This window comes from Sorghum bicolor, chromosome 3, assembly GCF_000003195.3.
Source record: "Sorghum bicolor cultivar BTx623 chromosome 3, Sorghum_bicolor_NCBIv3, whole genome shotgun sequence".
Taxonomy (NCBI): domain Eukaryota; kingdom Viridiplantae; phylum Streptophyta; class Magnoliopsida; order Poales; family Poaceae; genus Sorghum; species Sorghum bicolor.
In genome coordinates, this window is record NC_012872.2 from 53,229,020 (window position 1) to 53,370,672 (window position 141,653).

The 141,653-nt window shown below is 44.1% G+C and overlaps 12 protein-coding genes across 18 annotated transcripts in view; 8 read left to right on the plus strand and 4 right to left on the minus strand.

The window, feature by feature from the left end:
* LOC8082165 (putative methyltransferase DDB_G0268948) overlaps nucleotides 1-4,332 on the plus strand; it is a 4,452-nt gene extending 120 nt beyond the window's left edge. The window contains exons 1-5 of one of the 2 annotated variants that reach the window (XM_002455818.2): nucleotides 1-20; nucleotides 157-2,751; nucleotides 2,877-3,111; nucleotides 3,219-3,562; nucleotides 3,671-4,332. The exon at nucleotides 1-20 is cut by the window's left edge and continues 120 nt beyond it. In XM_002455818.2, the coding sequence (XP_002455863.2) occupies nucleotides 2,747-2,751; nucleotides 2,877-3,111; nucleotides 3,219-3,562; nucleotides 3,671-3,968 (882 nt within the window). In that variant the 5' untranslated portion in view covers nucleotides 1-20; nucleotides 157-2,746 and the 3' untranslated portion in view covers nucleotides 3,969-4,332. Of the gene's footprint in view, nucleotides 2,752-2,876; nucleotides 3,112-3,218; nucleotides 3,563-3,670 lie in introns of both variants that reach the window. The other variant, XM_021456822.1, reaches the window with a different exon arrangement.
* LOC8082166 (single myb histone 1) lies at nucleotides 26,501-31,738 on the plus strand. Its single transcript, XM_002455819.2, has 6 exons — nucleotides 26,501-27,017; nucleotides 27,766-27,995; nucleotides 30,395-30,479; nucleotides 30,702-30,785; nucleotides 30,876-31,208; nucleotides 31,288-31,738. Exons 1-6 carry the CDS (start codon nucleotides 26,868-26,870, stop codon nucleotides 31,303-31,305), a joined length of 900 nt encoding a protein of 299 aa, XP_002455864.1. The 5' UTR covers nucleotides 26,501-26,867; the 3' UTR covers nucleotides 31,306-31,738.
* On the minus strand, nucleotides 36,805-38,418 carry LOC8082167 (pentatricopeptide repeat-containing protein At4g16835, mitochondrial). Its single transcript, XM_002458027.2, has one exon. It carries the CDS (start codon nucleotides 38,416-38,418, stop codon nucleotides 36,805-36,807), a length of 1,614 nt encoding a protein of 537 aa, XP_002458072.2.
* Nucleotides 50,502-53,287, minus strand: LOC8082463. Its single transcript, XM_002458028.2, has 3 exons — nucleotides 52,955-53,287; nucleotides 52,059-52,139; nucleotides 50,502-51,223 (listed from the first exon to the last, which is right to left on the minus strand). The coding sequence occupies exons 1-3, from the start codon at nucleotides 53,114-53,116 to the stop codon at nucleotides 50,855-50,857; spliced, it is 612 nt and encodes a 203-aa protein (XP_002458073.1). The 5' UTR covers nucleotides 53,117-53,287; the 3' UTR covers nucleotides 50,502-50,854.
* On the plus strand, nucleotides 53,520-56,033 carry LOC8082464. 2 transcript variants are annotated; one of them, XM_021455361.1, is made up of 3 exons: nucleotides 53,520-53,761; nucleotides 53,848-54,508; nucleotides 55,525-56,033. In XM_021455361.1, exons 2-3 carry the CDS (start codon nucleotides 53,943-53,945, stop codon nucleotides 55,592-55,594), a joined length of 636 nt encoding a protein of 211 aa, XP_021311036.1. In that variant the 5' UTR covers nucleotides 53,520-53,761; nucleotides 53,848-53,942; the 3' UTR covers nucleotides 55,595-56,033. The 2 variants fall into 2 exon arrangements, with proteins under 2 accessions (XP_021311036.1, XP_002455865.1); XM_002455820.2 differs by having other exon boundaries at nucleotides 53,520-53,757.
* LOC8082168 (light-harvesting complex-like protein OHP2, chloroplastic) lies at nucleotides 60,675-62,227 on the plus strand. The gene is made up of 2 exons (XM_002455821.2): nucleotides 60,675-61,513; nucleotides 61,950-62,227. The coding sequence occupies exons 1-2, from the start codon at nucleotides 61,050-61,052 to the stop codon at nucleotides 62,062-62,064; spliced, it is 579 nt and encodes a 192-aa protein (XP_002455866.1). The 5' UTR covers nucleotides 60,675-61,049; the 3' UTR covers nucleotides 62,065-62,227.
* On the minus strand, nucleotides 62,136-67,219 carry LOC8082169 (putative pentatricopeptide repeat-containing protein At5g09950). Of its 2 annotated transcripts, none has more exons than XM_021457472.1 (4): nucleotides 63,960-67,219; nucleotides 63,104-63,255; nucleotides 62,786-63,011; nucleotides 62,136-62,633 (listed from the first exon to the last, which is right to left on the minus strand). In XM_021457472.1, exon 1 carries the CDS (start codon nucleotides 67,174-67,176, stop codon nucleotides 64,003-64,005), a length of 3,174 nt encoding a protein of 1,057 aa, XP_021313147.1. In that variant the 5' UTR covers nucleotides 67,177-67,219; the 3' UTR covers nucleotides 62,136-62,633; nucleotides 62,786-63,011; nucleotides 63,104-63,255; nucleotides 63,960-64,002. The 2 variants fall into 2 exon arrangements, with proteins under 2 accessions (XP_021313147.1, XP_021313146.1); XM_021457471.1 differs by having other exon boundaries at nucleotides 63,929-67,219.
* LOC110434098 (arabinogalactan peptide 22-like) lies at nucleotides 70,922-72,035 on the plus strand. Its single transcript, XM_021457798.1, has 2 exons — nucleotides 70,922-71,331; nucleotides 71,566-72,035. The coding sequence occupies exons 1-2, from the start codon at nucleotides 71,181-71,183 to the stop codon at nucleotides 71,637-71,639; spliced, it is 225 nt and encodes a 74-aa protein (XP_021313473.1). The 5' UTR covers nucleotides 70,922-71,180; the 3' UTR covers nucleotides 71,640-72,035.
* Nucleotides 73,974-79,352, minus strand: LOC8082465. 3 transcript variants are annotated; one of them, XR_002451434.1, is made up of 8 exons: nucleotides 79,003-79,352; nucleotides 77,966-78,184; nucleotides 77,320-77,406; nucleotides 76,547-76,693; nucleotides 75,984-76,010; nucleotides 74,823-74,918; nucleotides 74,478-74,734; nucleotides 73,974-74,319 (listed from the first exon to the last, which is right to left on the minus strand). XR_002451434.1 is itself a non-coding variant. In XM_002458030.2 (7 exons), the coding sequence occupies exons 1-7, from the start codon at nucleotides 79,255-79,257 to the stop codon at nucleotides 74,534-74,536; spliced, it is 1,032 nt and encodes a 343-aa protein (XP_002458075.1). In that variant the 5' UTR covers nucleotides 79,258-79,352; the 3' UTR covers nucleotides 73,976-74,533. The 3 variants fall into 3 exon arrangements, 1 of the variants encoding a protein (XP_002458075.1); XR_002451433.1 differs by having other exon boundaries at nucleotides 73,974-74,326; XM_002458030.2 differs by having other exon boundaries at nucleotides 73,976-74,734.
* On the plus strand, nucleotides 89,218-93,969 carry LOC8082466 (serine/threonine-protein kinase AFC3). Of its 2 annotated transcripts, XM_021457474.1 has the most exons (12): nucleotides 89,218-89,473; nucleotides 89,560-89,650; nucleotides 90,122-90,148; nucleotides 90,240-90,393; nucleotides 90,473-90,521; nucleotides 90,820-90,934; nucleotides 91,058-91,149; nucleotides 91,247-91,394; nucleotides 91,850-91,914; nucleotides 91,990-92,087; nucleotides 92,530-92,635; nucleotides 93,286-93,969. In XM_021457474.1, the coding sequence occupies exons 1-12, from the start codon at nucleotides 89,396-89,398 to the stop codon at nucleotides 93,421-93,423; spliced, it is 1,161 nt and encodes a 386-aa protein (XP_021313149.1). In that variant the 5' UTR covers nucleotides 89,218-89,395; the 3' UTR covers nucleotides 93,424-93,969. The 2 variants fall into 2 exon arrangements, 1 of the variants encoding a protein (XP_021313149.1); XR_002451458.1 differs by lacking the exon at nucleotides 90,820-90,934 and having other exon boundaries at nucleotides 89,228-89,473.
* Nucleotides 102,313-110,371, plus strand: LOC110433548 (aldehyde dehydrogenase family 2 member C4-like). Its single transcript, XM_021455915.1, has 7 exons — nucleotides 102,313-102,572; nucleotides 108,257-108,399; nucleotides 108,530-109,177; nucleotides 109,260-109,397; nucleotides 109,496-109,633; nucleotides 109,740-109,801; nucleotides 109,891-110,371. The coding sequence occupies exons 1-7, from the start codon at nucleotides 102,470-102,472 to the stop codon at nucleotides 110,162-110,164; spliced, it is 1,506 nt and encodes a 501-aa protein (XP_021311590.1). The 5' UTR covers nucleotides 102,313-102,469; the 3' UTR covers nucleotides 110,165-110,371.
* LOC8082171 (aldehyde dehydrogenase family 2 member C4) overlaps nucleotides 139,965-141,653 on the plus strand; it is a 7,652-nt gene continuing 5,963 nt past the window's right edge. The window contains exon 1 of the mRNA XM_002455824.2: nucleotides 139,965-140,320. Within this exon, the coding sequence (XP_002455869.1) occupies nucleotides 140,209-140,320 (112 nt within the window). The 5' untranslated portion in view covers nucleotides 139,965-140,208. The remainder of the gene's footprint in view (nucleotides 140,321-141,653) is intronic.

Below are 141,653 nucleotides of genomic sequence, written 5' to 3' on the forward strand. Positions count from 1 at the left end.
GCTGGTATTCACTTTGACTGGTGAGACTATCTTTCTAAGTTCACTTTTCTGCTCAATGTTGGCTAGGTCCTGGTTATAGGTCATAGAGTAAATCATGCCTTACTATTTCTTGTAACCATTCCTCAAACTGTGCTGATATCCAGATTTTGGTTGCAGCTGCAAATTCATGGGCATATTCACAATTGACACATCCACTCTGTGGTGGCATCCTAGGGAATAGGGATCATTATCTTACGAACTGCAACACATGGAAGATGATAAGGGAATGATCTGACATCTCCACTAGGATAGTGAGGAAATGGCCAGCTGTGTTTGCTGCTGCAATGGTGAGGAACTTGGTTTCCGAAGGCACGGTGAGAACATAATTGTGGAACAGGGGTCATTGGCTGATCATTTTGGAGGATGCTAATGGACTAGGGACCTTCCTAGCTTTCGTGGTGAACAATAATATCTAGCTCTTCGGTGGCCTCTGCAAATTCAGGAGCTTTTTTTTAATAACAAGCATAACTTTATTTAGCAGCACCGTGCTGCAAGAAGGGAGAAGCACTCCCATTGTACAGAAGTTAATGCAACCCGTAGAGGGCAGGAAGTTACATGATCTTGATTTGAGCATGCATGACCTGATTGTAAGTGTTTGAGTTGGTGGATATCCTAGCCTGTTTTGCTAAAAGGTGAGCAGTGTGGTTTTGGTTCCTTGCAATCTTGAAAACCTTCGGTCTATTCCCAGAGTTGAAGTTGATGAACTGTTTGAGTGAAGAATTTGATGGTCCAATCTGGAGGTGAAGAGTGGTTGGAACCGTTGAACAAAGTCACCAGCTATTGAAAAAAGGTGGACAGAGATTGAGCAATGAAGCCAGCATTGCTGCTAGGCTAGTGCAGCTGCCTCAGCCATTAGCACAGAAGTGGCGTTGGAGATCATTTCCTGATTGTAAATGGACTGTGCTGGGTGTGCCTGGGTGTTTATGATGAACACTCCAAGATCATCCCTCCTTGATGAAGGACTGTTTTGATCTGGGTCAATGGATGCATCTGAGTAGCATCTTGTTCCTGGTAGAAGAACCAGTAGCATAGAACTATACAGAGGTGGTGTCGATGTGGTGCTGTCGCCGATGAGTGTCCTGTGTGGATGGTCGTTGGTGCTTCTTGTTCCCTAGGGCTGTGCCACCTGCGTTGAACCTTCATTTGATGGAAACATACCATGATTTGATTGGTGGAGGTTATGTGCGCTGAAGTCATCATGTTGGTGTGGCTGTTGTTCCTTGGTTTGTTGATCTGGTTCCTGCTCCTTTTGCAGCAAGTTTACTTTGATATCTGCCGCCACGACATTATGAACCTTTTGTCATTCCTGGCTTTCCAGATGTACCACAAAGTGGTGACTAGAACCTGCATCTGTTCATCTGATGTTTGCTGATCGATCAATATTGGAAGTATTTCCTGTACTTCATCTTACTCAAGATGGTAGCATGGAAGAACACAGGAGGATTTGCAGAACAAATGAGCATCATTTCAGTGGTGTTACAAGTAGAATAGTACTTACTTATTTTAGTTGAGTACTTCCTGCTCTTTCACCAGCTGCTATTGCTCGTCTGATCAGCCTCCAAAGAAAGGTCTTGATACAGGGTGGCAAGGTCTTGTGTTTCCATGCTCTCTTGAGGAATGTACATAGCCTGAGATGGAAATGCTTCTGGATCCCTGCATTGGTAATTGTACCTGGGAGTTTGAGTTTAAAAGCTCATTAGCAGTGCATATACCTTTTGCCACTGGTTTCCATCTTATGATGTCAGTCTCATTGGAGGAACAGTTTGAAGCTGAGTGATTTCTTGGGTGGCCTCATGGCTGAAGATGCTTGAGATGAGGGGAGTGTTCCAAATCTGAGTGTTCAGGATCCAGAGTTCAGCCACATTTAGAGGAAGAGAGGGCTGAGTGACAGGAAGATTAAGATGAGAGTGAATGGATTCCCAGAGGTTGCACCATGGGGTCGACCAGATGCTGGAGTTGCCTTGGTGGATTTGGATAATGCAATGTTGGTGAAGGGTATCCTTGAGCTGCAGGAGAGGCCCGGAAGATGGATTTGGGTCTGTTGTTTTTGGCTGTCCAGAAGGAGTTGTCAGGGAAATATTTGGACAATTGCAGTGAGATAAGGGTCTTTGGCAGTAACAATGTTCCAGGCAGCTTGTAGGATAAGGCTTATATTTACAATCCAAGCCCCCATTATCTAAATTCAGGAGCACTGTAAGCTCAATACCATGCACTGTGCAGTGTACTGGAGCAGCTGAGTGTTCTCTTATCAATTGCCACACATACGAGTGAAGAGATGATGGATGAATGATTTGCCATCTTCATTGGATTAATGGATTGTGAGGAAACTTGGTATTTCTGCAACATAAGAGGCATTGACAGATGTTTTAAAGCATGGTATTCATGGCGATTTTGGTGATCGGCAATGTTCTTGAGGGGCTTTGCGCTCACAAGTACGCCTAGCTGAAAACAACTTCTGTCAGCCGGTGAAATGCCATTCGATGCACTTGCCTAACTGGCTCTGCATTCTGGCATTCAGAGGTGTTGTTTGTATAGAACTTGTTATCCTAACTTATCTGATTCTGTTAGTGTTTGATTATTAATTTATGACAAGGCATAATTTTCAACCATCTTCAGATGACGCTTGAATTTAGAAACTAGCTCATACTGCAGAAGCTGTTTATACTTTATACTTGAGAAGCAAGAAACCGTGAGTGTGACAACCAGAATGAGGTCAGCAATGTCGTCATTTGAACACACACATTATCTATCTATTATTATTCCTAGATAGACAGCTGTATATGTAGTTGCCATCTTGTTCACGTCACTACCTTCACCAGCCCTGCTACTTTTTTCAGATCTAAATCTGACGCAATAGCCAGAAGAACTCAGGTTGGACAGTGTGGTCCGTTCCATTGGGGGTTCCCTGGGGACCTAGACCAGATGGCCGGGCTGTTCACCGAGCAGGCTGCTGTGTACGCCGCAGCACGCCCGGCGTACCCGAAGGATCTGTTTGCCAAGCTCTCGGCGCTCACCGCTCACCACCGCCGCGCTTGGGACGTCGGTACTGGCAATGGCCAGGCCGCCATCGGTGTAAGCATGCATCTCAACTCCCTGCTGCTATCTCTATATAAAGCAGCGTCGTCTTCAATCTCTTCGTGTGTACAGCGACGTGACGTGGTTTGAACGACGCCGTGCAGGTTGCTGAGCACTACGACAGCGTGGTGGCCACGGACGCGTCCGTGGAGCAGCTGCGGCACGCCACGCCACACCCCAGGGTCCGGTACCTGCACACCTCCGACGCCTTGCCGGAGGACGACCTCGTCGCCATGCTGGGCGGCGAGGCCAGCGTGGACCTCATCACGGTGGCTCTGGCCGTGCACTGGTTCGACCTCCCGGCGTTCTATGGCGTGGCGTGCCGCGTCCTGCGGCGGCCCGGCGGGGTGATCGCGGTCTGGGGATACAACTACCGCATGAGCCCTGTGGAGGACATGATGGCGCGCTTCTTCGACACCACGCTGCCCTACTGGGACCCCCGAGCTCGGTACAACACTGCTAATCCTGGCCAACTATGTAAATAATGCACCGAAAAGGAAACAAAGAACATCTTTGTCAGATGTGTGATCCTTGATCCATGCATGGTATCATGCAGGTACTGCACTGACGGATACCGGGACCTGCCGTTCCCCTTCGAGGACATCGGGCTCGGGAAGGAAGGAGAGCCGGCGAGCCTCGACATGGAGCAGGAGATGTCGTTCGAGGGCCTGATCGGCGTGCTGAGGTCGTGGTCGGCGGTGACAACGGCCAAGCAGCAGCAGGGCGTGGACCTGTTGGGGGAGCGCGTTGTGAAGGAGCTGGAGGAAGGGTGGGGAGGGGCATCGCTGGTGAGGAAGGTCACCTACAAGGGCTTCCTGCTGGCAGGCACCCCGGGGCCCACGGCTGATGAGTGATGTTGTTCTTAGAGCAAGTTTAATAATACAGACCACTTGCTGGTCGTAAGGTTTTTTTGCAGCCTTCTCTTAGCTCACTCATACAATAGTTAGCTATTTACTATTAATACATGACCTATTTATCTTTCTTAAAAAGTTTCTCCTTTCTCTCCTCCCTTCTCTTCTCCATCTCTTCTCTTCTCCATCTCAGTATTTAGCTGGCTTACAGGCCACTATAATACTTGCTCTTAGGGCAGTCCTAATGCTAGAAATTACATGTAATTTTTATACCTACTAATTTACACTACATATAGAAATTATGGTCTCAATAGATTGTTTCAGTAGAATAATTTTCTTATCCAATTACATTCATCCTCTCTCTCCATTCTCAATCTATCATATCACTTCATATCTTGGTTCTCGTGTAGATATGGTTTTAACTTAGACCCGGTTTCTATAATTTTTTTTTCTCCAATAACTACCTTGCCACATGAGTAAAACGCTTCGATGGCAGTGTAATTAATGTTTATAGAAACTATGCTGGTTTTTGTATTGAAAATGTCTTATCTTACTGTGATTGGGTTAGGAGTAATTAATCATTTGTATTTCGTGAATAACATGGCATTAGGCCTTGTTTAGTTCCACCCAAAATCCAAAAACTTTTCAAGATTTTCCATCACATCAAATCTTACGGTACATGCATGAAATATTAAATATAGATAAAAAACTAATTGCACAGTTTATCCATAATTTATGAGACAGATATGTTGAGCCTAATTAATCTATAATTAAACAATAATTATTAAATATAACCGAAAGCACTACATTAGCCAAATCTAAAAAATTTTTGGATCTAAAGAAGACCTTAATTTTGTTGCCATCTTCTATGATCCATTATTGGTACTCTTTTAATAATCACGACGATTTGAATGGTCTGACAAGCAATACATATAAAAACATCACGTGTTTTGCCACATTCAATGAAGAAGAAGAAGAAGAAGACGACGACGACGACATTCCAACATATATATTCTAGAATTTCACAGCAGAAAAACGTCTATAAACTTCAAGAAAAACTGCTAGAACCGCCTAGCTTTGGACCAGAGAAAAAGCTAAATTAAAAGCTTTGATCATGCAAGTCAAATTTCAAGTGTGATGACAAAACAGGGCATATCACACCTTGGTATTTACTTCCTCCCCGCGCCCAGATTTTGGATCAACACGTTTTAGGCCCTGTTTAGTTTCCATGGAATACAAAATACCAACTACTTAGAATGATAAAGTATAAAATACTAAAATTTTTAGGGTTATATTTAATTTCATCTAAAATGTCAAAATTTCCAGGTTTGGGTACTAAAGACTTTTTTAGGCTTTTTTTCCCTTTTGAGGCCAAAAAATGCAAAATAACAACTATTTTGCTAAAAATTTTGCATGATGTTTAGTTTCATTCTGTACAATGATGGTAGGTTTTTCGAGATCGTGACTTCACGCGTTTTTCATTAAGAAGAAGAGCTGAAGGAACGACAAAGTAACCGATATAAAAGATTCGCAAGTAATCCATGGATTACCAATGACGTCCCCAACATAAACGAAAATCAAGAACCATGAGGGAGGGGGCCCTCCACCTGACAACCCCCAGCTAACTGAACCGAATATAAAAGAACTCAACGCTTTGGAAACCAGCAGTGAAGTGAAGTCGTAGATGATAATAGTGGCAAAGCATCCGCTAGAAACTCTAGGCGGCAAAGCATCCGCCCAAACACGAAGACCATCAACGTGGCAAAGCATCCGCGGATGGGGCTGACACACTCGCAGCAGCAAAGTATCTGCATGAGAGGGGGCCTAAACTCTGGCGGCAACATCCGCCTTAGCACACCGGCGGCAAAGCATCTGCCCAAGCAACCGACCATCAACGCGGCAAAGCAACCACGAATAGGGCCAACACGCTGCTAGCAACAAAGCATCTACAAAAAGGGGCCTAAACAACGACGATGACCACAATCAGCTGGAGAGACCAAAGTGATGGAAAGCGAGAAGCACGAAAGGTGCAACATTGTGACCACGGTAGTAGACAAGCGATGGGTTGTAGGAGATTCTTCAGCAGCGCCTTCAGGAAGTAAGTGACATCCAAAACACCATCACCACTGCCCTTAGAGGCTTCTAATATAGGGCTTACGCCCAAAATCCGGCAAAGTTGACGAAAAGGCACAAGGTTCAAAAACGATGCTTCCAAGCGTCCAAGGCGCCACCGTTGTACACCCGGCAGACCCAAGCTGAGCTTTCACCTTGAACTCTTGCAACCACCGCTTCACCGCGAGGTCTACAACACCAGAGCACCACCCTCGAATACAACAGGAGCCTGGATGAGCACCATGACCGCCCCTGGCCTGGCCATCGGAGTCAGAGAGGGGGATGACGACGACGTGTCCACGGGCCTACCATGGTTGCCTAGCCACAAGAAAGGAAGCCCCTGACGCCCATGGGCAGCCGCCCTGGCCCCAGCCACCAGCGAGGATAAGGGGGTGTCTGCCATGAAGCCCACGGCAGCCCGCCCAGGAGGCACCCCCACATCGGCCGACACCGCAGTGAGAGGGAGGGGCGGGGGAAAGAGTTGACATCAGACCCGAGTCCTGAGAGTCCAAATCTGGCCGGCCACCATCCGACCCAGCCACTGTCGAAAGCCACCACCGCGGTGAGAGGAAGGGGGGCAAGGAGGCTGGGCCGACGCCAGATCTAGGGCCTGAGAGCCCGGATCCGGCCAACCACCATCCACCTCGCCCCGCCATGGACCGGTTAACCATCGCATGGCCGCCAAATGAAGAAGGGTTGAGGAAGGGGGGCGGACGGCGGATCTAGCCCGTAGGGGCCAAGATCCAACCGTCGCCGTGGACGCCGGGTTAGTTGTGGTGGAGGGAGGAGGAAGAGCAGGTGGTGGAGGAGGGGGTGGGGGTGCAGATGAGGCTCCTTTTTGGGAGCTGCCACCACGGGAGGGCGGCGACGGTAGTCGGAGGGAGCCGGGGAGAAGGGTCCTAGGCGGCGACGCAAAGGCCCCTTGAGTCATCCATTGGGGGCGCTCAGGAGGAGAGGGGCCTGGACAAGATAGGCAACTGCGCCATCTTGGATGGTGAACCAAAATCTAAAAAATTTTGGCTCAAATGGGGAACTAAACATGCCCTTATTTCATTTTCCTCATCTTCTTCATCACCACGCACGCATCACTGTTGTCTCAACCTCATTCTTTTCACCCATCCCTTGCTATATTTTTGTGCCTTTGCCCACTAAATTTTGAAGTCCTCAACCTTGAACCGGTGAACCAAGTTGTAGCCTTGTAGGAGAACCTGAGGCTCACTAGAGACGCAGGAGGTGGTGAATTTCATTTGAATTTGAGATGTAACCTTCAACCTTTAAACCCCAAATTTTGAGTTATAGCTTTGTTGATTAACAAAAAAGGTTGTTGTTGATGCTGATGTTGATGCTGATTTGTTGTGAAATTTAAACGAACGGAGAACATAAACGAAACCAGAGCTTCATGCAACATGACCGAAAAACAATGTTTACGTTCAAGAAAAAAACCAAGAATGATGAACTTTTCATTATATATTTTTAGGAAAAGGGACGTGTATATTGAGCCAACAAAGATTTGAGACGATTTTCGATGAAGGTCCACCTTGTTCGCTTGAGCTTTTCAACCGAATCTACCAACCATTCAGCAGTGTTTTCTCTCACAACAAATCAGTCCACAATACTTTCTGCTATGGCTTACCAGCCAAATAGTGTCGTATGGTTAGGAATCGTCTGATCTTTCTTCTTCCTTGTCGGCGCCAACTCTACCCTGTTGAAAGCCCTACTTTGGTTTTGGATAATTGATGAAACCCTTATACTAACCTCTATACTAAGTGTGTGTAGACTTAATGAGGTTGGTACATGCCAAGTAATAGAGCAAGTGATGATCATGGTGATGATGGTGATGACCACAAGATGATCAAGTGTTCAACATGGAAAAGAAGAAAGAGAAAAACAAAACCCTATGGAGATCAAGGCAAAGGTATTGCTTAGGGTTTTGGTTTTGGTGATCAAGACACCATAGAGGGTGTGATCACATTTAGGATAGATAGCCGTACTATAAAGAGGGGAATTCTTTGGCTAAGCGGTTATTGAAAGCCAGTAGGTGTCATTGTTCATGTGCATGCTTTTAGAACCTAGTGAGCTAACTTAACTCCTTCGAAGAAATTGATTGTGAAAATGCTAACACACGTGCACTTGTTGGTACACACTTTGTGGTGTTCGCACACTTTGAGAAGGAGGTGGAGTTTAAAGGGTAGAGAGAGGATGGGTTCCTCTCTCCCTCCCGCGGAGCTTGCTCGGCGAGATTCGGCGCTTTTTGAGAAAATAAAGTGCATATTTTCTATTGCGCCAGTGGGAAAAATTTGGAGAATTCACGGGAGTGTTTCTCGCTGAGGAACACTCACCGGACGCTGGCCCAGAAGCACCGGACGCTGTGCCTGTGCGTCCGGTGAGCAGGCAGCCTTGCTCGGTTAGGGTTAGGCACCGGACGCAGCTTGGAGCATCCTGTTGACACCGTTTTTTGGGTACGTGTCCAGGATGGCAGGATAAAGTGGCAGTATGCTGTTTACAAGATGAATTGCCGATGAGGATGGTTGCCGATGAAGGAGAGGTCGAATGTGACTAAGTCTGCAGGCAGTGATGTGTTTGTGCCGATGGCTATAATGGAGGAGTCTGCCGATGACTATGGCAAGGAGTCTGCCGATGATACGGAGGAGGGGTCCGGAAACTGTTGATCGGTTTATGGAAGAATTTTAGTTTGTCACGGGAGATAGCTTTGTTATTTCCTTATTTATTTAAGTCGTTTTGTGTACGGATTCCGTATGATTTGGAATTCGAATTCTAGTCGCGTTTAGTTGTAGCTCTTTGAGCAGGGTATAAATATAAACCCTGGGGCCTTGAAATCTATCAATCAATCAATTAAACACACGTTTTTACTCATATTCCAGCATCTACTTTTCGACGACTTCGTCATACTTTTTTCCCTTTTATTACGAGTTCTTAGGAATTCGTCGACTTAAGCTCGGCGTGTTCTCAAGTTCCGCGTGAGTACCTCTTAGCCGTGACATCCGGGCGCATCGCTGTTGTCAGGACTAAAGTATTCGAGTTATCACCTTTGCCGATAGTAAGGTCAAATCGGCTGGCACGCCTTAACGTTTGAATCGGGTATTAGCCCTTTGTGTTTGCAGATCGATTTTGCATCAACACATCTTTTGGCACGCCCAGTGGGACAGATTCAAGATCAAGATCAACATGTCGACTTCTGAGTTTGATCAAGAGAACGTCATCCCCGTGACGAAAGCCAATCTCAAGGATGAGCAGAAGCAGGCTATTGCTAAAGCCATGGAGGATTACAAGCTGCAATGCCTGAAGTCCTTCAGCATAAACAGGAGTGGCGAGGTGATCCAGAAGGATGCACTGCCGGCACCACGGCAGGTTACTTTCGAAGCCAATCCTGGCAAGCTTCAAGATATGGTTGACAATGCTATCAACCGAGCTTTGATCAACCAAGCTGGCGTACTGTCTAATACGGTTTTCAATGCCGTGGCAAGAACTTTCAAGGAAGGACAAATCCCACCAGATTATGTGGGCCCTTCTTATCATCAGCCAACGTCACCAGAGGTCACGGCTCCATCGGCTGCTACGGCCGCTGCGAGTGCACAGCCTGCCGTCCCTCCAAATACGTCGGGAACTACTAATGCACGATCTGTGCCGATGACAACTAACCTGCAAACTTCATGTGGGCAGAATAAACTGACTACAGATATGTTGGCATCGGCAATGTCAGGGCTAACTCTTCCTCCCAACTGGTGGGGTTATGGTATGCCCCCAGAGTTGACGCCGGGTACATCACAGATAACCGACATGAGGGGCAAGACTCCTATGACATCGGCGCTTCCCTATGCGCCGTTGAACCAGAGTCCTCGGTATACTACAACTACTACTGCAAGGCCTCACACTGGGAATCCTCAAGATTCAATGTTCCAGATGCCTAATGCATCGGCAGATTCAATGCTGATGCAACAGAGGTCTATAGCCCAGTCGGGGTATGTCAATTCAATGATGGTACCCAATTACCAATCATCGGCAGCGCCTATGCCGATGAACGCTAATAATGGATGGCTTGGACAGCAAGTCTTTCCACAAACGCCCCAACAGAGTTACCAGGCTACAGGATTCCAGCAAGGACAGATCTATCCCGGATTCCAGAATCAGGGGATTCCCAACCAGCCAATAAATCTCGGACAGCAGCTCGGGGGGTAGCAAATCGGTGGACAGCAGTCTGGTGGTCCACAGATTGGAGGCCAGATGATCGACCCAATGTTCCGCGTAGATCGTGTCCCAAACAGACACGTGGAAGCTCACCACCAGGTGCCGGACCCGCGGCCGCCTCATCGGCAGGATGCCGATGCATATTGGGCCGATAAGATCGCTGAAGTAATGAGGGATCAATTTGGAATAAAACCCAAAGTCAATACTTATTCGTACCGGACACCGTATCCTCCTGCATATGATTTGATCCCGCTTCCGCATCGGTACAAGGTACCAGACTTTACTAAATTTTCTGGGCAAGACGGCACGTCAACTATGGAGCATGTTAACAGATTCATCATTCAATGCGGAGAAGCTGGTAACCGGGATGAATTAAGGGTCCGTCTATTTTCATCATCATTGTCTGGATCGACCTTTACTTGGTTCATATCATTACCTCCTAACTCGGTGATTACTTGGGCCGATCTGGAGAAGCAATTCCACAAATACTTCTTTTCTGGGGTTCATGAGAAAAAGATTACCGATTTGGTCAAATTGAGACAACGCAATGATGAATCGGTTGAAAGTTTTGTGCAAAGGATACGGGAGGTCAAAAATAAATGTTATAGTTTGATTCTAGATGATCGGCAGCTAGCCGATTTGGCTTTCCAGGGTTTATTGCCACACATCAGGGATAAGTATGCCTCTCAGGAGTTTGAAAGCTTAAGTCATTTGGTGCAGAGGATTTCTGATCAAGACATCAAGCCTTTCGAGCCCAAAAGAGCATGGAACAAGAAAGTATCATTTGTTGATGAGGCAATAAGCTCAGATTCTGATGAGGAACCAGTCATCGGCTTGGCAGAATGGGTAAAGAACAAGAAGCCGATGTCTTGCCCTTTTGGGCAGAAGGAACCAGAGAAGTTTGCTTTTGACACTGCTAAGGCCGATAAGATATTTGATTTTCTACTTCAGGAAGGTCAGATCAAGCTGTCTCCTAATCACGTGATCCCATCGACAGAGGAGTTGAAGAGGATGAAATATTGCAAGTGGCATAATGCAACTTCTCATGACACCAATGAGTGCAAAGTTTTCAGACAGCAGCTGCAATCGGACATAGAGTCTGGGAGAATCAAGTTTGACAGTTCCAAGATCCAGAAGCCGATGAAGATAGACCAACATCCTTTCCCGACAAACGTGTTGGATGCCAAGGGGAAGGCCAAGGTCTTAACATCGGAAGCAGCCGAGAAAAGTGCATCGGTAGATCCCCAGCATCAAGTTACTACTGCCGATGCAAGAGGTAAGGGCTTGGTCCAGGAAGGGACCAGTTCAGCGAGGCCTCCTCGGTGTGGCATCGTTATAACTCATAGAAGGCCTCGAGAGAACTGGCAGCAACAGGAAGATCGGTACCGGCGCCAGCAAGAAGATTATCGTCGGGAGGAAGAAAGACGCCGACAGGAGTGGAATCGGCATAGAGATCATTGGAACTGTCCGTTCTTCATCCATTGTTGGGAGGAGAATATTAAGCTTCCCACTGTCAGAGACTGCCCTGAGTGCAACGGTTATGATCGGTACGATAGAACCGATCGGCGTTATCATAATGACAATCAGTGGGTATTTAATGGGCCGGTCAGAGGAAGAGCATCAGTTCATGATCGGCTGGGGGGCAGGCTCAGCGTACATGATAGGCTTGGTGATCGTGTCCAATATTTTCCCAGGAATCAAGAAGAGCTCGAGGAGATGGCTAATGCACGAGTTCCCGATGAGTTCATATTCTGCAGGGATGCTAATACGCACCGGATGGAGTCAAGAGAGAATCGACGCCCAGCAGCAAGGCAGAAGCCACTTCCTCCATGGTGTCCTGAAGGATTAACCAAGACACAGAAAAGGAGATTGCAACGCGAAAGGCAAGAGGAGCTAAGCAAGGGCGAGAACTCTGGTCAGTCTAGAGGTCAGCAGCAATCAGATACTAAGAGGGAAGGTCCATCGGCAGGAGTTAACATGGTCTTTGTGTTGCCGATGGAATTCCTTGCGCCATCCAGTGATGACGAGGTGGAGTTTTCCGATCAAATAGCTCAACTGGCTCTAGATCCGATGACAGCTATCTTTGAGAAACCTACCGACGACGAAAGACAACATCTCAAGGCTGTGTTCGTCAAAGGGAGGGTTGATGGGCAGCCAATGACCAAGATCTTAGTTGATGGTGGGGCTACTATCAATATCATGCCGTATGCAGTATATCGGAAGCTTGGGAAAGGAGATCAGGATTTGACCAAGACCGATATGATGCTTAAAGATTTTGAAGGGAACGTGTCTCCAGTCAAAGGAGCAATATGTGTAGAGCTGACCATCGGCAGCAAAACCTTGCCGACAACTTTCTTCGTGATCAGTGGAAAGCGGGCTTACAACTTGTTGATGGGAAGAGATTGGATTCATGCCAATTGTTGCATCCCATCTACAATGCACCAATGCTTGGTTCAGTGGGTAGGTGACAAAATTAAGATTGTCCCGGGGGATTCTTCTTATGTTATTGCATCGGCAGAGGCAGACACCTATGAGAGGACCAGGTGCATTTCGGGAGAAGTTTGGGAGAAAGATTTTCTCAAGGTTGCCGATTACGAAATTCCACCGATCCAAGCAGTCGGTTCTGACGAAGATTTTTAATGGATAGGTTCGCCGATGATGGAAAGTTAGGCCAGGGATTCACATCGGCCGATGAGTTGGTAGAAGTAGATATAGGTAGTGGTGATAAGCCTAGACCTACCTTTATTAGTTCTAAGTTAAATTCTGAGTGTAAGCAGCAATTAACCGATTTGTTAAAGGAATATAAAGATTGCTTTGCTTGGGATTATACCGAGATGCCTGGTTTAGACCGATCAATTGTTGAACATCGGTTACCTATTAAGTCTGGATTTCGGCCACATCAGCAGCCAGCTCGCCGATGTAATCCTAATATCCTTCCTGACATCAAGGCCGAAATAACTAAACTTATTGAAGCCAAGTTTATTCGGCAGTGTCGGTATGCCGAATGGATTTCCAATGTTGTTCCGGTCTACAAGAAGAATGGGAAACTTCGGGTCTGCATTGATTTCAAGAATCTTAATAAAGCTACGCCGATGGATGGATACCCAATGCCAGTTGCCGATCTGTTGGTTGACGCTGCGGCTGGACATCGAATCATTAGCTTTATGGATGGTAATGCCGGGTACAATCAAATATTAATGGCTGAAGAAGATATTCCGAAGACTGCGTTCAGGTGCCCTGGTCATGTTGGATTGTTTGAGTGGATAGTCATGACCTTTGGCCTTAAGAATGCTGGTGCTACTTATCAAAGGGCCATGAATTTTATATTTCATGAGTTCATCGGCAAGTTGGTGGAAATTTATATTGATGATGTGGTAGTTAAATCTGGGGATTTCACAAAGCATCTTGCCGATCTACGAAAGGTGTTAGAGTGCACAAGGAAGCATGGATTGAAAATGAATCCTAATAAGTGCGCATTTGGTGTATCGGCAGGGCAGTTTCTTGGTTTCATGGTACATCAAAGGGGGATTGAAATTAGTCGAAGATCTATTGACGCCATCAATAAGATAGTGGCCCCTACCAACAAAACTGAGCTCCAGTCCTTGATCGGCAAGGTAAATTTTATCAGGAGATTTATATCTAATTTGTCTGGTAAAATTTGTGCTTTCAGTCCTCTTCTTATGCTAAAAGCCGATCAAGAATTTATTTGGGGGAAAGAGCAACAGTCGGCTCTGGATGAAATTAAGAAGTATCTAATGAATCCTCCAGTTCTAGTTCCACCTCAGCAAGGAAAGCCCTTCAGATTGTATTTGTCTACCGATGGGATGGTTATCGGTTCAGCTTTAATTCAAGAATTTGAAGGAAAAGAGCATGTAATTTATTACTTAAGCAGGAGGTTGATTGATCCTGAGACCAGGTATTCGGCCATTGAAAAACTATGCCTATGCTTATATTTTTCGTGTATCAAGTTAAGGCATTACTTGTTATCGGCCGAATGCACTGTTGTTTGCAAAGATGATGTGATCCGGTACATGCTATCTATGCCGATTATAAGTGGTAGGATCGGTAAATGGATTTTGGCGCTATCGGAATTCGATCTGCGTTATGAATCGGCTAAGGCAGTTAAAGGACAGATTATGGCCGATTTTGTGACTCAACATTGCGGTGCAGTGGAAGCTTTGGAAATTGTGCCCTGGACGCTTTTCTTTGATGGATCTACATGTGACCGGGGAGCAGGGATCGGTGTAGTATTAGTTTCCCCTAAAGGGAGGAAGTATGAATTTTCCTTGCCGATTGTTGCTACATCAACAAATAATCAGGCTGAGTATCAGGCTTTGATCAAGGGATTGGAGTTGTTAAGAGAAGTTCGTGCTGACGCTGTCGAAATCTTCGGGGATTCTATGTTGGTTATAAATCAATTGGCCGGGAACTATGAATGCCGAAGTGAAGTTCTCATAGCTTATTACGAGAGGAGTATGCAATTGTTAAAGGAATTCAAAGATTTCCGTTTAGAGCATGTTCCCCGATTGCATAATGAAGAGGCCAATCGATTAGCTCAGCATGCCTCAGGATATCAGCCTATGATTAATTCAGTATCGGCAATCGGTGCCGATGATTGGAGGAAAGAAATTATTAATTATTTGAAAGATCCATCCAAGAGAGTTGAAAGACGAGTTCGATTTCAAGCAACCAAGTATGTGCTCCTCGAAGATGAATTGTATTATCGAACTATTGATGGAATTCTTCTCTGATGCTTAGGTAATGATGAAGCTAGGAGTTTGATGGGAGAGATCCATGAGAGAGTGTGTGGAGCACATCAGTCAGCTTTTAAGATGAAGTGGATGATTAGAAGGAATGGATATTTTTGGCCAACCATACTTGAGGATTGCTTTAAGTATTTCAAGGGATGTCAAGGTTGTCAAAAGTTTGGTAACGTTCAAAGGGCACCCGCATCGGCTATGAATCCTATTATCAAGCCTTGGCCGTTCCGGGGATGGGCTATCGATCTGATCGGCCAGATTTATCCGCCATCTAGCAAAGGGCATAAGTTTATTCTGGTTGCCACCGATTATTTCACTAAATGGGTTGAAGCTATTCCTTTGAAGAAGGTCACCTCGGCCAATATGATTGATTTTGTGAAGGAACACATTATTTACCGATTTGGGATTCCTCAGACAATTGCTACCGATCAGGGCACTATGTTCACATCGGGGGAATTTGATGAATTCGCAATCGGTATGGGGATTAAAGTGTTGAATTCTTCTCCTTATTATGCTCAAGCCAATGGGCAGGCCGAGGCATCTAACAAAGGGATTATCAAGCTTATTAAACGAAAGATTGAAGAAAATCCTAAGCGGTGGCATACATTGTTAAATGAAGCACTGTGGTCTTATCGGATGGCTTGTCATGGATCAACCAAGGTGTCACCCTATCAATTGGTGTATGGACATGATGCAGTGTTGCCTTGGGAGATTAAGGCCGGATCTAGGCGATTATCTTTTCAAGATCAGTTAACCGCCGATGATTATGCTACTTTGATGACCGATGAGTTGGATGATCTAGCAGGGCATCGGTTAAAAGCTTTAATGAGTATAGAAGAAAATAAGAAGAGAGTTGCTAGATGGTATGATAAGAAAGTGAAGGCTAAAGAGTTTGCCGATGGGGATTTGGTATGGAAATTAATTTTGCCAGTCGGAACTAAAAGTGTGAAGTTTGGAAAGTGGTCTCCTAATTGGGAAGGTCCTTATCGGATAAGTCGATCGGCTCCTGGTAATGCCTATATTCTAGAAACTCTCGAAGGAGTTGAATTTCCCAGAGCATTAAATGGCAAATATTTAAAGAAGTACTACCCTAGCATATGGGTCGATGCATAAAAGTTTAAATGCCGATAACACTCCTATCGGCTGGATTAAAGTGTATCTGGGGGTGGACTTAATGTTTCAAAAGGTGCCGACAACAGTCCTATCGGCTAGACTAAGACATTAAGAAAGCTGAAATGCAGAAGAGCAAAGGTGTGTTGCCGATGAGAGCTTCAGATGTTCAGCAGCACTTGGATTGCCGATATGGCACGCAGCTGGATCTGATTGGCTGTTTCTATCTCTTTGGTATCATCATCGGTAGAACCTTCTATTGACTTCAGCTTCTTCTTCAACTGCAGCGCTTTGCGACCGTGGGCATTTCGTTCTTGCTCGAGGTGCTTGATGGTCTCCGGCAGTTGGCTCTCTTCTTGCTGGGCCTGGGACAGAGCATCCTCTACTTGCTTGAGTTCGGCCAGCAGGGCTTCTCTTTTTGCCGATAGATCAGAGACTTTTTGCTTCAGTGCATCACCTGAGGACTTTAAGGTGCCGATGTTCTTATGCTTCTCGTCGGCTAAGAGTTTTTCTTTCATCATCTCCTCGGAAAGCTGGATTTGAGCAGCTCTATCGGCAAGGCGTCGAGTGGCTCTCTGGTACTGCAGCTGGCGGCTTTCTAGGTGTGCAGCCTGGAAGAGTGTTTCCTCAGCATCGGCGGGAATTTGGCCTCTAAGGGTCTTGAACAGGGCCTTGGCTGGGTCAGAATCGTTGACCAGTTGAGCTGCGTCTTGATGAAGTATGGCCAATAGTTCTTCCAGCTTAGCCCTGGTTTCTGCCGATACAGTCCCCACTGCCCGAGAGGAGCTTGCTTCCTCACCTTCTTCTTCAGAGATATCAATGGCGAAGGAGAATAAGCTGTCGGGGGAATCTTGTTCCTGAAAGTGAGGATGAAATAAGTCATTTTTATGGCCAAAGCTTCGGCAGATAATACTGGTGGAAAATTAGATGACTTACTTGCTTCAAGGCGATTTCTTGCCTTTGACTGGGAGGTGCTGATGAAACTGCAGGTTGATCGGCCAAAGATACCGATGGAGCTACAGGTTGATCGGCAAGTGTTGCCGATGGAACAATATCAGCTGAAAGTTAACAGAAAAGGTTATGAGATTGAGAAGAAGAAGCTCATCGACAGTAATTTTGAGGGGAGTACGTTACCTTGAGGAGGGATGATACTTGTCTGAAGTGAGGAAACTACCGATAGTATGATTGAGCCTGCTTGGTCGGTAGTTTGATCGCCTACGGCGGCCGGCACGTCTTCTGATTGGGGTGCTTCTAACTGAGGTTCTGCTTGCTGGAGTTCTTCCATCTGTGGTGCTTCCTGCATTGGTTGGGGAGACAGTGCTTGCTGTGTCTGGACTTCTGGAGAAGAAGGAGAAGACTCCACCGGAATTGGAGACACCGGAGGAGGAGGGGGAGTTGCCACTTTCTGGCGCTTTGTTCCAGCCTTAGCACCCTTGGTGCCCTTTCTCTTTGGCTGGCTAGACTGGGGGGCATCGGTACTTCGACGCTTGGCTTTTGCCGATGCACCGGTTTGCTGCAACAACGAAAAGGGGTTTATAAGCACAGATATAGCCGATATAAAAATGGTCAGTGTGAAAGAAAAGGATTTGACAAATTGCCTTGAAAGCCTGCGCCAGAGTGGAAGCAGCTACCGTAGGTGATGTCTGAGTTCTCTTGGTGGTGACTTTCTGAGGTGCACACCCCGATGCACGACGGAAGCCAGAGTGGGAGCATTGTGGCCGATTGAGGAGATCGGGCCAGATGGAAACAAGTCGATCGGCTTGCCACTCCTGCTAACCGATGGGGGGATGTTGTCAACCTGCAAAAGGAATACAAGGGTAAGCTACCGGTGGAAATAGTTAACATCGGTTTGAAATGCTTACGGTGTCATCGGGGACTTCGTATTCGGGGTCGATCGTGCCGCGGTATGAGAGGGCCGATCTGCAGAATAGATGCTCTTTCCATTCTGCCCACCATAGCTTGTATGCCTGAGTAATAAAGGCGGCTGGAACCCATTCTGACAGATCTACATCTGTATCGGCATTTGGTGGTAGTTGGGCTACTCGAATCCACTCAAGAAAGTTGCTGATGGGTTCTCTGGGTTTTATCACATCGGTATAAGGAAGTGCAATCGGCAACTGGCCGAAAGCTAGCTGGCGAGCTAATGCCGATGGGTTGTAAAATTCATAGGCTGGGAAAATGTTTTTGTGCTACCAAAGAAATTCACTGGTATGGCTCTGGGAGTCACAATTGCCATCATCACCTCATTATCCCTGTCAAGAGCTTCATCAAATGGATTGAAGGTTAGAGGGAGCATACTGTCTGGGTCATCATAAGCCAACCATGGTCGTTCATCCCTGGCCAATCCCTCATACAGAGTCTAGAAGAATCGGCCGATCTGATCCGGATTACTCTCTGAACCAGGTAGAACTATGGCAGCTTCGCCAAAGTTCAGGGGGGCACGTGTTGCCGATTCCTCTTCGCCTAACACATGATTTTCGGCTATATCTCTTGGGAAATGCTGTGTGAATAAGTTGAAGTCAAGACGCTTGTGCAAATGCAGATTGAGCCACATGTTAATAAACCACCAGGGGCCTCCCAAGTTGCCGATAGACTGACCAAGCAGGAGTTTCTGGGCTACCTGATGGAGAAGATGGTAAGCAGCGCCAAGCAAGTATCGGCCGAGAGGAAATTGGCCACCGTTAGCCAGTCTCTCTGCTGCCGATAGATAGACAGAAGTCGGTCCTGCCGATCGACCACAGAATACAAACTTGTCCAGCCACATGTTCAGAAAGGTAGTTTGTTCCTTTATGGTGACAGGCCCCTTCACACGGTACTTCTGAATGTACCCTGACCAACCGCCGATAGTGCGAGTCTCCACTTTGGCACTAGGAGCGGTATCAAAGAAGTGGGTGCTATCAGCAGAAGACACGTCCAGACCAGTGAGCATAGCTACATCGGCAAGAGTGGGAGAAACAGGGCCGTGGCCAAAGACGAAGGCATTAAGGGTATCTGACCAAAAATGAGACGCAGCTATCAACAGCGACTCGTTCCTGTGCATATCGGCAATAGATAGCCTGATGCATTGGGCTAGCTTCCTTTCACCCCACTGGACTTCATAAGAATTGCTGACTCTCAAGAACCAGTCTTTCCACCCTACGGTAGGGCTGGGCCAAGAGCGGAAGGTGTCTTTCCACAGATCTAAAGAAAAATTTTCACCTCTAAAGGGGATCCTGTTGGTTTCTGCGTTGATAAGGTCGGTTGGATCTGGGTCCCCTAGAGGGCCGAGGCATTGAAGGTGTGGTTGATCGGTAGGGATGACAATTTTGTTGGACAATTCCTAGTGATTTTGGGTGTAAAGGAAATACAAAAGAAAGAGGAAAAGGAAGATATTCAGTGAAATGAATTACGGATGAACAGGGATACGAGAAAAAATATACAGGAGACGAGATGGAGATCTGACCTCAGGAACGACGAAGCCAATGGCCATCTTGCTGTGAAGAAAGTGTTTGAAGGCACCGGGGTTGATGAGGAGGAGTGCTTGTCGGAAGTTTTGGAGAGTTTCGGATGGCGCCGCCGCTGGAAAAGTAAAGTTGGGTGGTGGAATGATGTGATGGGGAAGGAGTAGCCGAGAAGGAACTACTTATAGGACAAAATGGGCAAGGGCAAATCTGACTTATCTCTTTGCCGCCTCCGAGAAATCCGAGGGTACTCAGGTAGATATGGTAACTGTTCGCACGGTAATCAAGGGATTGCGCAGGTGATTTGATGGGAAGCGGTCATTATCTGAAGATATTTTACTGTGCGAGATCTCCTGGTCGGTCCATCGGCAGCGTTCTATAACGGTCATATTGCCGATGGGCGAATAAAGGGGAGGTAGCCGTTTGTACAAACGTCCTGGTGAGTATATCGGCAGATCTTTGTAACGGTATTATTGCCGATGTACGGTTGAGAGAGAAATGCCCGCTTAGGAAGTTGGGGATTTCGAGGAATCTGCGGATCAGAGTTGTTCAGATTGAGGTTGTCGGTTACCAGATTAGGAGCATTAATTGCAGGAAGAAGGCATCATTACTGCAAATAATTTCAGAGCATTAACAGTTTTATACTCCGAAATTGGGGGGCATGTGTTGACACCGTTTTTTGGGTACGTGTCCAGGATGGCAGGATAAAGTGGCAGTATGCTGTTTACAAGATGAATTGCCGATGAGGATGGTTGCCGATGAAGGAGAGGTCGAATGTGACTAAGTCTGCAGGCAGTGATGTGTTTGTGCCGATAGCTATAATGGAGGAGTCTGCCGATGACTATGGCAAGGAGTCTGCCGATGATACGGAGGAGGGGTCCGGAAACTGCTGATCGGTTTATGGAAGAATTTTAGTTTGTCACGGGAGATAGCTTTGTTATTTCCTTATTTATTTAAGTCGTTTTGTGTACGGATTTCGTATGATTTGGAATTCGAATTCTAGTCGCGTTTAGTTGTAGCTCTTTGAGCAGGATATAAATATAAACCCTGGGGCCTTGAAATCTATCAATCAATCAATTAAACACACGTTTTTACTCATATTCCAGCATCTACTTTTCGACGACTTCGTCATACTTTTTTCCCTTTTATTACGAGTTCTTAGGAATTCGTCGACTTAAGCTCGGCGTGTTCTCAAGTTCCGCGTGAGTACCTCTTAGCCGTGACATCCGGGCGCATCGCTGTTGTCAGGACTAAAGTATTCGAGTTATCACCTTTGCCGATAGTAAGGTCAAATCGGCTGGCACGCCTTAACGTTTGAATCGGGTATTAGCCCTTTGTGTTTGCAGATCGATTTTGCATCAACACATCCGGTGGTGGGAGTCCGGTGACCTGAGCGTTTTGCAGAGCTCTCTGAGTTTAAGTCTGGTGAGCACCGGACGCAGCTTGGAGCGTCCGGTGACCTCGCGTTTTGCAGACCTCTCTGTGTTTAAGACTGGTGTGCACCGGACGCGCTCAGCGTTCGGTGCACTGCAGGTGACCATTAGACTCTAACACGAGAACTTCAAAAGGCGACACGTGGCTGGTTTTGGAGCACCGGACGCTGGTGTTGAGCGTCTGGTGCCCCTTTAAGAGCGTCCGGTGACCCCGTGTTTTGCCCAGTGGAAGAGCCAACGGCTCTTTTTGTTTGAGGGGCTATATATATACGTGTTTGGCCGGCTTGGGGCTCACTCTCTTGGCATTCTAGCATACTTGACATTCTTGTGAGCCTAAGCAAACTCCTCCCACTCATCTTCTTCATAGATTATTCATCTTTGTGAGGTTGGGAGTGATTCCAAGTGCATTTGCTTGAGTGATTGCATCTAGTGGCACTTGGGGATCGTTCTAGCTGCGGTTTTCTTATTACTCTTGGTGGTTGCCGCCACCTAGACGGCTTGGAGCAGCGGAGGAGCTTTGGCACGAGTTGGTGACTGTTCGTGGCCATCTCCCGGTGATTGTGAGGGGTCTTGTACCTTCCCCGGCGGAGAGCCGAAAGGTAACTCTAGTAAAGTGCTCGTGTCATTGAGTGTACCTCACTTGTGGGTTGGTTCTTGTGGTGTTCTAGTGAGAACAAGGTTCGTGCTACACCTCTTAGCCACCGAACCACCAAGTGTTGGTCGACACAACGGGGACGTAGCGTGTCGGCAAGCACGTGAACCTCGGAAGAAAATTGTGTGTCTCCATTGTCATTGTTCATTGGATTTCTCCCGGTGATTGGACTTCATATTATTGATTGGTTCATCCCCTCTACGTGGCGGTATAAAGATCAAACCATCTCTTTTTACATTCCCGCAAATTAGAGTAGCTTACTTACTTGTATAGAAACTTTAGGTAGCTCTCTAGTGTAAGTAGTGACATAGCTCTTGTGTGTCTAGAGATTATATCAACTAGAATTGTTGGATAGGTGGCTTGCAAACACCTCTTTAGAGCTAGAGCAAAAAGCTTCGCTTTGTTATTTACTAACCTCTTGCTCTAGTGAGTTTGTAGAATTTTTTAATAGCCTATTCACCCCCCTCCTCTAGCCATATTAGGACCTTTCACCTGTCTCGCTTGCGCATAATGCCTGACGTACCCCCTCTACTAGTCTTCTACACCCACGGTTAGCAGCTAACATAAGATCACTACCCTCAACCTTCCACGCCGCCCTATCCTAACCACAAGGCTCTTGTCGACTACTCTAGCACGACGCCCCACCTTCAACTTTGCCTCCCACTGCCCCGTCGAGTGGTGCCCACATCGTCTCGGCCACCATCACCACCATGCTGCGACCACCGGCCTTACCCCTCTTGTATATTTGTTTGTTAGTGAAATTTCTTATGGAGCCATGATCTTCAGCGCTAAGTGGCTCTTCTTTCTCTCACAGATTGTGAACGCACGTGTATCTAAGTTTACATCAGAAAAAAATCTATACCTTCATAATAGGCCACTTAGCACGTGTTTCTCTCCCGTTCGTGCCATTGCGCTGTTTTCCCCTAATTTTTTTTTCTTTTTTTTAGGTGCGGGGGGATTGGGTTTTTGATGTAGATTTTTTTTGAGATTACACAGTAAAACGCAGACACTCAACACGCACGCACACTCACCCCTATGAACACACGTACGCAAACCCTACCCCTATGAGCACCTTCGAAGGATTGAGCCAGCAAATCTTGAAGTTCACGAAGTCACCACAGGCGTATCGATGTCGACGGGCACGTCGCCTACCACTTAATGCGTAGCGCCGGAAAATGCTGGAATAAATCGAGAATAAAGTGCCGCACCCAGAATTTGAATCCTGGGTGGGAGCCCCCAACCAATGACCTTTGCCATTACGCTGTGAACCCCTTGGTTTGATGTAGAAATTTTTACTACGGAAGGACTCGGGCTTTTTTTTTTGTACGAAGTCATTTTCCTTATTATTTCTATTTTCCATATTTTATTTTACTATTTTTAGGTACGGAAGACCCGGACTCTTTTTTTTACGTAGAATTTTTTTCTACGACGGAAGGACGGCGCGGAGCACCTGGACGTGGCCGATCCTAACTCTGGCCGTGCGGGGTATCGTTGGATGTGATTTTTTTTTATTTCTTGAAATTTTGCCATAATATGGAAGATTATACGTAAATGGAAAAAAAATCTTAGCGGAAAAAAAATCTCGATGAACTTGCCTCTTTATTACTTCCTCAGTCTACTTATCCGAGCTATTTTACTGAAAAAATTCTTGAAGAATTGAAATCATCTAAGTTAGGAATCACTATTTTTACCTTTTTCTAAACACATGTGGTTTTTTTCACTGGTCTAATTAATTCAACCTTCTGCATACAGTTCTTTTCACTGGTCGAATTAATTTTTCCTTGATCATTGGATACGGCCCTAAAATAACTTCGATAAATGGACGGAGGGAGTATAGATTAGATTAGTTATGAGATATATTTTCGTGCTATAATTATTTACTATCATAAACATCAATATTTTTATTTATATTTTGATCAAACTTTGGATATGTTAACTAAGAACGTAACTAGAATTGCATTCTTTTGCAAACGGAGCCAGTAGAATTCAATGGCCCTGCTCGGCCTTGATTCTAAAACAACCGTGGTTGCTTGTGTTTCTTTCGCTGAGAATAGTAGATGCATGTGGGCAGTTGCAACAAGCACGTACCTCTGTCCTTAGGCCAGTCTCATGCATAGTTTTATAAATTAGATAACCGAGCTACATGAGTTTTATGGGGATGAAACTTCTCTCTCATCCGATGAAACTCTTTCATTTAATGATCCTTCCAAGTCAGCAATTTTGCTTATGTGGCATCTTATTTAATGTGCATGATACTCTCATGAAATATGCATTGAGACTAGCCTTAAGAGCACTCACAATGCAGACTCTATCGTAGAGTCTAAAGTTATTTATTATCTCGAACAATGTGGACTTAGAGTCTAAATAAGACTTGGAGTCTTATTTTTTCTACCTCTTTCTTCAATAAATTGCTGTCACATCAGCAAAATACCATAAATAATATATAGTTAATTGTCTCGGACTCTATAATAGAGTCTTGCACTGTGAGTGCCCTAAAAAGTGCAATTCTAGTTTTATTCTTGGTTGATGTGTCTAAATTTTGATTAATAATATAGATAAAAATATTAATGTTATAACACGAAATAAGTATATATATAGTATAAAAGTACATCACATGCCAAATCTAATAATATTTATTTTATATTATAAATATTAATCTTTTATTTACAGTTAGTTAAATTTAAGATATTTTACTTTGACCCAATTATTTATCTTAGACGGGTGCAAATACGTGCCGGTGCCAGGGATGCTAAGGCCTTGTTTAGTTACAAAAAATTTTGCAAAATAGGAATAGTACCACTTTCGTTTGTATTTGACAAATATTATTCAATCATGTACTAACTAGACTTAAAAGATTCATCTCGTCAATTCCGACCAAACTGTACAATTAGTTTTTATTTTCATCTATATTTAATATTTTATACATGCGTCTAAAGATTTGATGTGACGAGGAATCTAAAAAATTTTGCAAATTTTTTTAGAATTAAACCAGGCCTAAATATGAGCAAACTTGGCGGAAGCCAATCCCACATATATCGTCCACAAACAACACCTTTTTTTTTTGAAACTTCCTCAAAGGCACAAACAGCACCTGTCACCCATTGCACCGCACGTTTATGTCGATTGTGAAGGCGTTTGGGAAGAGGTCCTGGGCTTCAGCTCTTTCAACTCATGTACTGATTATGCTCGTGCACTGTTTTATGCTACTGTTCATTAAAACTGTTTTCTCTCTCGCTTATTCAAATGAACTAAGAATTGAGAGGAGCCGCTTCTCCGATGCCGGCTTCTCGATCACTCTAAAATAGAGCTAGAACCAAGAGGAGCCCAGCCAATTGAGCCATGATTATTGACTATTGAGTATATTTAACAGACCTATAGGCTTAGGCCTTGTTTACTTCCAAAAATTTTTGCAAAATAGTAATAGTAGCATTTTCGTTTGTATTTGACAAATATTGTTCAATTATGGACTAACTAGGCTCAAAAGATTCATCTCGTCAATTTCGACAAAACTGTACAATTAGTTTTTATTTTTATTTATATTTAATACTTTATGCATACGTCTAAAGATTCGATGTGACGGGAAATCTGAAAAATTTTACAAAATTTTTGGGAACTAAACAAGGCCGACTCAAGAGAGAATGAGAGACCCCCTATTTAAGGCCCCATTGTCTTTCTATGGAGTTTAAGGTATGGTTTGATTTGAGATGGAACACGTCTCAGTTTTTAGGAGGAGAATGATCTCATTTGTTGTTTTGATTGAGAAGGAATATAGTGACTCTATTTTCTGTTTGGTTCTAGAATATTAAAGGTGGGATGAGCCATTGATACATAGGACCTACTTATTCATCAATTTTTTCCTTTTTTTTCTTCTTCCTTATCCTTTCTTCTTCGTTCTTTTGACATGAGCTGTCTCGCGACCGTCGAGCCACCGCGAGCGTGCCCCTGGGCATCCAGCTGCTCGCAACGCCGCCTGCGGTCATCGAGTTGCTCGCCCACACGTCATGGCCACCTGCTTAGCTGCTCGCGTTGCCATTGCCAACTTGTGACCTCGGGCCAGTGTGTCACCCGCTCGCGACCTTAGGCCATACGGCTGGAGCTCGCCCACGCGCCGGCGCCAGCAGGCTCGGAGCTCAGCCGCGCGTGCCTCTTCTTCCTCCTCAAGCGCATGCGCTTGTGACGGCCATTCCACTTTCCCTGTCTCTGTCCGCTAGATTTGAGGGATGGTAGTCAGCTGAATATGCCTTTTTTGAAGGACGAGAGTCAGCCGAATATGTTTTTTTTTTGAGGGACGAGAGTCAACCGAATATGCTCTTTTGACAGACAGGAGTCAGCCGAATATGCTCTTTTGACAGACGGGAGTCAGCCAAATATGCTCGAAAATATTCCAGGTGGGATGACCCAACCCCTTGGCTGACCCCATCCAAACAGCCTCAAACCGTCCGGCCCATCTCACCAAATCCTTATAACCAAACACTGCTTAAGAATCCGAGTAGAGAAAATCCCATGATCCTAGATTCTTATTTAAACGGTCTAGATTTTATAGAGATTTTAATTCTGAAAACTCGAAATTCAATAAAGCTATTAGAATTATTCTTTCCAGATTTCCAAAATCCCTTGGGATCCAAGTGCAGCTAGAAACCAAATGGAGCGTCTAAAGGCATAAGCCGGTAGGACCACACTGTCAGTGGGCAATTCGTCCCCGATATTATTTTATTTATTTACATATATATATATATATATATATATATATGTATGTATATATATATATATATATTTGTTACTGCATCTGAATATCTGATGATGACGAGAAAGAAGGGAGGGCTGGCTTCCTTCCAACGCCACCGTCACCCCTGGCAATTAATCCCCTCGCCTTCGTAACCTCCAGTCCTCCACCACCTCTTCTCTACAACAAAACAAGCCAATGGCTTCCTCTCCATCTCGTGCCTCTACGCTGCCCTAGAACCCTCGCCGCCGCCCCTCTTAACGATTCCCCTCTGTCCCCGATCGCCCCCTGACACGCCCGCCGCCCCCGGATCCTGCACCGGAATTCCGCCTGGAATTCCGGTCCGGATCGAAATCGAACCGCCTCCCTGCGTGCACCCCCCGATCAACGAACTCCTCGCGCGCGCGCGCGCGCCCGAGGCGGTTGGATCCTCCGGTGAGGGTTCCTTGGTCTCGATTTGCAGCGGATGGGGGCGCCGAAGCAGCGCTGGACGCCGGAGGAAGAGGCCGCGCTCAAGGCCGGCGTCGCCAAGCACGGGCCCGGCAAGTGGCGCACCATCCTCCGGGACTCGGACTTCAGCGAGCTCCTGCGCCTCCGCTCCAATGTTGACCTCAAGGTGACGCTCGGATCGCCGGGGAGGGTGGGCGGTGGTGGGTTTTTGGCGATCAGCTGGGGGGAGCATGGAGGAAATCTCCAGTCTTTTTTAGTAGGTTATTAAATTGAATGAAAGGAAATTGCGGTTTTGGACGACCTGAACAGCTTGGCGTGTTCCTTATTTGGTTCTAGATCGGGATTTTAGGTGGTTGGTAGTAGGGATTGCATAGAGTTTGAGGGCGCGGCTCGAGAGTAATCTGGGATGTCAGGAACTTCTAGCCATATCATCATGATGCTCCCCAAAAGCTCTCCCCCCCCCCCCCCCCCCTTGTTTCATTCCATGTAGAGATTGGAGGCCTTTGTTAGGTCTTGATGATTACTTGGGTGATCACTTGCATGTGGAGATCTTGTTCACCATTACTTTGATTTGTTTTTTTTGGACACCACATGTATTTAGGCCTTGTTTAGTTCACCCCGAAAACCAAAAAGTTTTCAAGATTTCCCGTCACATCGAATCTTTCGGCACATGCATGAAGCATTAAATATAGACAAAAATAAAAACTAATTGCACAATTTACTTGTAAATCGTGAGACTAATCTTTTGATCTTAGTTAATCCATAATTGGACAATATTTACCACAAACAAACGAAAGTGCTACAATAGTGAAATCCAAAATCTTTTCGCATCTAAACAAGGCCTTAGTCTCCAAGTTCTTTGAATGTCTATATCGTCGAGGACAAATAATCATCGGTATGGTCTATTTATGCAGGACAAGTGGCGCAACTTGAGCGTCACCGCAGGAGGTTATGGGTCTAGAGAGAAGGCAAGGATGGCGTTGAAGAAAGGCAAGCGCGTGGTGCCTAAGCTTACTGCTGAGCCAATGGACATAGATGGCAAGGATATGGACAACGCTCATGACGCAGCCATTGAAGCGGAACCATTAGCGATGGCTTTGGAGCCTTTGGCAATTGAGGAAAGTCCAGATAAGTCAGTTGCTAGGTAAGTAGACTTGGTGCAAATATTTTATCAAAGCTACTTATAGTATTTACGAGTATCCTACCTTTTCAGTTCGCCATCTTCCTTTTTGGTGAATGTGTTATGTGGATACGTGGGACTAGATAGAAATCATCAATATAAATTGATTTCGAGTTCTGATTCTAGTCCTGCCTGGTTAGACATTAAAGTTCAGAAGTTGACCCTAATGGAAATTCTTTTTAAACCATATTAAGGTATCTGAACTGTCTCGACAGCAACTAGTGCAGGAATTTGTTTACAGTTGTATTTTGAGTTGGGGTTTGTGATTTTGTTTACATGAACAGTTCCAACTTACAAGCACATTAAAGGACAACCTAAAATATATATATAAGCAGTGATCTTGTAGCAAATCAAATGCTTGCCTATTTTCCTATCATATTATAAGCATGCATATATTTCCTTTGATTCTCAGTTTGACCTCTCTCATAACATGTTTAGTTATTGAAGTTCATGTCCATTTTTTAGGAAATGAAATATAAATTGTTACTCCCCCCCTTTTATTTTAGAAGGCATGTTTTTTCAATGATGTTCAAATATAAAAGGTGCACAGTTCCCGATGCTTTCCTATACATCAAAACACTAGTTAACTTAATGCACATAACATTGAATTGTTTTTTCTCCAACTCAATTTATTTGTACCAAAGTAACAGAGAAGTAATAGCTACGGCGAGCATGTATACATGCAACCAGTGCGAATGACTCTTTGTTGTGTGCATGTATGCACACAGTAGTAATGTGGAGTTACTTGGGTTACTTCAGTCAGATTAGCAAGGTTGTTTGTCTTTGTTCCCAAATAAATGTGCTCGCTAAAACTGAATGGAGGGACCTTGCTGCTGAATTGATGGTTACCATGCATGAGAAGATGTAAAATTATATGGTCATCATAATAGAAACAGAAGACTATGCACATGCACATGTTAAACCCTTAAGGCCAGTGTGACAATGGTGGGCTATGTGCACAAAATCATTCTTGCAAAGAAAACAGATTAATAAATGTTGACCTGACTGTACTTACAAGTTGGACATGCTCTCTATGTTTGAACCAGTCACAAAAAATCTGATTGGGGTAGAGGGGCGAGGGTTCAGGGTTGTCGGTATCTAAAAACATGGGTCAAAGTTTTTTTGAAACTAACATGGGTCAAAGTTGGTAGTTCGGAACAATGGAATCCAATCAATCTGGGTCGATAGTTGGATTTGGGGTCGATGAGCCATGATATCCCATGCACAAATAGTTACAGAAAATCAACACAAAAATTCAACACACTACCCACCTAATGTAACCGTGTTACAGTCATGCTCAATCACGCAGCCTCCCTTTCTTGTTCCTCGCTTTCTCTCTGCTCAGGCAACCTAATGCTACTAGTCACGAATCAACCATGGCTAGCCAACATCTTGCACCAGGTGGTAGTGGAATTGATTGCCTACAATGTCCTCTTCTCTTTTGTGCTCCCAGTTTCATTGGCGAAGGCTTAGTCTTGCATCAGATGTTGCTGCTCCCCAAGTTGTGCAGTCATGTCCACGATTGTTGGTGGTCATGTTCAACGCTAGCTGTCTCCCATGTCTCAGCAACATAAACCCTCCTCTCCTCTCCCCCGTACCTCATTACAGCCCTTTGGATCTGTGGTGTACTCCTGCCACAGTGGATTGGCGACCCAGACAGAATCGGGATGTTGACCTTGCTTGACCCGACCCTTGATTTGGGATGATGCCCTGGGGTTGCAGAACGCGCCCCAACCCTGACCCCTGTGATTATGGTTTAGACATTATGGTAACAAAGATTAAGTGACGAACATATATATCTGTCTTCCTTGCTATTTGTAGTCTGCAACACATGTCAGTTGATTACGTTCAGTAAAGCCAACGTTGGAACATTATTGGATGTATCCACATTTGTTATTCATCTTCTGATACTGCATAACAGTTTTAGCATTTTCGCCTCCTCTTGAGATGTTCTGGTAGTGTCATAATTTGTTCCTATGGTGTGTGCAATACATCTGGATTCTGGAGCAAAATTTTCAAGTAAACTAAAAAGGAAACTGTTTGTGAATTGGAATAGACAGTTGACACACGCATCCTCTGAGTTCTACGCATGCTGTGCTCTTCCTAATGTTCAATTCTTTACAGAGATTGTCTTGCTATGAATGTTGATACTTTTGTGTAACATGTTTATTAGTACATAACTACATATCTTATTGTTTTGTTTATTTACTTGTGATAGCATATCTGTTCAGCAGTTGGAGTCCACATTACTCTTTTCATTTTACTTCAATTGTTACCGTCCAACTCTTTATTTTATTCAGCATACTGCTTTCTTGATGCTTGGTCATCCAGTGTGATTTTATGTATGGCTGTCATTTTTCCAGGCTCGATGATCTCATATTTGAAGCTATAAGGAAGCTTAACGAGCCTTCTGGGTCCAATAAGGCAGCCATTGCTGCATATATTGAGGTTTGTGGATATCAATTTATAGTGTGCTCACTTGTTTTATTTTGTGTTTTGTAAGTTACATCAGCAGTCCTGCTATTTATTTTCTGGTGACTGCTTTCTGTAATGGGAATTGTCTCATCCTTTTGTATGGAGCATCTCTGCTGATTTTTTGCTAACTTGAGACAATCCTTTATTACCTTTTCTTTTGCGGACGGATTTAACTTAAATTGACTATATGTTTAGGAACAATACTGGCCACCTGCTGATTTTCAACGCCTGCTATCTACAAAATTGAAGTCATTGGTTAATTCCGGAAAATTAATCAAGGTCTCTCCCTTCCTCCTTCCCTGGGTTGTCTTTTTAGAAATATAAAAGTGGGGCCAGACTTGAAGCATACTATTTGAATCATGATTGTAGGTAAACCAGAAGTTCAGAATTGCACAAAGTTCACCTCCCTTGGGTGGAATAAGCACTAAGGTATCCTCTGCTGAAGGGATGAACACAGGAAAGAATAATGCTAAACGGCTAACTAAGCCTCAAGTGGTTGCTGAACTGGAGAAGATGAAAGGCATGACCAAGGAAGAGGCAGCTGCCTTTGCTGCCAAGGCAGTTGCGGAGGCAGAAGTAGCAATAGCAGAAGCTGAGGAAGCAGCAAGAGTTGCAGAGGCTGCAGAAAATGATGCTGAAGCTGCAAAGGCTTTTCTCGATGCTGTCACTTTATCAATGAGAAGCAGGAATGCTGCTTCCATGGTATAGTGAACCCATCCTTTGTTAGTAGTATATAGCTGGTACATAAACTCTACAACTGATAACAATTTGATGGATGCAGATGCTTCGAGCTTGCTGATCCTTTACCCATGCCGTCATATGGTTTTGGCCAGCAGCACACTGGTGTTCTGCTGCAAAGATTTTCTGGATAGATGAGTTTCTTGTATAGCCTTATAGATCGTGACGCATCAACGGGAGGGGTTTTCAACATCTTGCTGCTGGTCCTGTGCTGTGCAGCCAATCTGCAATGGACAATATGATAACAAGAATGATCGGGAAAGTAGTCTTCAATTTTTTTTGTTTTCTCCCCATTGTGTTGCTTTGTAATTAAACTCTAGCCTTTTCCCTTAATTAGTTGATGAAGTGAATTGATGTCGTCTAATAGAACAACTGTAGTGAAAAGAAAATGTCAGAAAGCTGCCATAGTTAATGCAAATTGCTGTGATACTATGTTTCTAGATATGTTTATCTGATGACAGCGTTCGAGATTATATGGGTGCTGTTCGAGATTACCTCGCTTTTAAGAAAGCATGTAAGATTTACAATGGCCGTGTTGGTGAACAGTGCCAGCAAAACAGTTCCTTTACAAATGAACCAGCACCTCCTCTGTAAAGATGGCAATTTTTTACCCGAAACTCGAAATTTGATGAGTAATTACCTCATTAGGGTAAGGGTATGGCTATTTTTTTATCCATGGGTAAGATAATGGAAAAAAAGCTTTACCCAGCGGGTAAGGGTATGAGATTGCATTGCTCATACCCGTTAACCCATGGGTAATTTTAACCCGATTCAATAAGTTAGAATCATGGGCCAAAATTCAGCCTGGGCACTTTTCAACCGAACACCGAAACCGAGCCGAATAGTCGGTTTTTCGGTTTTTCGGTTCGGTGTCGGTTTCCAATTCTGAGAAGTTCGGTGTTCGGCTTCGGCTTCGGTTTCAGTACCAAACCGAGCCGAACATCCGAGGAACCGAAGTTGAACCAGGAATGGAAATCGTCCCGACGTCCCCACTCCACTCAATCACTCGGCGTCTCGGCCCAGTCATCAGGCCCACGAGGCCACGACCGCTGCGCTTAGCTCTCTCCCACTCTCATCTCTCATCCCCTCGACCCCTCCCCTCGGCCTCGACCCTCGACACCGCAGACCGCACGACACGACAGCGCAACTCCCTCTGAAACCCTAGCCGCCGCGACTCCCTCCGCTCCGATCCACTCCTCTCATCCCCAGGCCAAATCGCGCGACTGGGCAACTCCCTCTGTTCCACTCCTGACTCCTCTTCGCTCTCATCCCCTGGCCAACGTGCGCGACTGGCGGCGACTGGGCGACTCCGTTGGATCTCCTCGCAGGCGCGCGCCTAGACCTCGTGGGTCGCGGCGGTGGTGTGGCGGAGGTCGGGACTCGGGAGGACCGGAGGATCTCCTCGCAGGCGACTGGGCGACTCCTGAATCAAGTATCTCTGGCTGCAAGAACAGAGCAGTCCTCCAATGTAAGCTCTACTGCTCTAGTTTCTGATTTTAGTTTCTGATGATGGAGTGATGGCTCATGGAAGCAAGAACATACTTTACTTGGTAACTTGGCAGTAGTAGTTCACTAGTTTCTGATGGCCTGATGGGATGCTGTTTTTTTAAATCTTGTAGATGGGGGACACTGAAGAAACTATTGCAGATACACCTCGACTGAATGACCATGACTGTGATCATGAAGTTATAAATCTGGAGAATAATGACAATCTGGAGAATAATGACAAGGAACAAGATCCCAAGGATGGAGATTCAGTGGTAGATGAAACTGAAAGCAAGAAAAGAAAAGCCATTAATCCAAGATTAGATGTTTGGGAGCACTTCAGCAAGATCAAAATTGATAATGGGGAGGAGAGAGGCAAGTGCAAGTACTGCAGCAAATTATTCCGCTGCGACACAAAGTTAAATGGTACGTCCTCCATGAAGTCTCATCTAAAAATCTGCAAAAAGAATCCTCACAAACCTGTAGTAGATAATCAAGGTACTTTACAACTACAACCATCTGCTGGTAATAGTAGTGGTACTTTGTCTACTTGGAAATTTGATCCTGATGAGATTAGGAAGTCTTTAGCTGAGATGATAATAGAGGATGAGCTTCCTTTTGTGATATGTGAACGTCCTGGCCTTAGAAAGTTATTTGCAAAAGCATGCCCACATTTTGTTGTGCCATCTAGAAGAACAATGACTAGAGCCTGTGTGAAAGTGTTTGATGATGAGAGAGAGAAACTTAGGAAATTTATGAAAGATAATTGTGAAAGAGTTAGCTTGACAACATACACATGGACAGCTAAGAACAGTCAAAATTATATGTGTGTTACAGCCCATTTTATTGACAATGACCGGAACTTGCACAAAAAAAATATTGGTTTCTTCATGGTTAAGGGCCATAGAGGGGAAGACATTGGAGAATCTTTAGAGAATTGCTTGGCTGACTGGGGCATTGATAATGTTTTCACAATAGCAGTAGATAATGCTAGTGCAAACAACACTGCAATTAAGTACATGCAGAGGATCTTGAATGAATCAAAAGGTTGCTTTGCTGAAGGAGAGTATATTCATATGAGGTGTGTTGCACACATTATCAACCTAATAGTAAGTGATGGGCTGAAGGAAATTGATAGTTCAATCACTCGTGTTCGGGCTGCTGTTAAGTATATTAGAAGTGGAACATCTAGGTTGGTAAAGTTCAAGAGATGTGCCGAGTTAGCAAAGGTTCAGACCAAGGCATTGATGAACCTAGATATTTGCACGAGGTGGAACTCAACTTACCTAATGTTAAATGTTGCCCAACAATATGAAAAGGCCTTTGAAAGGTATAGTGATGAAGACCCATATTATAAGCTAGAGTTAGAGAGTCAGAATGGTCCTGGAGTTCCAACCAAATCAGATTGGGAAAATCAAGGAAAATGGCTAAATTTCTTGAACACTTCTATAATCTAACGCTCCGTGTCTCTACCACAAGTCGTCCAATCTCTCACACATACTTTCATGAGATTGCTGATGTTTTGGTTTTGCTGAGACAATGGTGTAGCAGTGAAGATACATTATGTCAGGAAATGGGCAAGAAAATGTTAGCCAAGTATTACAAATATTGGGGAGAGAAATATGGAGAGACTCTGGGAGATAGAGAGAAGAGAGGAGAGAAAGACAAGGGGGATCAATTGCTTAACATTGTTATTTTTTTCTGTGTTGCTATTGATCCTAGGTTCAAGCTTTCTAATTATGTGAAGATGGCAACTATGGTCATGTTTGGTGATGACATAGGACCAAAGCTGTGGGAAACAGTGAACAAATGTTTTCGTGCTTTGTTTGAGGAGTACAGGGAACTGTATGCTCCAACTCCAAGTGACAAGGTGCCTTCTGAAACTCAAGAAGCACCAGCAGTGAGCTCTGGGCTGATGAGCTCCATAATTGCACAACAGATGAGCAACACAGGTGGTAGCACTGCTACTGTGAAATCTGAACTTGACAAGTACCTTACAGAAGATAATGAGGAGCTTTCTAAAGGCTTTGACATTCTGAAATGGTGGAAGATCAATGCTACTAGATTGCCCATAATGTCTCACATGGCCCGTGATCTTTTGGCAATTCCTATCTCAACAGTAGCCTCTGAGTCAGCCTTCAGTGCAGGTGGAAGGACACTTATGATTTTAGGACCTCACTGACATCAACAATGGTTGTACGTCTCGTTTGTACAAATGATTGGCTTCGTGCAAATGACTACATCACCGAGGTTGAAGAGGACCATGAAGCAATGGCCAAGCTTGAGGAAGGTAATTTGTTATCAGTTCTAATTTGTTATCAGTTCTATTGCATAAGAATAGAGTACATGTACATTGAGAAGTAATTGAAACGTGATGATTTATTGCAGAAATGGGTGCCATGGCCATTACTAAGGATAGCACTACAGCAACTACTGCATCTTGAATTCTTGATCCACTATTGGACAGTCTGGACTGCACGTCTGCACTCTGCACTACATCCACTATTTTCTTCCTGTTGTAGTGTTGTTGATCCCTGTTGCCTTGTTGGAGAGAAGGCTGAATGCCTGAATGACTGAATGGAGCTTCTTTGTATTTGTTGTTCTAATCATGTTGTGTAACTTGTGTTCTAATAAACTCCTGGACCATTCTTTATTTCTGTACTGTTGTTGATATAAACATGACGCCTGGACCATTCAGATTGTTATTTTGACTATGTTGTATGCTGTACTTTGATGTGTGTTTTTTTCTGTGTTTGGTCGGTTCGGTTAAAACCGAAAAACCGAAGTAAAAAACCGAAACCGAAATTTGTCAGTTTCTGAATTTTTTGCAAACCGATCGGTGACCTGTTTATGGAAACCGAAGTTTAGCCAAACCGAACCGAAGCGTCGGTTTAAACCGAACGCCCAGGTTGAGCCAAAATCACCATATACAATCCAAGCCCAATAAAAATTATATATAATGTTGTCAAACCCTATGCCTCACCTTAGTACCTCACCCATCCGCTCCCTCCCCTTTCCTCTATCTCTTGCGACGGCCACACAACACGGGGACTTATGAATTTTGTCACTTGTTATCTAGTAATGATAGATTTATCTATTAGATTATTTGATCAGGTGTTTATGGAGCTTATATATTTGATGATTTTATTAATGACTTGTGATGCTTTTGCTGAAATTGGAAGGTTAAAATATTTAAATATGTATTTATTTTTTGCAAGTATTTTTGGAATCATGAGTAAGAATAACTCATAGGTTACCTGTTACCCGTGTGGGTAAGGATATGAGAAAAAACTCTTACCCGTGCACAGTTATGGGTAAATTAGTGAGTAAAATATTTTCTCGTGTGTAAGAGTATGGGTAACATATACCCAGCGGGTAATTACCCACTGCCATCTTTGCTCCTATGATGTTCTTACGGTGTGGCCGTGTTTCCAACAAATGATGTAAGATTTAGTAATAAAAGCTTTAGATTAGCACCTCCTATGCTACGATGCCATCTATTTGCAACGTAATTTAGTGAGCATGTTTACTTGGCTGAAAGTACTATTTGATTGTTCTAAGAGAAAAATATTGTTGAATGACTAATAGACAGAAAACCTCAAGCGAATGCTTGATGCCCAAATATTACTGCAGTTCATTCCTTCAACTTTAAGAGGCCATTCTGTGTAAATCTATATGGTCTAAAATGTACAAAATTGCGTTCACTCAACATGTCACTTTCCAGAATCACTGTTTCTGGACTTCTTCTGGCATATACAGTAGAAAATTGACTAACATTAGCCCTTCCACTGTCCGTGTTCTCCTCCAGATCACATTTTCGATTGATGCTTCGACAGTTAATCTTCTTCTGCGTTCATCCACTCAGCATGGCAGATTGCCAGAATTATTGTTTCCGAACTTCTGGCTTATATCTCTTGATGCCGTGGACTCGATTCATGATTCCAGTTCATTCATCACGGGCTCGCACAAGACTTCGCAAATAACACAGCCTTGCTGCAATGCTGCTGATTCTTGGCAGGCCACAGGTGAAACTACTGATGCAGCTTCGGCTCTTGATGCTCAGATGCTCAGAAACTCATGTGACCCAGCTGCACCCAGGCGTGTGATCAGCACTCTTCTCGTTTGGAGCCTGTGTTTCATCAGCTGCGCTGCCTCCACAGCCCTGAACCAGTCGCTCGTAGTTCCCGGCGCCACCATTGGGCTGCAGCGCTCTCAGCTCCTGCACTGCGAGGGTTCCCATGGCGCTGTTCTTATGGGCCAAGCAAGAATGCAGAAGAGTACGCCACGCCAACGCGTTCGACGCGAACGGCATCTTCCGGAGCAGGTCGTACGCCTCTTCAAGCCTTCCAGCACGGCCGAGGAGATCGATGACACTGATATAGTGGCCAAGTGTTGGTTCCACGCCATGCTTCTTGGCCATTGCATCGAAGTAACCCAACCCCTCCACAACCAGCCCGGAGTGACTGCAGGACGTCAGGATGGCAATGAAGGTGTTGCCATTGTACATCCCGAGTTCCAGTGCGCGCTCACCAGCTGCCAGAGCTTGCCTCCCAAGGCCGTTCTGACCAAGCCCCTGTATCACCGAGTTCCATGATACGACGTCCCTGACCGTCATTTCTTCGAACACCTGCTCGAGATCAAGTGTGGCGCCGCAGCTGCTGTACATGCTGATCAGAGAATTGCTGACGAAGGTGTTACTCCGACCGAACCCATCCTTTATAGTGCGTGCATGCACTTGCCTCCCAAACGCAAGCAGTGCCAGCACTGAGCAGGTGTGCAGAACTGTTGTGTATATTGAGGGGTTTAAAACCTTGGCATTGCCACCAGAATGGCATTCCGATCTGACCAGATCGATGAAGAGGCGGAGAGCATCCTCTCCGAGGCTATTCTCCCCCAGGCAGGATATTATGATGTTCCATGTGGAGGCATCCTTTTTCCTCATACTTCTGAAGAGATCAAGAGCCCTGTCGATGAGCTTATGCCGGGAATATCCATCCATCATGATGTTCCAGGAGCAGATGTCCCTGTGCCGCATCTCGTCGAACACCTTCTCGGCGTCCGACATTGCGCCCAGCTTGGCGTGCGCATCAACCAAAGCATTCCACACGAAACAATGTCCGCTACCTTCGTCCACGAGCTTGAAGATGAGCCCATGGAGCTGCAACAGCATGGCTAGTGACTGCACACCCACGCAAGCCTTGAGCAGGGAGCTGAACGTGTGCGCGTTGGGCAGCATCCCCCGTGCAAAGAACTCGGCGTAGAGCGCCACAAAGAGCTCCACCGCCTTACCTGGCTCGTCGTTCCGGACGTGGCACGACACCATGGCCGTCCAGGTGAAGACGTTGTGCTGATCAAGCGGGAGCTCCTCGAAGAGAAGCCGCGCCTTGGCGGCGGCCGCGGCTCCGCCGGCGCGGGAGAGGCCCCCGATCATGGTGGTGTAAGAGGTGGCGTTCCTCCTGGGCATCGCCCGGAAGAAGGAGAGCGCCCAGTCGGTGCGGCCGGCGTCGACGAGCGCGGCCAGCGCGGCGTTCCAGGACACCTGGCTCTTCACGGGCATTGCCACGAACAGCTGGAGTGCCCTCTCGGCCTGCCCGGCTCTGCCTGCCTCTGTGACCTCCATTGTCCTATAGGCCAGGCGAGACAAGCGCGGCAGGTCCTGGACTGCCTTGGCGAGCGCCCGCGGCGCCATTTTCCGTGACTTCCGAGGCAGGTTGGAACGCTGCCGCCTCCCCCGGCGCTGGCCGCTGGGAGGCGGAGCAGATGGTGATGGCGGATTGGGGGTGGATGAGTACAATGCCCACCGGCACCCAGGCATCAACCACTGTCCACTGGATTTGGGTAGTTCAACAGAAAGCCTCGTGGCAGGCAGACAGCAGATTTGATATGGAACGAGTCCCTGTCCTTACTACTACTTCTTCCGTGCTCAATAAGGCTAAGGCCTCGTCGGTTTTACAGGAATGATTCCCAGTAGAGCTGGGACTTGGCCTTGCCATTTGAGAGCGTGTTATGGCACAATCTTTTAGTATGACTCGAAGCACGGCGGCACGGCATGAAATATTTTGGGTTTTACCACCACGACACGAACACAAGGGTCATCCCGTGTCTAAAATGTCGGCAGGCGGGCTACATGGCCTAGCCCACATTTTGAGTCTTGCTTGGGCTAACACTGACACAAAAATAACACATAGACATTTCTACAATTATAAAATGCAATTTTCTAGCATTTACTATAGTACCTCTTATCTAATTCTTCAATAGATTATAAAAATCATTAAAACTTTCATTAAAATAGTATATAAGATATAAATATTTGATATCACAAACGAAAAAAAAACTAGTAAAGATACTTTGAGGGTCGTGCATGCAGTGCCATGGGCGGTGCTTGGGCTGAAGAAAAGATTCACTGTGTCGTATCGGCACGGCTCGACGTGCCTCCCGTGCCTAAAGAGCATGATCTAGAACAACACGAAGCACTAGAGTGCCGAGCCGTGCCATGCCAGCACACGGCTCAAATCCTAGCTCTAATTCCCAGCCACAAACTTCATTCACCGTGTCGTTCCCAGCCCATTCTGACATAACCGAACAGCGTCAAAATAGTTGTCTCGACCAAATTTATAATAAATAACATTACACTTGTTTCTTGAACTAAAATCACTATACATTTATCAAAAAATAACTAAAATATATTTTATATTTAATTTAGGTAATTATATTTATTTTATCTTTTGTTTTTTCTAATCTATATTTATACCCAATAATAAAAAGATAAAATTCTCACCCCTGATTTTGGTCCGCTCCTCCCTAACTAAATTTGTGAATGTTGAAATTGTCTCTTTTCACGTCCGTGCTACTGTTACGTTGGATCATAAAAAGTTTGAATTGTTTGTGTTCAAATCGATAAACCTAAGTTATTATACTATAATGGATGTGAGTTTGTCCAAGCTCAACTGATCTTGGTCGGTTGGTAAAACATGATTTTTGCATCATTTCTTAAAACTGTTGGAGATGCTAGTTTTTCTTATAGCTGCGCCAATATTTTGCACTCCGCGCAGCACGAGTACCCAAGTTTAGAGCAATCCCTCATAGGCCAGTCTTAATGGACGTTTTGAGTGAGTTTTATTTACATTAAATAGGTTGTCACAGGTATTTTTGATGACATGACAATGTTATTTAAGAATAAAGAGAAGAAATAAGTTCCATTTAGGCACAATTACCAATTCTCTATAAGTCTTTAAATTAAATGTTTTAATTGAAAACTATAAAATAAAACTCCCCATTGAGTGTGGGTGTTTCATTCTAGTTTCATATCGTGTCATGTGATATGATAGTTTTGGAAACAACGTCATGAAACTCACTATTGAGACTTACCGAGTTTCAGTGTGCAGCATTTAGATTCAGATATGAGCTGACCAGTGAAATCCGTTGGAAACGTTTCAGCCATAACCAGCAAACTAAAACAACACTGAGCACTCTAACTAGAAGAACACACAGTAACATTGCTCACTGACGATGATATTGTAAGTGATAACCATCAGAGCAAAACAAAAGTATATTAGTTCAGTGCACTCCGCAGTTACTCATCAATATGTTGGCAAAATGAAGCTTTAATGGTTCTATTCTAAAAAAAATACTCAAAAGAAATGCGACCCCCAGGGTTCACTTGCATCCCGTACCTCTAGACGTTCAGCCTTGCCACGCGGATAGCCACCTCGCTGACATCCGTGGCTAACACAATAAAAGATTGTAGTGTTGTCAAGTTTAGAAGACCATCAAATTAATTATTTTCTCTGTAGACTTACCGTCGAGGGTATTACAATTTTTTTGGGGTTTACTATAACATCTTTGTCCATCAAGGAAATATATATTTCTGTCAGTCCAATGGTACACTGCTATGTGTTTCCCTTCAAAGAAATTATATATTTTTGCTATCAAAACAACACCATCAAAGAAATTGGTAGCTGAAAGGAAATTGTCGCATGTGTTACATGTTCCAATACGTATTCAATCCAAGTACAGATCTACCAAATTTTATTTATGTTTAACTCACTTTCATATACAACACTGACACGTACCACATCCTAGTTTTAGCTAATAGCTATATGCTCATTCTGCAACCAAATTAGGAAGCACATTTTCCATAGAGGCACTGAGGTCGATTCCCATTTTCCATAGAGGCACAACTCGCTGAACTATCCCTCACTTACCCCATCCTAGAGTGGTTGAAGGCTTCATCCAAAGCCCAAAGGTTACCTAAATAAGTCAAGCACATACCTATAGCATAAATTAGAAACCTATCGAGCTTTCAGCAAGTCCTCTTATAGAATGAAGTCGGCAAGTCAATGCAGCGCAAAATTTAAAGACACCTTAGTTTCAAACTATCACCTCTTCATTCATAGCTCTTATGAATACAAATTACCTTGTCTTCTACCATTTACTGGATTGCCCTTCTCTAGATCTGTATCAGTCTAGAAAAAGATTTTGTATCAACACAACACTCCTCCCTATGTGTTTGCGCCAAGGCCAGAGCTTTATATGTTGTAACTTGTGGCCAAGTCCTCCATGGATGCAACCACCTACAAACAGGATGCACAGTCTACTCCATTACTTTGTGTCGTCACATTTTCATGCATTGGAGTTCATCTTCAAGTGTAGAGTGAAATTTTATTTTTAAATACATACAACATTTGAACGAAAGAATTATTAGTAGAGAACAAGAAACTACTAGCTGCAATAGAAGGCGATGAATTTTCTCATGTTGTAGGATGGGTAACATCAGCACAAAAAATGATAGTTGGCACATCTAAGACAAAAGGTATTCCATTAGGAACAAAGGCTCGCTCCAGCACTGTATTTTGCCACCTAACCTGATAAAACATAGAATAATCTCCATATAACAACTGAAGCACAGATTTTTCAAAGATGCACATATCATAATGACCAGTAAGGCATAGCTGCAAATTCAGAGCCCTCATGTGAACATCCCTTAAAGCAGCTTTTATGTGATTGGGTGAGGTTGACTGAACTTCTATCACTAGCCCTGGATTAAAATGAAATCCTGAAATATCATTAACATCAAATATGGGTTGACTATGTAGAAATCACAAAGATGCAAATATGGGCTAAGTCAAATTTGTATGCAGCATAAAAAAACTACCTTCCAATTGGACATTAAGAATATTTCTTGCAAACGTAAGAAAAAGATAAACCACGGTTTTAGAAAAAAAAAACATGTACAAAATTGAGCAAGATGTCAAACAAATGCATATCTGTATCATTTTTTTGAGTGAAGAGAGAGCTTTACGAGACAATCGGCATTGCCGTATAAACCCGGTAATCCGACGAAACCTCAAAAGATCTCGATTCATCCAACATACGACTAAGATCGTACATGATTAAACATCTCCATCACAGATTAAATACATTCAACATATAACATAGTTTTACATCCATCAGAGTTCAAGTAAATTTATTACAACACAAGTTGATAGCAGAAGCAAAGTAGTTTTGAAATATCACACAGACATAGTCTTGTTACATGCCAGTTTTGTGATCAACCCAACACAAGCATAAGTAAAGATACAAGAGATGATCTTGCCCGAGATCTACTCATCATCCGCAGCCGGATGGTGACAGTTAGCACAGTACCTGTGATACACGATGTCATCTGCAACAAGGGTAAATAAAACCCTGAGTACGAAAATGTACTCAGCTAGACTTACCCGTCATAAACCAAAAATAAAGTGACACCAAGGATTATGCAAGGCTCATATTTGTGGGCTGGTTTGACTCACATTTTGCATAAAAGCTTTACTTTGAAGTTACACAATTATCTTCCTTTTAGCAGTAAGTTAATTACTTAAAACAACTATTCACTAGATTAGCACCTGTTCTAAGCATACACTTGAGTATTAAGCATCATAATAATAACCGTATCCGAATTATCACATAGCTATAATCATTCTCATTATAACCATTAAGTTCATTTAGTGAGTTCTATGTTGCCGTTGCTCAAGTCAAGTTCTCATTATCTGGGAGAGATGACGATTCGAATCAATTCCTATCCAGCTGGAGGGGTATTCCTAGCACTCACCCAGGTGTACTTTGCAAGAGCAGCCTTAGGTCACCTTTAGCACAACTCAGGACCAATTTGCGGGTCCACAATCTGCCAGGGTCAGGACTCTAACCTAACACCTTGGGCTTACGCCATTGACTTCCCGTACATACTTACTATCAACCGGAGTGCGCACTCAAACAGAACGGGGTGCTCGGCCTGAGTTGACTCATAAGCTTCGCTGTCAGAATGACTTATCTGGCCAACTAAGTGTCAGACATGCGTTCAACATGACGAGAGGACGTACAGTGTATCGGTCCTTAACCGACACAAACGAGGATAGATCCACACCCAAGGCCTCCATGCCTTGTTGTTTCACTATCGCATTCCCGCCCGGTCTCCATTCATTATTATCATATGGTTATTTCCACAATAGCAAATATAGCCAACCGTGATCGGATATTCACCTATCTCTCTCAGGTGACAGGAAATCACCCGGCTTCTACCGAGCTAAGCATGGCTAAATAGTATTTCGATCATGGACCTACTCAAGGTAAGGTATAAGATGGACAAGGTAGTCATTATGCAGCAAGAGTGTCATATCAGCGCCTAACACTTAATGCATCAATACATAACCATAGTTAATTGACTCTTGAGCATGATGACAAAAATAGTAGGAGGCTTATAATGCTCTGGGGCTTGCCTTCGATGTACGTAGAAGGACGGTGGTCAGGGCACTTCGGCAAATCCTCCTCCTCAGCTCCTTCCTCTTGGAGTTGCTCCCTCTACTGTTCCTCCGGCTCGGGTGGGGCGAACTCCAAGACCGTCACGCCTTTGGGTGCACCTAAGTATGCATGACAAGGTGATAAACATAGGGAATACACATAGGATGCAATATGACATGCTGAGGAGGTAAGGAACATGTAACAAGGTGCAAACATGATCACAAACTTCTAAGATTGAGTAAACAACAGATTAACAAGTAAGTGCATACTTCTTCTCCGGTAGAGAGGCTAACTATACAACTATTCAACCTGCATTACCTTTTACTCAGTAACTGGGTTGAGGGACAGACTGGGTGGTCACAAGAATCAGGTATAACTTGGTCACCAGTTGGACAAACTAAGTAAGTGAGCACTTTCTGGAAAGCTTAATAAATTGTACTCCCTCCGTCCCAAAATAACTGTCGTTTTCGCTTTCCGAGAAATAACTACTAAATATATAGTAAAAAATATTAGTATTTATAGTACATAATTAGTATCATTGGAAAGATCTTTAAGTCTAGTTTTTTAACAAATTTATGTAGAGATATAAATATTGCATACATTTTCTACAAAACGAAAACCTAAAATGACACTCTTTTTGGGACGGAGGGAGTATACAATTCACTTTTATACATCACAGAAAGATTCCCAACAGAAACAGGTCAAAACAAACGAAGTCCCAGGTCTGTTCTGGAAAATCCAGAGAGCAAGCACTTCACAGCAGCAACTTGTAACAGCCATAACTTCTACACTATTCAGCCAAAAGCTATGAAATTTGGACACAAGGTAGATAAGTAAGTTAGCTACAAGTTTGTTATGAACAAGTTGTCCAGCAAACGTCATCTTCAAGTAGTGTTTAAGGAATCTCTACCAACTACACAGAATTTACTCTAGACAAGGCATAAATAGCAAAATAATATTTTAGCACATATTAAGAAAGTAACATTGGTCCAAACCAAAGGTACCAGTAGCTAGAAAATATCTAAGAAACTTCATAAAACATCATGGCAAAGTCAAAACTTATTTTTAATAGCCCCTTTTCTATTTATTTGATTACTAAGGTGAATTAATGAGCATATAGTACCCATGCTCCAAAAATTCCAACAAAATTACTGCAAGCTACTCATGCTACAAAAAAGTTACTGTGAAATTTTCATGGCCATTGAACATGTAGATTGTAGTGTACAAAAATGACAAGCTACCAAAGGCATTAAAGGCATAAATGAAAAATCCTATCAAAAAGTGTCAAACAACAGATTTCAGATTTTTCTTAGCTTTAACTTCACAAGATCACATCACCCAGAAAAGTTTATCTCAAATGGAGTTATAATCTATTTATTAAAAATACCACAAGAAACTCATATTTAAACAAGGGATATTCACAGCTTCATCATAATGCATGCAAAAATTATGAGAAATTTACCAGAGCCTATTCATAGCATAAGTAACACCCTCCTAAATTTGCATGGTCATAGGACTTACAGATCTACAGATATAATTTTCCTCTTTTTATTAGGGAATAAAAGAGATAATTAATAACCAATTAATTTCGTATAAAACATGACATGCTTTATATTTTTAATAGCTAATACACACCAAGAGGAAGCTAACAAAATTGGTTTCACTCAAAATGGATCCCTGCAGCTCGAGATATTGAATTTACAAGCTTCATACAAAACTTAGAAAAGATTAAAACGAAAATAACCAAACCCGAAGAACTACTACACGCACCCAGTGCGACCCCCAATGGCTGGCAGCTAGGACCCAAGGTCAACCTGGACCCACACATCATAAGGACAGAAACAGGGGAGCTACTTTGACTGGCCATAGCTCGCCGGCGGCGAACTTTCCGGCGACGCGATTACCACCAACAGACTCTTTACATCGAGACACATCTATCGGAATAGGTTACTAAGTAAACTTCTCGACTTTCACGCAACAGCAGACGAAGAGGCGGCTCCACTGCTTTACGTACGTAGGTACATATGTATGAAGCAGTACGGCGGCGGGCCATGGCACACAGGCTACGGCAAACTTGGTCGGAGGCTGGTCACGCGAGCGGCAGCATCCCTAGGTGACTAGGAACGAGAGGGATAGAGAGTAGACGCAATGGCGATGCACGAGCTTCAGCTCAACAACATCCATGACGGCGGCGGCGGCCCTGGTGCCCTCACCGTTGATGGTTTGGAGTCGTATCCTAAACAAGAACGTCGAGAGCTCACGACCCTGCTGCAGCCATGAAAAGCGAAGGAGGATGCCTAGCTACAGAGAGCAGTGGGCAGCGAGCAGGCAACAAGCAATGGCGGCGGCTATCCTCTTTGGCCCAGGCGAGAAGGGCGATGTGGAATGAACAGGTAGGTGATTGCCTCGGCGGAGTCGCAAGGCGCTCGGCTTTGTTTGTAGCTATGTGGGGCCAACATCGACGCACGACATACACGCGGCGCAAGCAAGCAGAGCTGGTCGGCCACGACCAGACCTAAGCCAATTCGAAGTCTGATAAGGAACCAGCAAAAGTACTGTAAAAATACGTCTGAACTCAAAACTTCACAACCCTCCAACTCCCAAACCATTGTGAACTAGCAAAAACTTTAGTGATACGTGTTGGAGAGCTGAATGAGTACTCCAACTTTGATTATAAGAGTTTGGTCTAATTCAGCTTAAATTAGAAACTATGAGCTGCCAAAATACCCTACACCTAAACTGACATTCAGTTTCGTCAGTTCCCACACTTAGCCAAAAACTGCCATGTCCAAACAGCCCCTAAATTTACCTTGTGTGCAATTTTTGAGCATGTTCTGCATAGTTTCATGAGATGACCCTCAAATAACTTTTGTAGCTTATAAAATTTACTACAACTTTGCTTTAGGGGTCATTGACAAGGTCTCTAACACTGTTTTCATAAAGGATCTTTGAAAAGAGGTTTGTAGGTCAAACTAGGGTTAACCATGACTTAGGGGCATTTTTGGTAGAAACCTCCAACATGAACATTGTTCCAAATGATGTTCTAAGCATGGATAAAGTATTTTGGAAGACAATGTGCACTTCAATACATTGGTCACACATTACTTATACACATACCAAGCAATATAAGCAATCAAATTACATAGGGTATACATAGAATGACATGTGATCATGGTATGATGCTTATGAGTGAGTATAATGATGCTCATGTTGATGCAGTGCCCATGCTTAACATGCAAAGCTAACACCAGCCCTCCCCTCTTACAAAAATCTCTTCTCGAGATTTGAAAGACGTACCATTTTTCATAGGAGGGGTAAGTTACTTGTAAATAATATTCTCTTTCCCAAGTGGCATCCCTTTCACTTTGGTGGTTCCATAGCACTCTATAAAGTTTGATTACTCTCCCTCGGGTAACTCTTTCTTTGACGTCAAGAACTTGCATGGGCTTTTCTTCATAGGATAGGTCTGATTGTAACTTAAGGCCTCCCGTTTCCACTCTTTCTTCGGGGATACGAAGGCATTTCTTGAGCTGAGAGACATGGAATACAGGGAAAATAGCTCTCATCTCATAATCATAAGGTAATTGCACCTTGTAAGCCACTTTGCCACTCTTCTCGATGATTTGGTAGGGACCCACATATCTAGGAGCAAGCTTCCTCTTCACACCGAAGCGATTCACTCCCTTCATGGGGGATACCTTTAGGTACACAAAGTCACCTACTTCAAACTCGAGTGGCCTTCTTCTTCGATGGGCGTAGCTTTTCTGCCTAGCCTATGCAGCTTCCATGTGTTTTTGGATAGTGAGAACCTGCTCTTCAACTTCCTTGACGAAATCAATGTCGTAGTATATCCTTTCCCCGGGCTCAACCCAGTTCAGAGGAGTCCTGCATTTGCGGCCATATAAAGCTTCGAAAGGACCTATCTGAATACTCTCTTGATAGCTATTATTGTAAGAGAACTCAACTAAGGGTATCCATTTCTCCCATGCTCCCTTGGAAGAGATGACACATGCCCTCAACATATCCTCCAGAATTTGATTCACACGCTTAGTTTGACCGGAAGTTTGAGGATGATAAGCCGGACTGCGAACCAATTTTGTACCAAGGAGTGAATATAAATGTTCCCAGAAGCGAGCGGTGAACTGAGGACCCCTATCTAAAACAATGGTTTGAGGTACTCCGTGCAATTTAACGATCTGGGAGAAATACAATTCAACATAGTCGGATGGACGGTAGTTTGATCGCACCAGAATGAAATGAGCTGACTTGGTCAAGCGATCAACTATCACCCATATAGATTGTAACCCTTTTGGGTAGGGGGAAGTCCAACAATAAAATCTATGTTGATTTCTTCCCACTTCCAACCTGGAACTGACAAAGGTTGCAACAGTCCTGCAGGCTTAAGGTGAATTGCCTTTACCCTGCAGCAAGTGTCACACCTAGCAACATAAGCTGCTATTTCTTTCTTCATCTTTGTCCACCAGAAACGAGGCTTCAAGTCTTGATACATCTTGCTATTACCAGGATGGATGGACAACTTAGAGGAGTGAACTTCATCTAGTATTTTATTTCGGAGCTCACGGTCTTTGGGTACTACAAGTCGATCATCAAACCACAACACACCCTTCTCATCAACTCTAAAATGCTTGGTGTCTTGATCTTTCTTTTTTCTCTTGATATGAAAGACACCAGGGTCGGTCTTTGCAGTTCTATGATTTGGCTTTCTAAGGAACAACTGACCACAATGTTATGCAAGACTACAGGGTGCAACAAATTGAAGCCTTCTTCGAGGAGAGGTCTAACATGTTGCTTTCGGCTAAGGGCATCTGCTACAATATTGGCCTTGCCTAGATGATGTGCACTTCAAGATTATAATCCTTATCAACTCTAACCATCTTCGTTGTCTCATGTTCAGCTCGGGTTGGGTGAAGATATACTTGAGGCTCTTATGGCCAGTGTAAATATGACACAAGTTACCCAACAGATAGTGCCTCCAGAGCTTTAATGCATGCACAACTGCCGCTAACTCTAGATCATGAGTATGAATTCAAGGCACACACGCTTGACCCAACCAAGCCGCAGAATGTTTACATCTTCTAGCATATAAAGCTAAAAACATTCACCACACTGTTACCATCTCTCTTCACCTAGGAGATGCTGCACTCTCGCATCAAATGCATCCAGCCTCTCGCTTCTTCAATAATAGGTTCAACCTCCGATCTATCTGGGGGCAGTACTGGTTAGTGTTGACTTCATTCTAGCACAATCTGTCTCGATATTTACTGAGTAAAACCCCAATAGTGAGCCTTCGATAGAGGCCAAAGCTTCCACCTCTGGTGCGCTAGCACACTATATCTATATCAATTAAAACCACTGGAAGTGCAGTACAGATCGGGTATGCAAGTTGTTTGGTAAATAAATTTAGAATCACAAACTGTCATTCACTCATCTCTATGTTTATTCTTCTTTTTGTTTGATAAACATGCTAAAATTCATCTATGTTGTTGGTTAACTGGGTTAATTAGTATTCATGTAGAGTTGCATAATGAAATTTTTAGTGTCATACGCACAAAGAGGCATATCCACATAAAGTCGCATAGTAAAATTCTCAACTTGCAAGCCTTACAATTTATTAATAGTAACAATAATATGTGCTCCAACAAATACAATATAATCTACATATGTATAACTTGGTTCTAACATATCACAATTCCAACACCCAGCTAAGATCATAATTTTGATCAAACTACAAATTGTTTGACTCCAAAAAAACTGAGAATGTAACAAGCTTTCAAGACAAGATCAAAAGAAAAAAAACAAGAGATTTAGATTGGCTTAACTGAAAAACTCTATAGAAGTTTGAATTAAAGGCGCAAATTGATTGGCTCAGAAAAATCAGAGACGTTGACATAAGCCTTTTATTTTCGAGAACGTGCCTTGCATGTGTTCCATTAAGAGGGACATTGACATAAGCCTGAATTCGTGGCTCTTTTGAGATGAGATCTACACTCCATTGATTACAATGATAGCTTGTCGCTGACCTCTAATTCAATTCAACTCACGAATAACTCAAAATCATATTTCAAGTTGACATCGATACATACATGTTCAGTGAAATAGGGGCTTAGTCAATTAATATTTGTTAACAAGGACTGATACAAATGGAAAAACCTTCAGCGGGTGGGGGGATGTGTTGTCCTCCTGAGCTCTCCTAGGGCGATGGGGAGGGGCGCTTGCTGAAGTCGCTGCTCCCCTCCCCTATAGCCACCCCTTGCGCGTCACCGCCGTCCTCTAGCGTGTGATGGTGGCGGCTAGCGGTGGACCCCAAAAAATAGGTCCTGTCCGCCCCCTCCCCTTCCCCCACAAGCCCTCCTGCTTTCTTCCTTCCCCTTTGTTTTTGGCATCTCCGGGTTGTCAGCGGGGTGCATCTAGGCCACCTAGGCCTAGATATGTGCGGCGGTGGCGGCTAGCACCCCCACCTCCGAAATGGTGCTTCGTCCCCATGCCCTCGGGCCTAAATCCACAGAACCTAGCCGGTAGAGCAAGACCACTCAACTGTGAACTCTTCATACATCACCAAAACATAGGAGCATCACAACTCCAATCTATCAAACAAACAACCCATATGAACCAAATCAAAATTGCCAAAACCCTAACCCACATGAGTGAATGAATGTCTCCTACCGGCACTTCAATCAAGCAAAATACCCATTACTATTGCAACAAGATGCACATAATAGTGGGTTCAGTCACTTAACATATGTTCCAATGCGCAAAGTGGCCACCATCATGTAGAATCATCACAGAAATTTGCGCCAGGTAGGAGCACCTTCCGCCCCATAGCTGACCCTCTACCTTTCTATCATGTAGAATCATTACATTGGATTTAAACACAAAACAAACCAGTGTGCACTGTTTGTGCACCACTTAAAAAATATTTTGAACCTAGAAATACAAATCCAAGTTGGTGGACCTGATCGGCAGCAGACAAGTTGATGGACTAACCATGCATTTTACTCTTACATAAATGTTCTGCTGCCCCGCATTGAGAAGTTTTATCGAGTTTCAGCGAGTTCAGTCTTCCTATATCAGAATATATCACAACACAATCTGCATTTACATTCATAATATTGAACTCACGAACACACTGTGGGAAATAAAGCATGCCCAACACGTTTCAACTTATAAAATACCAAATAACTTAAACAAACCAGAATCACCAGATGTGCAGCTACATTGCTCACATAAGGTGAGAGCTTAGGTGAAAATATCAACAAAAGGCAGGCCAAAAAAGCACAGACAATACTGGCATGCGACACTTCTTGATCGCAGAAACATCTGACTGCAAATCACTGGTAGAATTCATTCCCGGCGCTGTCTGCAACCATATCCATAGAAGTGTCGTTGGAGCTTGCAGAATTGGTCTCTCTATTAGCCCCTGCTAAGTTTGCTTCAGCATTCCGGCCTCCATTGCCAGCACCTTGAGTGATGTGATAGTTCTGGAGACTCCTGCGCACTGGGCTTGATAAGGCATTAGAGAATATTGTATTCTTTGACTGGTCAGTGACGCTGGGTCTAGGAGCAAACCCAGGTGCTGATTGCCCATACAAACCAGTTCCAGGTGGGACAACTGAATTGGTGAATGGATTTGCAATCTGAGGATGCTGATTTACTCTTGGGGAGACATGTGCATCAGTACCTCCATAATCTATCTCATGCTGCAAAAGAAACAAGAGTATGTGAACATTATGATTGCTTCACAAATTTAATGAGCGCAAGAAATCTTTACTACCCAACACAACAGGCATAGTGGTAATGGTAACTAGGTCCATCTGTAGTTCTTTCTAAAGGCATACTACTTCATAGCAATTACCAAACACAGCTTAAGACCCCACTCTAGACACCATCGTCATGATAGTCCATTGCTGAATGAGCTCCTGTTCGGTATAAGGTGTATCTTGTATGTTTGGAAAACCTAGTCCATCATGGACTGTTTGGATGTTGTGGCTCCTGTATGGTATGAGGTGTATCTTGTATGTTCGGAAAACCTAGTCCTCGTCATGACAATCCATTGCTGAACGTAGCTCCTGAACATGTAGGAATATTTAACACACAAGAAAAAAGAAGAAGAAACAGATATGGAACTAAAGACCTATTTGAGTGTTGTGGCTTTAGAAAACTATGGTATCAAGAAACTGTAGTTTTATAAGCCAAAAACATGCAAAACTGTGGTTTAGGAAAAAAAAAAGGGTCAAAATTGGAGTTCCTAAAATTCAGAGTATGGTTTTGACAATACCATGGTTTTTAAAAGGTTTGTTGGATCCAAAACCAAGAAGTTTGGCAAAGCACCCCCCCCCCCCCCGCCCCCCGCGCCCTTTTTTTTGGTGCAAAACTTTAGTATTTTCCAATAATTTTTTAAAAAAAACAACCAGACGGGCCTAAACAGCTACCAAAGCAGATGCACAGGTAAGATTATAAATCAAACCAAGTGTGTCTTCTCCACAAAAAGTAAGGCAACTCAGCGCAATAGTCTAGGTAGTTTCAAGGTTGGACCTGGATATGAGACATTATTTCAGCTACAGTGAGCCTTGCCTCTTCATCGTGCTTCCTCAAGATCCACTGGTAGAGCTTTTCCTGTAACATTAAGCTTGAATTTAGCAAAGACATTTCTTAACTCATACTTAGCAATATAACTCTGAAGCAAAAGATAGCATAAGAATGGGAAAGTCTCAGACTTGGTAGGCGAGACACCACATGATCAAGTTCTAAATTCTAAATGGTAAGATCACAATTAAAGTGAAGATTCTTCTTGGACAAGTAATTGAAATTCTTTAAGAATCTCTACGAAAGATAAATGCTCATGTATGCTGTTTTGAAGCACAGGAATTAATTGTGATAGCTAATCCTGTATGTTTCTCCATAACTTTTTCCCTGTAGATATACCAATTATTATTATTTTTCTCTGAAGTCTGAAGACTAATAGAATAAACCTTCATACTAAACTACTTCAAGTCTCAATGAATACTATAGTGTTGCAACACAAAATTGCATCACTTGCGGGTAAACTATAAATAGATACCCAAGCACCTTCGGAGTCCTACACTGCATAATTTACTTGTCGCGGATTACCTAATGTCTCTCATGAGAGACGGTTAAACTATGAAGGACAGGTACACCGACAGTGACAATAAACACACAACTAATATTTGAGACTGTTCCAACCGGCATTTCTTCTTCTATACCTGTCCACTGATGTATGGCTAAATCCAACCTCTATACTTGTCTATCTAAAAGATCGAAGAAGGCAAATCAATCAAATTCGCGCGGAGGAGGGGGACCAATCGAATTCCCTATGCCCGGACCCCCTACCGACGACCAACCGGCGGGCGGAAGAGAAGCAGCAGGAACGGGGGCGGTACACAGGAGACAGGGGAGGAGGGTGTACGCACTAAGGCGTGGCGCTCGCCGGCCTGGAAGGAGAGCTTCTGCTGGGCCATGGCCTGCGTGTAGAGCTGCGACAGGGAGTTGGCGGCGCCGCAGAAGGTGGAGTAGAGCGTGCGATCGGCCTCGTCCAGCCGCGGCGCGGCGTCCGTCTTCCTCTTCCGCGCCATCGCCGCCGCCGCCGATGATGAAGCCGCGCGAATCGAGGAGGGGGAAGACACTAGAAAGGGTTTGCGGATTGCTTGCGCTTCCAATTCAATTTCCTTCCCCCTTTCTTTTTCTCTTCCCCCTTGTGCTAGTTATCTACTCGTTCGAGGCTTCCTCCGGTTCGCTTTCGGCTCGGCGCGGTTCGTGTCGCGGTTTTCCTTTGGTTCACGCAAAGCGGCCGGGCGACGACGGAGACAGACGCGGACGGCGGGCCAGCAGGCGTAACGGGCCGGGCCGACCCGAGGACGCACTTGTGTGGGCTCTCACTATGGGCCGAAATGCAGCCCACAACGTACCAGGTTTATTGTGGGCCTTCAACAGCAGAAGAGCCGGCCCTGAAATAGTAAAATATATTACTACTATACTACTGCTAGGAAAATCGGGCCATGGTTGTTTTCTAACCTTTGCTCGCTGTGTCTCTCTCCCTTTCCTCTCTCTCCGTCCAACGACGCCGCGATCCAGATCCAGGGCATCCTGCCGCCGCCGCGGACTGCGCCTATCTTCCTTCTGCAGCGGCGGGGCATCGCCGTCGTCGTCGATCATCCCCTGGGCTGGATCGGGGCGGAGATCCAGCCGGAACTGCGGTGATCCCTTCCTTTTCTCGGTAGGTCGGTCTCCTTCTGTAATGCGGATTCTTGGGTCCTCAAATCCGAAGCTTCCATGCGGCGGATATGATGGATTGTTTCCTTTGCAGGGTAGTGTAGTGAGCGAGCCAATGGAGAGGTAATTCGCCAGGTCAGGCTGGTATCAAGTTCCTGGTTCATGGTGCCTGGATGAGCAGTGGAAGAGATGCTACTGGCCGTGGAAGGAGGAGGGTTCTTCTCGTCTTCAGCGTCAGGGTACAGCCATGGCCTCGCGCTCTTGCTGCTCGGGCGGAAAGCTGAGGAGAAGCCCGTCAAGGTCTCGCCGTGGAACCAGTACCGGCTAGTCGACCGGGAGACCGAGCAGGTGTACCAGCTGCCCTCCGCGGCCAACGCCAAGGACCAGGCGCCTGGGAAATGCGCTCCCTTCGTCTGCTTTGGGTGCACGGCGAATGGGCTCGAGGTGGCGTCTCCTCCCAAAGCGGCCTCCAGCAGTGCGCCCGGTAACGGTGCCTCACAGGAAGAAGCCTCTTGTTCAGCAAACAAGACGTTGACCACTAGTGGCTCCATCGGTGGCAGTGAGAGACGAGGCTGTCTTAAGAGCAACTCCAAAAGGGATTCTTTGGAGCACCGTATAGTGGTGAGCGAGGGTGAAGAACCGCGCGAGTCTGTGGAAGAGGTGCAGACCTTGAGATCTAGCGTGGAACGGAGGAAAGTTCAGTGGACAGATACATGTGGAAAGGAGCTTTTTGAGATAAGGGAGTTTGAAACAAGGTATGGTCCAAAAATCCTATATTTCCTTGCATGCCGATGTTCCCTGGAAAATATATTGTGTTCCTGGTTATTTAGTCTGAACCTCCTATTGTCAATTGTCATACATGAAGGAATGCACATTTCTATCTTCTTCTATTAATGAATCCAAATTTCAAAATAAGAGCTATAAAAGCACAACATCATCTCAATTTTTTTGGTACTTTTATGCCATCTAGTAACCATCTTGTGAGGTAATTGATCTTCAGATTTTTCAAGTAACAAAGATACACAAAGTTCGAGTGTTCCGTCTTAATGAGTAGTTCCACCCTAAAGGCTAAAACTTAACGCCTTCTTCCTTGGAGTCATATCTCCTCCAAAGCCCTATGTACATACTTTTAAAGGTAAAGGCAATTCTACATACTAAAAATTTAACATATGCTTATCAAATGTTCTATATTGTGAACATGTTAAAGTGCAAGGCGTTTACACTAGTTTATAGTTCATTGAAGAAGCAGTGCACCTGCACTATTAAATGATGCAAATATGTGTGTAGTCTGGCTTGGTGCTGAATCCTCATTATCATTACTACTAAGGACCTGTAGAGCTTTGGGCAGCTCTAGCTCCAGCTCTTCCGTGCACTATAGCGACAAGCCATTTTCATCTCTCCTCTCAAAATGGATTAGGAGTAGGTGAAGCCACTATTTTTAGCTTCACCGGCTCCGGCTCCTCTGTGCACTATAGCAAGGAGCCAGAACCATTTGGAGCCATGTCAAACTGGGCCTAAATGCTAACAGTATGAAGAATAGCTGTATCTTTGTTTGATTTGCATTCATTATGTCGTAAGGCAAGCTCCCTACAAATTAATTGACACTGACTTTTCATATGCATGTTCTGCATCTGGTCAATTTTACTACTCCCAAACTATAAGGTGAAAAAGCCATGGATGTGGTGATACATATCTTCTGTATTCTTGTGTTCTACTAGTGCTTTGTTATACTTGTATACTATATTCTGATTGCTGTTTTTTGTCTTGGCAGCGACGAGGGCTTGTCAGATGATGATGCAGAAAACGAAGGTTTCCGGAAATGTGAGTGTGTGATTCAGTAGATTTCATGTCTGCACAACAAGCCTGACAGAAACATCTCCTCATGGTAAGCCTGTGTCCTGCTTGAAAGGATGTGCCGCACCGGTGACTTCTTTGCAACTGAAATGATCGACGACAGTCGAAACAAAGCAAACAGTGACAAGTCGATATTGTGCTAGATTATTTGTTGGTTCTATGCTTAACTAGTCAGCAGGGTTATAGTTTCGAAGCCCACCTGTACAATATCAATATCTCCTTTCTTTCTTTTCTGTCATTTTGTTTTTCTGGCTTTCCATTGTGTTTTCACGCCCGCTGTACCATATAAGGCTGCCCTGTTACTTCTGCCTGGGATTTTGGATCCCTGACTTCATTCTGTTCCCTTTTGTTTTGCACCTGACGTGTTGAGTGATGAATTGTTGACATTTTTGTCCAAATTGGTAAAATCCATTCTTCGTTGCATAAGAGTGACATGTGAGGGCCATTTGAGTTTAACTCTCAGGCGTACTGTGTTTTGATGTGGATTTGTCTTTCTGCCCCTATAATGTCGATGAGACATTGCTTTTACCACGGTTCAGTAATGTCTTCTCTGAGAAAATGTACTACTATATTCGTTGCTAAGTTAGTACAATAGATCAATTCTGAATCTTATACCTTTGACAAGTTTTTATATTATATAATGTAGACATGTCCGTGTGTTGTCAAGGAATGCACAATTTGTTATGTGGTCATTTGAATGACTTGAGGCTTAGAGATTTATGCTATAATCATATTATTTGTTTCAATACATCCTGATATCGGATTCCATACCTAGTCATCTGTTCCAGTGCACTCCATACTATGGCTAAATACATGTTTTTCTAACTTGTATGGGCATGAATTCTAAGTTCGGTAATGCTCTACTTAAGATGTCCGGAACAAGATAGACGCCTCTTGCCCGCACCTACCCGTTCCTTCCGAACTCTTCCCGTAACCGCTTGTTCCTTCCGCTCCCTTCCTTCCTTCCGCTCCCTTCTTGCGCTGGGGCATCTCCATGCCCATGTGCCACAACGCTTCTCTAAAAAGCCACACCTCTGTCCCCACGCGTGTCGTCCGAGTTGTACGCCTCGTTGCTTCCCTCTCCCTCCTCCTGCTCCGGTGTGGAGGTGGCTTCGGCGCGAGCGCGAGCGCGAGCTGTGATCTAGGCTCCTTTCTCTTCTCCGGGCGGTCACTCCGGCCTCAACTTTGGTGTGGGGATGAGCGCGACTTCGACATGGTCGCAGATCCAGCGGCTCCTTCACCCACACCGGCGTCCTACTCCAACCACCCCGGGCGGCTCCTTCACCCACCCTGGTGGCGCCCCTCCCCTCACACCGGCATCCTCCCCCGCCGGGAGCCCTCAATGCCCACAGATCTGACGGCCCATGGTGCTCCCTGCGCTAGGGATTTCTCTCGCACCATATGTTGCAATTGTATATTCCAATTGTTTCAAAAGGTTCAAAGGTAAGTTGCAGTTGAATTATATGGATGTTGTAAAAGTAGATCAGAGGATGTTGTATATGTTGCAATTATTTTCAGAGGCATGTTGCAATAGGATGTTTCGAGTGTTTCAGATGTCCCAGACGTATTGTTGCAAGCATTTTTTATATGGATATTGTATATGTTCCACATATATGTTGCAACAGTATGTTCCAAAATATTTTTTCTGTTCCAATCTTATGTTGCAGCAAGTGTTTTCAAGTTGCAAGTGTTCTTTTTTTGGATGTTGCATATGTGTTTCACATATGTTGCAAGTACATATTCTACATGTTTCATTTCTTTGAGATGTATGTTGCACTCGAGTTTCATATTGCACATGTTTCGAGTTGTTTTGAGTCAGGGGCCATCGAGAAGTAGGGAGCGGCGAGCTGGTGGACATGGCATGTGGCATGCTTGGAGGCCATCGTCGGGGGGCACGATGGGGTGGGGGTACTCCTGCAGGGGCAAGGCGAACGGATGGGGATGGGATTGGGATGAGGTGGAGTTGGAGGGGGGGGCAAGGTGGGAGCATGTCGGGTGTGCGAGGGGTGTTCTGATGGAAGCTAAGCTCATGTGCGTGTACGTGTGGGGAGCGGAAGGGTTGCAGGCGAGCGCACAGGCAAGGTAGCAGCACGAGCGACCGGACGCGAGCACCTGGGTCGGACGTTCGGGCGCTAGCACTACCGTTCTAAGTTCGGGTCATGGACAGGACACAAAGATGCGAAGGTATGTGGAAAATAAAGGAAAAACAGTTATGTTCAAACTTGTAGGAGCATGGATCCTTAAGTCTGGTCATATGGATGGGATATAGAGTTCGGTTCATGGACGGTGTACAGCTAAGTTATTGAGGGAAATAAAAAAAATCAGATGAAAGTATTTATTTAGATGTAGATGTATTTATAAAATCAACTATATTAGATGTAGATGTATTTATAAAATCAACTATATTTATGAGACTTCATAGAAATACCTGAAACAAATCTACATATTTTCGAACCAAAGTACCTAAAAATTGATATTCTCTGTACGGATTGTATCCATCAAGTCAGAGCATTTGTGGTGCTTGGAAGGATTATGGCCTTGTTTAGTTCCAAAAATTTTTGGAAAATCGACACTGTAGCATTTTCGTTTGTATTTGACAAATATTGTCCAATTATGGACTAACTAGACTCAAAAGATTTGTCTCGTCAATTCCGACCAAACTGTGCAATTATTTTTTATTTTCGTCTATATTTAATACTCCATGTATGTGTCTAAAGATTTATTTTCGTCTATATTTAATACTCCATGCATGCGTCTAAAGATTTGATGTATGTGACAGAGAATCTGAAAAATTTTGCAAAATTTTTTTAGACTAAACAAGACCAAAAGGAAACCGAAAATCTATTTAAATGACTATATATTGGGGATGCTTCAGCGGCATTAAAGATCGGCTGCCCTAGATGTGCCATCACGTAGGACACATGATCGTGATTATATACATCTCGTTTTCATATACATTTTGCTGAAAATGATTCAGATGGTTACATAGGATAACTAAGATTACAGCCATTGAGAGATGTTTTCTAAACCTAGACCTCTCTACCAATGCTTTCAGGTCGTCCGATTAATCGTGATTAATCGTCCTGGTCGGTCAGGAGTGCTCGATTAGGAGGTTCGACCCGACCAGGTCGACTAGAAACCTGGTCGTCCGATTAGTCGTCCACTTATCGCGATTAATCGTCCGATTAGGACATGGACGACCAGGTTTCGTGCTCTGTTTTTGGGCTTTTTTTACTGGGCAGATATGTGGGGGGTATGGAGATGTTGGTGGTTGTCCCAGTTCTCCAGAAATAGTTAAGAAGGACGCGTTGGTTTACATCAAAAAGAGTTCAAAGACTGTTCTAGAGGCGCCAGCACAAGTTGAAGATGAAGAGGAATGTTGGTTTACACTAATGTAGTCTTGATGCTTCCTTTATTGTGTATAATATAGTGTACATATAGAGGTATATATATAGGTCGATCAGCTGATATGCCTGGACGACTAGGGTCGATTAATTGACCTGGTCGCTGATTAATCGCGCTCCTGCAAGAAGCTAAACCGAAGATCTAAGGGTAGCTCCAACAATTAACTTTTAAGCTAGCTCTAAGCATTTTTCTCATATTTCACTGAAAGAGAAAGATAAACTAGCTCTTGCACATATTTCAAGTCTGTGAGATGTGCTAAAAGTTAGCAGTATTGGAGAAAGTTGGCTTAGAGCTAGTAACTAGCTTTAAACATTGCGGGTGCTCTAAGAGGATGATACTAAATCTCATGTGTGAGTCTATGATCACTAGGCTGCTAGTATCTTAGGTAAAGTGTGACATTCTAAAAAAGGCAATACTCTCTCCAATCACAAATAAGTGACTTTTTAAGCATTCCTCCAGTATGCAACACACAAGTTTTAATACTATTTTTTGTTACAAAATTTATATAACCAAGCAAAAGTGCATGTTTATAAAACTACGTTTCAATACAATTAAGCTCATATTATTGCATTTTCAAATTTTAAAATAAACACATGAAAAACAATATGGAACTGCAATTTCGAATTATTGATTTAGTACAACCCAAAACATCACTTAATTACGTTCAGCGTAGTGCCTTTGCGAAACCAAATTAATTAAGATTGACCAAATATTAAATGAGACCTTATGGACTAGCCGATCTTTTTTTAAGTTAAATATTTGTTGCTGAATTTAAAACATCTCCCACCTAATTCTGATTCTAATGCTAGACAACCTACACATTTTAACTCAAGGCTTTCTGCAGTGTGCTCTTGAAGTGGTGCTAAAATTTTCTCTTTCCATTTGAGGCACTACTACCTGCACTGTGAGCCGGTGCCAACATCGACACCTGAAATGAAAGATTCAGGAGTGATGCATGTAGAAGCACCGATGCTCATTCATTAAAGAAGTAGATGAGCCTCTGCACCTCTAACTCTTTCTCCGTAAATCAGACTCCAAGAATCAAAATGCACAATGCAGCGTCCTTGAGTGATGCCAGTTTTTTGTGGGCATCACTTCCACACTGTGGAAGGTCTAAAAAAGAATCTCCCAAAACTGGAAGTTACCTCCCCTAAAATAGTTTAGAGTGGTTTCAAAGGTTCTTTTTATTGATGTGGCACATACATAACAGGGATCCACGTGTCATTGGTTTGAGTCGTGTAACCTTTCATAGAATATTTGGACTCCTAACATGATCTCAAATGGAACAAAATCAACTAGAAGGTTTTAGATCTCACCGAGCACCAAACCAACCACAATTTTGGTATAGACTACTTGTGAAGTAATTGAAAAAAAATAAAAAAATGAATTTCAAAATCTAATAACTTAAAACAGACATTTTTTTTTGCTTCAGATAATCTCAAATAAAAAAGTTATCGAATAGAAAGTTGTAGATCACATCAAGATCTACAAATTTGGTATAGACCATGTCAACATCCAAGATCCTTTGAAAAAGAAATTAAATTCAAAATCTAATATCTTAAAACGAATATTTTGATCTTTTAATGATCTCAAATAAAAAAATGCCAAATGAAAAGTTCTAGATCGCATCAGGATATAAAGGTTTTGTATAGATCATGTTAGCAAAAGTCTTTTCAAAAGAAAAACCTGAATTTTCAAAATTTGGTAACAATAATCTTTGCTTTGATGTGTGAGTGACAGACAGAGACAGGGGCAATCGCAGCAGGTCAGCACCAGGATTTCTGAATGTGCTGCGCCCATGTTGAGTCCCTGCAAACCTCACAAACTTTCTGTTAGGAGACAACACGCCTGATGTTGAGTTCCTGGGCCCTCTGTTCGCGGACGGACGGCACCACACACTCTTATCCACACCGAGAGCGTGGGTGTGTGTGTCCAAACCTTCTCCACGCGTTCCCTTCCCTCGTCTCCTCCCTGCTCTGAGAAACAAGAGAGCCAGAGCCAGGCCAGCGCTTGCTGCAAAGCTCAAGCGCCGCAGCAATGTCTCTGGCCCCGTCCATCCCTTCCATCAAGGTGAAGGTGGGGGCCGTCTCGGTCGCGCCGCCGCACCGCGCATGCCGGTCCTTCGTGGTGATCAGGAGCTCCAAGGCGGAGGGACCCATCCGGAGACCTGCGGCGCCTCCGCTGTCGCCGCCGCCACCGATGCCACCCAAGACGCCGGCTCTGTCCACTCCTCCCACCCTGTCGCAGCCTCCGACGCCCGTGAAGCCCGCTGTTCCACCCACGTCGTCGCTGCCGACGCCACCTTCTCCTGAGCTGAAGCCGGTTGAGGCCCAGGCCCCGGCGGCAGCGCTGCAGAGGCCGGTGGCTGGGGCTGTGACGCTGGAGTACCAGAGGAAGGTGGCCAAGGACCTGCAGGAGTACTTCAAGAAGAAGAAGCTGGAGGAGGCTGACCAGGGTCCGTTCTTTGGGTTCTTGCCCAAGAATGAGATTTCCAACGGAAGGTACGTTTGCCCCTGCAAGATGCTATCAATATGGTTGGTGAGATTTTTCCTAGTACCTTCAAATATTTGAAGGTTTTTGAATCAGGGGTATTTCTTGACCTATGATAGACTAAACTGCAAATTGATCTAGCCTGAGCTTTGCAGAGAGCATGCTCCTCCTTAGCAATCAATAAATCGATACAACATTAGACTTGAGATTGATTAATCAGTTGAGAACTGACATGTTTCCAAGCCATTTGGAACAAGGCCTAGTGAAGTTACCAAAAACTATCATGTCCCCTTCATGCTACTCAATTTACTCGTGTATGTAAGGTTATGAGTCTACAATAAGCATGCTAAAAAATGCAAAATGGGTAGATGTAAAGATTCACCACATTGTTGAATAACCAGGTAGCTTGTCTCTATCCGCTAATTCACCTTGTTACAAATCTTGCAGGTGGGCCATGTTTGGGTTTGCAGTAGGGATGCTAACAGAGTACGCAACAGGCTCGGATTTTGTTCAGCAAATGAAGATCCTTCTCTCCAATTTTGGAATTGTGGACTTGGATTAATGGCGGACTTTTGGTGTTTTCATTATGTATAAGTCTTTTAAATGTAATGTAATTACTTGATATGTCATATAGAAAATTTTATCTTGCGCGTTGTTTGACTTGGTTTTCATTGTGCGTCCTGTTTGGATGGACATCAATCTCAATTTCCAGTTTTCTTCGATTAGTTACCTGGATTACACGGGAGGACAACACTGTAGGATTTACTGGGTTACACAGTGGGAAAAAAGGTTTATCTCTAATACTCATGAACAATTACAAGTTGCCAAATGCCAATAATAGTACGTGCTTTCAGATAAATAACAACGTATGTAGATTGACATTGCTACATTATGATGTCAATATGTATTGTTCTATCCTGGTTCATCTAGCTTAAGCAATAGGATCACAAGTCAAAAGGAGATGCTTTAATTGGAAACACTTAAAAAGGTGCAGTTTCAAAGGTAACACCCTCCATGCAGAAGTTATGCATGATGGCATTAATTGGCACTGCGATCCAGAGACAGAGAATTACTCGAAAAGTGGTCGATTTGATAAACTTCTTTATCAAGCTCTGCAATTGCTTTTCCCTCCTGTCATTGCACAAAGAATATCGATGTTAAAAGTGAGACGTAGGAAACTACATTGTCGCCATAAAGTTATTCCAAATAACCAAAAGATGGAATGATTTATTTCAGACATTTATTAAAACATGATAAATCAAACAATGTTTTCAAGGTCTTACCTTCTCATGGGCCGAACGCTTCAAAATTTCAAGCATCTGGTCAACAGAGACACCAGCATGAGTGGCCTAGAACTAGATCCAACCTTCATGGACCACATCTCTTCCAAAGCAGCAAGAATGTCCATATCCTGCTTTAGTGCTTTGAATCCATTGCTCTATTTTCCAACTCTTTCATTGCATCATCCATCTCCTCGGCATCTCATTTCCTCTTTTCTTTGTCTGCTGCCTGAACAAAAGAATATTCATCACGGTGATCAAATTGAAGATTATATCCATGGAATCAAATTCGTCCTTTGAATATGGCCCAAAATCACTTACCTCATCCTGTTCATGCCAATGTTCAAAACTGCGACTAGCCCCCAATTCCACTGCGCAATCAGAATTCTGAGGATCTGTTTTGAATGCGATCTCTCAGCAGAGCACATAGTGAACTTGAAGTGAAACCTAAATATTTGTATTCCCAAGTATGTCTGCGCCCAAAAGAAGGGAACAGCATTAGCATGGGTTAGCATACAATCAGTAATCAAAATACCCACTAGTTGATACATATGAAATTCCACAGTTCCAAGATAACAGACAACCAAATAAACCATTATGCCAAGCCATACAATGATGAAAAATAAATTCAAACCATGGGTGTAAATTCAAAAGCACAAAGATGCCTATGAAAAAGCTATTATGCTTAGCTAAATGAAGAGATGCAAGCGCTGAACACAAACAACTGTTGTCTCCATCAACACTGCACAACCTAGAAGAGCATGCAGAGCACTTTTAGAGATAAAAAGTGAACACACATCAGGCGTGCAAAGTGGTGGCTCAGGAATAATATTGATACATTCTGGACTTATTCATGTAGTCATGACGGACAAAAGTTGCTAGGTTGGGCAGCCCATAGACTGTCACGAAAAGATAACACCTATAGATCAGCAAGCTGAATTAATAAATTCAATTTTAATGTTAGATGCTAGAGGTTTAAGCTTTGAGCATTTGACACTTGACAGATGCACTGATTTCCAAATTCCACAGGATAAGGGAAAGCTGCCAGGAGTTCATTATTGAATGGTAAATTCACTGAAGAGAAACTATAACAGTCATTTTGTTTGAATATATATATTTGACTTAAATAAGAGAAAGGTAAGAAACCTGTATCTAGCATCTGGCAGTGTGGTATGACCTGAAAATTTAGGAACTGGTACTGAACCATTCTTTCAGATCAGTTACCAGTAATCTCCACAAGAACACTTCCCATCTTTGAAATGATGAAATCGGATAGAATCCCTTAAAATGATTTGCCGGCTAATCATCTGAGAAATGTATCTAAAGGCTATGTGACAATCTCCGCAAACCCGAAGGTTCTTCATTATTCTTATTGGGCCACTTGAGGAACGAGTCAGAACGAAAGCAATGGCTAGCTTCTCACTATGATACCTCAACAGCTCCTCTTTGTTTTCTTCTTCGAGATCATACAAGGCATACTCTGTCAGGGGAATATAACCAGCATTTCTTATATTCTGTATCAAAAAATTCAGCTTTTCGTATATTTCTTTGGTGTTTGGATGTGATCTATCACCAGCCATGAAAGTATGAACTCCATCATTTAGGGTTACCCAACTGCGACCAGCCTCCTTTTTCACTGTCGCTTGCCTCATTCCAGCTCGGGCTTTGGCTGTATCTTCCCACATTCCTGTAGCTGCATGAAAGTTAGATGCCAGAACATAGTTTACAGGATTTTGAGGCTCTATTTCCAAAAGCACCCTTAAAGCTTCTCTCCCCAGTTCAATCTTAGACCCGTCTTTTGACTGTCGGCAAGCAACTAAAACAGTCCTCCATATGAGAGCGTTAGGTTTCATTGGCATTCTTTGTATGTACTCCTTTATCTTGTCAATCTTACCAGCTCGACCGAGAAGGTCTATGACACAAGAATAATGTTCAATCTGAGGTAGTATACCATGATCCGGCATCATTTCAAAGTATTCTAATCCTCTTTCCACCAATCCAGCATGACTGCATGCAGATAGGACGCTGACAAAAGTGACATGGTCTGGACTTTCTCTGCTGCGCAGCATTTCCTCAAATGTTTCAAGGGCTTTCCTTCCAAGACCATGTCTTGCATAACCAGAAATCATAGAATTCCATGAAAATTCATTCCTCTGAGTCATAGAATTGAAAAGCTTAGAGGCATAATCCACCCTACCACACTTGGAGTACATATCAACAAGAGCACTCTCAACCACGACATCTGATTCCAAGTGTGACCTAATACCAAAAGCGTGCATCTCCATTCCACGCTCCAATGCTGCCACAGAAGCACATGCATTTAGTATAATGGAGAAAGTGCAACAATCCATGATTTGGCCACTATGTAGCATAAGCCATACACAATCCATAGCCTCCTGTAGATAGCCATTGTAGATGTAACCTGAAATCATAGAATTCCACGAGACGGCATCCCTTCTGCCAGACATGTTAGAAAACAGATGCTCACAGGAATTCATATCTCCTGATTTCGCATAACATGATATGAGGGCATTATCTACCACATTGTCATCCATAACTCCATGCTTCAGCACTGCAGCATGAAACTGCTTCCCCAATTCAAGAACGGACAATGGAGACAAAGCAGCAAGTAAGTTTACAAATGTTACTTTATTTGGGATCAAACCACCCCTCATCATATTGTTGAAAACTTCGACAGTTTCAGAAATAGGTGCTTGTGAACTGGCCATGACACCCATCATAGAGTTCCAAGAAACTTCATCGTGGTCAGCCATAGAGTTGAAAACCTTCCAGCAATCTGACATAGCTCCACATTCTCCATACATTTTAACCAGTACATTTGAAACAGAAGTATCTAAATCTAGACCCCACTTAACAGCATCACAATGCACTTGCTGACCAGCACTTAAAAGTTTCAAACCTGCACATGAACTCAAGGAACTGATTACTGCAAAATTTGATGGGCTTATGCAACTTTGCCTCATAAGACAGTAATGCATAACTGCTTCTTCACAGTTACCATTCTGATCAAGAGCTGAGATGATGGTGTTCCAGGAAATCCTGTCCGTTGCTTCCATTAGCTGAAAAATTTTAGAGGCACTATCGATGGCACCACATTTGGCATACATATTAACCAGTCCATTACTAACAGCAATTTTCAGATCAGTAAGCCCAGTTCTAAGCATATGCCCATGGGCTTCCTTACCTTTCCTCAGCCCTTCTTCAGGTATAGAATATTCAGCTATGGCACTGAGCAACACAACATATGTATCTGCGTTAACAACAATAGTATTCCTTGTCCCCACAAAAATCTTTACTGCTTCTTCACTGCAGTGTTGCTTGACCAAGCCAACTATCAATCCATTTAAGGTGACTGCATTCTTCTCTTTCAAACTGAGAAAGATGTCCTTAGCTTCATCAATCAAGCCATGTCTCGCAAAAGCGCTAACCAGAGCACTCCCCACGTAGAGGTCACTAGAACAGCCAGATTTGAGCACACTCACGAATACTTGGTCAAGCACAGCCGAGCTGCCTGATGACAGAGACGTGGCGGTGATCAAACTGCCAAAGGTATGCTCTGTTGGGCGCAGCTGAATCCTGGAATCTTCTCGCTGCATATCCATGAACAGAGTGAACGTTGAAACCACATCACCTTTCTTAGCATAAACAGACATCAATGCGTTCCATGTGATCAAGTCCCTGATCGGCGTGCCATCAAACACCCGCTGCGCTAGGATCGGTGGACCAACAGTGCAGCTACCATACATTGAGATCAGAGCATTGCACACAGTAGTGTTTGACGCATATTCCGTCTTCGACAGCAGCCCATGGACCTGGGTCGCGAAGCCCAGACGGTCGGGTCCTCCATCCTGGCAGGCCCGGAGCAAGGTCCCGAAGGTGAAGGACGTGGGCCTGCACCCGGGCTCCACCTCCCGCAGCATGGCGCGGAACACCCGGAAGGCCTCTTCGGTGATGCCCTGCAGCACGTACCCGGAGAGGAGGCAGGTCCAGGAGACGGCGTTCCGCTGGGGCATTTCGTCGAACACCCGGCTCGCGGCAGCCAGGCGCGCGCCCTTGGCGTAGGAGTTGACGAGATGGTTGGATAAGAAGAGGTCATGATTGAGCCCCCGCTTGATGAGCTCGACGTGGAGGTTTTCCGGAGAGTTGGCGGCGTCGCCGCGGCGGCGGAGCAGGAGGACGAGATCGGCGTGAGGGCGCGGCGGTGGAGGTGAGGACGGCGAGCGAGGCGGCGGGAGGCGGTGAGCGAGGAGGTCGCGCAGTGGGACGGGAGGAGGGAGGCGTCTAGGCGGCGGCGGGGAAGCGGATGCGGCGGCTGAAGAGGAAGAGGCGGAGCGGAGTGTGAGGTGAGGTAATGGCGGGAGCTTCCGGTGCATGGGTGTCGACAAGGAACTAAGGAAGAGGTTTTACCGTATCGCACTCGCACGACTACGGAGTACACGTGAAACGGTGAAGGTGAAAGCTACAGACGGTCAAGGAACTGATTACAGTCTGCTAAGTATAATAGAAAACCGAATATATCTCGATTTTAATGTTTTTTCTTCAATAGAACCCCATATTCATTATCACAAAAAAAACAATGAAATTACAAAATCTGGTCAACTTAGCCACCTTCAATTTCAATTCACTTGGTGCATTTTTAGTTTGCTCCTTATGGAACTAGTTGGCTTCACACTACTATCATGGAGGGATGCAAATTCACTGCCACTGCGCAAATGATGACCTCTCGGAAGGGAACAACAGTGCCCAATATAACATAGCTTGCTCCTTATGGCATATGATAGAGGATTTTTGTCACAATAGAGACAAGCAAAGTAACCACTTTGTGGTATGGCCTAAAAGGGTACTTAGTGCTAGATAATCATGAATGCAGCACAACACTGCAGCACGAAGCTTAAAATCTTTTCCGGTGATAACATCAAGAGTATCCACACCAGACCATAACTCAAGTAATTCTTCTACAAGAGGATGCCAGAAAATATCAAAGGCCTTCCCACGAGGACCAGGAATCAACAAATTAAGCCATCATGTTCATCCATGCATGCCCAAGGTGGTAAGTTGTATGGAATCACAAAAACAGGCCACATGCTATAAGATGAACTCATGTTGCTAAAAGGATTGAAACCATCTGTGGCAAGTCCAAGTCTTATGTTTCGTGCATCTTTAGCAAAATCAGGCCAGCGATTGTCAAAATCTTCCCATGTAGGAGGCGGTGGTAGGATGGTTGGGCCCTCACAACAATGGAGACGTTTGGCCAAGGTCAGGGCAGGGGAGTTCCGTGGTCGGACTCGCTGAAGAAGGAAGGGAGAGGGGAAGAAGGCGGCCACTACGGGCACACTAGGGTTTCGCTAGAGCTCCACGAACGTGGGGCTCCAGCAAAACCTAGCGCGCCATGGCAGGGGTGAGGACGATAAGCTAGGCACGAGGAGGAAGAAGACGCAAGGACGAGAGAGTGCGATGAGATGTTGAAGGCAAAGTGTCGATCACATATGAGAGAGACATACACATTACTATCTAGGTTAGTATTTGCCTGTGTCAAGTAGCAACCAGCCGTTAACTGTTCCCTAGTCACATTAGTGTGTGTCTCGATAATGTGCCTGCTCTACAAAGGAAGCTAGACCTAGGATTATGTCACACTATCATTGCCTCACTGACATTGCTCATTTAAACACGACATAGATGCATGATTATATACCAACTAATTAGTCAAGAATAGCTATCAGACACTATTAGGATCTCTAGAACTAACAACTAGTTGACTAATTTTTAGTCCTTAATGATCTAAACAAGTAGAGTAATTGTTAGTCTACTAGTCATAGACTAGTGACTAGTGTTACTCTATTAGTTCATGTATAGGAGTTTAATAGCACTATTTGTCAGTCCATTAGTCCATGTATAGGACTTAATAAGACTGGTTGTTAGTCCTAGTTATGATATATTAGTACTAGAGTAGTAGATTTTTTTGATGTAGTGTCCCACAAGAATAGAGTAGTAGATTTTTCTGATGTAGTGTCCCATGAGAGCACAGTATGTTGACACTACCTACAACCAATAGAAGCAACTCATGAGCTACCCTTTTACAAGTTCTAGAGCAATAGTTAAAAGAAAGCACCTCAATGTTGCCAGTCACATACACAAGTGCATTCACTTCATGCATGAGGCCAACCATTGTTGATACTCGAAAGCAATCTGTATTCGTTGCCATCTTCAATGGCATGGAGTCTATTTCAGTTGCCACACGCTGAATTCCCATTTCATTCGTAGTTTTTTCTCTCAAATGCGCAAGAGAGTCATTGTGTATCTTTGTATTAACGAACATAGGAAAAAACTGGTCCCATACAAAGACGCTAGCTAGGAAGAGAGGAAGACAACATGATGGAGTATACCAGTGACAAGAATGACTAGCGGAGAGAGGGTGGTTAGTCGAACTATGGTCATGAGAGTTAGGTGGCAATATATGACAATGTAGGCCACTGCTGAGAAGTGGAGAAAGGGAAAGGGAGGGTAGTAGTGGGGTAGCCATGAGCTAGGTGGAGTGGAACATGTGAGAGTGAATACCACGAAAACCATGGAGGAGCACATGGGGCACTGGAGGAGAGGAAAAAACTAGAATCATAAGACCGATGGGTAGAAAAATATGGATATTATCCATCTTGCATAAGATAAATAATAGGAGGTTACACTAAACCAAAAAACAGAAATGAAAACCAGGATCAAGCACAACACTGACTACCAAGAAATTGATAGTTCATTTTTTTGTTTTAAGTTCTTAAACCAAACTGAAAAAATGAAAATGTCAATAAGGATGTCCTCAGCTCTACTTAGGGAATGTGCATACGTACTTGCAAACTAAGCAGAGGACACTTACTTCAAAGGTTGTCTAGAAATACAAAACCACAACGGTGCCCTCCCCTTAAACCCAGCATCCAGGGGCGGGCCTAGGCCTAAGGCCAATAGGGCCATGGCCCTAGTCATGGTCCAAATATTTTAGAAGCAGGTCTTTAGTTTTGGCCCAACAAAGAACAGCTCAGTAAGAAGGACTAAAGGAGAGCAGTGCAGAGTCACCCTCACGAACTCACGCGCTGCTCTTACATCTTGTCCAAACTAGTTTTTTTTTTTGTAATGTTCCATGTTATTCCCATTAGAATCATGTACTATATTATACCATACTTTATTTGCAAAGTTTTCTTAAGAATATCTATTATGTATATAGTCATATACACTATGGTGTATCTATCGAAGTTTCGTCATTGAAAATTGGCCCTAGTCATTGGTAAATCCTAGTTCTGCCACTGCCAGCGTCCAAAGGCTGCTGCCAGATGCTAGTTCCACTAGGATTGTAAAGTTATACTCGGTTAAATAATAATATAAATTAGTTCCCCAGCCAAGAGAAGACACAATGACACGGTCTAGCTTGGCACATGGCAATTTATTCCCCTTTAACGCTCGATGTTTTCCCTAAAAGACCGATCGATGTACAATCCAAGACTTGGCAGCTTGTTGATTTTTGATTTTTTTTAAAAAAAATAGCTGTGGTGTGACACTTAATTTCCGAATCAAAATGAGCACAACGAAAATGTGACGAGAATGAAAGGTACAGAGGTACTTCTGCTCAAAAAAGAAAGTGTGCGCCGCTAGATCACGTGGCGCATGCACGCCGAATAGAAATTTGTTTAAACGAGCGTGCAAGAAATCATAGTACGTACACAGCATGCATCAAATGTCCCGAGCCGGACCAATAAATTTTCCCTTCTATATATGTGTACTACGTACGTATGTACCAACTGTCGTACGTGCTGCATGACACACAATTATTAACACGTACACCTCTCCATCGTTTCATTTCGATCTAGGCACTCATATTTGTGCGTCGAAAAAACACACACACACAAACACACACATATATATTATTACTTGTGCCATCATTGTGTGCGTACGTTTTGTTTCAAAGAAAATTGAATGAGGGCCGGCAGAGAGCGAGCTCGAAACACGGACCGCGTCCACGAACGTGCGCGAGCAAACCACGCACGCCACGCCACGTCGTCACCGACGATTCCCGCCAACTTTGACATGCGCGCGCGATGGGCGATCGATCTGGGTTCTGGGGGCCCCGCCGGCCGCGCGCCTCGCCTCGCCTCGCCTCGTGGTCACAGATGCATGCGCGGCCCGCCGCCGCCGGCGTAGCACCGAGTCTACGCGGCCAGCCTCCGGCCTTCGGCTGGGTAGTATAAATAGACATGCACACCGCCGCGACGATCGATCGGCCGCCTCAGCTATACATCATCAGTCAGTCTCACCGATCGATCAGTCAGAGCTGCTATTACGACCAAGATCATCACTAGCTAGCTAGTAGTTAACCAGCACTCCTCCATTATTATTCATGATGAGCTCGCTGACGGCGGCGAGGCTCGCTCTGGTGGCGTACCTGCTGCTCGCGACGCTGCTGCACCCCTGCCTCTGCCATGCTGCAACGGCCGTGGCGGCTCCGGCGGCCGCCGCTCCTACTGCCGCCGGCAACTGGAGAGTGGATCGTGAGTTCTAGCTATTCTTCTCTGTATATATATATATCAGCAGCTGCTGCTGCTGCTTTGCCTATTTTTCTACTAGCCACAGTATTTTTCTCTTATGATAATCAGCAAACAGTATTTTCAGTCATAGTTTTTTAGACTCGTGTAAAAGAGAATGGCTAATCATGCAGAACGAGTAACTGAGATATATAATTCTAATGTTTGTTTGCCTTATTATTTTATTTCTTTGTTTCGCAGCGAAATCGATTGACCAGGGGGTGGCGTACGTCCTCATGCTCCTCGCGCTCTTCGTCACCTACATCGTGCACTGAATTTTGGATGGACTACTGTACTATTGAACAGCTATAGCAAAACGTAGATTATTATTATTATTATCCAAATTAACGCTCATGAGTCATGACGGTCGATGGGGTCCTCCTGGAAGCAGCTCGATTATATTAAAGCAAGAGGGAGTATGTAATTAGTGTCTATTGTACGTCTTGATTCCCGTACGTCGCCGGCTATCACATGCTCGACGTCGTCAACGAGCAGTTCTCGGCCGGCCTGCAGAACTCCCTCTTTCTTTCTTTTCTTTTTTCTTCTTCCAAGTTTGATATGATGCGACTTTGAAGTGAGTTCGGAAGTATAGTATCTGCTAGTCATCATACATAAGGTATTCAGGTACCGTAAAATGTTCATTATATATCTATAGTACTGATTTTATATTATTCACGGATCTAAATTAGAAATAATGAGAAGAAGATATTTTAATGTCGCCATACTTTTGTTGCCTCATACTCCGTATACTACAAGATAATATGCCGCCTTAGGTGACGGCATTTTCGGTGGTCGAAAATGCTACCATATGGACATCCGGAATAGAATCAGATCCATCGGACGCCTTCGTGGTAGCGGCTCATGAGGACGAAAGGACACAATAATACCTAGATGATACCTACAACTTTGTTCTTCTCTATGTTTCTTTCCACCACCGAAAATGTTAGCATCTAAACATCTCTAGACATAATCAAATCCATCCGACGCTTTTGTGTGGTATGCCTCCCGTCTATATCTCGTTCGCTAACCACACCCTACCTCCACACTCCATGTCATGTTGAGTCCCTTTCCCTTTACTCAACAATTGGTCATGCTCCAAGTGGCCGTGTGAGGTCTGCCTATAGGTGGCTTGAAGAAAGCACATGTGAGGTTGAGGAGAGAAGTTATTTGTGGGGATATTTCTAATCTAAGGCCGGTTAACTCTCCGTTGGATACATACCATGCGGGCATGATGAACCCTGCACCATTAGTAGGGCCTTGTTTAGTTGGCAAAAACTTTGGTTTTTGGCTACTGTAGCACTTTCGTTTTTATTTGACAAACATTATCCAATCATGGAGTAACTAGGCTCAAAAGATTCATCTCACAAATTACAGGTAAACTGTGCAATTAGTTTTTATTTTTATCTATATTTAATGCTCCATGCATACGATCAAAGATTCACTACCAAAATAGTGGAATTCTCCTAGTGTTTTTAAGTAGTTATAAAATACTATCACTAGTCAAAACACTAGGGAATCGTACTAGGAGACATTTAGTAGGGAAAGTTTATACTAAATTTTGAATGCTAAAACACTAGAAGAAGTCCACCTCACTAGAAGAATTAGTAAATTGTGGTTGTGATTCGATGTGACGGGGAATCTTGAAAATTTTTACGAACTAAACATGGCCTAAGTGTGAGAGGAAAATAGGAGCACAAGCTCGGCTAGGCTGTTCGGTAAGCCCATGGGCCACCGTGGCCTATTGGGCCTCATAGAGGGGTGTGGAAAATAGGCTAGCTGGGTCAGGCTTCGACCGACAGTAACCTTAGGGTTCTTTCCCTTTTCCCTTTCTATTCCCCAATACTTAGCACATGCAGAATTATGCAAAATATTTTTCTAGGTGTTGATGATCAAGGCCTTGTTTAGTTCGCAAAAATTTTTAAGATTCCCCGTCACATCGAATCTTTGGTCGCATACATGGAGCATTAAATATAGACGAAAATAAAAACTAATTGCACAGTTTCCCTGTAATTTGTGAGATGAATCTTTTGAGCCTAGTTACTCCGTGATTAGACAATGTTTGTCAAATAAAAACGAAAATGCTACAGTAGCCAAAAATCATGCTTTTTGCGAACTGAACAAGGCCCAAGATCCATTGAAGTGGCAACTAAAATATAAATATAATATTAAAATCTTATGCTTGCATTGGGGTTTTGCCTAGAACAGTTATGCAACTAAGGGTACTAATCTACATGGTCAAACACCATTCAGGGTTTTTGCGATTTTTTTAAAAGGTTCGTTTTTTCGCCCTAGGGTTTTGTTACAAAAGATTCGTGTATTTGCCTGTCATCGATCGTTTGGCTGATAAGTCGTGTTAGAAAGTACCGATGGTTGATTTATTGATAGAAAAATATTGTTGAGTGGCTGACAGATTCGGCTGATAAGCTCAAGCGAATAGAAAAAGGCGAAGCACTCAAGGCCGACAGATTAATCACAGAAGCTGGATGTCGGTCCATGAGGAAGTGGTGCACATGGGCGAGCCCTTAAGCAGGGATGAAAACAGGATGAATATTCCTCGATAGCCGATATTCATCGTAACGAAAGGGTCAAAACCCTACTCAAACACTCGGTATCGAAATCTAAATATTTAATATCCGTACTGTATGTCACAAAAAATATTCGTACCGTATTTAAATCCGAATACTCAAAATCAGTTTTTTTTACATGTATATGTGATAGATATCGATATCCGTAGCTGTGTCCGAGATCCAAGAAAATATATGGGATAGAATGCAAGTTCACTGATATCTGTATGTATCCGATCCAGTTTCATCGTACACTCAAGAGCGGGTGGTGCAGTGGAGGCGTTCGGCCTGGCAGAGCGAGCAGGGAGCTAGCAGAGTAGCAGGCAGCGGCTCAGGGGCCTCCGGACAAGGGATGTCGATGAAAAGAAGCCTCGCGGTGGAAGAAACAAGCCTGTGGGCTTAGTGCAAACCATGATTTTCTCAGCATTGCAGTCAGGAGAATAAAAAACTAATCGAGACGTTTGGGTGGGATTCTCGCCTAATTCCACCTGGAATCTGATTTTAAGCATATCCAAACACACTAACATGTAGAATACATTCCTTGCTTACCCTTGATCTGTTGTTGATAATAGGAACATTAGTGTGAACTGTTAACTTCATCCGCGTTAAATATCGTCAGTGCTTATACACTCTTCTATGACTTGGATGCAAGAGCCCACTGACTTGCCTGTAGACATTGCCTCTGCAAGCTGCGATCTAGCTTTTTCATGGCGACGCAGTATGAGGACAGTGTTCAGCACAGCCCACCTCACCTGTGAATCAGCTTTCTTTTGGGTGAAACCCAAACTCTTGAGCAATCCATCAAGCTGTACATAAGACACACAGAACAGAAAATACGGTAAAATATGATGCCTATCAAACCCAGTAGAAGTAATTGATGCTTACAGCACAGACCTTATTGATGTCAGCTAATCCTCCTTCTGCAAGTCCGTACAGAAGATACTCTGTTGCGACTCCAGCTAGTGCTATACACGAGAACTTGTTCACCATCTGCAACAAGTAAAACAATGCTCGGTGACATCAAAAACACTGAATGGCAACAAAATAATACAGATTACACTTTAACCGGTAATGTTCAATTTGTCTCCTGGGTGGAAGGCCACACAAATGGAACAGAGCTGGAAGACATTAGACCCTATTTATCTCATGATTGCTTTCTATCTTCCTAAATGGGCTATCAAAGCAAGTGATAAGCAGAGACCGCGATTTCTTTGGAATGATGAAGAGCAGGCAAAAAAGGCGGCAATTGTCGTGGCTTTTTTAGATTAAGGAAACAAAAAATTTCATGTGGCTTGGACGCTTGGAGAGTGCTTCTCAGTTGACTATGGTGACCCAGGCATTCACAATTTAACTACTCTTTGTTAGCTTGTCGAATGAGGTAGCTGTGGTTGCCAAAAAAAAAAAAATCCAAGTGAGGTTCATCCCGCCCAAGCCCTTTTTCAATGCCCACAAAATGGTAGAGATATCAAATTCTGGTCAGCTTGTTGGTTGCTTTGTCGTATGTTGAGTGAGTTGGCACCTCACCTCTAGTTACGAACAGGACTACCAATCAAAGGATTGTTGCTCAAAATCGCTGCTGAATATCAAAGTTGCCCCAGCAGGTTAGGCCACTAAAGAGTATCTGTTAATTTCGGCCTTGGTGAAAGATTATAGTTTTGCAGGACCAGCTTACATGGAATGATGGAAATAGATCAGGATCTAACATGCAAATCAGTCTTCAAAGCATTCTTTGTGGGTACCATTCAGTTTTAATAGTTGCGGGTGACCATTCTAGAAAACCATATTCATGGCATACGCAACAGTCTTAATAGTTGTCCTTAAATTTTACAAAATCAATAAAATCGGTCCAAATTTAGCATTTTACATTTGTTAAAATAAAACTAGTATCCCTAAAACTTCTTCAAATCCTAAACTTCAGTGATGATATTTCATCAGCACATATTAGACTTTTGTAGATATTATACTGGTTGAGACTGTATGCTGGGGCATCATGAATCACATACTAAAGTGAGGCAGCCTGCTTTTTATAAAACAAAGGTTTCTAGGAACTCTCACCGTTGCAGATAGCTTGCCTGTATTGATCTGAAAGAAAAAGATAATCATTAGTCTAGAAACTATACAACACTGTGCAGTGCTTATATAGTTTTTAAAAGATATATAGCAGTAAGTTAATTGCACAAAATGAATAACTGGTAATATGAACTATGCTCCAAAGTATAAGTTCTTGCAAAACTACATGTGGAAATTTGTCAGCCAAGAGAATTGAATCATTGAATCATTCAACTGATGCAGATAATCTGATCTGCTTTCTTTGTCTTAAGGATGTTCATGAAATATTTGACTGGAGGAAGTTATGCAAATTCTGGCCGTCATTCCAATGAAACCATGGGGTTGGAGTTCAATCTGTGATCTAAAACAAAGGGGTGCAGACATGTCTGCGGATAAATCTAAGCATACAAGATGCATAACCAACTTGTCAAGTTTCTGTTCACTCAATATATGAGCTAATAGTTCAACATTCAGATGGAAATCAGTAGAAAGTGTCTGTTACTTGTAGAAAATAGTAACTTATCCAAAATTTGAAGATTAAGAAGTTTCCAGAAGTTAATAGAATTAACCTCTCCAAGGAACTCATAGTCCACAAAAGCTGTTCCAGCTTGCACGTTAAGCGATCCTTGATTGATAAGTGTATCCAAGCTTGTAATTGTATATCCTTTTGGAAGCACTCCAAGCAAGTATGCTATCAAGAAGTGACCAGCTTCATGCTATACATGATATCAATTTTAGAACTTATATCCATTCAAAGGAAAATACTGAGTAATGGAAAAGGAGAAAATGAAGATTTGCATTTTGTGGTCTTTTTGGAAAATGGAAAACCCGACGCAACAGTCACGTTTAAAACATGTTTTGGTCTTGGTGGCATCCTCATTAAACTACTTTGTTTCCTTTTTAAGTTCATTTAACTTGATACTAAAGCATTATTAAAAATAATAATGCAACAGTTTCTTAGAACCTGTAGCATCACCAAATTGAGGCGAACAAAAAGACCAGTTTGTCAGAAAAGCAGGAATAACCAAACTGAGCCAAAAACCCAAATCATATGTTCATACTACCATTATGTGACTTTGTTCATGTAGGAAAGAAATGTTACATGCTTGCTACAGGCCTGCTCAGATATCAAGAAAGTATTTACTAGTTGACTCTTGACATCATAATTGTCATTGCATTGCTACAAAGGTATGAGGCACATAGATATTGAGATCATTTTACCTTCATTCTATAAGTTACCAATTTGAGTGTCTTGAAAATTATCAAGTCAAAACAATTTCCAGGACTATATAAAACCCAAGCACCAAAGATCCTGACAGAGCAGTATGGACTGTAGGACTACCTGAACAACTCTGTTGTGATACTTCTGGCTGAGATAGTGACCAATTGTATCAAGAACCAAGTTTCTCACCCCACCACCAAAATATACCTAGAAAGCTGTAGTTGGATAAGCTCCAGACAGAGGCTTATTGGAAGCTCAGTGTTTAGATAACGACGCATGGAAAATAAATGGATTAATGTCTGAACTACAAGTATGTTTAGCTCAAGAATGACAAGCTAACCAACATAGATGTGTATAATTGAACCAAGAAGCACATAGTAGGACCAACCAAATGCTAAAAATAAAGTTATATATGTCTTATCAGAATCATAGGTAACTCAACATTTCCTGAAGAATCAACACTAAGGATTTCCATTGATATCTGCAACATCATGGCATTAAAGTATGTATTGAAGAGGAAAGTTCTGTAAATCACAATAGCAACCAGACGGTAGACGTATAATGGTTGCATGAACTGAATGTTATGAACATCTGGCACCAATTAGCTCCAAAGTTATCAGGCACTAGGGAGGTCAATATATGGGAGCAAACTATAGGATAGATATGAAAGAAAATTCCTAGCTAGTTTGAGAGCAGTAATGTAAACATATATGTTTTCTTGAAGCAGATGATAAATGTTTTTCGTAGCAAGTGGCAGATTACTCACAAAGTCCACGGACCACAAAGATAGTAGACCTAGTATGAGAAACAGGATTTGGAGTTGAGAAAGCTCTAATGCAGCAGATACAGAAAGCCCTCCAAGAATTGCAGCAATTTGGATATTTCTCTCAATTGATCCTAGTGTCAGATCCACGGGCGATAGGAAAGCAGAAGTATCAATCCCATTCAGTTTAAGCTCATCCAATGTATAAAGTCGTTGAGGTACCTATTACATGTTTGGTTAAATAAGAGACTGTAAAATGAGGTACCAAAAAATGAAAAAGGTAAATCATGTATTCATGTCCCTTCCCCTTCAATTATGTGGGAAAAGAAATATCACCACTTAGAACCATGTATGGAAATCTAATAAAGAAGCGGATGGACAAAAGGTTTGATTTGCTTCGATAGAAAATTAGTTACCTGAAAGGGGAAAAGGTCAGATAGTTTCTCTTTCTTGGAAAAAGAGTAGTACTTTTCTTGTACTTAGCTTGCAACAAATTTAGTTGGCTCATTTATGCCTTGATGAATTGAATGGATGCAAGCAAGAAATACATTTACCTTATAGTTACATTCCATCACATTTTTCATACTGGTTTCCGCGAATTTATTTTTTTAAAAAATCTTAAATCTTGAACATACTGGTCGAAGTGGTAAATAATGATGCATGCTGCTCATACCCACTGTCTATCACCTACGCCAGGAAGAGTTGTCATGAAAATTGCACAAGTGCGAACCATAGGAATATCAAGACAGTGATCCTGTTGTTTAACAATCATTATTGTGTACTCGACTCAATAGCCAAGGCAAAGGTATCATGGGGGCCGTGTTCTGATCCCAACATCATATATTTTAGCTCTAATAACTGATGGTTATGACTTTCATAGTGAAGAAGTCAACTAATCACCAGAATTCCAGAAAAATGCTCAAAATTCACGCGTAACCGCGCGCAGGTTGACTGTTACTAATCGTACGAATTGGCACTAGAAAGCAAGAACGGCCACGTCGATCAAGAACGCAGGCAAGGTGGATGCAGCACAAACAAACCTGCCTGGCGGCGCCAAAAGCCCGAAGTCCGCCGTCAACCCCCTGCGAACTGCGCACAAGGGAGAGCGCAGCCTCGTCGTTCCCCTTGCTTAGCGCCTGGTCCACCTGCTCCAGCACCGCCCTCAGGCGCGCCGGCGACTGGGAAGCCGAAGTGTCTGTGGCGCGAGCAGGCGGCAACCGGAGTCTAACGGCGGCGGGCTGCAACTGGGACAAGCGGAAGCAGCAACAAGGGGCTCCTCCCAGGTTCGTGCTCATTTTTCCCCCCCTTGGATTGGACTTCGACAGGCACAAGAGAGATTGAGAGAACGAAGGCTCTGTAGCCAAATACACGACACGACGCGAGTACGCGACCCTACGTCGACATGAGGTGAGGAAGATTTTATCAGTCTTTTCTCTGTGGTTACAAAAGATTTGCCATTGTAAAAGATTGAAAATCCATAGCTGCCCTTAAAAGATTAAATGAACACTGTTGCTATAATTATTTTTTGCCCTCAAATTTGTCTGTATCAAACTATGGTGAAAAAGAATATGAAATACCCTCAGATCTAGATATAATGTAAAAGTTTCTAGCTTCCTCCAATCCTATCGGTTGTTTTGGCAGCAATCGAAAAGCGAGAGTTTCTCTCCTCCAAATTGACATAAAACAAAAAACAAATAAATAGAATATTTGTCCTCTCATTTGCTTTTCCCATAGGTTTTTTAGGTCATGATATTTGGGACATATTTGGTCATATTACCTATAATATTGTTAATTTAGACTAAGACATGAGTTATTCTCGAGGGTCTAAATGGTAGATGACAATTGATTATTATGATCTTTCTCCTTCATTTATTTAATTGGGTTTTAAAGAGTTTTATCCTGATATATCAAAACATTTCTATTTTTCCCATAGGGTTTTTGAAGGAGTAATGATTCGATGGTGATTCTAGAAGAGGCAATTTATCAATAGGGAAAGTTGAGAATATTCTTTATTACCAATTAGTGGCTACTCCTATTATTAGCAAATCGCTATGACAGTCCACAGCACATGTTCATGGCGTTTGTTCATGGAAGCGTGTGCTCTCCCACAAACCTAGAAACTATCCATTTGCATCAATACAAGTTTATCATTCCAATCTTATTTTACTATTCTATTTCTACTATATTCCTATATCCAACAGTTTACATATTGAATTTCAGTACTCAAGATGCAAACAAAATATAATTGTGGTGACTAACATTTGAAAAAAAAAGAATTTGTCGGGAGGATTTGCCCCATGATTTTCATTCAAAAAACATTTGAAATAAAAGGGAAGCCCTCTTAGTATTCTTATGCGACTTATATTGCAAAGCACTAAGACAGCTAAAGATCTGAAAATAAAGCCATGGTATGATATTGATATTTTCTCCTCACTTCCATTCAGGCCAAGATAAATTCCATTGGTCCATACTCCCCTTTGGGCCGCTTTGTCATATTCCATGCTTAGGATCTTAGCGTTTAATTTTTGTATTATTAGCATGCCATGTTCCATAGTTCATGATTGTATAGCATGCTCAATCTTTATGAAAGAGTTTAACATGTAGGAAGGGAAATGAAGCAAAAGATTCTATGGAGGAGCTTCTAGAATCATACTTAACAATGTTAGACTTTGAACCTAAACATGTCTGTTGACGGTCCTTAATGCTTATATTTAACCGTCAACTAATCATAGAAAAGGATCCAAATGCAACCAACACCTAGACTTAGGGTTTTATCTAACAGAATTCCACGAGTTTTGGTGTTTGTCTATTTCTGCAGGGGGTTATCAGGAAATAAGGAAGAAAGGCCCACACGTCGGGTTTACATAGAGATATTAACGTGCCGCGCAATTTTCTACCATCTAGAAGACTCCACAAGCCACGGGAACGAACGGGAAGGCAATCGGGCTCGGAGGCAGGGCGCCCGCCCTACTCTCCTGGGCGCCCGCCCAGCTACAGTGCCCAATCAGGACTCTCTTTCGGGACAACGCTCCACCGACCTAAAGGATCAAGGAAAACCGTGCGATTAATGTCGGTTTGATCCAACGGCCCATATTCACTTGAAGGGACTATAAAACCAGACCCCCTGGCCCCTGGAGATGATACCTCTTCTACAGAATCAAAGCTAGGGTTTCAATTCTTCATCCAAGTAGAGAGGATCCCTCTAGTTCTTCTAGTTCTACCTCTAGTTCATCTAGATCTAGTTCTAGTTCATCTAGTTCTAGTTCTAGTTAGTTCTAGTTGTAATTTAGAAAATAGGGAGAGAGAGAAGAGGAGAGCGGAGGAGGAGCCGGATCTGTCGGATCTTCCTCAACATTATACTTTTGCAGCATCTGGTTCGTTCTTCATCGTTCTCCAGGTTCTTCAATTCATAATTCCTGAGTTCTCTAATTACTTTTATTTACATTCAAGTTATTTATTGGATTCCCGCTTGCATCAAGTGCTCTAATCTTTGAAACATTAGAGTAGTAATTAATAGATTAGACGTGGTGTTTAGTCTTGCAATTACCTGGAATTGCACCCAATCCTGCGGATTGTTGTGGTAGCCTTAGGGTAGTGACAGCCCTAACGGTCGACGTATTCCACCTCGTTCGGATCGGTGTTTGTAGGACCGTAGTCGGAGCTTCCTAGCCCCCTTCTCATCTCTTTCTGTGGTTAGTGTTCTGATGTCCCGAAATAGATAATCTTGAAGTAATTCTTGATTCTTAGATCAACTAGAGAACTCTCAGGAAACTTTCTCTCTTCCCACCAAAAATAATTATATAGTTATCCTTGGGCGATCTTGGATCTTAATTAGTACACTCACGTTCTCTGTGGAAAATCGATACTCTGGAATACTCCCGGGTGAAAGCTACATCGGTATCCGTGCGCTTGCGGATTTTTCTGTTTGCGTTTAAAATACCCAACAAGCTTTCTAGCGCCGTTGCCGGGGAACGGTAGCTGTGCTAGTTTCGAACCAAGTCGTCCGTGTATCCTTTTTCTTTTCCTTTTTCACCACACTCACCTTATCATTTTCACCATACCACATGGATTTCACTCTAAGCATTAATGAGCATAGAATTTATTTCATAGCCACTTCATTTACTCCATGCACATATGCAACATCTTCACAATCCATTGGTCTCTCCAACATCACCACATTCGAGATCTCCAACCCCCTCATCCTTTCTATCTATAAAAACTTTAAAAGGGCGGTTGTCGATGCATATGTCTATAATAAATTTTGCAGATCTCGTTGAGTTGATCTTGATATAGGTCAGCGTTGGAGGGGAAACCACTTCGCCGACATAAATTAATGGTTTCCCAAGGACAAGCTTAGTGTCCTAAAACAAGCACTGATCAGATCGTAACATGAGCTTTTAATTATTTGCAACATTACCTTGTGTATTGAGCATATACGGATAATTGTAAAAAAATTCCTTCGGGTATTCTTGTCACTAACCTTTCTAGGATTGGAGCAAGAAGATCGGATGAATGACAAGCACAAGGTATGTACAACCAATCATCATACAACATTGAATTAAATTCATCCAAACTTGAATTTTGCAAAATTCAAACTTGGGGGAGTACTTTATATAAAAACATCATTTGCCATGTTGCTATGTTGGTTGTCCCTACCTTTGAGACATGCTCAATTTGTTAAATAGTAATCACACTACTTCATCTCCACTTGAGTAGATCTCTATAAAAGTCATCACGCTACCTTTGTTTATCCTAGTAAGTGTTAGTTTGGAAGTACTGTACATACTTCTATTGGTTTTTAAATTAAGCATGGTGCTTAGGTTAAACAGCCTTTCTTAATCTAATTAGACATGGAGTCTAGTTTGGTTATTGAACTAAAAACTGCTTGTGTAGACATTGGTATATTTTGTTAGACTAACCCCTGCAGGAAAACTTTCAATATCGACCTGGGAAGTCCTGAGATAAACTCACATTGGAGACAAAGAGAGACACACATGAAGTTTAACAATTTACACAAGGAAGGCATAGCTCACAAGAGATGATCCATGGAGGTGCCACAAACACGATGCACAACCGCTAAGAGAGGAAAGCTTCCACAAGGTGATACTGTACCATCACTCTTCAAGTAAGGTAACATCTTAAGGTACTTGACTATCACTTCTATAAGCTTCTCCTTTGTTCTGGCGTTCACATGAATAAAAGAGACAAACATGTATGATTTACAACTCTAGATTAACCAACCTAATCGATTCAACATGTTTAGTCCATCCACCTTTGTGATCGCATACTCCTAATCATATAAGCTAAAATGTTGCACACTCAATCTTTGGAAGATATAAACAAAACATATAGATAGATAGATTATCTTTCCATAAGGTTGAGCAATCTAATCTGACAAATGTTAAATACTACACTCATGATTTTATTATCCATCAACTTTGTCTTGCTCACTATGCTTGAGGTTAGAGAAGAACAAATACACTTTTGGTTCTGTTGGTGTTTTCCACCAACAGGGCCCATGCACTTGATCTCTGCCTTGTCTCTATGAGTAGGTACACTTTGAGCAAAATATGAAGGAGTTTTACAACTCCCAGACTCCACCAAAGTGAAGAACCTAGATCTATGAGCACAAACACGCTGGAGATACTGGACACTCATGCAAACACTGCCCTGAGATGCTTGAGGATGTAACTACTGGAGTAACCCCGTTGTGGAAGTAATTACTGACCTTCTGCCGGTCAAGAGAGACAATCTAGGACGCCCCGTCATCCCAATCTCCATCGGCATGGTGGACTTCCTAGAAGCACTCTGCGACTTTGGCTCCAGCGTCAACATTATACCTAGGGGAAGCCATTCCTGAACACCTCGGGAGCTGTCATCTACGCTAGTGCTGCCAAGATCAGTTTCTACATCAAGGGGAAGAAGGAGACGTTTTCCTTCAAGAAACAAGACTACACAAATCCCAGAGCAATCCCGACATGAACCAAGGAAGAGGACCAACAAGAGGAACAAGAACAAGCAAATGTGTACCGAGTCAGCTAAGATGGTCACTGCAGCTCAAGGAGGTCAAGATCGTCAACTCAAGTCACCTTTCTTGATCAAGAAGGACGACCCTGGTGTCCCAAGCATCGAGTGCACAATCAACGGATATTCTTTTCAGAAGACACTCTACGACACCGGATCTAACGTCAACATAATGGCCGCAGTCACTTATCAGCTCCTGCATGGAACCATGTCCCTACAACCAACATACATTCAGCTCCAGATGGCAGATCAGACATTCTGAAAGATTGAAGGTTATTGACATGGGAGAAGACGAGTACGATCCACCCATCATCCTTGGAAGACCGTTCTTTAGCACCATTAAAGCAATCATATACATTGGAACCAGAGAAGTCCACATGCACTTCCCCTCAGAGAAGGTACGCCACTGTTTTACTGACCCTAACTATATAGTTGAAGACTCTAAGCAGGTCAGGACAAGAAGACGACGACGGAACCGCAACCAGAGGAGGCAAATCATCAAGGACGGATGGGTAGACTATGAAGGAGAAGTTGTAAGGTCTGAAGACATACAACTTGAACAGAACTGTCCTGAGGAGACCGTAGCACCGAGTCAGGTGTGGAAAGAGAAGATAGTTATACACGAAGAGCAGGCGCCGCCGAAACCACCGACTACGCCATCCAGCGAATCCCAGAATGACTCAGGAAACGGAGAGTCCCGTTCGGAGAACTTAAAAACACCGAACGCCTTGCCAAGTGGTAAACTTGGTAGTTATCTTTTTTCTTTCAATTATTTAAAATAGTTTGCTTAGTTAATCAGGTTCACATCATCTTGAAAAGAAAATAAAAATGTTAAAAATAGTAAGCCCCATGTGAGTATGCTCATGGCATAAAACCCATAAGTACATCCACTGTGGTGGCGTAAAAATGAAATAAGTATATTCCTGTCCTATAAAAAATTAAATTATAAAAATAAAATTATGATCCTACTAATGAGTAACATTTATTGAGGAGGCTCAACATGATAAAGGCTAGATATTTATGCTAACACTTAACTAGTTCCACAAAGCTTTGTTGTTTATTTGAGCTCCACAGAATTCAAGGATCAAAGAAGACTAGCAGACGATGGACATCCTAATCGCTGTCAAGGTGCTGCCGACATACCTCCGCCACCTGCTGGCTACATCAGAAGAAATTACGTCAAAATCCAGCTTGGGGGAGAGCACCCCCATTTATCCAGCTAAGTATTCTACTCACGTTTATACTTTACTCTAATAATAAAATGATGCATAATCATAGAAACCCAAATAAAGATTTTGTGCTTATATATATCTTTGCTTAGTTTGTTAAATAAATAAATAAATAAAGTCTGCTATGAACCATCATGATAAGCTCTCACATGGAAATGATGAATAGTTGTTCTGCCATGACTAGTTCTCAAAATTGAAATCTCTCTCTCAAGTTTAGGCCTGGCTGTTATTAATTTTCTCTAAACCTGAACTTGTGGGAAGAGTACTTGATCTGAAGTCTAAGTCGTTAACGGATATGATATGGGAAGGTTGAGCTGCTGTTTATCTGTTCCTAGAGATGCTAGAATTTTATCTTTGAAAATCTTTAAAATGTTGCATGATGAGTTCCTGTATGATGAGAGTTTAAATTCCTACCACAGCCATATATACATGCTTGTTAGACTATGAACCACACATTTACTTTTTACTGCTTATGAGCATTGAGTGTGGTCAAGCTGTGTAGACCCTTAGGAGCTTGTCATGTGGTTAAATCAAGATTCACTTGCACGTTCACTCACACATGCTACTTCTACTCCAGAAGTACCATCCACATATATCCATCCATTTCCATCTCTAGAACCACCCAAAAATATTCTACTCCTAATCCGGGAGAGAATAGCCAAAAACATTCTCCTATTTCTGTTTTTCCCTGTGAAAAAAATGCTCAAGTTATCTTGGTTACTACCACTTGCTATATTATTTCAGGAGATGAGTGCTCTAAAAAAAGAAAGAAAAAAAGAAAGAATGCGAGGAAATAAAAAGGGGCAAGTGCCCGGAACCTCGAAAGAAAAGAAAAAGTGAGACGAGAGGTAAAAATGGACAAGTGTCCGACAGTAGAATTAGGGGTACAAGATACCCACCTGAGAGAAAAGAAATAGAAAATATAGAGCATCTCATTCTCCTCAGAAAGTTTCAAAAGAGCAAGGAAGGTATGTATCCCCTCAAAAGAGCAAAAGTAGAATTAGACTTTCACCATTGTTATCACCATCATCACCATACACCATTCATTCGCCACACATGCACATCTTGATTTGACTTATTGACTTACTTATTGACTTGTTCTTCTGGATCCATGGTTTGACTATGCAATAAATGTCTTGTAAGTATGTATTAGCTGTCTCCCACCTATGAGCTCCAGATATCAAAACCTTATTAGAGTAGGGTGAGAGAGAAGGAAATGTCACTATGCCTTATACCACAAAAACTATATACTTTGAGAGAAGGCATACACCATTACTGCCTTGGTAAGGATCCAGAAATACCATAAAAGAGAGACTAGAGAGAGTCATACAAGGAATCTCTGAGTTTTATTTGAAAATCTGCAAAAACTCCAGAGCTATAGTTAATCGAAGAACAAGAGACATGGTGGTTGACTTGACCGTTCTATCTTTTAACTGCTCAAGACACAAGTGACGGTTACAAGCCCCATGGTGGAAGGTAAAATGAGTAAGTTCAAATCTTAACAGTTTACCCTAACCCAGATATGAGATCTTGTTTGAACGCATGTGTATCTTTAAGGTATGAAACTACTGTAGAAACTCTTGAGTTCATCTTTGCTCAGGGACGAGCAAAGGTTAAGCTTGGGAGAGCTTGTTGACGGTCCTTAATGCTCACATTTAACCGTCAACTAATCATAGAAAAGGATCCAAATGCAACCAACACCTAGACTTAGGGTTTTGTCTAACAGAATTCCACGAGTTTTGGTGTTTGTCTATTTCTGCAGGGGGTTATCAGGAAATAAGGAAGAAAGGCCCACACGTCGGGTTTACATAGAGATATTAACGTGCCGCGCAATTTTCTACCATCTAGAAGACTCCACAAGCCACGGGAACGAACGGGAAGGCAATCGGGCTCGGAGGCAGGGCGCCCGCCCTACTCTCCTGGGCGCCCGCCCAGCTACAGTGCCCAATCAGGACTCTCTTTCGGGACAACGCTCCACCGACCTAAAGGATCAAGGAAAACCGTGCGATTAATGTCGGTTTGATCCAACGGCCCATATTCACTTGAAGGGACTATAAACCAGACCCCCTGGCCCCTGGAGATGATACCTCTTCTACAGAATCAAAGCTAGGGTTTCAATTCTTCATCCAAGTAGAGAGGATCCCTCTAGTTCTTCTAGTTCTACCTCTAGTTCATCTAGATCTAGTTCTAGTTCATCTAGTTCTAGTTCTAGTTAGTTCTAGTTGTAATTTAGAAAATAGGGAGAGAGAGAAGAGGAGAGCGGAGGAGGAGCCGGATCTGTCGGATCTTCCTCAACATTATACTTTTGCAGCATCTGGTTCGTTCTTCATCGTTCTCCAGGTTCTTCAATTCATAATTCCTGAGTTCTCTAATTACTTTTATTTACATTCAAGTTATTTATTGGATTCCCGCTTGCATCAAGTGCTCTAATCTTTGAAACATTAGAGTAGTAATTAATAGATTAGACGTGGTGTTTAGTCTTGCAATTACCTGGAATTGCACCCAATCCTGCGGATTGTTGTGGTAGCCTTAGGGTAGTGACAGCCCTAACGGTCGACGTATTCCACCTCGTTCGGATCGGTGTTTGTAGGACCGTAGTCGGAGCTTCCTAGCCCCCTTCTCATCTCTTTCTGTGGTTAGTGTTCTGATGTCCCGAAATAGATAATCTTGAAGTAATTCTTAATTCTTACATCAACTAGAGAACTCTCAGGAAACTTCCTCTCTTCCCACCAAAAATAATTATATAGTTATCCTTGGGCGATCTTGGATCTTAATTAGTACACTCACGTTCTCTGTGGAAAATCGATACTCTGGAATACTCCCGGGTGAAAGCTACATCGATATCCGTGCGCTTGCGGATTTTTCTGTTTGCGTTTAAAATACCCAACAATGTCCTATGATTGATATCAACTACTATTATTCTTCCATAGCTTTGCGAGATGTTGTGATATGGTTCCTAAATGATGCGTTGTGACTACAAAGAACATATTGCCTTCAACCCGCTTACCATATGGACAAAGTTGGCAATAATGTGATTTAAGATGCTAAATTGAAAGTTGGACATGATTAATTTTACAAAATCCATGCAAAAAGCTTATCTTTTACAGGTTCACTAAATCAAAAGTTTCAAGTTATTACTATGGATGCTTAATTAGAGTGCCGACTCATCTCATTGTTTATATGAAAAAATGGGTAGTTTAATCTCCACTAATAAAAACACTTTTCAAGGCGTATGCGTTAGCTATACATCTTTATTTAAAAGAAAAAGTTTACTTTTCCTCCCCCAATTTTCACAAAAGTTTACTTTTCCTTCCTCAACTCCAAAACCGGGTAGACCAGCTCCCTCAACATTTTGAACCATGCATTTTACCTCGCTGGAGCGTTTTCTAGGCGGTTTTGCTACAATGAATGGTGATTTTGCTACAATGATGTTAGTTTTGTCCTTTTATTTTTGTAATTATTTAACAAAATCTTTAAAAAATCATAGTAAATCACAAAAAATCATAAAATAAAAAATTCATTTTTGTTGAACTTCACATGAGTAGATCAAATTCTGATGGACTCCACATGAGCAGATATGCATAGTGAACATATAAAATAGTATGCTTTTTGTTAGACTCCACCGATCTACTCATGTGGAGTCCAACAAAAATTGGATTTTTCTATTTTATGATTTTTCTTGATTTACTATAATTTTTCAAAGATTCAGCCAAAATAATTAAAAAAAGGAAGAAGACAAAACCACCATTTACTGTAGCAACCGTCTTCAAAACTGCTCTAAAGAGGTAAAATGCGTGATTTACAAAATTAAAGAAGGTGATTTGTCTGATTTTAAATTGAGAGAGAAAAACAAACTTTCGTAAAAAAATGGAGGAGGAAAAATAGACTTTTTTTTCTTGTTTTAAACAAGGAATACACATCACTCATCATTAGTTTTAGCGCAGATGGCCTGAGCCCAAAGCCCCAAGGCCAGGTTGAGCCCAGATGGCCCTCGTAGAATCGCCCGATCGCAGGCCCGTCCACCGGCGACCCATCCTGCTCACTTCCAACCGGGCCCCAGCCCGCCACGAGTCCACGCTCCCACCTGCTCCTCGTCGCCGCCATTAGCGCGCCCCGACCTCGCCTTTCTCCATCTAGGGTTTCTCTCTCCGTCTCCTCCCCCATCGAATCGGAGCTTCGCATGGAGTCATCGCGGTCTCGGAAGCGGACGCGCCAAGCGTATGACTACGACGCCGCGCCGCCACCAGAGCGAGAAGTGGTAGGGCCCGCTTTGCTCGTGAGTACTCGCAGATTTGCGGGGTTTCGGGTTACGCTGATGCAGATTTGGCCACGCTGTGCACGCAGGTAGCGAGGGGTGGCGTGTCGCCGCCGTGGAGGGAGGACGACCGCGACGGACACTACGTCTTCGATCTCGGCGAGAACTTGACCCGCCGATGTGAGCGCCACGACTCTTTGACTCTCTCCTTGTGTTCCTCGAGCCCTTGTGCATGGATACGTTTAGTTGTGTCTAATGATCTATAATTAGTGGTATCTTTTTGTTATTTTGGTTTTATCAGTTTTTTTACTGTTCTGAGATCCCGCTTGCATACTGGCAGTTAGTATACTTTTAGGCGTTCGGTTGTCGTATTGAGGTGTGATAATTTCTTCTCCATCTGGGCTGTTAGATTTCGTATATAAAAGGGTTATTTGCTTGTATTTATTGTGTTAGGTAAAGGAGCTGAATGAAGCAGGGTTTTCATTCTGAATGATGTAGTTTTTGCTCGTATATAAAGGAAGTTTTTGCGATTTTAATAGTAATAAACTTTATGCATGTATGTGTTTCACATAGTGCCCAGTATCTTTTTTGACTTGGATTTAGTTCGATATATGGTTATGTTTATTGATAGACTTCTTTTCGGCTGTGCAGATAAAATCTTGAGCAAAATGGGAGAAGGTTTGGGTTTTCCGCAATCTGTCGTCTCCTCTTCTGCTGGGTATCTTCGCTATTATTCTAATGAAGAGGACTGCGAGTTGGATTTTCGTAGGTACCTTTGGGCGTGTTTTGGAATGCTGGGACCGTGAAACACGTGAATATGTTGCCATAAAAGTTGTTCGCAGTATCCGCAAGTACCGTGATGCTGCAATGATTGAGATAGATGTGCTCAATCGCCTTGCAGAAAATGAGAAATACAGTTCTCTGTGAGTATCTCAAAAACCTGATCACTTAAAGTATAACCCTATTCTATTTCTGACTTGATGGTTTCTCTTCAATTGCCAGTTGTGTCCAAATTCAGAGATGGTTTGACTATCGTAATCATATATGCATTGTAAGTCCTAGCTTTTTGGCCAATTATACTAGTTTCTATTTCTAAAAGTCAGTTACCAATTCTCAGAATGCATTTCATTTTTGCGGATGTGTTGTTTGTTTATAATATTTATCTTATTGGCCCTCCCAATACACCTTGTATGGAATGAGAGACTCATCTATAGAAATTATGATAACTCACCTGTAGTAAGATTTGCATGACTGCAAAATCTTTTTGTTCATCACTCATGAAGGTTCCCTCATATGGTCACAAATTAAAAATTTTCTTTATATTCAATGGATATCAATGATTTTGTCAGGTCTTTGAGAAGCTTGGACCAAGCTTGTATGATTTTCTAAAGAGAAATAGATACCAACCTTTCCCTGTGGAACTTGTGCGGGAGTTTGGACGGCAACTGTTGCAATCTGTAGCATGTGTGTTAGTTATTGCTTGATTCTGCATATCAATTATTAGCTAATTTGGTAGCTGCAGCTTCACTTTTCTATTGCTCCAAAGGGGCAGTGTTGACCATCTTTCTTCCTTTTTTTCTGTAACAGATATGCATGAGTTGCGGCTTATCCACACTGATCTGAAGCCAGAAAACATACTTCTTGTGTCTTCTGAGTATATAAAAGTTCCAAGTACAAAGGTACTATTCTCACCCATTTTTTAGTGATTATCTGCTATTTCTTTACTAGGCATACAGTATTAGCAGTTTTCTTGAATGATTGCTTGGGGTTGTACAGAAGAATACGCAAGATGAGATGCATTTCAAGTGCTTGCCAAAGTCCAGTGCCATAAAGCTGATAGATTTTGGTAGTACCGCCTTTGATAATCAGGACCATAACTCGATTGTTTCTACGAGGCATTACAGGGCACCTGAAATAATCTTAGGTAAATTGGTTATTCTTGAAGGTTTGATTCAGTTTTATCTTGTTTGAGATATGAACTATGATCATTCAGAGTGAAGATTTCTGTGCTCTTGAATATGCTCAATAGAGTAAAACACACATCATCCATTCATCCAAAATCTTGGGGCATCCTGGTTCATACTCTTATTTACTCCTAAATGATGCGTTTGAATCAAATTTGAAAAAAAAGCTGGTACTTCTTCCTCTTCGACGGGTTGGTGTTGCCTGCACATATTTAGTTTTATAGTTGATGGTTGAGCGATATTGTCACTCAATTGATGAAACTGATTGAACCGAGCTCTATGCTTATGTTCAGAATGAGAGTTAGACCTTTTATACTGTTTCATTAGTAGCCATGCCAGCTATCATGATAGTTGCTAAAGGTTTCTTCTCCAATTCTGTAAGTCATTAGTCTGATGTTGGATATTTCTATTGCAGGTTTAGGCTGGAGTTTTCCATGTGATATTTGGAGTGTTGGCTGTATTCTTGTTGAGCTATGCTCAGTTAGATCTCTTCTCACACTTTATTTTTCTAGTACCAGTTTGGTAATTCTTTTCCTAACATCACAATTTTTGTAGGGGGAAGCATTGTTTCAGACACACGAGAATCTGGAACACCTAGCAATGATGGAGAGGGTTTTGGGACCTCTACCAGAGCATATGACACGGAAAGCAAGGTGTGTTATTTGCTATCTTAATTTGTAGGTCATTTTAGCTTTTGAATGAAATGTATGTGTTCAAATCAGCTTTTCGATAAGCATATCTTTATATCTTTATTTGCTTTATGTTTGAGTTCTTTTTTTTTGGTGGGGCTGGGATTTTGGGTATTTCTGTGCTTTCTTATCTATTTAGTGTACATTCATTTATCTAAACATTTTGAGAAAATGACGCATTCAATTCTGCTTGTAGTAGAGTATCAGTGTTACATTTCTGTAAACATTTTGAGAAAGTGGCGCTTTCTTCTTTATTTATTGAACATTTCTAATCTGTTACACTTCATTATATTTCATGATTAATAGAGTATTTACTGTGATGTTGAAATTTCTTGGAAACTCTTGTAATCTTTTTTTGTTTCTTTATTCATTCATTGTGCTTACATGTGTCACCCGGAATGTGTAGTTCTTCTGCTCAGAAATATTTTAGGAGAGCAACACGCTTAAATTGGCCTGAAGGTGCTGTTTCAAGAGAAAGCATCAGAGCGGTGCGGAAACTGGATCGACTAAAGGTTTTAGTTCCCTCATTTCTGCTACTTTAGCCATGCCTATCCATCAACTTGCCACGCTTTGACGCAGTCTTTGTTCTGATTATCTTATTTCCTAGATTTCAAGGGTAACTAGGGGTCAAGGTTAGAAGTTGGGGTTTGTGCTTGTCATTGGTTGTAGTCATTAGCTATATTGTTTGCTATACCTGCTAGTATTTTGTGTACATTAATGTAAGAATAACATTTATGAGCTTTCTTTTGGAAGGAACAAAATTGACTTAAAATATAATTGTGCATGGACAAATGATATCGTTCATTAAAGTGTTAGAAAGATGCCAAACTTCTCTTTTTGGGAGACACAAATTTGCTTATAACACATAAAACAAGCATGAAGAGGACAATCTGTAACTAACTCAGACATAAAATAAGTTTGGCTTGTTTGATGCAAATAGGAAACCATAAGAGTTCAGTTTTTCTGTTTCATTTAGTGAATTGATAGTGCTATCTTCAAAATTCCTTAATAAATAATAATAGGTGCTAACTAGTAGTGCTGCTAATTAATTTTAAATTTTGAACTAATATACGATGCGAACCGTAACCCAAAATGGGTTTGAAGCTATGAAGATAGGACGATTGAACTTACAAATCCTGAACCTTACAAACCACGACTTCAGGACTTGGTATCGAGGAACGCTGACCATTCAAAGGCAGCGCTGGTGGACTTGCTATATAGTCTCCTACGATTTGAGCCATCGGAACGTCTGACAGCGCAAGAAGCTCTGGACCATCCATTCTTCAGGAACCCAACATGACTTGTTGAGCAGGCTTGACTCATGTTGAAGAAGGTGGTAGGGAGGAAGCAGGCAGAGCCATCCATTGCAAAGCTGAAAAGGCATCATGCTCCTCTGTAATACCAGAAAAGTTTGTGTAAGCCTGTCAATAAGGCTTCTTGTGGTGATAAAGCTTATGGCTTCAGTCACCCAATGTAATGTACACTAGCATTTTTCCTAGGGAGATTAGCGCGCCAGATGGCGCTTGTATGTTGTTAACCGGGACGCGCAATGAGCTGCGTCCCAATGCCCTGGTGCCCATAATCCAATCGCAAATGTTGACATAAGCATAAAGGGGCATCCGTATAGCTTATGATTGAACTGTACCTGGGCTGTTGTGCCCCCCTGTAGGTGCAATAGTCTGTTGAGTACAAGTATCGTGTCCTGTTGCTGATACGGATACCCGTGTAAGGGCGGTTTGAATTCTGGCGTGCCAGCGCCCTTCACAGGTAAGTGCATCGCTGGCTGGCTTGTATTCGCTTTCACCACCCTGGAAACAAAGCTGAAGAAGAGACTGGGTTTGAAGCACTTGTTCTCTTTCACCACACTCGCATGCTGGAACCAAATCTTTTCGGAGCCATGCTCCTGTACTTGTCACGCTCCGTGATCTGTCCCTTGTCTTGTTTCCTTGCTGGTGTTGTGTGGTCGTGAGACGGACACATGAGGAGAGGAGGCACGGTCACACGAGAGAGCCGAGCTGTGCCATACTGCCATGGCTGTCGCTGTTGCGTGGTCGTCGTCATGTCCGTCTCCACGACGGGGCCGTTGTCGTGTAAAAGCTAAGCTTGAGGGTGGGCTGCTGTTGTCTTGCGACTGCGAGCGAGGCACAAGGCCTTTTTAGCAGTGCGTGGCACAACTCAAAAGGCCGCCCAATGATGTACAGAATGACTAGAGCTTGTAGATTGTCACAATGGTAGGTACATTGGTTAGTTGGGATGTCGCTGCGAATCCTTGTGGTTGCAGAAAGTAGAATCACAAACTAGCTAGCCTAGGAGTACTCTGCGACGCGCTCCGTTCCAAAGTCCAAGCTCTGAAACTGAAGTATCCGCGCGACTGCGCCGTGCCGTTGAAATTGATGGGCATCATGGCCGCTCATGTGCTCGCGACCTTGTTTGTTCTAGCTCCATTGTTGTATTGTTGGCCTACGGAAAAAACTGCCAAGTCCGCATCCCTCCATCTGTCACTTTTTTTTTTAACTTTTTCTCGCCGGATCTGCTTGCTTGGCTAATGGCCGTCCGTTGTCTGAGCTCCTTCCCTGCCGTGTCCGGGACCAGGCGATCAGGCCCGGTGGTCCACGTACTCCGGTCCTGCAGCGCTCCATGGACTTCCTGCAACAGTCCTGATGGCTGGCGCCGCTGCTCTATTCTCTGTCCCGCACCACACACGTCCTCGTCATCCTGTACGTGTTGGCTGTCCATTGCCAATGTAGCCTTGCCCGTGTTCCCTGGCCAGGAGAGGGACACGTATATAGTGCAGCATCATCCACCGTCAGAGACGGGCCGGCCGGTCGCCAGCATATGACACACACCCGGCGACAATAGCAGCTGGCCCCGGCGCCCGGCGCTTGGATTGGATCGGCAGTCACCTGTGTGCCGTGCACGAACCGTTGCACACACCCTCTCTTTCCTTTCGTTTTTGACGGTGCTTCCGTTTCCCTGTTGCCGTTGGCGACGCGCCACACGCACCGTCGGCCGACCGGCGCGGCGCGACCGACCACACACAGATTATGAGCGTGTTGGCTTGACCTTATTTACCGAATCTGTTAATTATTCAACAGTATTTTTTTGCAGAGTTCCCACACCCCAATCCGATCCGTGTGAAAACCTTGAACCGTTGTTTCAGGCTACTTTTCAGTTTTCAACAAGGGACATCGTCAGTCGGTAAATAAAAACTATTATATATGCAAATGTAGACAATGCAGATCAAGCTTAATATTTCCATCTTTTCTGCTCCATCATCTCCTTTATTGCTCTTCCTTCTCCTATAGCCTTCTATGTCAAACATGGTTACGTGCGTGCCGTATGTATGTACTCACTCTTCTATGTCATCATCGTCGTTTTAAATTTTAAGTATTGGGTGTTTGGTTTGGGTGACTAAAAGAACCTTTTTAGTCCCTTTAGTCAGGATGTTTGGCTAAATGGGGACTAAAAGATGAGGTTTAGCTCTATTTAATTCAGTTTATAGCTTTCCTTTGGTGACTAAACTTTAGCTTACCTTTTAGTCCCATTTAATCCATATGTTTGATAAAAAAATAACTAAATGGACTAAAGTTTAGCTAGCTGCCCAAACCAAACAAGCCTATCCTTGTGAAAGCAGCGCATCCGCATAAATTCAACGGGCCATCGCTGACGTTGAGATGCATATGTAATTTGAACGCCACCGAATCAAAAAAGCAGCCATAAGAAGAAAAGAGTTCACTCTCTCCCCTCACACACACGTGCGTATTACGCACAAAGGTGCACACAACCGTCAAAGCTAGGACATATACAGTAGATGGAATCGAGACCAATGAGCTGAGTTATACGGTGTTTGGTTTAGGGCACTATGCCTATTAATTTTTATAGACACTATATATATATATATAAACTATGATCTTAATGCATGCATAGTTTCTATAGAATATTTTTTTATCCAATCACATCCATTCTCTCTCATTCTCAACCAGTTATATTATCTTGGAGTTTGTGTAGACATAGTTTCTAACTCAGATCCCGTTTCTATGATTTTTGTTCTCTCTCTTCAATAACTTTCTTGCCACATCAGCAAAATCCTTAGGTGGCACTACAACTAATGTCTATAGAAACTATGATGATTTCTACATTGGAGGTGCCCTTACAAAACTACTCCATTCTATGAGGTATTATATCGTGAGTCTACTTTTTGAAATAACTTTGTTCTTCACACTAGTGCTACTCCCTCTGTGCACGAAAGAATCAATTCCTAGAATTCGTATCAGTTAAACTTTTTTAAGTTTGACTAACTTTATATAAAAGAGTAACAACATCTATGACATAAAATGCACATCATATGAAAATATATTCTATGATGAATCTAATGATACTAATTTGATACCATAAATCTTAGCATTTTTTTCTAGAAATTTGGTCAAAGTTTAAAAAATTTGACTTAGGACAACTCTAGAAATTAACTCTTTCGTGGACGGAGGGAGTACTGTAGAAATAATGAGGTGATGGTGGATCAATCCATTTCGTTTCATATAAATCAAGGCCTCCTTTGCAACAAAGGAAAAACATAGGAATTTTAAAGGATTTCAACACATCTCTTTAGACCAAAGGATGAAACTTATGAAATTCTTTAGGATTGCCACAGGATGCATGAAAACACAGGAATTTTAGAAGAACACTAACATGTGGATGGACCTCATGGAAACTTTTCTTTGTGTCTATCTCTCTCTCTTCTAATCCTATGTTTTTTCTACTCCCATGTGTTTAAGAATACGCCCAAACCCAAAAGAGTATATATATATATATATATATATATATATATTATAGGGTCACAACTGGATGCGATCAAATTATTTTCTTTTCACGACCATAGTCAATTAGTCATACACTTATTAAATCGATATAGAAGGGAAGCAAACACAGGACAAACCTTAGTAATAAGCCGATAGGCTTACCGAAGTGCACGGAAGGTAAAAACATATATACAAGGTACTAGGTAGCATGTAGCAAAAGCGGAAAGGGAAAAACGTTGGACCCAATGGGCATGCTCGCTTTTGCTCTTTTTTTTTTTTGCGGCTGTTTTGCCTAGCAGCTGGCTTCACAGCGGATTAAAAAACATCTCTGGATATAATAGTAATTTTTAGAATTATGTCTTAAAAAGCTGGTTTTCTAGCTTTTAGCCTTCTGCTAGTGCCATTTATAATAATAATGTTTTAACTTCTCAACCGGCCACACCAAAAGCTAAAAGGAAACTCCTCGGAACGTGTTTTCAGCGTTTAGTCAATTTCCTTAAAAAACTTCTCCGCACAGCTTGTTTGGTTTCCCTTGCTAAATTTTAGCTAGCTAAAATTATTTTAGCTACTTTTGGGTGACTAATGGAACTAAACTATTTTAGCTCATTTTAGTCAATGTGTTTAGAACTTTAGCTACTAAAGTAATTAAAATTTAGCTAGCTAAAATTTAGTTGGTGGAACCAAACAGGGCCTAAGTGATCATCCAAAACTTACAATAGAGTCATAAGTACTATATGGTTCTAAATTTAGTCAAGTATAAAGATCTTTTCTAGTTGGTTAAGCGTAAAAGGGTTGTGTTTCGGATTGGGTGTAGTCTTATGAGTATATAAGTTGTGTGTCATTATGCTATTTTGCAGAAGAGCCCTACATTTGCATGGCATATAAATTTAGTGGGCTTAACTTGTTAGACGAACTTTTAAAAAGCTTCATGGCGAACCTTGCCGATCTTTCTTGGTAAGTGGGTCAAGAGGCTGATCACCTAGGATGAAAGGATAAATCATAGCCCATAGGTGAAGATACACAACCTCTGCAAAGTGTTAAGAACTATTATAACAGTCATGCTCACGGTCACGAGTAACTTTGAATTGCTTATGGAATAAATGACAGATCGATGATGTTTTTTAAATGCTATTTCATTATTCATGTTATGAGTTCAATGTGATTAATTGGGGCACTCCTAAACTTGTTGCTATAAATGCTAAAATTATGACTCATTAAAAGTCAATCACAGTAAATCAATGTTAACCTTTTGAGCCTCATAAACCCTACATTATTCTTGTTGAGTACGACATATACTTACACTTGCCTTTACATTTTCTTTGAATAAAAATTTCAGGTAGGTACCAGATTGCTAGTTTGAAAGAGTTAGGTTTGTGATCAACTAGTCAGTTGTCCCTGTGGATTTGGAGTTTTCGCCTGAAGAACGAAGTTTCCTTACCACTGCTTGCTATGTAAGGTTATATCTTTTAAGTACGTTATATAAGTATTTGCTTTTGGTATTACCCTTATTTGTAGCTATATGTGATATTTGACTTCCTAAACTTACATATAGTGTATATTTGTTTTTGGTCCTTAGAATCGAGTGCTACACTAGTGGCCAGTGGCGAAACCAGTGATTTTGATTAAGGGGGCCGAACAAATATGATCATATTTTTTTGTGTTATAAATATATATAATTATATGTTTGAAGAACTTTTTTTAGAAGAGTTACACCATTTCTTATTAAAATCATCGTATTTTAATAAAAACTAGATGAAATTGGTATTTCTTATGCTATAAATATCAATATTTATATAGATATTTAAATGAATCATTGTGCTTAGGGAAGGGGTCAGGAGCCAATGCCCCTGCTAGCCCCTCTGGTTCTGCGTGCTAATGACTTGATTAATTAATCTATAGATTAATTTGGTGTCTCACTCCCTGCGGATGTATTGTGGATTGGGGTAGAGAGTGTGTGTGCGAGCGTTTGTACCTGATTTGCAAAAGAACGGGTAGCTTGAGCGTTGTTTGCATCAGGGCAGTCCCAATGAAAGAAATCATAACAGTTTCTATAGCCTAGGATGCTGCATCAAGAAACTATTCTTCTCAATGCAAATTTTTTTAAAAGAGTCCTAAGAAAAGTTTACCCAATCATTCGCCTCATTTCTTTATCTCATTTTTGGATCCTGTGTGCATTTGGCTTTTGTTTATTTTTCTCGTTCGTCCTTGCCACACAGAACACAGATGCCCAGATAGAGAATAGCGGCGGCGGCGACCTACTGGAGGGTTGGCGCGAGAGGCTACAGACATACACAAGTGGAAGCAGCAAGCACATCTCTCGGTTGGATGTGGGAGCACCTCGTCGTGGAGCGTGCGGGTTTGCTCCTCCATGGACAGTGTGGGTCTGCTCCTCCATAGCTCAGGCTGAACAACGGTGGATTCCCGGCGAGCTTGGCAAGAGCAAGCACAGGCGCCGCCACGAGGATGCCATCGTGAGGAGAGGCCCGCGCATGGAGGGAAACGTGTGTGCTTCACGGCACAGTGAAGACGTCGTGAGCTCCGCAGACAGCAGCCGCTTGCGAGTTCGCCGGGCGATGGCCGTGTGCGAGATCTGTGTTACTGGGCGGACGCGGTGAGCTCTACATTGGCGACAAGAAACTTCACGGGACTCTTCATGGTGACTCCGTGACTTCGTGGGCGAGGGCGCACATGCAAGATCCACGCGTGCTCTGCACCGGCCGCCACTTGTGAGCACCTACGACGGGCGCGATAGAGGGCATGCGAGCGAGCGAGCGCAAAGTCGTGCGGCGGCAGCGGAGCAATATATCCTGATCCCTGCCACTGGAAACTAACCAACGGGGTTTGGCCCGTTTCTTCCCGTCTCGATCCTAGCGCGGACTCGGTTTCGTGAGGGAGAAACTGTTTCTCCGTTTTCTACACACTTTATTAATTCTTTTGGCACATCAGCAAACTGACAAGGTAATTAATAGAGATATAAACCACAATAAATATATTATTGGACATATATTATTAGACTGTCCTCAAGGCAGTCCCAGTGGTAGAAACTATATGCGATATTCAAGAAATCCATGTCAGCAAAAATCAACTTTAGAAACTAATTCACAGAGTGGTAGAGTCTTCGCATAATAAATATCATATTTTTTTCTCTCTCCCTTATCTAAAAAAAATCCATTCCTCTCTCTCTTCTCGTCGTGTACTTCACTCCCAACCAAACAGATACAGAACACATGCTGCGACCCACAAGCACCCGTAACATTGACTCAGGCCGAACGTGTGGGCTGCGGCTAGCCGAGCGAGCACACGCAGAGGCCAGCAAGCATGGGGCCAGCTGCAGCCAGCAGTGAGCTATGAGCTTAAAGTTGAAAACCGACGGGATAAATCATGTTCCGTCCGCAACCATATACCGTATTTTCCCGTTCGTTTTCGTTTTTTACGAGATAAACGGAAACGGAACCGAAAACGGGACGGATTAAAGCGGGAGCGGAATCGAAAACGGTAGAGCGTTTGTCCGTCCGTATTTTTAGAATCCCGTTTTTTACCGAGATATCGCATTTTTCATAAAAACGGTAAAGTAGCCCAACATAGTCCCTAACCTAATATGACCCAAAATATCTCTTGTCTTATGCGATATATGGATAATTCATATTTGTGTGAATTGTGATCTATGGACTATGGATATGTTCTTATGCGATGTGTGAATTATGATCTATGGACTATGGATATATGATATTGTATTAATGTGGTCACTAGTCACTGGTCAGTGCATATTTGATGTTTGGTATTGCATTTTGGTCTCTGCATTTGCGCTATCATATGCGGCTTATATGTTCCGGTTTAAATTTTCGCTTACCGCTCGTTTCCATCTATTTTCATCGTATTTACCCGTTTTTGTATTACCGTTTATCCCGCTACCGTTTTCGCTCCCGGTTGTCCGGCTTCCGCTTTCGTTTTCGTCTAAAAATATGAAAATGAAAACGATAGAGCGATTTTCCGTTCGTTTCCGTCCGTTTTCAACCTTATATGAGCGTGGTGGTGGCGGCCGACGAGCAAGTCCATGCAGCGGCGACGGCCGGCGAGTGCAGCGGTGGCGGCCGTCGAGCGTGAGGCTAGGCCACGCGCGAGCGAGCGGTGGCATCCGGCGAGCGTGCGACATGGCCAGCAGAGCGAGACCCACAGCGACGGCGCCTTCGGCGAGCACGCGCGGTGCAGCCTGGGAAGAACGCGGCGCGAGGTTGGGCGAGCTCCTGCGGCAACACGGGCTAGCACGGAGGCGCTCGAGCAAGACTCCCATGGCGGTGTGTGGTGCGACAGCGGGCGAGCTCCCACGACGGTGCACGGGTGCGGCGGCGAGCGAGCTCCCACGGTGGGGCATGGGTGCGGCGGTGGTGCATGGGTGCGGCGGTGGTGCGCGGGGTGCGGTGACGAGCCAGTGCGGCAGCCGGCAAACTCCGTTGGCGATGGAGGTAACCACGGCAATGTGGGCACAGTCCCCACCGACGTTGAAATCAGCGGTTTCTTCACAATGCGAAAAACGTCGTTTCTACCTTCCTCGGGTCAAGAGTAGACCTGATTTCTCACATAGAAAACGGTTTCTTCAAAATTTTCTCCTCTTTCCTCGTTAAGGGCACTCCCAATGCTAAAAACTACATGTAGTTTCTATATCTATTAATTTTTATAGACACTATATATAAAAACTATGATTCTAATAGATAGTTTGTATAAAATATTTTTTTAACCAATCACATTCATTCTCTCTCCATTCTCAACCAATCATATCACTTCATGTCTTGGATTTTGTGTAGACATGGTTTCTAATTTAGACCCAGTTTCTATGATTTTTACACTCTCTCCTCAATAACTACCTTGTCACATCAGTAAAATACTTAGGTGGCACTACAATTAATGTCTATAAAAATCATGATGGTTTCTGTATTGGGAGTGCCCTAACTAAGCTGTCATGTCAACATTTTGTTTAGTTGTCAAGTCATTTAATAAGAATAGAAATCATCATTAGTACTCTATTGGGAGTGCCCTTAGAGTCTAAATAAGACTTGAAGTCTTATTTTTTCTATCTCTTTTTCAATAAATATGGTGCTACATATATTATAAATAATATGTAATTAATTGTCTTGGACTATGTAATAGTGTTGCATTGTGAGTGCCCTCAAACTTTCTATCCCAGTGCAACTCTTAAACTACTAGATTAATTAATTAGAAAAAAGATATATAATAATAATAAATATTGAATATAATAAATCAATGGGAAGAGCGCGGAGGGCGAGTGCGCGCGCGAGCAGAGGCGCAACGGGTAGACGAATCCTAGGCCGTCCGATTAGCCTCGGCCGGCGTGGCACCGCCCCCCTTGCACATCCTCCTCTCTTTTAAATAAATACGCGTTTGTTTCCCTCGGAGCGCCGTGTCCTACTCCTACTCCTCCATCACCACCTCCTCTCCTTCCCAGTCTCGCGGTCGCGGCCACACACGCACGGCACCACTCGTAGAAAAAACACCACATCGATCTCTTTCTTAGTCTGCGCCGGCGGCGGCGGCATGGCGACTACGAACGGGAGCAGCAAGGTGTTCGAGGTGCCCAAGGTGGAGGTCAGGTTCACCAAGCTCTTCATCGACGGCAAGTTCGTCGACGCCGTCTCCGGTACGTACGCCGCCCACCATGCATGCGCGCCCATCCATTTCTCTGTCGAGTCCCCACCCCGACGATCGAGCGCCGACGACCGGCCAGTAGCCGCCGGCGGCCGCCGCCCCTGTCCGACGTTTTCCGCACTCGATCGTCCGAGCTTAGCTTCCTTTCCTGCTCCTCCGGCGGCAGCGCTCTACTAGCTCTAGCTAGCGAGTAGCGATGAACGCACGGCCGGCCGGCCGGTTGGACGCGTGTGTGTTATCTTCCCTGCTGCCGGCTAGGTTCACCGTATACCGTGCAGAAGGAGAATCCGATGGCAATAATACACAGTAAGCTCCAGACATAGTCAGGTCGTCCTTTTCAGATATATTTTGTCAGTTTTCAACAAGACAAGCTGCTGCTGCCTCGCGAGCAGCTTGTTGTGCCTTTGCAGCTAGCTAGCTGGGACCGCCGTGGTGGATACTAGCTAGCGTGTGTCTTCTGTCATATGGCCAAACACCAATCGTTACACACGATAGACTTAGGCCAGTCGGTAGTAGTTTTATCAGAGTTTTATTTACACTTAATAGCTTGCTACATATACATTTTTTGATGACATGATAATATTTTAATAAAGAGGGAGAAGAATTGAGTTTTATACAAGATTATCAACTCTCTATAAGTTCTAAAATTTAATATTTATGAAATGATAGAATAAAACTTTGCTTTAAGAATAAGTGTTTCATCCAAACTTCATTTTATTCTATATGATATGATAATCTTAAAAACGATAAAATAAAACTCTCCACTAAGATTGACCAATTCGTAAAAATAAGATACCAGTACCAGTACTACTGCTAGTACATGAGCTGACACCATTAGCTTCTGTTGCCGAGAGAAAGCCACCATTAATATTAGGTTAGTCTTAATAGTGATCACCTTCTAGTTTTCAACACACGAAATATTGACATGAAACGAGGTTTGCTCTTAGTATAAAATTTCATTGTACGGTTACGTAGCTTATTATACTATTTTTCCTCTCATCCTATCTTTTCCTCTCCCTATCTTTCCGCTCGTCCATCTCTTCACGCATGAAGTTGAGCGTCTTCCATTGAAACGCCTAACCTCCTCAATGCCGGTTTCATTCTCGTCTCGTGGTGTTGGAAATGCTACCCCACTTGTTTTGTGGCTATGAAACGAACTCTTTCTCTTTTCTCCTTGTTTCATACAGTTTGCTGATATGACACCCTCTTAAATGTGTATGAAACCTCCCGTAAAATTCTATTAAAACTGGCCTTAGCATCATTGGTTTGTTTTCGTCTGCTTGCATGTGGGAACACTAGCTAGCTAGCTAGCTTCGGTGGTTACTAGCTTCCTAGATTTAATTAAGTTTTTGTACATACATACGGAGCGAGGTCTCTTAGTTCTTCTCATTATTAAGCGGCCGGTATATACTACGGCCTTGTTTAGTTCCGAAAAATTTGAGAAATCGACACTGCAGCACTTTCGTTTGTATTTGACAAATATTATCCAATTATGGACTAACTAGGCTCAAAAGATTCGTCTCGTCAATTCCAACCAAACTGTGCAATTAGTTTTTATTTTCGTTTATATTTAATACTCCATGCATGTGTCTAAAGATTCGATGTGACGGAGAATGTGAAAATTTTTACAAAATTTTCAGGGAACTAAACAAGGCCTACTCTGTAGTATATCTCATTCAGAGACCGCTAGCTAAGCTAGCTAGCTATCTACAACGTACCCATCATCATCATCATTTGACGCTTGACAGTGATCACCGGGCTAACTGTCTAGCACCAAAATTAAGCCCTGTCGAACTCCAAACGGCCGGGTTATTAGCATTAATTACCTGTGGCTGTGCTGTGTGGTCTCGTGGGTCTTCTCTCTAATCTGATAGCTTCCTTCCGGCCTCTTCCCAGATTCGTGCAAACTCATATATAGACCACACACACATGCCTGCCCCTGCTGCCTCAACAAGCCATATGCGTCCTCTCATGCTTTTCCAAACTGAAAAAAGGTCACCAGCTAGCATCTGTATGACCGGGACCTGCCAACCTATTTCTGTTGAAAATTTCAGTCTGTGCGCTCGTGCAGTTAACGTATCTCGATCCATCAGTTTCCGTTCATTGGACGAATGATGCATCTGGATCTGTCAGAGTCAAACTTCATTTCCATCAGTTTTAATTAGTTCCTCAGAACTAGCCTCAGAAGATTGAATACGGGTGCTAATAATATATAATTTCTTTTGGCCCAACTCTAGGTGACTTTTTCTCCATCAAAGATATTATATAGTACTATTATTATTGCTATATATGCTACTAGGCCTAACGACTAAACTCTAAAGGGTATGCTTAATTGGATCCCTCCTCTCTCGTTCCCGTGCAAGCAATATAACCTAAAGTGAAGTACCACACAGTGTTTGGTTCGTCGTGGCCCTAGTTTCATTCTTTGCTTCTTATATAATCTATCCGTGCTATTTTTGCTACTCAGAAAATAAAGTAGGTAATAAGTTCTTCTTTCCGATAGATACTGTGGCGTGTTTATGGTTACGTACATACAGTACAGTATGTACGTCGTTGGTGGCAGATTATTGGCACGGCAGTTTGGAAACTTTTGGGGAGTCTCTTGAAAATGGTTTGGCCATTCCCAATCCCATGAAGACTTCATGCATGCCGTGTGTTATTAGCGCAACAAAAAGTGTAGAAGAACAACTTTCGTCAAATATATGGCACAAGATCGATAATGCTTATTTTCGCCATCACCATCATTTTATCACGCACGACGGCCGCAAACGAAAAGAAATCAGAGCAACATCACACTATACATGCATCAATGATCAATCATACAAACACAAATTACCTGTATCTAGTGTAGATTGACTACTACAGCCACCAAGTAGTGATTTCTAGAAAGAAAGCCCTCCCTAGACACTAATTAAGACACGTCAACATTCCAAACAATCTGGTCGTCTAGTATGCACAAAAGCGCCTGAATTCACTTTCAGAACCCTATATAACTATACACGCTCCCTTTATTCTAAATTGTAAGTCGCTACACTTTTTTATGTGCATAGTCTGAATACATATTATAAGTTACTTATCTAGAATAGTTAGAATGATTTATAGTTTACAATGGAAACATTACGTAGTAATTAGGAGAATGATACCAACGCAGGGAGCAATCACCTGTACTTGTGTGGTGCTGGCTTTTGGCTCATTGTTCGTTTGGTAGCTAATGGATAGATGGATGGATGTATACGCGTCCTCAGCCACCCAAACGTCCAGGACAGTCTCTTCCCTCTTGGTGCCATTTTGCAAGGGAGTTGTTAATTTTCCCCATTTTCCTTCTATTATTATTATTACAAAGCCAGCAACACGTGCACCACCACTAGGGACTAATAATAAGACAAGTACGTCTAGGCTACTTTAGAACGACAGCACTTGGAAATGCAAACGCGGTGGATAATGCTGGTTTCACCATCAGGCATCATGACAGCCACAGGCAAAACAAAAAGCAGAGCAACATCAAACTACATCACGCGTGGAAAAATTTACTCCGATGCAAAGTAAATCATTATCACCACCTTGTTAAGAAAAGTGTTAGTTCTTGTGCAATCTATTATTGTACTCAAAAGCTTACGAATTCGCCATGTACAAGTAAAGCCTTGTTTGAATCAACTAGAGTTTATAGGCTAAAAAGATCTCTAGCTTGCCAAAACAACCAAGATTATAGTCCACCATATAGTATATATATTTTTGAGGTATCCAACCACCCAGTTTATAAAAAGATATAAGCTTCTTGTCTACCACACCTATTACAAGTTAGGAGGATCCAAAGAAACCCTAAATATCATCGCTGAGTTTACTACAAATTATCTTTACAGAGATTGCAATGCATTACCCGACACGAAATTCCACTCTCCTCTGTCTCACTCAAGTGAATTGGTTTCGAGAGCATTCCGCCACTTTTTGGCGTAGCCCGGAATCAATGAAGGAGTTCATTCAGCACGATGATCCCTTTTTCCGTAACTTTTGACAACCATGTGACAAATTCATGGCAACGTGAACCACGAAACACCACAAAAAGAACACTTTCAACCAAGTGGAATTAATGATGATAGTATGATACTAATTCCAACATCAGCATGGTCACAGCATACAGCCACAAACAACACACAACACAAAGCAAAGCAGAGCACCATCACTGCCAAGAGTACTCCAAGACAGTTGATGTTGCAGAACAATTGCTACTGCCTCTATTCTACTATCTACTCTAGTTTACAACACCTTTAGAAATAGTAGATGCCATCCCCATCGGTAGGCGCGTGCAACTAATCTTGATTGACACCTCTGTCTGACGGCTGCTATGTGTGCTATGAATCGGGATGCATTTTTTTTCCCCATAGATACACACACTCATTTGCAAGAGACTAAACTAAGTCTAATGAAATGCGATCTCCATCCGATTAGATGGATGGAAACAAGTCACCCAATCGCTGAGCTGCGTGTATGCATACGCGAAATGCAAGGAGACAGCAGCAATCAGTTAGCAGCCGGCATATAATTTTGATGCTCTTTTTGGCCCATTGCCCGTCTGCTTGCTCTGCCGTGATGCTCCTGCATTGCATGCGCTTATTATTGCTTCCAAATTAAACTATTCTACCCGGATCAAATCAAACATGCATGGCGTCTTGTTGCCAGCTTCTCGCGTCAGGAAATCAAAAAAAAAACAAGATAGACTAGAGGCATCCTGGCTGTTTGGGCTAAAAAATGGGTTGTCAACTTAGCGCCGCTGAATAATGTTCATCTCTTGTCTGCATCTGCCTGCTAAGTCTTGTGATTGGGTCTGGCGGGCTGGTCCACTTGCCTGTGTCTTTTGTTTTTCACTCTAAATATCTCTCTTGATGATCGAGGAGCTCGTCTTATATACTCCCCTTATTCCAAACTATAAGACATTTTGGGTTTTCTCTGGATACATTGATTTTACTATGTATACATCTAGACATAGTATAAATGTATAACAAAAGCTATATCTTTTTAAAAATCAGAACGTCTTATAATTTGGAGTGGAAGGAGTATTTGCTTTTGAAATGTCTGCTGAAAGTGTGTATCAACCAGGACCAAAAAAGATGTATTATCACAATACCATGTGATGAGACTAATAATGAAGAAGTAGCAATAATTGTCCACTCCATGGATTATATATGGTGTTGCTATCAGTGACGTTCAGCAAATGACCAGTTAGTTATGTATAAACGCATCCTCTTTTGGCAGCTAGACTGTAATGCAAGTGGACGCACCATACTTGTGTCGGACGGCACTGCCGCCAAAAAGCACAAATATTCCAACTATGGTTTTATATTTTACAAAATGATAGAGTCAAATTTAAAATTTTAAACTAAAAGACACCGAGAGATGAGATGTTTGTAAGTTTGACTCACCGTAAGCTGGCTTTGTTAGTTTCCTACCATAAAATTTAACTCCTGTCACATCAAATATTTGGACACATACATAAAGTATTAAATATAGACTATTTATGAAACTAAAAACACAGCTAGACAGTAATTTGTGAGACAAATCTTTTAAGCATAATTAGTCCACAATTAGATACTAATTATCAAATAAAACAAAAATACTACAATACCTGTTAAATTTTAACACCCAGAACCAAACTCCTCATTACCGTGATTGTCTGCGCAGGCAAGACGTTCGAGACCCGGGACCCTCGCACCGGCGAGGTGATCGCCACCGTCGCCGAGGGAGACAAGGCCGACGTCGACCTCGCCGTCAAGGCCGCCCGGGAGGCCTTCGACAACGGGCCCTGGCCCAGGATGACGGGCTACGTAAGGATCCCCATTTCCCCAGGCCCATATCGATACTTCCAGCTGTAGGCCCATCTCGGTTCTATTCAATCAAATTCAAATCGAATGACCGCTTGTGGCTTTTGTTTGGCGCCAAAAAAATAAAATGCAGGAGCGTGGGCGGATCCTGCACAAGTTCGCGGACTTGATCGACGAGCACGTGGAGGAGCTGGCGATGCTGGACACGGTGGACGCCGGCAAGCTCTTCCTCGTCGGCAAGGTCCGTGACATCCCCGGCGCGGCGCACCTGCTGCGGTACTACGCGGGCGCCGCCGACAAGATCCACGGCGAGACGCTGAAGATGGCGCAGCGGATGCACGGGTACACGCTCAAGGAGCCCGTGGGCGTGGTGGGCCACATCGTGCCGTGGAACTACCCCAGCACCATGTTCTTCTTCAAGGTCGGCCCGGCGCTCGCCGCCGGGTGCACCGTCGTCGTCAAGCCCGCCGAGCAGACGCCGCTGTCGGCGCTCTTCTACGCGCACCTCGCAAGGGAGGCCGGCGTCCCCGACGGCGTGCTCAACGTCGTCCCCGGGTTCGGTCCCACGGCCGGCGCCGCTGTCGCCTCGCACATGGACGTCGACAAGGTCAGCTTCACGGGTTCCACGGAGGTCGGACGCGTCGTCATGAAGGCCGCCGCCGAGAGCAACCTCAAGCCCGTCTCGCTCGAGCTCGGTGGCAAGTCTCCGGTCATCGTCTTCGACGACGCCGATCTCGACATGGCCGTCAACCTCGTCAACCTCGCCACCTACACCAACAAGGTAATCAGTTTGTTGCTTGGGATCATATGGAGCACCGAGCAGAGTTTTTTCTCATCGCCTCTGCAATTGCAACGGCATATAGGGCGAGATCTGCGTCGCCGGCACACGCATCTACGTGCAGGAAGGGATCTACGACGCGTTCGTGGAGAAGGCCGCCGAGCTCGCCAAGAAATCGGTGGTCGGAGACCCGTTCAACCCGCGTGTCAATCAAGGCCCTCAGGTATGAACGTCAGGGTGGTGCAAGCAGTGACTGACAACTGACAAATGCACAGGCCGTAACGAATCAGCTGATGTTGTGAAATTGCAATTGAAATGCAGGTTGACAAGGACCAGTACCAGAAGGTTCTCAAGTACATTGATATGGGAAAGCGCGAAGGCGCCACGCTGGTCACCGGAGGGAAGCCCTGCGGCGACAAGGGATACTACATCGAGCCTACCATCTTCACGGACGTCAAGGTCAAATGCCTCATATCAAAAGCAGATTCTGTTTTCAATGGCCATGGAAGCAAAAACAAATTACAAACTGAACTTTTTTTTAACTAAAATTAATATGTTCATGCAGGACAACATGACGATCGCGCAAGACGAAATCTTTGGGCCGGTGATGGCGCTCATGAAATTCAAGTATATATATGCTTCTTCACTCAACATTTTGTCAGTCTGACTTCTGAAACTGAATTATCTTCTAAAACAACTGAACTGTGTCATTGCAGGACGGTTGAGGAGGTGATTCAGAAAGCGAACAACACCCGGTACGGCCTAGCAGCTGGAATTGTGACCAAGAACATCGACATCGCCAACACGGTATCGCGGTCCATCCGTGCAGGTGCCATCTGGATCAACTGCTACTTCGCATTCGACCCCGACGCGCCATTCGGGGGGTACAAGATGAGCGGATTTGGCAAGGACATGGGCATGGACGCCCTGGAGAAGTACTTGCAGACCAAGACCGTGGTCACTCCTCTATACAACACGCCCTGGCTCTGATCGGTCTCATCCTTCCATTCATCACAGAAAAAAAAACAAGAAGAAACATGTCTTGTATTATTATATACAACAGATAAAAAGGGAAAAAGGATGGGTTGGCTGTAGTTATATTATGTTCTTTTACCTGCATGGATTGATGATGTAGTACAATGTAGCATGGACTTGTTTAAAACAATAAAGACATGTTTCGGATTGCTTTCAGTTGGACCGACTGGTGGTGTCTGAATCTGATCTGTTCAAGAGCATGTTTCAGTATTTCCTTTTACCGACAACCGTTGGTTTCTTGTGAACCCCTTTTGGTGTCTAATTTCGCGATAGGAGTATAGTGGCAATGTTTGCCGTATCATTTCCAAAATAACAGAGTTGCATGGGGGAAGTTCTTGAAAGACACTCTGATGAGGACATCCCTAGCATTCATTCATCTTCAAATGAAACTCCACTTGATATAAGTGGTCCAATTACAAGAAGTAGAGCTAAACAATTGGAGAAGGAAATTCATTCTCAGGTGAACGCTAACCTTATGTTTAATAATCAGTTTATGTTGAATGATCCTATACTTTTGAGTTCTTGTTTCAATGTCCTTAGGAATGATGGAGGGTATGAACCAGCATGGGATGAAGATGGATTCAAGCCTTTGGACATCTGAACCAAGAAGCCTATCGTGTGCATAAATAAAATGGTGGTTCATTACTTCTGCATGAGAAGGCAACCAGAAGCTAGATGGCTGACCCATGGTACAAATTCCAAGCATCACCACGGACAGAATACAAGGAGTTACGTGGCATTCTACAGGTGGATGAAAGCATCTTTAAGTCTATGTTGCAGCCCATCAAACGGTTCATTATTTAGACTTCCCAATAAAGAGTTATGCTCATTTTAGTAACTGCTGCCAGAAGCTGAGAAGACGCGCGAACCAGCCACGAAATCCACTAGTGGATGTGCATGCTGTCATGTATTCAAAGCTGAACGCCCCTATCTATATATATCCCTTGTACTAGACAATGAAAGGACACATCTTGCTTGGTTAAAATTCAGAATACACAAACTCGTGGAGTTTTGTTTATGCGTGAGTCTTGAGAGGCTTGCAAAACTTGTTCTTTCGATTCCTGAGGGAGTTGTAGAACGCCGAACTGCGGTTCATCCAGTTTGTGCCTTCACGTCTATACGGCGTGATTGCGTGGGCTGTTCGTCGGTACGTGGAAGGGTGATTGTCTCGGTAGTTCGTCGCGTGGACAGCCTCGCGGTGCACTGCCTCTTCACCAGGTCACGCAGCGACAAGTTATCAAGTTCGCGAATCCTACGAGAAGATCGGGCCACAACGACTTGTCTCACGCTATCCCTAGGCGTGAGCATATCATCTGGTACCAAAGCCTTCGTTTCCTCGGTAGGATTGTTCTTGATTTTGGTAGGATAGAGTTTAAATACCTATTGTCCACTGAGAGCCAAAAAGAAAACCTACAGCCCAAATTCATATGTGCTACTGATTTTGTAGTTTGCTTTATCGAGTTTTAATCCTTTAATATTTATCTAGTTGCTGAATTTTTCTTTTCCACATTGTTCTAGTTATTATCTTTGTTCTAATCATCAAATTGCTTGCTGCATGTACCCATCCATCCCACCCTTGATCTGATCATCATTGCTTGCTGCGTATATATAAACAAAAAAAATACCCACCCATCCCACCCTTGTTTTCTAACCGCCACATATTCCCCACCGCAGTTTCTTGTTTTTGTGCTGCACCATCCATCTTAGTGATCCCCTTTAGTTGAAAGTTGTGCTGCGTTTGACACAGAGGTTAAAAGAAAAGATGTCTATGGGTCAAAAGAAGGACTGAAAACGAGTTTTTGTTCCAAAAAAAAGAGAAAAAAAAGAAAAAAGCAAGAAAAACAAAAAGAGAACTGTGTGCACCACACCAAAAAGGGGTTTGGGCAGCAACAAGTTCTCGGTTGGTGCAAATTGGTGATCATCTGTCCACTTACTACATCTCATTCCTTTCTTTGTGCATCCTTTCCTTTATATTCAGCAACTTAGACTTCTGTTCTTGGATTATTATTTGGTTTTGCATCACTACATTTCAGTGCATTCCACTAACATATTACCCCACCAAGCTCCACTTAAAGCACCGTGAGTTGTTGCACCGTCGTCGCTGTTACAATCACTCTTCCCTACAGATCGCAGCCCCGGTTCTTGCTCTTTTCAGGGAGAGAAAGAACTTGTTTTGTAAGTGGTGAGGGAGTGATTCCACATATATATTGTCCTTTTTTTTCCTCTACTAACATGGCAGGACGTGGAGATGGTGCCGCTGTTTCGGTGGAGGAATTTCAGGAGTTGCGTACACAAATGAATGATTTGGTGCAGCAGCTCCAAACTCTCCAATTGAACATACCACGTCGAGAACCGCCACCAAATGAGGATGATGATATTGACGAGGAGGATGAGCCACCGCGTCGTCCCGCTGGTCGTGGACGTGGCGGGCGTGGTCATGGTCTTCTTAATTTTGGTCGTGCTCGGCGCATTCCTGTTCGAGGTGGACGAGATTATGATGGTGGTGATGATATGTTGTCTGACATGGATGATCATCGCCATGGTGGCCATCGTGGTTATCGTGACCGCCACCGTCGCCTTGATGATGATGGTTTAAGCAAAGTGAAAGTGTCTATTCCAAAATTTAATGGAAAAGAAAGTGCTGATGATTATTTTGAGTGGGAGACTAAGGTTGAACAGATCTTTGATTTGTATCCTTATCCTCCTGTCAAGAAAGCAAAGCTTGCTGCAATTGAGTTTTCAGGCTATGCAATCACTTGGTGGAATTGTCGACGAAAGCTGGTCGGCAGTCTACCTTGGGGTATACCCACGGTAGTAGTTTATCGGTAGACGGTGCGCAAACTACGAACTCGATGGTGACGCAAGACACGGACAAGCTTTTTATCCAGGTTCGGCCGCCGAGTTGGCGTAATACCTACGTCCTGCGTCTGGTTGTATTGATTTGTGTTGAGAGAATATGATGTGATGTAGGGGGGTCCCTTGCCCCTCCTTATATAGTCTGGAGGGCAGGGTTACAGATCTGGAAACTAATCCTAGTCGGTTACAATTGCCATGGATAATTCGATATCAATTCCTATTCTAACCGACTAGAATCCTGCTTGATCTCCACGTCTTGTTTCCTTGCGCGAAACTCCAGGTTGTCGGATCAAGCCTTGAACTCGTCTCGTAATGGGCCAAGCCTCCTGGCCCAAGTCTAGCCGTAAGGGTATAGGGGTTTATACCCCCACAGCTAGTCCCCGAGCACCATGTATTGTGATGTAACACGCCGTCTTGAGCTTCTTCGATCAGTGAGGCTTGACGTCTTCAGGAAAGTTGCCCGAACAGTTGCAACGGTATTTTGACCAACTCAAAAGACAGTTGATCAACATTGACATCGAAGAAGCAGGTTGTTCGAAGAATGCATGGTGCTCTAAATTAAAAAAGATTTCTTTCCTGGTGAAGTGTGCCCACTTTACTTTTTTGAAAGGTATAAACACCAAAAAAAACAAGCATATTCACCGCAAGGTGAAGTGTGCCCACTTAGTCCCCGAGCCTGGTAGTAGGTGACGTAGGCACGTGGTACCAGGGTCAAAATAAAAGTCCTCAAAGAAATTCTGTAGCTGAGATGCATCGCCAGATGCATCGTACCGATGTAGTCCCCGAGCTTGCTGGAAGGCGAAGTATGAGCCTTGTAGCAAGGTCTAAAAAATTGAATTTACCAGTCCCCGAGCATATCATGCTCGTCTGCAACTGAAAAGACCAATCGACCAGTTCCCAAGCACTTAGCGTGCTTCTTGGAATTATATGTTGCTATACTGTACGACCAGTCCCCGAGCGTCGAGCACTCAACGGTCGGTGCATGCTTTAAAGCTTTGAGCTCATAGAATGAGCGACCAGTCCCCGAGCGTCGAGTGCTCGGTGGTCGGTGCAGTCATTGAAGTTCCGAGCTAATAGACTGGGCGACCAGTCCCCGAGCGTCGAGTGCTCGGTGACCGGTATAGTCCTTGAAGTTCTGAGTTGGTAGACTGGGCGACCAGTCCCCGAGCGTCGAGTGCTCAGTGGTCGGTGCAGTCCTTCAAGTTCTGAGTTGGTAGACTGGGCGACCAGTCCCCGAGCGTCGAGTGCTCGGTGGTCGGTGCAGTCCCCGGGTTGTTGACTCACTGGCGTATATGTCTTCTTACTTTTGAAAAGATCTTTCCAATTAAAATTATCGTGACGAGGTCTCCTGACAATATGTCAGATGGACGCATGAAAAGTTGCGCCTGGCAACTGTACCACCGCTCTTTGCATGGTTTGAGAAAAGGAAACCATCAATTGGTACGAAAACTCCGCCGCATTAATTATCTATAATCATTGTAAACCGAAACGCCGCGTCCGCCGCATGGCCTGCCCACTTCCCGAGAATACAGGAAGTGGGAGAGGTGGGGTCGCGGGTTTATAAGGGCCTAACAGGACCGCCTGTACCGCTTCGCCTGCCATTGCCTTCAAACCTTCCGCTCTCATCTTCTCCAATCTCCTGCATCTTCCTAACTCCAGTCCACACTCGCACCTCTAATGGCGAAGACCGACTCCAGGAAGAGGGCCGACCTGATGGCCAAGGAGTGGAAGAAGTCCCGCAGCACCACAAAATCTCTTGGTGACCTCGTCGATATGGGTCTTCTGCACGGCGCAGAGCTCGGCGGCTGGAGGGCGCCGGAGGGGGAGAGCTACCCCGACCCTCGCGCCGGTGAGATCGTCGTTTTTGAGGATTTCGTTAAGAGAGGCTTTGGTGTTCCTATTCATCCTTTTCTTCAAGGTCTTCTTTTGTACTATGAGATCGGGATTTGCAATCTGCACCCGAACTCAATTCTCCTTATTTCCACCTTCATCCATCTGTGCGAGGCCTATGTTGGCATAGAGCCGCACTTCGATCTTTTCCGGTACCTTTTCTGCTTGAGGAAGAAGGGAGCAGTTGGAGGCTCCAAGGTTGCAGGTGGAGTATACCTCAACCTTCGCGATGGGATGAAGAACCGCTACCTGCACTGCCCATGGAACACTTCCTTGACCGAATGGTACAGGAAGTGGTTCTACGTCAGGGAGGAACCGGGCAGCTCCACGTTCTGCGACGTGGGGTACATTCCCGAGAAGAGGACGAGCTGGACCGACCGCCCAGAGTTCGACGGTCAAGTGGCGGATCTGATGAAGCTGATCGACTGGTCGCGCCTGGATGGGCTTGGCGTGGTCGGCAACTTCATTTGCCGCCGGGTGATGCCCTGCCAGAAGAGGGTGCACTCGGCGTATGAGTATGCCGGAAGCGCAGACCCGACCAGGATGCGGTCGGAGATCTTGGAGAAAGCGGAGGTACAACAGCTGTTGAACGAGCTGTTTAACTTCGCGGATGGGGGCTTCATCCGTGGCAGTGATCGGGTGCAAGCCTTCAAGTTAGGACGACCAGCGCCAAGGGTATGTAGCAGAGCCTGTTTGATCATTCGTATATCGTCTGCAGTTAACTCATCTCTGTTGCTTTTGCAGGTCGGTGATGTCGACCGGTGCACAGTGTATGTATCACTGGCACCGGGGATGGAAAATCCTGCGGGAGAAGGCCCGCCAGAGGAGGACGCTGCTCGGTGTACTCATTATACCAGCAGTGAGGAAGACCAAGCCCGCCCCGTCCCGACCTCCGAGGAGAGGGTAGCGGGGAAAAGGCCATTGCCGGCAGATCCCTTGCCGACGCCGAATCTGCCGGCGGATAGCAGCCAAGCACCGAAGCGTCGTCGGCTCGTGCGGATCGTCGACGACGACGACGACGAGGAGGCTGCGCCGTCGTTGGTCCGACGGCCTCGGAGCCGCCCAGACACTGCGCCGGTCGCCCCTGATCGAGTGGCCAGCGGCGCCGCTGCCCCACAAGCTGTCGAGACGGGGGCACAGGTGCCGACCGGTCGGGCGAGGAGGAGGTTCACCGCGACCCACCGTCGGTCAGACCTGTAAGTGTTCGACTTACGTTTTTTTTTTTTTTAACTTCAGTTCCTGTAGTGCGGCATCGGATGTCGACCCTGGCCAAACTGTCGGCCAGGGAACGGGCGAGCCTGCCCGCGGTTCTGGGGATGCAGCCCCCCAGACCACAGAGCAGCCAACAGCTGCAGTCGCGCCTGGGAGCACCGAGGGGCTCCCGAGTGCGGCGCCGACAACAAGCAGCCCGACCAGGGCTGGAGAGGCTCCCCCAACTGACTCCTCGGAGAAGGGGAGATCTCCGACCGCTCCTCCTGCCGGGGGGAGTGAAGTCCCCCCGCCGCCCCGAACAGGAGCCTCTTCGGCTGCAGGCTCCCCAGGTCTGGTCCAAGGGCCAGTAATGCCTGGGACCACCACCGGGGGTGACGCAGCACAGGAGGAAGAAGCCCGGGCGGCCTCCGACGACGAGGTGGAGGAGATCGAGGGTCGTCCCCGTGATGGCCGCCAACACGTGTATGTGTGGCGCCAACGCGGGGATCACTTTATCGGTCATGAGGAGGTCGCCGAGACCGAAGAGGCCGCCAGGGTGGAGCGCGCGGCCAAGCGTCTTGTCGACGAAGTCAAGGTAAGCGGCTTTTTGTACTGCTGCGCATTCTTTTTTTTTTTTTTTTTGCCTTGTCCTGCTTGATCGTTGTATGTCTGCTTTGTAGGACGTAATGAAAACGGCGAAGTACCGGAAACGGTGCTTTGACCAGATAGAAAACGTCATGGCCGAGAACAAGGCCCTTGCCGCGGAGGTAGACCGGTTGCGGGCGGAGGTCGGGGAGAAGGTGGTCGAGATGAGCGCCGAAAAGGAGCGTCGTCTCGACCTCTCTCGTCGTCTGGCCGACCAGTACCGGCTGCAGGAAGGTTAGTCACACGCTCCGAGCAGTTGCGCGTACTTGTATAGTTTGCTTTGCTGACCAGTTCGGATTCACGCAGACTTGGAGGAAGAGGTGGCGAGCCTCCAACAAGAGAAGGAGCAGCTCGGCCAACAGCTCGCCAGTGCACAGGAGTCCGGGCGGCGAGCGGAAGAGGAATTGGGTCGAAGAGACCGAGAGTTAGCTGGTAATGGGTACCGCCTTGTTGGTTGCTGCCTGCCCCTTTGCTTGTCTGATATGCCGAAAGTAACGTTTCGTTTTGTTTGCAGTGCTCAAGGTGAACACCAAAAAGCACCTGGATGACCTGGTCAAGGACCGGGACTCCTGGAAGGTAAACTGTTGCAGGATCTGGAAGGGAGTGTCCCCGGTCCTGGACCTGATCAGTCCCGAGCTCCCGGAGAGCCAGCCCCGCGCGCCGCGGTTGACCCCGGTCGAGAAGGCGCAACGGGCGTGGGACTGGCTCCAGCAGTTCGTGAAGGACGCCGGGGAGTTTGCCGGCGCGCACGTCCTCAGCATGGTGCGCGCCCACTACCCCCTGGTCGACTTGAGCAGGCTGGAGAAGGGGTACCCGAAGGAGGTCGGCCCGCAGGACGCGGACGAGCTTCGGGGTAGTCTGCTGGACTTGTCGTCGACGGTGATCGGCGACATCAATCTGTGCGGAACGGCCACTCCTCCAGACCAGCCGAGCTCAGATAGGTCGGCCAGGGAGTTGTCAGGCGCGTCCTTTGCTGGAGATGGGCGGTCGACGCCTGCGGTCTCGACCAGCCAGGCGCCGGTGGCCCCGACCCCTTCGTCCGGGCAGCAGGGCCAGGCGGGTGATCAGCCCGAGCAGCTAGGCCAATAGAGTAGTCTGTAGGAATAGACTAGTGTCTGCCCGTCAGGGTATTTATTGTAAACTTTGTATGTAAAGTTTGTAATAAACTTTGCTTTTTGTCATGACCGTTGTTTTGAGCGCTGTAAGAATATCTGAGTGACGTGTCACCGTATTTGTCTTGGTTGTTGCTAAGAGCATCCATTGCGGGAGTTTTGCCGAGTGCTGTATGTGGCAAGGTATAGGCAAAAAATAGAGAATTTCATTATCAAAAATTATAAGGTACTTACAAAAGAAAGTCGTTAAAACTTTATGGATAGAAACGTCGCAGTTTGTCGATGTGCCAAGAGTTAGGCACTCGTGTTCCGTCTGGGTATGCCAATCTGTAGGACGTAGGTCGTGTGACCTCGGTCACCACGAAGGGTCCTTCCCAGGGAGTGGATAACTTGTGCATTCCCTCCTGGCTTGTTTTCCATCGAAGCACCAGATCGCCGACCACGAAGGAACGGTCCTTGACGTTCCTGTTGTAGTATCGCCTGACTGCCGCGAGATATTTTGCTGTTCGGAGACATGAAACTAAACGCTTTTCCTCCGTGCAATTGATTTCGAGTTCTCTGGCGTTGTCGGCAGTCGGCTCGTCGTAGTGCTCGATTCTAGGAGATCCGAAGTGTATGTCGGACGGCAGGACCGCCTCTGCACCGTATACCATGAAGTAGGGAGACGCCCCTGTGTTTCGACTGGTCTGGGTTCGGAGGCCCCAGACTACTGCCGGCAATTCTCTCATCCATCGACCAGGTGCTCTGTCGTTTTCGGTGTACAGCCTCTTCTTTAAGGCGTCAACGATCATTCCATTAGCACGTTCGACTTGACCGTTGGCACGTGGATGTGCTACTGACACATATTTTATGACTATGCCTCTGTCATCGCAGAAATCCCAAAAAGTGGTGCCAGTAAACTGAGTCCCCAGGTCGGTGATTATGCTGTTCGGGATGCCGAATCTGTGTATGATTTGATTGAGAAATTCCACGGCCTTCTCGGAGGTTGCCTTGACCAGGGGCATGTATTCGATCCACTTGGAGAACTTGTCGATTAGCACGAAGACAAACTTAAAATTGCCTGGGGCTGGTTTAAATGGTCCGATCATGTCAAGCCCCCAGCAAGCAAAGGGCCAAGACGACGGGATAGTTTGAATTTCATGGGCAGGTACGTGGGTCCTCTTAGCGAAAAACTGACATCCTTCGCAATGGCGGACCAGTTTTTCTGCGTCGCCGACCGCGGTTGGCCAATAAAAACCTGCTCGGAAAGCCTTTCCGACCAGCGTTCTAGATGCGGCGTGATTGCCGCAGGATCCAGCGTGTATGTCTTCCAAGAGCTTGATACCATCATCTTGGGGTATGCACTTGAGCAGTACTTCGGAGCTTGCGTTTTTCCGCATGAGTTTTCCGTCGACCAGGATGTAGTTCTTTGATCGTCGGATGAGGCGCTCGTTCTCTGTTTTGTCCTGATAGCCTGTCCCGTCTGATATGTATTTGATGAACGGGGTACGCCAGTCACGCCCACCGGTTGTCGGAGTGGCGTCATCTATGAGCATGGCCTCGGTGGGTTGCTTGTCGACCAGGGGAGGGCTTACGCTTGGCTCATGGATGTCCTGGACAAAAATACCCCGCGGGATCTGGGCCCGAGATGAGCCTAACTTTGACAACGCATCTGCTGCTTGGTTCTTATCCCGGACCACGTGGATGTACTCTATGCCATAGAAGTTAGTTTCCCATTTGCGAATTTCCTTGCAGTAAAGATCCATCTTTTCGTGGGTTGCGTCCCACTCCTTGTTGAGCTGGTTGATGACCAAAGCGGAGTCGCCGTAGACATAGAGGCGCTTGACCCCCAGTTCAACGGCTAGTCGTATGCCGTGTAAGCATGCTTCGTATTCGGCGACGTTGTTTGACGCCGGGAAAAGGATCCTAAGGACGTAGCGGAGTTTGTCCTTGTTGGGTGATACGAACAGTATCCCAGCGCCTGCACCGTTGATGTTCAAGGACCCATCAAAGAACATTGACCAGTGGTCTGAGACATCGGGAACGGAAGGCTCGTTGAGATCCGTCCATTCGGCAATGAAATCGACCAGGGCTTGGGACTTGACAGTGGTGCGACTCTGGAACTCCAGGGAAAATGGACATAATTCCATTGCCCATTTCACGATTCTGCCATTGGCGTCTTTATTGCGCAGGATGTCCCCGAGAGGAAAGCTGGTTGTCACCAGGACTCGATGGCCGTCGAAGTAGTGCTTCAGTTTTCTTGACGTTATCAGGATGGCGTATATAAGCTTCTGTATTTGTGGGTACCTGGCCTTGGATTCGTTTAAAACTTCGCTTATGAAGTAAACGGGTCTCTGGACCTTGAAGGCGTGACCTGGTTCATCTCGCTCGACCACTATTGCTGTGGAAACAACCCTGTCGGTCGTAGCAATGTAAAGAAGTAGGTCTTCATTGGGCTGAGGCGCTGTGAGGACAGGCGGTGAAGTGAGGAAGGTCTTAAGCTGAGTGAACGCAGTGTCGGCTTCCTCGGTCCAGGAGAATTTTTCTGACGCTTTCAATAGTTTGAAGAAAGGGAGGCCTTTTTCTCCCAGCCTTGAGATGAAACGACTGAGGGCGGCCATGCATCCGGTTAGCTTCTGAATATCCTTGACGTTCTTCGGTGGTCGCATGTCGAGTACGGCTTTGACTTTTGAAGGGTTTGGTCGTATGCCGTCGCGACTGACGACGTTCCCGAGCAGTAGACCGGAAGGAACGCCGAAAATGCATTTCTTGGGGTTAAGCTTCCACTTGTACTTATTGAGTGCCTTGAAGGTTCGGTCTAAGTTGTCGATTAGGGTGCTCGCGTCCCTTGTTTTTACGACCACGTCGTCCACATAGGCCTCGACGAGGTCATCGCGAATCTCGTCGTGGAGGCATTGCTGGATGGCCCTTTGATAAGTGGCTCCGGCGTTTTTAAGTCCGAAAGACATGGTGGTGTAACAGTATGCGCCGAAGGGTGTGATGAAGGATGTTTTGATCTGATCTTCTTCTTTTAACGAGATCTGGTGATAACCAGAGTAGCAATCTAGAAAGGAGAGGAGTTCGCATCCGGCCGTTGAGTCGACCACCTCGTCGATGCGAGGAAGACCAAAAGGATCTTTAGGACAGTGTTTGTTGAGATCGGTGTAATCAACGCACATTCTCCATTCATTATTCTTTTTGCGTACAAGAACCGGATTGGCGAGCCAATCGGGATGATACACCTCTTTTATGAATCCGGCTGCTAGAAGCCGTGTTATTTCTGTCCTAATAGCCTCCTTTTTGTCACGAGCGAACCGTCGCAGTTTTTGCTTGATTGGTCTTGCGGTCTTCGAGACGTTTAAGGAGTGCTCGATCAGGTTTCGTGGGACACCGGGCATGTCTGCGGGTTTCCATGCGAAAACGCTCACGTTGTCCCTTAGAAACCTGACGAGCGCGTCTTCCTATTTTGGATCCAGGTTAGCCCCAATGAGGGCTGTCTTCTCGGGGTTGCCTTCGACCAGCTGCACTTCTTTGTACTCCTTGGATTTCGAATTCTTTCTGGCTGTCTCCTGCTCAGGTAGTCGGAGCTGGTCGGGAGGCAGCTGTGCGGCTTGGTTTGCTGTTTCCGCCATGCGGATTGAGAGGTCGATTGCCTCGGTGATCTTGAAGCTTTCTTCTTCGCAGGTACGCGGTGTAGACGTTGCCTCTGACGGTTAGGACACCCTTCTCCGTGGGCATCTTAAGGACTAGGTATGAGTAGTGCGGGACTGCCATGAACTTTGTCAGCGATGGTCGGCCTAGTATGGCGTGATAGGTCCCGTCGAAGTCCGCGACTACGAAGTTGATGAACTCCGTCCGGAAGTGGTCGGGTGTGCTGAATTGGACAGGCAATGTTATCTGTCCGAGAGGCACCGAACTTTGACCTGGCAAAACCCCCCAGAATTGGGCGTCGTAAGGTTTTAGTTGTGCCGGTGATATCTTGAGGGCGGGCAAGCTGTTGCGGAAAAGGATGTCGATGGAGCTTCCCCCGTCCACGAGCACGCGCTCGAATCTGATGCTGTTGATGCAGGGATCAAGAATCAGGGGGAAACGACCCGGCTCTGGGATAGCGGCCCACTGGTCCATCCTGCTGAACGAGATCTCCCTGTGGGACCACGCGGGGAATTTCGGATCTGCGATCAGCCCGTCCGTGCTGTCTATGTTGAGGCAGGCTCTCTTTAACAGCTTTCTTTCTCGCTTGGACTCAGTAGAGACCTTGCCTCCGAAAATGGAGTGGACCACGTCAGTGGGGCTGACGTATTGGTGTCGGGGGTCCCTATCTTGGTCCTCGTCCTCATCTTCGTGGCCATGCCCGTCGCGCTTGTTATTTTTCTTGGCGGAGTCTTCTTGGGCGGCCCGCCGTGTGTAGATACTTTTGAGGACGCGGCACTCTTCCATGGTGTGGTTAGACTTTGGGTGTAGCTGGCACGGTCCCTTCAACGTTTTGTTGTAGTCGTCTTGGTAGTCCCGTCGTCCATTGGGACGTTTGACCGTGTTTACTTCGTGGTCGTATTCGCGAGGGCGCTTTCCTCTGAAGTCGTCGCGGCTGTCGCGCCGCCGATCCCAACCCTCTCGGTGATCGCGGTTGTCGGAGCGGCGGTGATTTCTGTTGTCGTAGCGACCACGACCGTCATCTCGCCGGGAGGGCTGGTCGGTGCCTCTCGCATCGTCTCGGATTAGTTTTTCTGCGTCATCAGCATCGGCGTAATTTTTAGCCGTGGCGAGGAGCTCTGCTACCGTTGATGGGCGCTTACGCAACAGCTTGTTCCTCAGCGCTTCATGGAAACGCAAACCCTTGATAAAGGCTGATATGGCCTCGTCGTGAGAAATCTTCGGGATTTTGAGGCGCATATCCGAGAATCGTCGGATGTAATCACGCAGAGGTTCATTCTTCCTGTCTCTTATCCTTTCGAGGTCATACTTGTTTCCGGGCTGCTCGCATGTGGCGATGAAGTTGTCGATGAAAGCCTGTCGTAGCTCTTCCCAAGAGTCGAAGGAGTCCTCGGGCAAGCCGAGAAGCCACTGATGACCAGCCTGGTCGAGGACTACGGGGAAGTAATTAGCCATGACGTGCTCATCTCCTGCCGCTGATCGGACGGCGATTTCATAGAGAGTGATCCAGTTCTCTGGATTTTCCTTGCTGTCGTATTTTTTGAGTTTTTCGAGCTTGAAATTGCGGGGCCACACGACCTGGCGGAGGTGTGAGGAGAACTGCCTTAGGCCCGGAGGACCGTGGGTCGCGTCGTACTCGATGCGGCGTAGGTTTTCGTGGACTGCTCTCTCTGCGGCGCGCCTGTTGATGCGATCCCGGGCATCTTTGGGAGGGATGTTGTGGCGGAGATCCCTGTGTTGATCTTCTTTTTCTTGGCCGCGTACGCGGTCCTGCTGGCGGCGGCCATCGGCGTCCCGACCACCATCATCGCGCCGTGAGTCCCCTCGATGGTTGTCGGGGGAGCGGCTGCGGCGACGCCTGCTGGGTGAGGCCCGGCTACGATGAGTCTGGTCGGAGGCGGCTTCCGTATAAGAGACGTCCTGGACTCTCTTGAGCAGAGTGGCTGTTTGTCCCATTGCGGCGATCAGGTGTGCTCGGATACTGGTCCGAACTCCCTGGCATTCGGGGGTGTCAGGAAGCCGATCCAGGTCGGCCATGGCGACAGCCACGTTGGCGCTTGGCGTTTTGTAGACCGGCTGGTCCCCAACCATGTCAAAGGCATCGTTGAGGTTACCTGGTGGCGTCTGTTGTTGCTCGTCCGCACGCCGTCGGGCGCGCTCGGCGTTACGCTGTTCGCGGAGTTGCCTCTGGTCGTCTGTTTCTCCGTCAACAGCCAGTTCGTCGGCGCTGACATTGAATACAATATCCCCTCGCCGGGGGGGGGAATATCGGGAATCGGTCGAAACCCGGAGGGTGTGAGGGAAAATCCAAGTCGTAGTCCTCGTCTTCGGTGTTCATAACCTCGGTGGGGACGGAGCCGGTGCTTGAGTTGGTGCTGGAAACCTGGCCGTCCCGTAGCTCTCGGATGGTCACCATGTTGACATGGTGACGATTGTTCCTTGTCGGCGACCAGCCCGCTTTGCCGAAAACGGATTGGACATGCTGTGAGTAAACAGAGGCTGAGTTGTTCAGGCCGCAGGGATAGTCTTCCTTTTTGAGCTCGACGGATCGTCCTGAAGGGGTTGAGGTTATCGTCAGGGACGTTCCCAGCCGTTCGTGTGTGGCGACACGAGTTGGCCGGCGGAATTTCGAAAAATCCGCTCGAGCAGCTTGGTCGGTCCGGCGCAGGACTCCATCTATTAGTTGGGAGACTTCGAATAGCTTGGAGTCAGCGCGATCGAGCGCTTGGAGGAGGTCCGAGCAGTCGATCTCCTTTCCCTTGTAGAGCGGGAACGGTGGTCGGGAGCTTGGTGCCGTCATGCGTGTGGTCGGAGACGGCGTGATCTCAGATTGGATCTGGATCTCTTTCGGAACCGTGGTCGCGAAACCGCCGCTGCACGTCGTCCACGTGATCTGGCCGACGGTGAACGTGAGGCCTTCGGGCACGGTCGCGAAAGCTGGGATCGTGACCATCTTGTTCGCCGGAAAAGTTGCACGCACACCCCCTACCTGGCGCGCCACTGTCGACGAAAGCTGGTCGGCAGTCTACCTTGGGGTATACCCACGGTAGTAGTTTATCGGTAGACGGTGCGCAAACTACGAACTCGATGGTGACGCAAGACACGGACAAGCTTTTTATCCAGGTTCGGCCGCCGAGTTGGCGTAATACCTACGTCCTGCGTCTGGTTGTATTGATTTGTGTTGAGAGAATATGATGTGATGTAGGGGGGTCCCTTGCCCCTCCTTATATAGTCTGGAGGGCAGGGTTACAGATCTGGAAACTAATCCTAGTCGGTTACAATTGCCATGGATAATTCGATATCAATTCCTATTCTAACCGACTAGAATCCTGCTTGATCTCCACGTCTTGTTTCCTTGCGCGAAACTCCAGGTTGTCGGATCAAGCCTTGAACTCGTCTCGTAATGGGCCAAGCCTCCTGGCCCAAGTCTAGCCGTAAGGGTATAGGGGTTTATACCCCCACAGGAATCAAGTGTGTACTGAACTCCGACGCGCTGGACATGATCGTATTACTTGGGAAGACATGAAGAGGGAAATGCGACGTCGTTTTGTTCCTGCATATTACTCTCGTGATCTACATTTGAAGCTAAAACGTCTTGTGCAAGGTACTCGTACTGTTGATGAATATTTTCAAGAATTGGAAATGTGTTTACTTCGTACAGGGATAACTGAAGATGAGGAATCCACAATGGCTCGATTTCTGGTTGGCCTCAATAAGCCCATTGCTGATAAAGTGGATATGACAAACTACACATGTCTCACTGAGTTGGTACATTTTGCAAAAAGGGCAGAACGACAACTTGCTGGATCTTATAAAGATCGTGCTTCATTTTCAGCTCATAATAGTGCTACTTCATGGCGCCAGTCACAGCAGCACGGGTCAGGGGTGCACACACCTACATCTCGTGCAACTTCTTCCAAACATTTTGATTCCAAAGGCAAAGCTGTAAGCTCTACTCAGTCCAGCTCCTCTGCTACTGCAGCCCCAAGGCATACAAGCAAGATTGAGTGTTTTAAGTGTGGTGGTCATGGGCATAAGCAAGCTGAATGTCCCAATCGTCGTACGATTATTGCCCTTGCTGATGGTTCATATGATTCACAAAGTGAAGAGGAGGACGAGTTTCACAATGTCTTTGCAGATCATACTCTTGACACTTGTGAGTATTCAGCTGAGGATGGTACTTTTGAGCTAGGTTTGAATTGTTTAGCTATTCAACCTATTCTAACTTTTGCTCCCAGTGACATGATAGAAGATGTTATTTCTCCATATTCTAATGAGATTACTAGTGCTGATTTTGATGAGTTGCTTGCTGATTTTCCTGATTTGGAGCCTTCTAAAATGAATAGATCATCTCCTTATTTGGTGGTTAGAAGAGTTCTTTCCACTCAGTTTGTTGCTGCTGAACAAGGACAACGTCATAATTTGTTTCAGTCCCGATGCAAAGTGAAAGGTCAAGTGTGTCGTTTCATCATAGATGGTGGGAGCTGCAATAATATTGTTAGTGCCTTGCTTGTTGAGAAGCTTGGCCTACCAACACGCCGCCATCCACACCCTTACCATATGCAGTGGCTGAATAATTCAGGGACAGTGAAGGTCTCATCCATGGTTCGTTTGTCTTTCTCCATTGGTGACTATCATGGTGAGGTTGATTGTGATATTGTACCCATGCAAGCATGCCATTTGCTGTTGGGTCGTCCATGGCAGTTTGATGTGGATTCGGTGCACTTTGGGCGGTCTAACAAGTATACTTTCATCCACAACGACAAGAAGGTGGTTCTTGTTCCATTATCTCCAGAAGAGATCTATGCTTCAGATGTGGCTTGCATGAAAAAAGAAGAATCTGACAAAAGAAAATTGAGTGAGGCTGCCAACACTAGTAAGGGAGAGACTTCTAACCAATCTAGCCACATAAAGCCTCTTTACACTACAAAACAACACCACCAAAATGAGTGCTTATTTGTGAGCAGGAGTGATTTGAGAGAAGTGAGGAACACCACAGCCCCATTCTTTGTGCTCTTGCACAAGGAGGTCCTACTTTCAACTAACGATTTACCTTCATCGCTGCCTAGTGCTGTTCTTGATCTCTTACAGGACTTTGAAGATGTTTTTCCTGATGAGGTACCAGTTGGCCTTCCTCCACTCCGTGGTATTGAGCATCAAATCGATTTGGTACCTGGAGCTTCTCTTCCTAATCGTCCAGCCTACCGTGCTAATCCTGAAGAAACCAAAGAAATTCAGCGACAGGTAAAAGAGCTTTTGGACAAAGGGTATGTTCGTGAATCTCTATCACCTTGTGCTATTCCAGTACTTTTGGTCCCTAAGAAAGATGGCTCTTGGCGCATGTGTGTCGATTGTCGTGCCATTAATGCTATAACTGTACGATATCGCCATCCCATTCCTAGGCTTGATGACATGTTAGATGAATTGAGCGGCTCAACTATTTTCACCAAGATTGATTTACGCAGTGGCTATCACCAAATTCGCATGAAAATTGGTGATGAATGGAAGACAGCATTTACAACCAAATTTGGCTTGTATGAATGGCTTGTGATGCCCTTTGGCTTGACAAATGCTCCTTCAACTTTTATGCGCTTAATGAATCATGTTTTACGAGCTTTCATTGGCAAGTTTGTAGTTGTTTATTTTGATGATATTCTGATCTATAGCAAATCATTTGATGAACATCTTGATCATATCCATCAAGTACTTGCTGTTTTGAGGGAAGAGAAATTGTATGCCAACATTGCTAAGTGCACATTTTGCACAGATCGTGTTGTTTTTCTTGGTTTTGTTGTGACTGCAGATGGCATCCAGGTTGATGAAGAGAAGGTTAAGGCAATAAAGGATTGGCCTACTCCTACAAATGTGAGCCAAATTCGAAGTTTCCATGGTCTTGCAGGTTTCTATCGACGATTTGTTAAAGATTTCAGCACGATCGCTGCACCACTTAACAACTTGACAAAGAAGGATGTTCCATTCAAATGGGGAGATGACCAAGAGCAAGCCTTTGTAGAGTTAAAAAGAAAGCTTTGTGAAGCACCACTGCTGCAGCTACCTAACTTCGGTAAGACTTTTGAGATTGAATGTGATGCAAGTGGTATTGGCATTGGAGGTGTGCTACTTCAAGAAGGTAAACCTATTGCCTACTTTTCTGAAAAGTTAAATGGTCCACATCTGAATTATTCTGTCTATGATAAAGAGCTTTATGCCTTAGTTCGAGTTTTGGAAGTTTGGCAACATTATTTGTTACCTAAAGAATTTGTCATCCATTCTGATCATGAAGCTTTGAAATATTTAAAAAGTCAAGGCAAACTGAATCGTAGACATGCTAAATGGATCGAGTTCATAGAAACATTTCCATATGTTGTTAAACATAAGCGTGGTAAAGATAACATTGTTGCAGATGCTTTGTCAAGAAGGTGTGGTTTGGTTACAAAATTAGATACAAAAGTGCTTGGTTTGGAATCCATTAAAACACTCTATGCAACTGATTCTGATTTTAAAGAACCTTTCTCTCATTGCATTGCTGGAAAAGGCTGGGACAAGTATTATGTACATGATGATTTTTTATTTCGAACTAACAAACTATGCATTCCAGCCTGCTCGATTCGTCAAGTTCTTTTACAGGAAGCACATGCTGGTGGCTTAGCTGGTCATTTTGGCATCAAAAAGACATTGGACATGCTCTCTGATCATTTCTTTTGGCCACATATGCGACGTGATGTTCAACGACATGTCGAGCGCTGCATAATCTGCTTGAAAGCTAAGTCCCGCCTTAATCCCCATGGTCTCTATACTCCATTACCAATCCCAACTGTACCTTGGGAAGATATATCCATGGATTTTATTCTGGGATTACCAAGGTCTCAGAGGGGGAGGGACTCTATCTTCGTTATTGTTGATCCCTTCTCAAAAATGGCACATTTTATTCCATGTCACAAGAGCGATGATGCTTCACACGTTGCTGATTTGTTTTTCAGGGAGATTGTTCGTTTACATGGAGTGCCAAAGACTATTGTTTCAGACCGAGATACAAAATTCCTGAGCTATTTTTAGAAGACATTATGGGCTAAACTTGGCACGAAGTTGTTATTTTCCACCACTTGTCACCCACAAACGGATGGGCAAACTGAAGTTGTCAACCGTACCCTGTCCACCATGCTGCGTGCCGTGCTAAAAAAGAATTTGAAGCAGTGGGAAGAATGTCTTCCACATGTCGAATTTGCTTATAATAGGGCACTACATTCCACAACAAATTTTTGTCCATTTGAAATTGTTTATGGTTTTAAGCCACATACTCCCATGGATCTTTTGCCTTTACCATTACAGGAACAAGTTAACTTGGATGCAGCGAAGAGATCCAACTTTATCAAGAAGCTACATGATGAGACAAGAAGAAATATTGAGAAGAAATCAGCACAATATGCAAAGCAAGCGAACAAAGGTAAGAAGAAGGTTATATTTCAGCCCGGTGACCTCGTGTGGTTGCATCTACGCAAGGATCGATTTCCCCAACAACGTAAGAGTAAGTTATCACCTAGAGGTGATGGTCCATTCAAGGTTCTAAAAAAGATAAATGATAATGCATACAAAATTGAGCTGCCACCTGAATATTCCAATGTTAGTCCAACATTCAATGTCAAAGACTTGCTTCCATTTGTTGGTGAGCCTGAGTCGAGGACGACTCCTTCTCAAGAGGGGGAGGCTGATGAGGACATCCCTAGCATTCATTCATCTTCAAATGAAACTCCACTTGATATAAGTGGTCCAATTACAAGAAGTAGAGCTAAACAATTGGAGAAGGAAATTCATTCTCAGGTGAACGCTAACCTTATGTTTAATAATCAGTTTATGTTGAATGATCCTATACTTTTGAGTTCTTGTTTCAATGTCCTTAGGAATGATGGAGGGTATGAACCAGCATGGGATGAAGATGGATTCAAGCCTTTGGACATCTGAACCAAGAAGCCTATCGTGTGCATAAATAAAATGGTGGTTCATTACTTCTGCATGAGAAGGCAACCAGAAGCTAGATGGCTGACCCATGGTACAAATTCCAAGCATCACCACAGACAGAATACAAGGAGTTACGTGGCATTCTACAGGTGGATGAAAGCATCTTTAAGTCTATGTTGCAGCCCATCAAACGGTTCATTATTTAGACTTCCCAATAAAGAGTTATGCTCATTTTAGTAACTGCTGCCAGAAGCTGAGAAGACGCGCGAACCAGCCACGAAATCCACTAGTGGATGTGCATGCTGTCATGTATTCAAAGCTGAACGCCCCTATCTATATATATCCCTTGTACTAGACAATGAAAGGACACATCTTGCTTGGTTAAAATTCAGAATACACAAACTCGTGGAGTTTTGTTTATGCGTGAGTCTTGAGAGGCTTGCAAAACTTGTTCTTTCGATTCCTGAGGGAGTTGTAGAACGCCGAACTGCGGTTCATCCAGTTTGTGCCTTCACGTCTATACGGCGTGATTGCGTGGGCTGTTCGTCGGTACGTGGAAGGGTGATTGTCTCGGTAGTTCGTCGCGTGGACAGCCTCGCGGTGCACTGCCTCTTCACCAGGTCACGCAGCGACAAGTTATCAAGTTCGCGAATCCTACGAGAAGATCGGGCCACAACGACTTGTCTCACGCTATCCCTAGGCGTGAGCATATCACACTCCCTCTGTTCTCTTTTAAGTGTCGTTCTCAATCTCACGTGTCGATGAATCAAACATACTTAACTTTTTTTCTCTATTAAAATATGCCTGACTATTATTTCGTATGTGTCTTTTTAAAAAAATTATACACTCAATTGTAATCAAATACATATAGAAGTTATATTATTTATGGTGCGTAATAAGTGTCATTAGATTAATCTTTGAATATATTTTTATAATATGCTTATTTAGAGATACAAAGGTTACTATTTGTTTAGTAAATCTAACAAATTTAAGAAAGTTTAATTAGCACAAACGCTTAATAAATATAAAACAGATGGAGACGTTGTCTACATTACGCTGTGGCTCTCATCTCGCACGCTGCTGTCTGCTCAAGAATATATCTCACTATTTAATTAACAGACAACGGTTGACTTTCCAATATGCTCTGCTCAAGAATATATCTCACTATTTCCGCTATCCTCAAGGTGCAAGTCACATTCTCTTGAAATAATTCAACGGAGATTGCAAATTGACAACTTTTCCTAAATAAATAAATCAGGATGTGAGGATGTCCCATCCAAGATGATTCTCTTTGCTGCTTGACAGCAAAGGAGTCTTGGATAGTTTATACAACTATACATTAACGGCTCGCCCATAATCATATTCCATCCAAGATATTAAATTATTTGGCCAATATATGGAAGTTATTAGGATCCTATAAGAGGCAAATCAACAAAGTCTCTGAGCTTCGTATCCTCTGGCACCGCCGCCGGAGTCTACATCGTCTCACGTAAACCTCGACGTGATACTCGATACAATCCACGGCTCCATCACTGCTTAACCCGGCGCCCCCTGGGTGAGGCGTGCATGACGAGTCAAGAGAAGATGAAAGGTAAAGAGGCTCAATGGGAGCGGGAGGAGGATGTTGCAGACCTGGAAAAGCACTTGGAGGATATGAAACTGCAAGGGGAGGAAGAAGAGGACCTCGATCTCTCAGGAGAACTCGAGGAGCTCGTGAAGGAGTCACGTTGGCTAGCCCTGTTTAGGGTTTTCACAACCAAGCCGTTTAGTCATGCAGCTCTATTCAGTGCCATGAGGAACGCCTGGGCTCCAGCAAAGGAAGTAATTTTCAAAGCAAGAGAATCAAACCTGTTTGTGGTCCAATTCAATTGCTTAGGCGACTGGCAAAGGGTGATGGAGGGGAGACCTTGGCTGTTCCGAGGTGCTGCCGTGGTGATGGAAGAATATGATGGATTCTCTGATGTTAATACGATCAAGCTGGACAGGATCCCCGTATGGGCTCGAATCCAAGGCATGCCAGAGGGTTTGATGAATAAGAGGGAACTGGCGGAGAAGGTCGCAAAAAAAGTTGGAAATGTAATCACTGTGGTGGTGACGGATGGTAAGATAAACTCCACTCCTTTCCTTAGGATTAGAGTTTGGTTGAATCTCTATAAACCTTTGGTGCGCATGGTACCGATTATGCTGAAAGAGAGGATGAAATATTTGGTCCAATACGAGAAGATACCCAGCTTTTGTTTTTTCTGTGGATGTTTGGGTCATGAAGCTGCTGAATGCGGGGATGGTGTCCACCCTAGAGAAAGTTGCGAGTGGGGGGACTGGCTACGAGTTCCCTTTGCGGCCCAGGTGATTGGCAGAGATGACAGAGGAGGGAGAGGTCGTGGGAGAGGAAGAGGACGAGGTAGAGGTGTAGGACGGGGAGATGGGACGAATGATGAAGCCTATGGTATGGAAATACCTACAGAAAATGAGACTGGAGAAGATCAGGATGGGGACATGCCCATGAGGGGAGCACTAGCAATTGAAGCAGCTCTGGTGATTACAGCTACGGCTAATATTAGCCCTTTAGCTGAACAGGATAAGAAAAGGCCACACACATCAGGCCAAGAGGAGAGAGTGGAATTAGCAAACCCTAATCTAAGATCGGCGCTCTCCTTCGAGGAGAGTGACCGGGCACAATGAAACTGTTGGCTTGGAACTGCCAGGGGCTTTCGAGCCCCCGGGCAGTTCGTGCGCTTCTGGAGGTCCGGAGGCAATAAACCCCGATGTGTTGTTTCTGTCTGAAACACATCTGGATTTTGCTAAGGCAGAAAAGGTCAAAAGGCGTGCTGGGTTTGATCATATGGCTGTACACGAGAGTGATGGGAGGAGTGGAGGTTTGTTGTTAATGTGGAATGAGGAAACGAGCATCAGAGTGCAAGGGGTGACAAAAAACTATATTGATGTTGTCATAGAGGAAGATGGGGGTTGGAGGTTCACGGGCTTCTATGGTGAACCGGATTGGCGCATGAAGGAACTGTCGTGGGCAGCAATTCGAGCGATTAAAGGAGATGTAACTGCACCATGGCTACTCATGGGTGATTTTAATGAAATATTATATAATTCAGAGAAAGGAGGAAGACCAAGGTCACAGCGACAGCTTCAAGCTTTCCATGATGTTTTGTCCGAATGTGGCTTGAACGATATGGGATTCACTGGTGATTTGTATACTTGGAGAAGGGGCAATATAAGAGAGAGATTGGATAGATCGGTTGCTAATGTGCAGTGGTCAGACAGATTCCCTCAGTCCACCCTAATAAACAGTGAGGGTATGCGATCGGACCATAGACCGATTGTTATGGATACTCATTATCTTGCCCCAATGCACGGTGGGTTGGGCAAGAAACGTTTTGAAGCGAGATGGTTGCAGGAAGATACAGTCGAGGAGATGATTAAAGCGGCTTGGGCAAGGGCAAAAGCCCGAGGTAAGGCACCATCGTTTTCAGATAAGGTGAATGACGTTCATAAGGAGCTTCATAAATGGGATAAGGAGGTCCTAAAAGCGCCGACAAAAAGGATTTCTGATCTGAAGAGAGAATTAGAAAGGCTGAAAAGGGGACCCATGACTAATGCCAACACAGAAGCCCAGAAGGAGATCATGGTTCGCCTTGAACTTATGTTGGAGCAGGAGGAAATTCACTGGTTCCAAAGAGCTAGAGCAAATTGGCTCAAGCAAGGTGATCGAAATACAAATTTTTTCCATAATTTTGCTTCAGAAAGGAGAAAGAAAAATACAATCAAGAGTTTGATGGATACAAATGGCGTGAGACAAGAAGATGGGGAGGTAATGTGTAACATTGTTCAAAATTATTTTGAGAACTTGTTCACATCGGAGGTGGGGGATCCTGAGCCTAGTGTGTTATCAGATGTCCAACGTTCGGTTACCCAGGACATGAACGATGGGCTGATGGTACCATTTTCTCCCGAGGAAGCCAAGAAAGCTTTGTTCCAAATAGGTGATTTCAAAGCACCAGCACCAGATGGTATGCATGCAGTATTTTATAAAAGATTCTGGGATCTTTTGGGAGATGATCTGGTGAAGGAGGTACTGGAAGCGGTGAATTCAGCAAAAATACCAGAGGGATGGAATGATACGACAATTGTTCTTATTCCCAAGGTAAACAACCCTACAATGGTTTCCCAATTTAGGCCAATAAGCTTATGCAATGTGGTATATAAGGTCATCTCAAAAGTGTTAGCAAATTGGTTGCGGATTATTCTATCAAATGTTATCAGTGACCACCAGAGTGCTTTTGTGCCAGAGAGGCTTATAACTGATAATATCCTTTTAGCATATGAAAGCATTCATACTATCAAAAAAAAAGAAAAGGAAGAAGGGGCTGTGTGCAGTAAAATTGGATATGCATAAGGCTTATGATAGAGTTGAGTGGGGTTTCTTGGAGAAGATCATGATGAAAATGGGTTTCGATAGAAGTTGGGTTAAATTGATAATGACCTGTGTCAAATCTGTAAAGTACACGGTTAGAGTGAATAAAATGGAGACAAAAATCTTTTCTCCAACAAGGGGATTAAGGCAGGGGGATCCGTTGTGCCCCTACTTGTTTTTACTGGTGGCAGAAGGACTGTCGAGTCTATTAAGGGGAGCAGAAAGTAGAGGCTCTTTAAAAGGAATTCGAGTGTGCAGGGAAGCACCAGCTGTTTCACATTTGTTGTTTGCAGATGATTCTCTTACTGATGGAAGCAGATAAGGAAAATGCAGACACCCTGAAGAATCTTCTTGATAGATATTGTCTGAACTCGGGACAAAAGATTAGTGATGCAAAATCCAGCATATTTTTCAGTGCTAATACAGAGGTCGAAACCAAAGCTGAAGTATGTGAGGCCCTAAATATTATGACTGAATCAATAAGTGACAAGTACCTTGGACTACCTGCTTTAGTAGGTGCTGATCGAAGCGATTGCTTTCAGTACTTGGTGGATAGGGTCCGATGGAAGACGAAAGGATGGAAGGAGAAGTTGCTAAGTATGGGAGGTAAAGAAGTCCTGATAAAATCAGTGGCTCAAGCCGTGCCTGTCTTTGCGATGATGGTGTTTAAGATCTCGAAAAACATTTGCAAAGGGATTACTGACGCCATATCCCAATTCTGGTGGGGCGATGAGGAGGATCATTGAAGGATGCACTGGAAAGCTTGGTGGAAACTCTGCTTCTGAAAATTAAGGGTGGTATGGGATTAAGAGACATTGAAACTTTTAACAGGGCATTGTTGGCAAAACAAGTCTAGAGATTGCTGTTAGAACCAAACTCATTATGTGCCAGAGTACTAAGAGCGCGATACTACCAGGATGGTAAGCTTCTGAATGCAAAGATGAAAAGTGGCAGCTCTTTTACATGGCAAAGTATATTGGCAGGACTGGATTGCTTCAAAAAGGGCTATATATGGCGTGTGGGAGATGGATCACAAATAAATATTTGGGATGACCATTGGATCCCTTCCAGTCATAATATGAAAATCCAGACTCCAAGGGGGAACAATCTGGTTACCAAGGTAGACGAGCTGATCAATCCAATAACAGGAAAATGGGATGAAGATTTAATAAAAGCACTGTTCTGGGATATTGATGTGAGCAGAATTCTAGAGATCCCTCTCAGACAGGGAAGGGAGGATCTTATGGCATGGCATTATAATAAGAATGGCTATTTCTCTGTGGGTTCTGCATACCATCTACAATGGACCCACAAATTCGGGAATAATTTGGCACATTATCAAGCAGGTGGAGTGGGCGATGATCAGGTATGGTCGAAACTATGGAATTTAAATGTGCCAGCAAAAATAAAGATTTTTGGATGGAGGGTTCTACACAGCTTGATCCCTTGCAAAGGGATCCTTGCTAATCGGCATATTGAGAACAACAGCAGCTGCCCTGCCTGTCACGAAGGCTGTGAAGACATAAAGCATTTGCTATTTACATGCCGAAGGGCAAAGGAAATCTAGCGCGTCCTAGGAATATCTGATGAAATCAACCCTGTTTTGGCGATTCATCGATCTGGATCAGTAATAGTGGCCGAGATGATCACAGCACAAAGACAAATAGATATGTTGAATCAGGTTGGCTTGGCAGAATTGATCTTAACAGGCGGTTGGTACATCTGGTGGGAACGTCGTAAACTGATGCATGGAGAGCCTGTTCAAAATCCGACAAGAGCAAGTTTGGCAATAGCGACGCTGACGACAAATTATCAGAGAGCTATGAAGAAGATAGAAAATAAAGTAGAGAGATGGAAAAAACCTCCAGAAGGTAGACTAATGCTGAATGTGGATGTAAGTTATAAACCCGAATCAGGAACGGGCAGCACAGGAGCGATCATCAGAGATTCATTTGGATCATTCATAAGTGCCAGGGTATGTTACTTTGAACACATGGCTGATGCTGCTACGGCTGAAGCGATGGCACTCAAGGAAGGGCTTGTGTTGGCACAGGCGATGGGATGCAATCGAATTATGATCCAATCTGATTCTTTGGAGGTTGTAGAAACAATGCAGCAAGGAGGCATATCAGCAACAGTAAGTGCACCAATCTATGATGAATGTGGGTTTCTTTGGCAAGATTTCGTGGATATACGTCTTGATCATTGTAATCGGGAAGCAAACTGTGTTGCACATGAGTTAGCTAGAGTAGCAATGCAAAGCAAATTATCTTGTAACTGGGTCGATGAACCCCCTAGCTTCATTTTAGCAGTCTTGGTGAACGATGTAACTATTGCTAATGATCAATAAAGTGAGCCAGGTGGCTTTCCTCAAAAAAAAAAGTCTCTGAGCTCTGATTGGCAATGTTTGCCGTATCATTTCCAATATAACAGAGTTGCATGGGGGAAGTTCTTGAAAGGCACTCCGTTTGTCCTCTTCTAAGCGTCGTTCTCACGTGTCGATGAACCAAACATACTTGTTAACTTTTCTTTCCTATTAAAATATGCCTGACTATTCTCACATGTGTCTTTTTTTAAAAAAAATATACTCAACTGTAATCAAATACATAAAAGAAATTATATTGTTTATGCTGCGTAATAAGTATTATTAGATTAGTCATTGAACATATTTTTATAATGCACTTATTTAGAGATACAAAGGTTACTTTCTTTTTTAAATCTATCAAAATTAAGAAATTTGATTAGCACAAACGCTTAAATATAATAAAACAGATGGAGACCGTTGTCTACATTAGGCTGTGGCTCTGATCTCGCACGCTGCTGTCTGCTCTGCTCAAGAATATATCTCACTATATAATTAACAGACAACCATTGACTTCCCAATATGCTCTGCTCAAGAATATATATTATTTCCGTCCTCTCAAGGTGCAAGTCACATTCTCTTGAAATAATTCAACGGAGATTGCAAATTGACAACTTTTCCTAAATAAATAAATCAGGATGTCCCGTCGAAGATGATTCTCTTTGCTGCTGGACAGCAAAGGAGTCTTGGATAGTTTATACAACTCATAATCATATTCTATCCGAGATATTAAATTATTTGGCCAATACATGCATGGTAGCTATTATTAGAATCCTAAGAGGCAAATCAACAAAGTCTCTGAGCTCTGTTTGGTCCAACCGTCCAAGCATCAACAGATTTGACCATACACTTATGATATACTATCCACTGCTCTTTCTACGGCTCAGCAGTATACATATGCTGATAGACTGTCGTGGCTAGGCTCCATAGCAGCCTCCTCGGCTCCAGTTGCTCCCAAAGTCAACATCTAGTTACGCGCTCCATAATGCAGTGTTATGTAAAGAGAAGGATTTCCCCTACTTTGCCAAAACTTTTGCTGTTTTAACTCATCTTTTAGCAAGAGCAAAAAAAAGCAAAACTTAAGATACATATCTATAAATCTTATAAAGCAAAACTCCACTAACTATTTCTCTTGACCTGCAAAGCGTCCACCTCAGTCTACTATCATTTTTCACTAGTAATTTCTCTTGACATGAAAGATGTCCACCTCAGCAGTTTCACAGTCATTTGGAATTAAAGGTTTTTTTTTTTGAAAGAACAGGAGGGGCAGAAGAGCCCCTACTGGAAATATATTGAAGCAACAGAAAGTTACAAAAATAAAAAGCAAAGAGAAAAACAGCTAGGGGTGGTCATCTACAAGCAGAAGTTCAGGAAACAAAGAACGAAACAAAGAAGATAAACAAAAGTAGCACAAGTATTATGATACCCACGAGACACATCACTCACTATATATGGATACAATCTCCATCATTATGCTAATAAATCTATACATATATTATATCATGTTCATGCATTACCAACAATATACATATAGATTCCTCCTTTATGCCTGCGGCAACACGCGGGGATTCCTCCTACTATTCATGATTCATGAATCTGTGGTTTTGCATTTCTTAAAATTAAAACAAGTACGTGGCGAAAAGTTGTTCAGGACAAGTCACATGTTTGATTGAATCCGGCAAGTAAGTGTTCTCTCCTTCTCTCTGTCTCTGGACTCGAAAAAAAAGAGATGGATCATGGATGGAGGGGAGACAGGCATACCTTTGTCAGAACATGAAGCCAGATCATTTGGAACCAAATAGAATTTCTTTATGAGAGAGATCATGGAACCAAATACTTACACTCGATAGCTAGCCATGAGGCATGAGCAGATACATTCAACCGTGACGGCTATATATGGGGTGTTCGTATCTGATTAAACTGTGTGCACTCGACCACATCTCGCTGACCTGCTGATAATAAGACACATCAATGGCCAACCAATAGGTAATGCTGAACATGACCTCGGGTACATTACAGCCGGCATATATACTAACTATCCATCTGTCATAGGTTAGGCTAGAGCTCTGTTTTCTTTAATGATGGACCCTTCATTACATACATACAGTAACTGAAATGGTTATTTCACATTTCTGAATTAAACTTGTAGCTCTGAATTTTGAATTTTAGTTGGCTTGAACTAGGTGTGGGGCACTTCGACTTTGGTGGTTTTTGCCGTCTAGTGCTGGTGGTGCAGTGTGGTGTCTGGCTGGAATAGAGATTGTATAGAGAGCCCAGTTTACTGTTGTACTTTTTGGTGAGTTGTACGACATGTGGGTTTAGGTTTGGATTCTAACCGGCCATCACTATCGTTAGAGGTTCTAGTTGTCTTGTTGATTTGTTGTTTTTGTCGTCATTTTGATCCTTTTGTGCTGTTGTAACTTTGTGTTGTCTAGTCTAAACTTCAGATACCCCCTATCCTGCACTGCAGTCTGTTGGGAATGAATTTGTTCAAGTCTAGAAGAAGGGCATGTCACTGCTGCGCATTTTCGGCGTCACCGTAGCAAACAGAACCGAGGAACATGAGAACGTGGCCGCCTTGCAAGCCGCCCTTCATCTCGCCATGCCGTGTGTAAGGTCGTTGGCAACGCGGGCGAAATATCTTGGACACGCAGTATGCGTGTGCGCATGGTATGTTGAGCTGAGCAGTGGAGCTATCTGATGTGACATACACAGAGTTGACTTCGCATTTTTATTATCAAGGGGCTGTTTTTAATTGGTGAAAATTTTTGCGAAGTGCTACTCTAGCATTTTGGTTATCCAACCATAGACTAAGTAAGTTAATATTCTATTTAAATTAAGTCAATATTCTATCATTAAACATAATAGCCATCTCACATCACCTCACTACTCTCCGTGCAACAGTTAAATGTGCAACAGTTAAACACAATAGTCTCACATTTAAATTGCGTCAATATCATGTCAATTTCATATACAGGATAATCATTTTCATTGCACTAGCAATTATTGTGGAACTTAAAATTTATTTGACATTGTTAGCTTAGCTCTATGTTCGTTTGGCTGATAAGCCATGAGAGAAAAATACTATTGAATGACTAACAGATTCGCCTGATAAGCTCAAACGAATAAAACGCACATGAGCATCGTATAATTAAGTGTATGCACTGGCGGAGGATAGTGGAGACTAAGCTGGGCGCTGATCCCCCTGACTCTCATCCACTGTGCACTGCAATTTTTCGTTGTTGTCAATGTTTCTAGCTGATGTAAAAAAGTAGTGTTACTACTTTGTTAAATGTGAACTCCAACTGGCCCCGTCTTTGTTTGACATCACGCTCTGCCACTGGGTGTATGTTCCTTCCGAATGCATGAATATATATTTTTGTCTATATTTAATTAATTAATATTAATATTCAATGGAGAAATTTTCACTCTCCTCACCTTTTCGTTGTCCTCACTGCTTACCGCCGTCCTCATCTCACCTTTGCCGTGCACATATATATCTTAAATTTAACACGAGACAACATTTCTACTTGAAGTCAACACACAAAATTCAACACGAAACCATGTCGTTTTGAGGAGCACGCATGGTATATTAGAGCAGATAACATGATCGTTCATAAATGCTCCAGACATAATATAAATCCCAATTATTAGAGCAGATGATTGTGAAATAATAAATCTATCCTTCTTTCTCAACAAAAGTTCGACGCCCCAGTCCCCTCCTCACCTCACCTCTGCAGCGAGTACATATATAGTACATCGTCCGGTCCTCTCTTTATTCCATTCCATCTCTTCCGTCCCGTGTGTGGAGTATATAAGAAACCCCGAGGCCAGCAGGATATCATCCATCTCCGGCCAGGACTCTTTCTCCATCCATCAGAGACGAGGGAGTCGACGGAGGGGCAGAGATCGAGGCAGCTAGCAGGCATCAATGGCGAGCAACGGCAGCAACGGCAAGGCGGCGCCGGCGGCGGGCGTGGTGGTGCCGGAGATCAAGTTCACCAAGCTCTTCATCAACGGCGAGTTCGTCGACGCCGCCTCCGGTACCGTTCCATTCCATTCCTTTCTTCTTCATTCCCAGCTCTGAAGTCGATCGATGAGATGATCACTGGGAATAAGTATATTTCCATCGTCGTCCTCGGCGTGACTGATTTTGCTTTCGCTTTCCCCTTTACAATTCGGCGCCTTCGTTTTCTTTGCACACAGGCTGCTGCATAACCGCCTTACAACTCGGCGTCTGGTTGTCAAAAAAACAAAAACAAAAACAAAAACAAAAAAAACTCGGCGTCTGGTTGTTTTTTTTTTCATCGAAGCCGCCATATTAATTGGAATATATCTGTAGGAACCTAGGTAACAGCAGCGCGAAAAATAAAGGTCCTGCTAAAGTGCTAGTAATTGACAACTAACTTTCGTAACGTACGTATAGCAAAATGTTTCTGAGAATTCTTTAGAGTTGTAGTGTTTTTGATGCTATATAATTGAAACAAATACAGTAGTATATAACTTCTCTAGAAGAATGAAAAATTAGTCAAAAAAAAAGAACGAAAAGTTGTTCATAATATTATTAGGCATATACACTATAGCTTAGAATGAAAAGTGCCAGTAATTAATCGACTACAAACATGTCTTTGAGTAATTAGCTTAAAGCTCTCAACCACTACAGTAGTCTGCTGTAAGTGCTAGCGCCTCTTGCGCTTGTAAGGAGGGTCTCCTGGCCCTTAGAAACTCTTTTTCTTCTTAATCAATCATAAGCCGGCCGGGCAACTGGATCTTTCAATAAAAAAAATAATATATGCATCCAACCATCCTATATAGACGAAGCTTTGCATTTTGCATGTCCATGAAATGTTTCATGCATGAATTAATTGTATATGTTCCTACGCGCGAAATCTGGATCTATGCATGTATCCCGTCTTGTGCTGCAACTAATTAGCTAGTCTTTGTAGGCTCCGTCAACGTTGTTCGTTGATGTTGTCAAAAAAAAAAACGTTGTTCGTTGGTGTTGTCAAAAAAAAAAGAAAAAGAGAAAAGAACCCGTTGTTCGTTGTTTGTCGAGCGAAGCCAGATAGTAGCACGTCACTGATGGCGTCTTGTTCCAACGACGCATATATATGTGCAACTTGCACTGTTGTCGCCGTCGCCGTCGTTCTCGCCGACTCGCCCGGCCGGGTAGTACAGAGACACGAGACAAGTCTACCAGACTTCCAGGGGTAAAAAAAAAGCGACACCGTCCGGGAAATATTTCCTGCAACCTTATTTCTTCTTGAAAAATATTAAAATATGCGAATTGGAACAAGTATATTCCACCGGTCTTCGCAAAAACTCGTCTAGAATAGATAGATTAGATAGGTTAATTAAGGCCTTGTTTAGTTCCAA

Coding starts and splice junctions, on each gene's coding strand:
- LOC8082464 (XM_021455361.1), top strand. CDS start 53,943: ATGCTACTGGCCGTGGAAGGAGGAGGGTTCTTCTCGTCTTCAGCGTCA. Junction 54,509..55,524: donor ATAAGGGAGTTTGAAACAAG/GTATGGTCCAAA, acceptor TTGTCTTGGCAG/CGACGAGGGCTTGTCAGATG.
- LOC8082168 (XM_002455821.2), top strand. CDS start 61,050: ATGTCTCTGGCCCCGTCCATCCCTTCCATCAAGGTGAAGGTGGGGGCC. Junction 61,514..61,949: donor AATGAGATTTCCAACGGAAG/GTACGTTTGCCC, acceptor CAAATCTTGCAG/GTGGGCCATGTTTGGGTTTG.
- LOC8082166 (XM_002455819.2), top strand. CDS start 26,868: ATGGGGGCGCCGAAGCAGCGCTGGACGCCGGAGGAAGAGGCCGCGCTC. Junction 27,996..30,394: donor CCAGATAAGTCAGTTGCTAG/GTAAGTAGACTT, acceptor TCATTTTTCCAG/GCTCGATGATCTCATATTTG. Junction 30,480..30,701: donor CCATTGCTGCATATATTGAG/GTTTGTGGATAT, acceptor CTATATGTTTAG/GAACAATACTGGCCACCTGC.
- LOC8082466 (XM_021457474.1), top strand. CDS start 89,396: ATGGAGTCATCGCGGTCTCGGAAGCGGACGCGCCAAGCGTATGACTAC. Junction 91,150..91,246: donor TAAAAGTTCCAAGTACAAAG/GTACTATTCTCA, acceptor GGGGTTGTACAG/AAGAATACGCAAGATGAGAT. Junction 91,915..91,989: donor TTCTTGTTGAGCTATGCTCA/GTTAGATCTCTT, acceptor CAATTTTTGTAG/GGGGAAGCATTGTTTCAGAC.
- LOC110433548 (XM_021455915.1), top strand. CDS start 102,470: ATGGCGACTACGAACGGGAGCAGCAAGGTGTTCGAGGTGCCCAAGGTG. Junction 109,178..109,259: donor TCGCCACCTACACCAACAAG/GTAATCAGTTTG, acceptor AACGGCATATAG/GGCGAGATCTGCGTCGCCGG. Junction 109,634..109,739: donor CCATCTTCACGGACGTCAAG/GTCAAATGCCTC, acceptor ATGTTCATGCAG/GACAACATGACGATCGCGCA.
- LOC8082465 (XM_002458030.2), bottom strand. CDS start 79,257: ATGAGCACGAACCTGGGAGGAGCCCCTTGTTGCTGCTTCCGCTTGTCC. Junction 78,185..79,002: donor CTTTTGGCGCCGCCAGGCAG/GTTTGTTTGTGC, acceptor AACATGTAATAG/GTACCTCAACGACTTTATAC. Junction 76,011..76,546: donor ACTATGAGTTCCTTGGAGAG/GTTAATTCTATT, acceptor TTTTTCTTTCAG/ATCAATACAGGCAAGCTATC.
- LOC8082169 (XM_021457472.1), bottom strand. CDS start 67,176: ATGCACCGGAAGCTCCCGCCATTACCTCACCTCACACTCCGCTCCGCC.
- LOC8082463 (XM_002458028.2), bottom strand. CDS start 53,116: ATGGCGCGGAAGAGGAAGACGGACGCCGCGCCGCGGCTGGACGAGGCC. Junction 52,140..52,954: donor CCGGCGAGCGCCACGCCTTA/GTGCGTACACCC, acceptor TTAATGTTACAG/GAAAAGCTCTACCAGTGGAT. Junction 51,224..52,058: donor AAATAATGTCTCATATCCAG/GTCCAACCTTGA, acceptor TTTCTTTTGCAG/CATGAGATAGATTATGGAGG.
- LOC110434098 (XM_021457798.1), top strand. CDS start 71,181: ATGATGAGCTCGCTGACGGCGGCGAGGCTCGCTCTGGTGGCGTACCTG. Junction 71,332..71,565: donor CGGCAACTGGAGAGTGGATC/GTGAGTTCTAGC, acceptor TTTGTTTCGCAG/CGAAATCGATTGACCAGGGG.
- LOC8082167 (XM_002458027.2), bottom strand. CDS start 38,418: ATGGCGCCGCGGGCGCTCGCCAAGGCAGTCCAGGACCTGCCGCGCTTG.